Source organism: Prionailurus viverrinus, chromosome D2, assembly GCF_022837055.1.
Source record: "Prionailurus viverrinus isolate Anna chromosome D2, UM_Priviv_1.0, whole genome shotgun sequence".
Taxonomy (NCBI): Eukaryota; Metazoa; Chordata; class Mammalia; order Carnivora; family Felidae; genus Prionailurus; species Prionailurus viverrinus.
Window position 1 is genome coordinate 38631041 of NC_062571.1, and position 143868 is coordinate 38774908.

The following is a 143868-nucleotide window of genomic DNA, read 5'->3' on the forward strand; positions in this document are numbered from 1 at the left end:
TCGGTGGAAACTCCCTGGGCCTGGGCTCAGCTCAGATACTGGTTAGAAGTTTCTGGGAGGATGTCACTGGCTTCCTGCTGGTGGCCCTTGGCCCTTGAATGGGCCAGGCTCCCCTTCCCCAGGGCCTCCCTGTGGACCAGTCCCTCTTCCGGAGCCGTCGCCCTTGCTCTTCTCATCCTTCAGGTGGCCCCTGCTCTGAGGCCCGCTCAGACCACCGGCTCCACATTCTTCATTACTGTAGCTCTTCCCTGGCTCAGCACAGCACGTGATTGCGTACCATTTACGGTCTCTCCTCTTCCACTAACCCATGCTTTCCAGTCTTAATACGATAGCCACCAGCCACATGTGGCTATTGCACACATGGAACTTGGGATGTGCTGTTAAGTATAAAACATACAGTGGATTATGGGGCACCTGGGTGGCTCAGTCGGTTAAGTGTCCGATTCCCCCTCAGGTCATGATCTCACAGTTCGTGGGTTTGAGCCCCACATCAGGCTCTGTGCTGATAGCTCGGAGCCTGGAGCCTGCTTCGGATCCTCTGTCTCCCTCTTCCTCTGCCCCTCCCCTGCTCTCTCTCTCAAAAATAAATAAACATTAAAAAAAAAATACACTGGATTTTGAAAACTTAGCATGAAGAGAGTAAAATATCTCATACATTTTAAATTGATTATGTAAATAAAAATATTTATTTTGGATGTGTTGAGTTAAATAAAATATATCGTTGACATTAAGCTTACCATTTTAAAAAAATGTATGGATGCTAGAAAATTTAAGGTTACATTTATTTCTGCTGGAGAGTGCTGTGACTGGATTAAGTCAACAAGGTAAGGGGCCATGGAAATTTTGCCCACATTCTCCACCCAGCACCTGGTAGCAGGCGAGCAATCATCAGGGCTACTGAATGAATGTTTGAGTTATATTCTCCAAGAGCCCAGAAACACTTTGAACAGCCTGCTAAGGGAATGTGATCTAGTTTCAGTATCAGTTTATTAAAAAACAAAACAACAAAACCAAGCCAAAAAGCCAAAAGAAAAACTGTCAGGTGTAAAACTTGCCAGAAGGGGAAAAGAACAGGGGGAATGAAGGGGTCAGGGTCTCGGTCCGTTTCTTCTGAAGAGGAAGAGGTTCCTTGGTCCCACCTGCCCCAGCAACATTCTGTTCTGAGGGGTTCAGGGGGACTTGTGGACCTTTGTCAATCAAAACAACGAATTAACAACAAAACCCTGAAGGTCCTGATACACCAGAAGCAGAGACACGATTGTTTCCCACTTCCTGTTCCTCCGGTTATCTTCACTAGGCACACGGCTACCCAGAACCCGAGCGGCATTTGCCAGCTTCCCTTGGAGCTAGGTTCGGTTAGTTCTGGCGGAAGGGATGGAAACAGAAACGTCATGCAGCTTTTGGGAACTTTCCTTAAAGGAAGTGCTATGCCTCTCTTTCCCCTTGTCTTCTGGCTAGAATGCCAGGAAATGGAGGGGCCGCCTTGGATCATGAAGGATGAGTTCAGGGCCATAAACCAGAGCTGGTACAAGGGGAGAAGCAGGGCCCGGGTCTGACAGCTTCGTGGAAGTGCCGTTTCAGCCCTGCAACGCCCACTACGGTCTTCTTATGTCAGAAGAGAAAATCGTGGGGGGTTTCTTTCTTAAAGGTTTATTTTTGGGAGAGAGAGCATAAGCATCGGGTGGGGGTGCAGAGAGAGAGGGGAACAGAAGATCCAAAGAAGGCTCCTTGCTGACTGCGCAGAGCCCGCTGCGGGGCTGGAACTCACGGACGGTGAGACCACGACCTGAGCCAAAGTTGGATGCTCAACCGAGCCCCCCAGGCATCCTGAAAATCTTGGAGATTTAAGGCCGTGTCAACTGAAGACATCTTTGTCACCTCATCCCAGTGACTGTGTCCACCCTGCGTATCTGGTGTGTATTTGCTGTTTGAGTAACTGGGAGCCCACCACTCCACTACTTTCAAAACACCTGAGCACTTTCCAACACGACTTCGTTACCATCAGATATTGATTTAAAAAAATGGCAATACCTTCAGAAAGCACAAAATTAGAAAAGCCCAACAGAACACAGTGTGAAAAATACCTCCATCCTCCGTCATTGCTTCCATTGCCAGAGGCAACTGTTACTGCCGGTTTCTTAACATATTCTTTGCGGAAGGCTTTTAAATGGTAACCTCCCGTTTTGTAATGTTTTTCTACTTTATTTTCGAGAAAGAGCGAGCAGGGAAGGGGCAGAGAGAGGGAGATAGAGGATTAGAAGCTGTCAGTGCAGAGCCCAATGCAGGGCTTGAACTCACGAACCATGAGATCATGACCTGAGCTGAAGTCAGATATGTAAGCAACTGAGCCACCCAGGCACCCCGGTCACCTCCCTTTTAAAGAGAAAAACGTTGCACCTCCTGCGACACCCTATTGTTTAATAAACCCATATAAATAAATATATCAATATCCACCTCTATAAAGACTCTGAGTTATTTTGGTCTTACTGCCCACAACTCTTAAAATGAGGTCACATTTACTTTATGGCCTAAAGTAAAACGTTCAAGGCCCCAGTCATATGACTGCCTAATGTCAGTCCCCTTCCCTAGCCTTCTCCCTGGTATGATATACTTCCTGGATCTACTGATCAAGTGGACTGTGGGGCAGAAGTTATGACTAGGGAGGCTGGATCCTCAAGGCCACAAAGGACAGCTCCATCTGGGTGAATTAAAAGGATCAGAGTTTGGGTTTTATTTATTTTTTTAAAGTTCATCAGGGTGCCTGGGTGGCTCAGTTGGTTAAGCATCCAACTTCAGCTCAGGTCATGATCTCGCTGTTTGTGAGTTCAAGCCTCACGTCGGGCTCTGTGCTGACAGCTCAGAGCCTGGAGCCTGCTTCAGATTCTGTGTCTCCCTCCTCCCCTGCTCACACTTTCTCTCAGAAATAGACAAACGTTTAAAAAAAAATTTTATTTTGAGGGGGAGAGAGAGTGCAAGCAGGGGAGAGACAGAGGGAGAGAGGGAATCTCAAGCAGGCTCCACACTGACAGTGCAGGGCTCGAACTCACGAACCATGAGATCATGACCTGAGCTGAAACCAAGAGTTGGAAGCTTATTTGAGCCATGCAGGTGCCCCATATATATATTTTTTTTTAACTAAAAAAAAAAAAATGTTTTAAGGATATATTTTACTTTTAGAGAGACAGAGTGAGGGGAGGAGGGGCAGAGGGAGAGAGAATCTCAAGCAGGCTCCACACTCAGTGTGGAGCCCATCGTGGGGCTCAATCCCACAACCCTGGGATCACGATCCGAGCTGAAATCGAGTCAGACGCTCTACTGACTGAGCCGCCAAGGCACCCTGGGAGTTTGAGTTTTAGTTCTGAATTCTCAGACCATGTTTTTCATAAAAAATACTGATAGTCACCATAACTGTGAACATACTTAATGAGTGTGTCCTTTGTGCCAGCTGCTATATGTGGATCTTACATGCATAATCACACTGAAATTTCACAATGACCCTATGAATTGGGTACCACTAAATAGCACTCCTATCTTATACAATGAGGCAGAGAGGTTAAATCATTAGTTCAAGGGCACCAGGAAGAAAGGGGAAATTGGGATTTGAATTCTGATAGTCTGTTCATGGAACCCAGGCTCTTAACCGCAAGCTGGTTGACCAGATGGTAAGTCCCATGCATGCAGGGATTTTCTCTGAGGCGGGCACACCACCTGGCACAGAGCAGAAGCTGAACAAATCTTCCTGGACTTAAATGTCCACTTAGTAACACTGTACATGGAAGGTGGGGTAAGTATGGGAGCGTCCTCTCCCAGGGGCCACAGGACACCCAGTGAGTGTCCTCCACTCCGTGCCCACCTTCTAGAATCTAAGTCCTAGGGACAGAGGCCAAATCAGCAGGGAAAGACCCTGTAGAGGGGCTGGAACCAGGGGGCTGTGCTGGCTGAGGGAACTTTCTCTTTTTCCCAGTGAGCCTGAGTTGGCGGGCCTCCCACTGGATCCTCAACTGTGCAGCTGTGACCCTAGACGGTGCTGGACACACTTCTGCAGGCTTGATCCACAACCTCTTTGCCCTCTTCTGCTGAAGAATGAGTTTTAGGTGCATCGGCATCTGATTTGCCTGTTTCGTTTACTGCTGCTCTTCTAGTACCTAGCGCTTTAGCAGGCCCTTATTAGCTGAATGAATTTAAGAGTAAGTTAAGAAAAACTTGAAAAAAAAAAAAAAGAAAGAAAGAAAGAAAAAAACCCAAACAGTTAGGCAAAGCACTTGATCTGGCTAGGTGGCACTTCTAGAAGTGCACAGGCTTAGGAGATGCTGCATTGTGTCCCATGGAGTTGGGAGTTGGGAGTTAGGTCACATGACGGGGGCGGGGCACAGCACTCCCTGCTGACCTCCAGCACCTGGGAGGTGGGCTTGTGGCAGGGGACATTGATTATTTCAGGAGTGAGAGCCCACAGGTGTCCCAACCCACAGGCCTGAACTGTTACCACTGTATGTATAGCAAGTTTTCCTCTTTTCAGTTCTACTCAAAAAGTAGAGTTCTGCAGAGATGCTGCAAAAATTCAAGAAAAATAATCATACAGTGTCAGGCTCAATCAGACACGAATCAGTGTGAACATGCAGGGATACACCCTGAAACAGAAACGAAGCACCGTGATTTAACTCTGACACTTTCTGACAGACTCCAGAATGTCTCTCCCACCCCCACAGTGCTGAACAAGCAGGGGGCTGTAACTGAGCTGATGACAGCTATTTAATCTCCTTTTATGAGAGGTGTAAAAAGGGCAAAGGACTAGTCAGAAATACGAATTTGTTAATATGGAGGACACAATTTAAAAAAAAAAATTTTTTTTTTTTAACGTTTATTTATTTTTGAGACAGAGCATGAACAGGGGAGGGTCAGAGAGAGAGGGAGACACAGAATCTGAAACAGGCTCTAGGCTCTGAGCCGTCAGCATGGAGCCCGACGTGGGGCTCGAACTCACGGACCGCGAGATCGTGACCTGAGCCGAAGTCGGACGCTTAACCGACTGAGCCACCCAGGCGCCCCTGGAGGACACAATTTAAATATGTTTTTCTTGGGGCGCCCGCGTGGCTCAGTCAGTTGAGCGTCCGACTTCGGCTCAGGTCATGATCTCACGGTTTGTGAGATTGAGCCCCGCATCGGGCTCCGTGCTGACAGCTCGGAGCCTGGAGCCTGCTTCGGATTCTGTGTTTCCATCTCTCTGCCCCTCCCCTGCTCATGCTCTCTCTCTCAAAAATATGTAAACATTACAAAAAAAAAAAAAGTAAATGTGTTTTTCTTATTTCTTCCAAACAGGCACACAGAAAAATCCTAACCTCGTACTGAGCTTGCTCTGGAGGACACTGCCGCGTGGATCTGGGGTCCGAGTTCCGTGCTTGCCCACGGCCCAGTGCCAGAGCAGGGCGGGTGACCCCTCGGGGAGAGGTGAACGCCCACTACGGCACCCACGGTGGGGAGCAGGGCGGGGGCTGCCAGGCACCCCAAAGACATGTGGTTTCTTCCCAGGCGCCACGCTGACCCACACGCGGCCCGTGCCCGCATGCAGCACAGTCACACACATCTCCTGAGGGCACCCAGAGCACTGGCTCGAGCGGGACGAGGCTCCCGGCGGGATCGTCTCTACCGTTCACGGCAGCGCGCGTCATCTTTCCTCTGCGTTTGTGCACTCCAGCAGTTCTGCCTCTGGGCAGGCCGGATGCTTCCCTGCCAGGCTGGTTTTCAGGAAGGCGGTGGTGTGGCTCTGAGGTTTCTTTGCGGGTTGTGCGAGAGAAGCGGTGCCCGTGGTGACGTTTCAAGCGACAACCCTGAACAAGCCAGTTGACAGGCTTCACCTCTGTCATGAACCAGGCTAGCTTAGGTCAGAGATACAGGGGTGGGAGGTAGAACCTGAAAAGTGAGTTTTCACCTAAAGAGGAGTTCCTAAGTCAACCTCATGGGTGCAAGGAGACCACAGGGCCAAACTAATTTGAACAGAATTTTAAGCCAGAGAATGGCCAAACGCTCAGGTCAAGAATGCTGAATTCAGAATCACTTCAGTATGGGAGAGAAAGCATTCATTCTAACACAGACCCCAGAATGAGTGGTTATATGAAATATACATCGGCAGCATGAACTCAGAACTGGGGGAACCAGCTAGGGAATGTCCGAGGAAGCCAAGCATAGTTCTGTGTAATACTACTTGAATTCTTTGTATCTTCTCTACTTTCTCTTTTCTTTGCTTGTTAATGTTTATTTTTGAGAGAGAGAGAGAGAGAGAGAGAGAGAGAGAGAGAGAAAGCAGGGGAGGGGCAGACAGAGGGGAACAGAGGATCCAAAGCGGGCTCTGCAATGACAGCAGAGAGCCTCAAGCGGGGCTTGAACTCACAAACCATGGGATCATGACCTGAGCTGAAGTTGGATGCTTAACTGACTGAGTGGTAAAGAGGTAGATGGGGGGGGGCCTGGCCCCCCTCCCCTACTTTTACCACATCCGCCTCTTCAATCAGCCACACCATCTTCTTACTCAACAATAAACTCTTACGTCTTCAGTTTGGGCTGCTGTTTCTTCCAGCGGCTGGATACAATGAGAGAATGGCGACATCATTTCGGAAGTAGACCTTCTCAGGTACATGGAGCCAGGAAGTAGGGTCAAAGCCCCACTTTTCACTACCATCTCACTTCTAACTAAACAGCCTTGGTTTCCCAAGCTTCTGGTGAGGCGGTAAGAACCAGATCAGTGGGACTCGGCTCTGGACAGGGAAGGGAAGGAGAGCAGACTTCACAGAACATTCTCCAGAGAGAGTAGAGAGCTGCGGCCATCATCACTCTTCTCCGTGACCCTGGCCCAATCTTAAGGAGCTAATTCAGTACAAAGCACCGCAGTCTCCAGCAGTAAAACCGTCTGCTCTCTGAGACATGCTATGTCCATTTCTTTCCTCTGTTGCACAAAACCCCATCTCAAGCCCTGGAAAACCCACCAGTGACGGTGCAGTCACCAGCAGAACACCAAGAAGGCAATTAAACGTGGGTTTTCCTGGGATACCCTGCTGGCTCTCCTCCCAACCTGACAGGTGCTTTCGATTGTTACAGATTTACCCTTTGAGTAGCCTGCTATTGCCAAATGGGGCACACCGCCAGCTCTGACACTCCACCCCCACGTGGAACTCCTTTCCTGTCTGGGTGGCCTGTTCACCCCTTACCTGTATGTAAGGAGGATGCCTGTCTGTACCCAGGAGGGACCTATCCCACCGCAGCCCCCGGGGCACTTTTTAGGCCACAGCTCCGCACCTGCCCTGCTTGCTCTTTGGATGTGGGAGGCAGGGCAAATGCGCACATACCTCAGGGGGTGTGGTCGCCACCCGGGCAGTGCAGGGGCCTGGACCAGCCTCATGCATCACCTCCATGTACACTGACAGTCCCCACCTCAGCGGGCTCCAAACTTTGGCAAGGTTTCTATTGGCCACAAAGGAGGGTCTGACTCCTGTCACAAGGCAGAGACTCCCCCTACGGGGGTCAGAGGTAAACAAAAACAATGGGGTGGCCAGGGGTGTCTGTTAAAGATGTTTCAGAGTATTGGGGCCTCATAACAGTTTCAACTTGGTTACAAATCCTAGTTGGTCCCTTTGGTTAACCAGTTTTTCCCATGATACTTTGATGCTGGCTCTCTTAGTTTTTATAGCTTCTTGGTTTTGAAAGTAAAGCCAAAATAATAAGAAATAACGAGACTCTTTACTGAACAAATAAATAATAGTGATAACATTTACATGAGTAGGCCATGTTGAGAGATTCTAGCATGACTGAGGGACAGAAAAGCCAGGAACATGCCCTGACCGTGAGGCTTATAGCTGGCTCTGGGTCATGGTGTGATGGATGAAGTGAGAAGGACAAAGATGCCTGGCCGGGGTCTCCTCGTGACTCCAGGGTTTCAAACAGACAGACAAACCTCAGTTCTCCCAACCATGCACCGTGGTGTGATCAGGGGCACTGGTGAGCTGCTCCTGGGGTGCATGCCGGCTGCATGCCGTGGCGCCCAGGAAGAAACCACGTGACTTTGGGGTACCTGGCAGCACGGTGGGGATGTCAGGGTCTGTCTCAGGAAGCACAAGCTCTCCAGATCGGCTGCCAATGTCGACCCTTTCCAGACGGGACAAAGAGCCAAGGTCAGGAATGGTCCCCTCTTCCCTGGACTATGTGACAAGGGGGATGTGGAATTCATTTGTGTCGAAGATCAGGGGCCTCCTGGGAGGGCTTGGGTCCCTGTCGGCCTTGTGTAGCAGCTTGAAGAGCCCAGTTCCAATGTTCATGGGGATCCCCATGATGATGCATTCAGACACCCCTGAAACCAACCAGAAAGGGGATGAGAGGGCTTTTCAACACAGGGGTGGGCTCACAGCCCAGCAGGTCCCCGCTGTCTGTAGGCACGCCTTCACATAGACAGCAAGGATACTGAATGATGCTCAGGAAACACCAAGCCACCCAATATTTCCTTAACTTAGGGCCTAGAAGAAAAGCAACCAGGCTGACGGTCAGTAGATGCTAATCCCCTTGGAAACAGGAGCAAAAACTTGTTCCCTGTGCTCGGGGTCAGGGCTGGGCCAGGCCTAACAGCACACCTGTGCCTTGGAAACCCACAGCCCTAACCAGACACACTTAGAAGACAAGGCTCCCGCACAGACACAGGAGTGAGGTGATGGGGCAGATTCCTTCTCTGAACTCCACTCCAACTTTGGATCAGGCTTCTGCTTCCATAATGAGTGCCTGCCTACTGTGTTCTGGGCTTTGTGCTACCAGGAGACCAGACAGACAACCACCAAATTAAAGACCAACCGATGTGAGGGTTGACAATGAATCAGCAACATTAAAGGACGAGGAAGGGGGAGATTTCAGAGTGGGAATGGTGTGACCACGCCAGGCCCTGGAGGCGGTCGGCATGGAGAGAGGTGGCAGTGTGTGGGATGCGTGCTGGCTGTCAGTCCCATCGTCAAGCATGCTTGCTCTTACTTTTGCCTTGCCTTGCCCTGTTCTCCTGCCCCAATCTCTGCTCCCTTTTCTTTCCTCTGACCATTCATTATCTTAAAAACGATGTAGTAATTTCTCTGTCCCTCTATCTGCAAGCTGCGTCCCTTCCGAAAGGAGGAAGAGTTAGCCTTAGGAACGAAAAAAGCAGAGGTGTCTACCCTGATGGGCACCCCCACCTGACTGCCACCTGTTTGGCAAATCCACCTAAGACTGGGAGAGGAGACGGGAAACGACCGCCAGGAAGCAGAGCTCTGGTGGTGGGGACGGCGGCCAGGCTGGGCATCCCTGCTTGGGCCAGATGAGAATGTGACCTTGGGCAGGCTACTGAGTCCCCCGGGGACTCCCGCCTCGGGCCTGCAGGGTCTTGCATGAGAAAGGATAGAGAACAGCAGGCACTCAGTGCTGGGACTCAGGGAAGAGCCAGCTGGGCAGCGGGCACTGTCGTGATGGCTCCCCCACAGCTCTCCTCTCCCAGGCTGTCATCAGAGATGTGCTGCATAGCAGGGGGAGGAGGCCGGTGTAGGGCGAGACCTGTCAGCAAGCAAGTTAGTTTCTTCTTCTCGCCTATGCAGGGTTTAATACCTGCACCTCACACATGTGCTGAAGGAAGTGCACGCACGGTGCTGGGCCCGGCGGCTCTTTCCCGGGGGGTCACGACAGCAGGGGCGCTGGACGCTGTCCCTCTCCTGTCAGCCCAGGCACCACACAGAGGGTGCAGGATCAGAGTGGCTGACTGCAACTCCAAGGTTGAGAAAATTCCTTGATGCCCAAGGTTGATCTTTTCTTCTTGGCCCCAAAGCCGTCTGTACTGACAGAGGAGCCATGTAACAGAGAGGGAGGGATGCAGGGTGCCACAGCCAGGCTTTGGAGAAAAAAAAGATCATCCGTGATTTTATTCTCAAAAAATAAAAGCTCTGCCTACTCAGTTCCCTCACCTCCTGGGAAGCCCTAGCCCACGAGATAAACTATCAACAAGGGCCTCTGGTGAAGCTCCTAGAGACACCAAACCTACCACACACGGAGTCCTTCTGCCCGAAGTAGGCAGCATCGAAGAGATGGTCGGCTGTCTTCTCAAAGGAGGCCAGCATCAGCACACTCTCTTTCATCTTGGCCAGGCCAAATCTCGTAATGCCCAGGACTTCACCCTGCATCAGGAGAGGAGAGGACAGGGTGGTACTCACGCCCCTTACAAAGGCCCAAAGCAACCCCATCAACAGAATAAGCAGAGGTCAGCGAGGTGGCAGTTCAGGTCAGTCTCAGGTGTGAACAGGACCCTAACGGCCATCTGTCCCGCCCGTACCCTTACACTCATGACCACGTGTCATTGGAAGAGAGAACTAGGAACTGAGAGCTAGAATTAAAGACCTAATTTTAAAAAAGAGTATTTCTGAAGATGTTTACTATGGCTCAAAGAACTCCAAAGTCAAATAATTTGAGTTTCAAAGTAGGGAAAGAGTTAAGTAAATTTAGGTGCCTTCATTTAAGTGAATACCGCATCATCGTTTAAAAAGGATATTTATAAAAACCACATAACAATGTGGGAGGTACTTACAACAAATAAAACAGGATAAAAACGGTATGTCCACTACTCACTGCAACTACGTAACACATACGTGCGTGGAGAACAGCACAGGAAGGGAAGACTTAAAAACGAGAGCCTTTACCACAGGGTGGAGGAAACGGGTCATTTCCCCACCTCGTTCTTTCTTTTTTCTTTTTTTTTTTTTTTTAATTTTTTTTTTTTTCAACGTTTATTTATTTTTGGGACAGAGAGAGACAGAGCATGAACGGGGGAGGGGCAGAGAGAGAGGGAGACACAGAATCGGAAAGAGGCTCCAGGCTCTGAGCCATCAGCCCAGAGCCCGACGCGGGGCTCGAACTCACGGACCGCGAGATCGTGACCTGGCTGAAATCGGACACTTAACCGACTGCGCCACCCAGGCGCCCCTCCCCACCTCGTTCTATGCGGAGGCGTCCTGAAAATCTTACGGCACTACTCCGGGGAATATGATTTGTGGGAAAAGAGGAAAACAAAATAACCAGTCTCATTCCCATCTAACCTCCCCTTCAGAACACATTAACTTATCATTTACCTGGAAATGGCTACAGAAGTGTGATGAATGGGTTCGAAGGGAAATAAACACCTTGGTTTTCCACGGAAATCCCTAAGCTTTCGGCAATGGCCAGTTTTGCTTTAGGAGGACATTTCTAATAAGGACAGAAATAACATCCCACCTCATTCCATGAGGTGGCACATTTCATCCTGGAAGTTAACCAGAACACCCAGCCTGACCACATGCTTTGGCTTTTGGGTGATGGTAACATCTGATTTTCTTTGAATGGTGTCATCACAGCCGTGTGTGAGACATTCGGCACGCCACATCCCTCCCACGAACCTTGTAGGTCATCAGGTCGGATAGCAGCATCACGTGCCTCCTGTCGATGCTCATTCCGTGGTTGACCATCGTGTACTGGATTTCGTTGATGATAGTTGTCCGGGCAGCTTCGATGCCCAGGGTTTTCTCCACCTACAGAGAGCCAGGATGAGTGCAAGCAGCCTCTTCCGGCAAGCCGTCCCAAGCTCTCCCTCAGTTCTCCTCTGCCCGGAAGCTAAACGGCAAACTCCGGGCCCTCTACCAGAAACGGAGTGCTGGGCAATCTTTAGTGGTAGGTCCAGGGCAAGCGGCAGGGTCAGAGGGGTGTGCCGGGACAACTGGGAGGTGACCCTGGGCAGGAGCTGTACCTCGTAGGTGTTGTTGGAGGTAGTGCGGGTGCCCTTCACACCGTGAGTGGCCATGACTGCCCGCAGGTTATCGCCCTCCACCAGGAGTTTGTACTTTTCCTTTCCGCTCTGCTCGTCGATGTGGATGACAGCTCTGGAAACCTCTGGGATGCCCTGTACCACCACCTGCACTCGGAGACACAGAAGGCTCAAGGCCCTGCGGTGCCCATGGCCCCATGGCCCCCGTTACCCTCAGAAAGCACACAGGCTGTGAGAACTGGGTTGGCACCTTGACCATCCCCGTTTCTCAGGTCTTACCAAACCGAAAAGTGCCTGTGTGCTGTTAGGGGTTATGCAGAAAACGGAAGATCAGGGGACCATGCCATATATACTCCATCAGTTTTACGACAGAACAGACAGGAATCTAACAAGCAGAGTCAGCATGGCGGTGCTAAGATGGGAAAAACCTGATCCCAGAGGGACGTGGCAGAAAAGAAGAAACAGGCACCACCTTCAGTCTCCGCAGGACCTTCAGTCCTCAGGTTGCCAGACAGCTGGGTATTTGGGGGAGAGGTAAATGCCACCTCTCCCTTTACAAATCTCCCGGCATAGGCTGGGGGAGGGGCCAAGAAGGGACTTTCGTCTCACCTTGGGGAGATCCTCTTTCAGGAACTGCAGCACATAGTACATGGAGCTTTTGCTGTTCTCTCTGGGGGTGACGCACACCACGGCCTCACCGTGAACGGCCACGTCACCAGGCTTCACACGGAGCTTAGACATGCAGATGGAATACCGCACTGTCTCAGCGTTCACCTGCAAGGTGGCCGGGCACGGGCCACACACACAGGACGTCACTGACGTGTGTGGAGGCTTCAATGGCCTTTTCCCATCGCTGCCCCCCAGTGAGCCACCTCATTTCCCCCCCAATCTTGCTTCTCACCATGAAGTTTTAAAATGAGACATACTATGTATTTCCTTGTTAGGTAGAGATTTTTTTTTTCTCACAACCTCCCCTTATCCCCAAACCAACGTTTTTCCCCACTGAAAATGGATGGTCAATTCACAGCAACACACACAGGCTCTGAGGTTCTGGGAGCGGGAGCTGGAGAGCAGGACAATTTAAAAGTGTCAGTGAAGCCTCCCTCTTACTGACCTCACTACAACTGTTCATGAGCCACATTCCTCAATGCAACCCGGCTCTTCTGGTAGAAGAGCCACAAGGCAGGTGGCCCGAGCTAGGCTACAGAAGCCCCCAGGCTGGGGAACTGGGCACTCAAATCTGGAATCACAGACTACGGGCAACACAAACTTGGTACTTGAGAGAATGGGCTGAAACAATGTATTAAGGGCAGTATGGATGTTAACTACCTGGGAGGAAGAGGAAAGTGCCAGGAAGTTACTCAGTTTGCAACCTTGCCTCAACTGATCTGTGAGAAAGGCTGATGATCTTTCCATCTTTATGTATTCAGGAACACCAGTAATAGTAAGCCGGAGTAAGCCACCCAGCCAAGAACATTCGCCGAGCCAGACAGGCGCTGTGCTGAGGGCCCACAGACGAGTGAGACACGGGTGGCCCTATGCTCCCGCCAGACCCCGCAGTACTATGCTATAGTGAAAAAGTATCGTGGCTTCATAAAATCTCAACTAATTTCTTGCGTGTCTTTAGATGGGAGTGTGTGTGTCAGGGTCGGGTTTAGAAAGGGAGAAGGGGGGGAGGGTCTGGGTGGCTCAGTCGGCTGTGTGTCTGACTCTGGATTTCAGCTCAGCTCACGATCCCACGGTTTGTGAGATGTGACTCCGAGATGGCAGCCTGCTTAGGCTTTTCTCTCATTCTCTCTCTGCTCCTGCCCCACTCGTGCTCTCTCTCTCAAAATAATAAACTTTAAAAGAATAAAGAGGGGGGGGGGGGGGGAGGGAAGTACAATGGACTCTTACAGAGCAGAAACCCAAATAAAGCCTCTGCAGTGCTTCTCGTGCCTCGCTTAGCTCCTGCCCCAGTTTACTGGCGCCCATCCTGGGACTAACGGAGGATGACTTCCTGCCCACATTTAATTACGTGACTCACTTCCAGTCTCAGAAGTCTGATCCGTTCCAGGGAGAGTTTGACGAGGATAAAGCAATCATCCGGAAGAAACACTTCTTCAATATACTCTGAAATCTGTCATGTCAAAAGAGCAGAACGTTACACAGTCACTTCTCCCTTTCCAAAGAGCATATGCTGCTTGTGGTTAGGGACACGGGCCAGCATGGCCACAATGACCAGTACACCCACCACTGGTGTTTACGCCTGCTCACAACGTTGCTGATCTAGTGTTCTTGTTGCCAAGAGGGATTTCTTCTTACCTCTCCCAAGAGGGTTTTCTCAATTCTGCCCTTCACGAGGCGAGCGTAGTCTGCGTCGTCGTCCTTGTCCAGCTGGGCTGTGATGATGGGAGTGCTGAGAAAAGGCAGGGGGACAGTGGTTACAGCAGGAGAGAGCCCACCGGGAGATGGCTGCTCTGTGAAATCCAGGCACTACCGGATCCTAACGCTAAACACAACTGCAATTTCCTGGGGCATTTACTGGGGGCTTCACAGACATTCTCACCCAGACTTCCTATTTTTAGAAATCATGCCGGGACCCACTCTATCAGTGAATGAGACAGTTTTTGGGACGTTCTTCCTGACCAAGTGAACCTATCTCTTCCTCTCTGGTCCTCGCAGGTGTTATTCTGGTTCTGCTCCCCGAGTGAACCGACCCTTCGTGTTCGTGTATTACAGCTTCCCATCGCTGTGCCCTACCCGCACCACCGCCTCTCCAGGACGTCTCCAACTCTTCCAATCACTCTCTACCAGCCTGTGCCCTGAACGTGCTGGCTGGCGTCCCCCGAACACACTCCTGGGAGAGACTGGAGCCGCCCAGGGAGGCTGCAGAGCCCCTGCCACCCTGGACGCCTCCAGGTGCTGCTCTAGAACCAAGCGTGGCACTCCTTCGTTGAATGCTACCTGTCATCCCTTTGTTGGATGTGGAGCGCGAGTGAATCATGATTTTGTCACAGAATGCACTGTAACGTATTTTTTTAATCTTTTTTTTTTTTAAATTTTTTTTAATGTTTATTTATTTTTGAGACAGAGAGAGAGAGTTTTTAATCTTTTTCTAGTCTCAGATGACCTACAAGCCCTACCACGAAATCACCTGGGAGTCACAGAATATGGCCAATAGTCAAGTGACACACTCACTGTCAGGCGTGATTAGGCTGGGAATAATCAGATCTCCAGTTGAAATCTACAGGGACATATTAATAGTTTTCCCAGTCATTTTTTTTTTGTTTCTCCCTTTCATGTGACTTGTGGCCATAAGCAACCACTGCCTTAATTTTCACTGTATCTAATTTTGACTTTTCTCAAGTGGGTCTTTTAAAACCCCAGATCTGATTAACACAAGCCTATCACCAGAGTTTACCACACTGCCCATCAGAGTATCACACGTGATGAGAGAATGTGTGACAGGCAGCAGGAGAACAAAAGGGAAACAGAGGGCGGGCACCTGATGGCCTTGGAAGCGTTGATGATCTCTTTGATCCGGGGCACACCCAGGGTGATGTTCATGGAGGCCACGCCCGCAAAGTGGAAAGTCTTCAGGGTCATCTGAGTGCCTGGTTCACCAATGCTCTGGGCACAGAGTGCACCCACCGCAGAACCCGGCTCCATCTGTGCCCTAGAAGGGAAGGGTATGGAAGAAAAGCCCAGCAAAACTGCTGGGAGGAGGCTCCGCTTCTCTCCTCCCTCCACAGACAAGAACGCAGGTGTCATCAGGGTCAGGAGGGAATATGCTACGAGCTGGGCTGTGCTTGCAACAGGTCGGCAGGAGGTGCAGATGGAGGCGGGGAAGGGGTACGACAGTCAGGGGGCTCTGATAACGGAAGTGACCACTGGCTCCTTGTGGTCAGCATGTGATGACTGGGCCCAAACATCAACTACCCGCAGAAGATCCAAGAGCCCTGCTGACACATGGTGCCGACGGTGGACAAAGCAGCTGGTACCCGCCAAACATATTGATAGTTACTCCACAGGAAGAGGACACTCGGAAATGTCTTTGAGATTATTTCCACTGCCTGCAGCATCCAGCCTACCTCCCCACCGGAGCCCCTAAGAGATGAGGGGACAGAACCTGTTCAGATGCTGACAGTCAGGAAGTGGTGCTGACGCAGGATTTTGCTCCACTGGGGAGACAGGAAGGACAGGAGGCCCATGCAACTGCCTGGCAGTCTGAGAAAACTAGCATGCGTACCTCATGTACTTGTCCCTGCAGGTCTCCAGGAACTTCTCAATCTGGGTGGGGGTGATCCGGTCCAACTGGTACAACACCCGGGGCTGGAAGGACAGAAGCCGAGTGCAGGGTCAGGCTGGTGGCATCTGAGCCCACGAGGGTGCCTGAGCCGGTCGGGGAAGGCCGCCCGTTACCTCTGTTGTGCCGTTATCGTTGATGCCGTATTTGTCTCTGGTTTTCTTGATCTTCTCAGAAACACCCTTAATGAATTTTTTTATTTCCTGAAAGATTACACAGCAAGCATCAGTTGTGTATTTCTCGGGAACCTAGATGGCAGTTTGTTTTACAAACGTCAATAATGTCAGGTGTCCACTGATTTCGTGATGGCTAGCTCCGCCCCCCGCGCCTGCTCCACGAGACCCTGGCACGGGGAGCGCGTCCCACGCTGTCGCCTTCTCTTCTGCTCTCCCATCACCTGCACTCACACAGTTCAGCACGGCTAGAACAAACCTGTAGTCTCTAAGCAGACTTACTCTGGGGCTTTTTTCTGAACTTAAGATCAATTTAAGTAGCAGCTAAAGCATAGCTTTGTAGATGCTGTTTATACATCACAAACACGTGGTTTCAGCTTGCCTTCATTTCAAAGAAAACACTCCCAAATCCCTGCCTCTCTCTCTCTGGCCCTCACCTCTGCACCTCCCCCACCCAGGGTCACTGTCCCTTCCCAACAATTAGAACTTTGTAAGGATTCCTGGAAAGCAAAGTTGGAAATGAAACATCTGTGTATTTGTTGTCCCCTCTGTATTTCAGAATAGTACTCAAAGCCCTGGATGAGACCTACATGGAGCAAGGAAGAAGGCGACAAGGACATCATGTGGAGGAGGCACAGGGCAGGGCTATCGGCCACAGGCCTAACTTTTCTGGCAACCGTTCAAAGGGGAAGACCCATCTGTTCTGCAATTTATGGTGTATCTCTGAAATAAATCCACCCTGTAGTCACTCCTGGAAGCAGGACTGGCCAGCACTCAAGGAGGACTTACAGAGGGGTGGTGAGCTTTAGTGAACTACACCCATCAAAGTCCGGCTCCCAGGTGCTCACACGTCAAGTGCTGACTCTTAGGGCAGGTCCCAGGTGAATTGATGGCACACGCCATGCAGCAGCCATCCTTTAGAGGCTGCTGCAATGCAGGCATGGGGGCTGGTGATTACCTGCTCTAGTTTGATCCAGGGGCGTTTTTGAGAATATGGGAGAGTAGACAGACTGCACTTCCCTCAGCAGCCCTCTTAGAAATGTAATTTCCCTCACTGATCGTGGACAAGTAACGGTGGCAGTGAGCTTAAATGTCACTCTTGAATGTCAGTGCAGGCACCCAGCTGTTCTGTGTGGCGCTGGCAGAGGACAGACCCACACACATGGACAGCCTGAGGGTGGACTGCATATTGCGGTGGCTGCAAAGCTTCAAGAAGTCTTGTTTCTTGATTATAAGGCGGGCTGAGGGACCCTAAGGAGAGACCAGTATGCCCTACCCAAAGTCTACTCAGTCTGTATCACATAGCTGAAAATGTCTAATGTTTTGTCTGAAACAAATATTTTAAAGCAGATGGAACCAGAAGCCTACTTTTGCAAAGATAAAATCCTATGGGCACCCACAGAGAGCTTAACACTTACTAGAGCCGTTTTATCATAACCTTGCAAAAATTAATCTCTTTAGCTTCCCACAGACCACCTGGCGATTTCTTACTATCTTTTCTGAAAGCAAAAAACCCCTAACACTTACTGTTGTTATGTTTAAATAGCCTTAGGTTATATCCACACAGTCCATGGCTCATGGGCCCTTCTCGGTCAGCAGCTGCCCAGGGGTTGAGACCTCCCCGTGAGGTGGTATGGCATTAACCCTAACAGGCTAGAGTGGAGGGCCCTGAGGGGCTCTGGGAGGTCATGGGCTTGGCCAAGGCAACAGGCCTGTCCCTGAAGTCAGATGCTTTCTCTGAAGACTGGTCTTGGGCCAGCGGTTTCTGCAGTGCCACCTCTGCCCACTGGGAGCCCAGCTAACCAAGGGGCTACCGGAGATCCACCGCCCTCTGGCTGCTCCCCGTTCACGAATGCAGCTTCCTCAGGACGACTGCTCCTGTGCGCCAACTCTCTTCCTTCTCCTCGACCAAGCGTGGGATACACGAGGAGTACTGTGCCCCATCGTCATTCTACTCAGAAAGGACTTTTATCAATTTATAAGAACTTAAAAAAATTTTAAGTAACTCTTTAAAAAGCTCTCCAGATTTACTCACTAACTGGGAGTTTGAGACTACACTTTTAGACAGTCAGCTCCTGCAAACCAGAGCAGGGAACCAGACCGGAGAGGGCACTGGAACCATCTCTCCTGGCGTGGCTCTGCTCGACGGCAGGAGCGTGCAAAGGCACGAGTACGTGCTACGGCCTCGTCTTCCTGCTACGCCATTCAGCGTGAAGAGCCTCTCTCACGTTGGTGATTTCCTCCCCCAGCCTACTCGTCTAGCTGTGCTCGTGTGCCCTCAGGGAGAGCTCCTGAAAGCCCTCTCGGTCCAGGTGTGGTCATCTTGTGCCAGCTGTTAAAGGCTGCCCCACCTGGCGGCACAGAGAAACCGGAGGAGAGCCCAAGGCTGAGCAGACCCGTGGATTTTCACCTGTGAGAAACTCTGAACGCAGGAGTAAAAGAACACACACCTACAACCATTGCTCAGCTTAAGCACTGGAGAGGAGTCTTTCAGCTACCACCCAAATGGACATTGCTTCCAGTGCCTTTGCTGAAAGGAATGACTTTCCTTACACAAAAGTTAGGGCAGATATTCTGAAAGTTAGGTTTAAAAAAAAAAAAAGGCTCATTTTGTAGAAATGAAAACTGAAATAAGCTACTAAGAACTCAACTGAATGAACCCATGCATACTAAAAGAGAACTCACAACACGGCAACTGGCAGGCAATTAATCACACGGTTAAGCGGCAGTTACGTCTTCACACCCTCCGCAGCACAACTGTGGGCACCGGCAGCAGCCTCTGGGGCGGCCAGGGCTCCGTGCCACTCAGGAGTGGCCTCCGTGGCCTCAGATAAATCGGGTTCCGGCCAGTGGATTTTGGACCTGAGCTCATTAGACCGTCAGCCCGCAGAGGGCAAGGACACAGTCATCTGGGTGTCCCCGGGATCTGCAGGGAGTGTGCCATATTGAGGGCTAGGAGTGCTCACTGAATACGCACACACTCCTGGTCAGGGAGGCACCCGTAAAACCCTGCAAAAGGCAAGAAGGGAGCCAGAGTGATGAGCAGGGAAGCCGATTGTGCCGGGAGTGAGGCGGAAGCTTGCCGGGGCGGGCAAACAGCCGGACTGCTGCCAAGTTCACCCCTTAAGCTTAGCACTCCCAGCATGCTCAGCACGTTACCTCGTTGTACTTCTCATAGCCTGTCTCAGTTAAGGTCTTTGAGGATAAACAGAATAGTAAATAGGTGAATATAATATAATCACGCATAAACACCAAATCACAATTCTAATTTGTTAAAAAAAAAAATGAAAATTTGGGAAAAACCACAAACAAAGGCACCCAGCCCAACCATACTCTGGATTTAAACTTATTGAAATCTGGAAGTCTCTTTTTCGCCTTTCACACCTCAACATAGGAAAAGAAAGAATCAAGGGCATACTTGATTAGAATACTCTTTCAGTTTCACATGACTGTTGTCATTTTTGATATACTGAAAGGGATAGATTCCTGCCAATTTTGCGCTGCATTTGAATCACCCATTGGCACACAAAGGCAACCATTTACTGGCTTCTGTATTCCTCTGCTTTTGATCATAACCGTGATAATAAACAGGAAGGAGCTGCTCCAGCAGGTCAGTGAAATTAAAAAAAACAAAAAAACAATAAACTAACAAAGCCCTAAGAGGTTATCAAGGTAACAGCTCTCTGGAAAAAGGAGGCTGGCTGACTCCACGAACTACTGATCCACACTATGGTAACAGGAAGAGCAATTTATACCACCACCACCAGGTGTGTCTGGCTGGTTAAGGCAGTAGAGCGTGAGACTCTTGACATCCAGGGTGTGGGTTCAAGCCTTGCGTTGGGTGTAGAGATTACTTAAAAATGGAAGTCTTGGGTAGCTCAGTTGGTTAAGCTTCTGACTTTAGCTCAGGTCATGATCTCACGGTTTGTGAGTTCGAACCCCAAGTCGGGCTCAGTGCTGACAGCTCAGAGCCTGGAGCCTATTCGGATTCTATGTCTCCCTCTCTCTCTGCCCCTCCCCTGCTCATGCTCTGTCTATCTCTCAAAAATAAATAAACATAAAAATTAAAAAAAAAAAAATGAAGTCTTAAGTTACCAGGATTCGCAACTACTGTGGGAAGAGCTGGTCTGCAAGATGAGACAGCAGGTAAAGGGGTCGATAGGGGGACAAGGTTAAAAAACAAGAACAACAACAAAAAACAATAGTTCTCTAAAGGAAGTATTTTTCTTCTAGCAGGGTGACACCTGGGTGAGAGACAGACACTAAGAAGGACATGACACGAATTCTTCATGTCGGCTGCTGAGAGTTTGCCTGGGCCATTCCTGAAATTTTTAACAAAGAAAACACTTTTAACACACTCCACCCCATAGCCCCCACCCCTCGCTTATAAAAACCATCTGCCGGCACCGGGCAACAATCTCTTGCTGATGGCCAAGCTGGGTGCTCCCACCAGTAGAGAGCTCACCTGCAGGAAGCTGTCCTGGCAGCAGAGGAACTCCGTCTTCTTCATGATTGACTCCGTGGTCAGGACCAGCTCATTTTTACTCAGCGCAGGCTCGCTCTGACACGGGAAGACTGCCTCAAGTATCAAAGGGAAATAGTGTGATGTGTATGGGGGTGACTGAGGGTGGGGGCAGGATTAAATGAAAAAATTTACAAGAGACAAAATGACTTTTCTCAGAGTGAGCATGATTTTTTCTCACCAATCTATGATTTTTTTTTCTTTCAAAGCATATTTTATATTCTGAAGACAGGATAAACCCACTCCATCTCACATAAAGAGTGAGTGTGACTGATTCAGTGGGTACCGTTCCATTACTTGTCAACCTTCACCCCATCCCAGATTTGCACTGAAATTATGTATTGCTGTTTAAAAAAAAAAAAAAAATCAACAACAAAAAAATAAAAAAAAAAAACCCAAACATTTCAGGAGTGAAACTACTCCCCTACCCCAAAGCTCACGGGAGTCCCCCAAAGTTTTAAAGGCTGCATATTACCCTAATATATGGGCAAAAGGTGCTAGAAAAACATTCTTGGTACATTTAAGTCATTTCTGTTGGGCAAATTCCTATAAGTGGAATTGCTGGGTCAAAAGACACCCACATATAAATTGAGATTAGTATTGTCAAACTACCTTTCAAAAAGGTTTTTTAAAATATACCCCTAGTTAAAGCATGTGCTTTAGTAAAAGCTTAAAGCTTGCTTCTTAACACCCACGACTTTTAACACTGGCTGGTAACATGCTTCACTAGATAGAAACCAAAGCCCTCTTCTGTTGGCATTGGATTACTACCAATACTAGACTTTGAAATTGAAAAAATATTTTTCCTTCAAATTTGGGGAAATTATGCAGGGTAACACAAGACGAAAAATACTACCGGTGGCTGGATAGATATAACTCGAGTATTAACTGTGTGTGATACTCCAAAGGATGCCTCCGTTGTAAACACACGTCCTTGGAAACACTCTAACCCCAGATATAATGCTAAATCTTACTTTGATGTTGTCCAGAACCCTTTTGAACTCTAAAGGTTCATCTTTTCCCTCCATAGCTGCAGGATCCAAGCCATCTCCCCCGTAAATGAACTGGATAATATCACCCGTAGAGCTTCGGACTGTCAGATCGTATTGTGAGCAAAGATCTTCAAGGGACTTGACAAGCCTTCTCTGAAGGAAGAGGAGGAGAGGAAACAAACGCTCAGCTGCTTTGAGATGGCCAGTCACATGTGCAGGGGATGAGATCTGCAATGCTAACTTTCAAGGTTACCAGCACTTTCATCATTTAAAATATTTTATTAGAAATCCCTTAAAAAAGAGTCCCCTGGCCCTTTGGAACAGCAAGCCCAGAAGTGACCCGTAAGCCTGTGCAGTGGGATTCAGAATATGCCCAACCTCGAGTGCTTTAGTGTGTTTTTGAATACATGTAATTTAAGGCCCATCACCCCCAAAGGATTCTGTAAACACTAACTGTTTTCCTAGGCCCTTTTGCCCCTTCCCTCTCTTTCTCCCTAAGGTATAAATTAATGCAACAGCTTTACATTTCTAAACACAACTGAATCCAGGACCCCTGTGGGTGGACTTCAATATGAATTACAGAGGATCTCAGGTGCATACCCCCTTCTGGGACCCAGGGGGAAGAAAAGAGAACAGGGATGGCATTGTGTCTGAACCAGCAGGCAGCAGCCATTTCTCACATCTGCTTAGGGAGAACCTTCCACCAGTAGAATGCTCCAGCCAGCAGTGTGATGGTGGTGCAGTGAATTAAAGAGAAAGAAATCTTCCTCCAGGCAACCTCAAAACAAAAATCCCTCGTGCCAGAACTAATTTGTTCTAAGTTAACACACTGCTCTGGGAAAGTCATCCTCTCTACTTCAAAAAGGTAAAGTAAAAAAATACAGTCAAAAGACATTCTGGCAAGAGTGGTAAAAGCATTTCACAGTCTGTTGGGTTTTTGACAAAAGCAGCACACTCCAAAACTGAAGGGCAATTTCCCACCAAAACATGATGAAAAGGGGAAGTATTGATGAGGACACACACATATTTATGGAAATAGCTATTTCTATGGACTCCAGTCTGCTCTCACCTTCATCAACCTTGTTTGCTCTGCCTGTCTTATTCACACCTCTGGTTGATCAGTTCTGCTTTCCCAGCCTGCAAAGGGCTGTGCTTCTTAAACTGGGATCCACAGTGGGGACAAAGGGGACTCAAAGCCACAGCAAGTTCACAGCCTAGCAACTGGGAGATTTGACTTTATCTGATGTTATAAGGAGATAGGAACATTGAAAAAATATAAAAGCAAACACAGGTCATGGAAGACAGAGGAGAAAATGATAATCAGGGAATGAAATGAAATCCTCTGCTTGTGGTCTTATATAAGGAAGAATGAAGTCGGGATGTGTTCTTACTTGTCTGCCATTAGGGATATTTTTATGGCGGTCTGAGAAGCATGGGAACAGGAAGCCCTCTAGTTTCATCCTGTCGCCCTGAGCCTACTGTCCCGGAGCTGCACATATGATGGAGAGCCATCCCTCCAAGTGTCCAAGACCTCCTGCAGGCACCGGAGTAAGTTCTCGGAGTCAGTTAAAATTAAAAAACAAGAGGCTACATAAATAGTTGCCAAGTGAGAAGCAGAGTCCTCTCAATCATTGGGACGTAGGTACTGTCATCCACATCTTCATGGATTAGGAAACAGAGGCCCAGTGAGGCTCAGTAACGTGTCCCCGGATACACTTCCAGTCCACGTTCTCAGTACAGCTTTGGTGAGTGTGGCCCTGGCCTGGTCTGAATCACTTAAGGCATAAGGGATGAAGTGAACATATTACCTTTTTATGCTGTTTATTTCCAGGGCTCCCGCATTTCCCAATTATTCTTTTTAAATACTAAGACTCGATACGTGACAGTTCATGTACAAAATATGTAAACACTCAGCAGTCAAAATCCTCGGAACCCTGTCCTGCTCTGCCGCTAATGGCCTACATTTCTTCAAATTACCTGCATGTATCCCGTTTCAGCAGTCTTTACGGCTGTGTCGACTAGACCTTCCCGGCCAGCCATTGTGTGGAAGAAAAACTCGGTCGGTGTCAAACCGGAATAAAAGCTATTAGCCACAAAGCCTTTGGCAGCTGGGAGCTAAAGAGAGGTGGGGAAAAAAGAAAAGCCAGACAAAAAACCTTCAAGGTCCACAACTTCAAACCTCATTCAAATCACAAAATGCCCCACCTTTAGACTATATATACCTGGCCAATGCACGCTTATGAAGGGGCAGACTTTACACGCCCTTTCTGAAAGGAGAAAGAACTTGGCATAAACCATCCTTCCCAGAGACAAGGAGGGTGAGCTCCCAGGCAGGGCAGGTGCTGGTGCTGGTGCCAGTGGCAGGCAAGTGGACCAAGCAGTTTGAATGCCCCCAGCCTCCCCTTTAAATGTGTCAGGCTCCCTTAGAACTCTGAGCCTGACATGCACAGATGGGCACCATTCCAGTGACCACTTGGCTCTCTGACTTCTAGTGAATTCTGATCTTGGACAGAGTCCCTAAAATGTTCCTCAGACTGTATGATACAGAAAATACCTACACATTCCCAGTACAGCAGTCCTGTCTCCCCGGGAGGGGGGGGGGGGGCAGCGTGTGGCTGGACAGAAACCCCACAGTCCCATAGGATAAGAGCAGCTGCAGTATCTGTGCTTTAATGGGAATAAGAGCTGATTCCAAATCCAGAAGCTGAGTGACCAAACCTACTCTAAGTTCCTCACCTAGACTTAAAAGTTGTCTGTCCTGAGTCCCATAAGAAGCCTAGCACAGATTTGTCTATTTCTGCTTATACCAGTGCCCAAACCACCAGCACCACTGAAACCCAGAGGTCATTTAAAAACCGAGTTTGAGAAGTCGAGAGGAAAATCTGGACTTTCCTGGTCGTTTTAGTGTGGTTCATATTATCACTATTTTAAAATCCCCATACTTTGATGTCAGTGTTCCCATAATCACACATTGATCAGACATGAGGTATCTATAGATTTTGATTATTGGAAAGGACCTTGAAATCCTCCCTCTTGGAGAGAAAACAAGAGGGCATTGATCAAGTTTGGTAGCAGCAAATCTAACAAGGCTCCCACACGACTCTGTAGGGGTTGGAGAGGGAAGGCCCCAGAGGAGCCCACCCACACACGCCCCCTCTGGGAGCGCTGGCAGCACAGGGCTCCCAATACTCTTCCGCACTCCCCACAGTTGCCCTCCAAAGTTCTGTCTTAACCACTACTACTTACCTTTGAGTGTTTTTCAAAGTGAGGCAAGGACCTGTTTTCAAAGCCATCTGGCACTCGAGAGCCACTGATGGCTTGCTGTCCTACACAGGCAATCATCTGTGATATGTTAATGAAAGAACCTGGGGAAACAGGTCAGGAACGTAACGTTTACCGAACCACGTTAATTAAGCACAAGAAGATCCATGGGATAAAACAGAAATATGACAGCGCAGGCTCACGGTCTAGGGACAGTAAGAGCCAGAACGAGAATAATACAGGGTGGAGCCCTCAGCAACAGAACAACAGCGGAGGGAGAGCTGCAGGGCTCAGCAGGGAGTGTAAGCACTTTGGGGCTGGAGCAAAGACTTGCAGGGAAGAGTCTGCCACCAGGCTGAACTTCTGGAGGACATTACAATGTGGATATAAGAAGGGATGAGGGGAGAGATTCCAAAGAAAGTGGAAAAGTGGGAAGCAAAGACACAGGAATGGGAAAGTGGGGGGCATGCTCATCAGGAGCAGGAAGGTGAACACTGCAGGGGGCGGGAGGGAAGCAGCAAAGTTGGACTTTATTCTGCCAAAAAAATTTACAGAAATAGAAGCATGGAGGTTTTGAATCTGAATGCAGTACCATGAAACTTAACGCTTTAGGTCCTAGACAACTATGAAATTAAAGCATTTACCATATCACTAAATACATTAATTTAGAAAGCTTTTTTAATTTTTTATTATTTTTTTAATTTTTATTTTTTTAACATCTATTTATTTTTGAGACAGAGAGAGACAGAGCATGAATGGGGGAGGATCAGAGACAGAGGGAGACACAGAATCTGAAGCAGGCTCCAGGCTCTGAGCTGTTAGCACAGAGCACGACGTGGGCTCAGAGCCTGGAGCCTACTTTGGATTCTGTGTCTCCCTCTCTCTCTGCCCCTCCCCTGCTAATGCTCTGTCTCTGTCTCTCAAAAATTAAGTAAACGTTAAAAAAATTAAAAAAAAATAGGGGGGCGCCTGGGTGGCTCAGTTGGTTGGGCGACCGACTTCGGCTCACGTCATGATCTCGCAGTTTGTGAGTTTGAGCCCTGCGTCGGGCTCTGTGCTAACAGCTCAGAGCCTCGAGCCTACTTTGGATTCTGTGTCTCCCCCTCTCTCTACCCCTCCCCTGCTCATGCTCTGTGTCTCTCTGTCTCTCAATAATAAGCGTTAAAAAAAATAATTTAAAAAAATAAAAAAAAAATAGGAGTTAAATGTCTAAGATGTAAATAATTCTCTTTCTATACCTAGGATTTAAAAAGATATGCTCTGGGGCACCTGAGTGGCTCAGCTGGTTGAGCGTCCAACTTCAGCTCAGGTCATTATCTCACGGCTCATGGGTTCGAGTCCCATGTCGGGCTCTGTGCTGACAGCTCAGAGCCTGGAGCCTGCTTCAGATTTTGTGTCTCCTCTCTCTCAAAAATAAATATACATTAAAAAAATTTTTTTAATAAAAAAATATATGCCTTTATATATACTTTTTAATATGTACATATTTATATATTAAATATACATATATTTATTTTTCGAGAGAGACAGAGGACACGAGTGGGGTAGGGGTAGAGACAGAGGAAACAGAGAATCCCAGGCAGACTCTGTGCTAAGAGCATGGAGCCGGACACGGGGCTCTGACTTACAAGCCTCAAGGATCATGACTTCAGCTGAAACCAAGAGTCGGATGCTTAACCAACAGACCCACCCAGGTGCCCCAAGACATACCCTTATAAATGAACGGTCTGAAATTACTCCTGCATTTTCTGGGAGAAAACCTGTCAACCCATACAGAGAATGCAATGAGGGCAGTTGGTGGAGGAGCGCACACCTTTGGAGCCGCACAGAGCCATGGTGAGTGGGCTATTGCTCTTATCCAGTTCCCGGAGGCAGGCACTGCCCGCGTGGTCGCGGATCACAGACAGCTCCTTCAGGATCAGAGCCTGGAGGGAAAAAGCGAGGTGCATGAGGACTCTGCTGATTACCAACATTCAACCTGACATTTATTTATTTATTTTATTTTATTTATTTATTTTTTCAACCTGACATTTAATGAAATCTGACAAAATTTAAGCCAGATGTCAGATTTCCAATAGAGAAAGGGTTTCGAGCTCTTGAAGATCAATATGCCTTATATAAAGACCCTAACCTTCCATGAGGAAGGAAAGGTTCCAAATCAGTGTTTAAGGTAAAAATGATTAGTAACAAAGTCTTGAAAAATCCTTTAAATGGCCCCTAAGGCAGAAAGTATATAGCATGTGTACAGCATCCTCTACAATATGTCTGTATACATATCAACTGTACATGCACACGTAGGCCCAAATACACTTAGGAACAGAAGCTACCGTGTAGTATGTAGTAATGGAAAACTGTTTATGCTAATTCTAAAATTTACTTCTTATTTTTACTTTCCAAGCACACATGTGAATTCCCACAAGTTAAGCGTGTGATGAGGTGACTCTACAGGAATATTCTAGTCCATGAGCTCATCCACAAGGTGTCCTTTCTCAGCTCACAGAGAGGGTGCTAAATCAGTTACGAGTCATGGTTCCACTAAAAACAAATGCTGCTGGAGCCTCAAGTAAATTCCTAGGTAAGTGCCAGTGAGGAACATCCATTTCTCTCTCTCTCTCTCAAGACTCAGAGAGATTAATCAAAAAACTGCTAGAACTGATAACATGAATTCAGCAAAGTCGCAGGATATAAAATCAATGTACAGAAATTGGTTGCATTTCTATACACCAATAATGAAGCAGCAGAAAGAGGACTTGCTCTCATTGCAATTGCACCAAAACCCATAAAATACCTAGGGATAAACCTAACCAAAGAAGTGAAAGATCTATATGTTGAAAACTACAGGAAACTTATGAAAGAAATTGAAGAAGACAATTCTGACAATTTTCCTTTTTGGAAAAACATTCCATGCTCATGGATCAGAAGAACAAATATTGTTAAACTGTCAATACTATCCAAAGCAATCCACATGTTCAATGCAATTCCTATCAAAATAACACCAGCATTCTTCACAGAGCTAGAACAAACAATTCTAAAATTTGTATGGAACCAGAAAAGACCCCGAATAGTAAAAGTAATGTTGAAAAAGAAAACCAAAGCTGGGGGCATCACAATTCCGGACTTCAGACTATATTACAAAGCTGTAATCATATGGTACTGGCACAAAAACAGACACATAGATCAATGGAACAGAATAGACAACCCAGAAGTGGACCCACAAATGTATGGCCAACTAATCTTCGACAAAGCAGGAAAGAATATCCAATGGAATAAAGACAATCTCTTCAACAAATGGTGTTGGGAACACTGGACAGCAACATGCAGAAGAATGAACGCAGACCACTTTCTTACCATACACAAAAACAAACTCAAAATGGATGAAAGACCTAAAAATAAGACAAGAAGCCATCAAAATCCTAGAGGAGAAAACAGGCAAAAGACCTCAGCCGCAGCAACTTCTTACTTGATAAAGGCAAGGTAAACAAAAGCAAAAATGAACTACCGGGACCTCATCAAGATAAAAAGCTTCTGCACAGTGAAGGAAACAATCAGCAAAACTGAAGGAATGGGCAACTGAAGGCAACTGAAGGAATGGGAGAAGATTATTTCCAAATGGCATACCAGATAAAGGGTTAGTATCCAAAATCTATAAAGAACTTACCAAATTCAATACCAAAAAACAAATAATCCAGTGAAGAAATGGGCAAAAGAAATGAATAGACACTTTTCCAAAGAAGACATCCAGATAGCTAATAGACACATGAAAAGAAGCTCAACATCACTCATCATCAAGAAAATATGAGATACCACCTCACACCTGTCAGAATGGCTAAAATTAACAACTCGGGAAACAACAGATGTTAGCGAGGATGCAGAGAAAGGGGAACTGCCTTTGCACTGTTGATGGGAATGCAAACTGGTGCAGCCACTCTGGAAAACAGTATGGAGGTTCCTAAAAAATTAAAAATAGAACTACCCTACAATCCAGCAAATGCACTACTAAGTATTTATCCAAAGGATACAAAATGCTGATTCGAAGGGGCACACGCACCCCAATGTTTATTGCAGCACTACTGACAATAGTCAAAGTATGGAAAGCCCAAATGTCCATCGACTGATGACTGGATAAAGATGTGGTGTATATGTATGTGTGTGTGTATGTACACACACACATACACATACACACACACGATGGACAATTACTTGGCAATCAAAAAGAATGAAATCTTTGCCATTTGCGACAATGTGGATGGAACTCGAGTGTATTATGCTAAGTGAAATAAGTCAGAGAAAGATAAAAATCGTATGATGTCACTCATTTGGAATTTAAGAAACAAAACAGATAAACATAGGCGAAGGGAAGCAAAAATAAGATAAGCAGAGTGAGGGAGACAAACCATAAGAGACTTAAACACAGAGAACAAACTGAGGGTTGCTGGTGGGGTATTGGGTGGGGGGATGGGCTAAATGGGTGATGAACATTAAGGAGGGTACTTGTTGGGATGAGCACTGGGTTTTCATGTAAATGATAAATCGCTAAATTCTATGACTGAAATCATTACTACACTATATGCTAGCTAACTGGGATTTAAAAAGTAAAAAAATAAATTAAAAGACTCAGTGAGATTAAGAATGAGCTAATGGTGAATGGTGCCTACAACTCTGCTTTCTTCCTATTTCACAAAAAATTCATGTCATCAGAAAATTTCTTATTGCTTATCCATTTTTCCACACTTAGGTGAGTTAAAGCTCTGAGCCATGGGCTGCAGGGGAGACAGAAGAAAGCCAGGTGAAATCCTGGTGCAGTCAGACTGCCGACCCAGGCTGCCTGACAGAATGCAGAGCTCCCAGAGGCTGGTCCTCATTCTGATTCTGACCCTTGCTCGGCACGTTCTCAGCTAACCTAGTTTCTAATGTGACAGGGGAAGCAGATAAGCATGTGATATGAATTTTCCCTCTTCTGTGCCCAAGTCTCTTTTGAAGACCATCCATTGATTTTTATTTTTTTAAAGATTTGATTTTTAAGTAATCTCTATATCCAATGTGGGGCTCAAACCTACAACCCTGAGATCAAGAGCTGCACGCTCTACCGACTGAACCAGCTAGGTGCTCCTTCAAAGACCATCCGTTTAAAGAGCTGCGGTTGCTAGTCTTTACTCCAAAGATGCTAGAAATAGAAAGGGCACAAGCATGTGAGTACCAGTTACAGAAGGGGCCTAAGTGTGACGCTGGAACAAGAGCAGCCCCATGTGGTCAAGTGAACAGATGGCCCTGTTTTCACCACCTAGAACGTGAAAGCTGCTAGGGATGTAAAGGATCTGATTGAAGGCCCTCCCCTTGTTAAACGAGAACACACACGTCGCACAGGGCTGACCTGGGGCTAAAGGCACTGCCTTTACTTCCTCCTCCCTTCTGCTACCTTCTCTTCAGGCTTGCAGCACAGCCCTGTGGGCATGAAGTGGCTAACCCACCCGAGGAGCAGACTCACCTCTAGAGTCTCCTCAGCGGTGCAACCAGGCTGCTGCTGCAGCTTTCCTGTGTTTAGGGCTTCAATGTATTCATCACATTTTTTATAGCCAGCATTCAGCAACTCATACTTGGCCTTTAGCAACCCTTGACCAGGTGTGACGTCACCAATCCCGATGGAGAATCCACGGTTGGCTGCAGAATAGTCAGCAGGTAGAGCAGAAAGAGAGTGCCATGGATGTTAGTCAACCCACTATATACAAACCAGTTTATACCTTGAAAGAATATATCATGACCCAATTAAATAAAAATGTATCAGTCTGTAGAGAGTTACATCAAAATGACCAAGACTCACTGAATCCTGTCAGAGACGTTACAACCCAGTGGGGAGCAAGTACTGTCCCCAACTAACTATAATATACAGCAGACCAATATTAAATACCAAAAAGCAGCTGGACAAAGTCAGCAATGGAAAACGAGCCATCTGACTTCTTGTTCTAAGACATCATCTCAGATACCTTTCTGCCCACACCCCCTTCCTTCTTCAGAAATCCTCCCCAAACACAGAAAAACCCCACCTTTGAGGGAACTACACATGGTCAATAATCCCAACGCTAACATATGTAGAAAATGGGTGGATGAGAGGCACCTGGCTTAGCAGGGTGGGGAAGGGACACCTAAGAGTGGCTGTGGAAATGAGGACCCATGAGTCTGGAAATGCTCAGAAACTATACTGCCAGCTTCTGCAGATGCTGGAGACAACGTATGTGTTGGAGATAAGGAAACCTGATGGAAAACCAGTATTTTCCTGTGGAAGATGAGACTTTATGTCCCAGTATACGGAATTAGAGAGCTCTAGACTGAGGGATCCTAAGTGCAAACAGAGAGGGAGGACTGTAAAGTAGGGCATGAGGTCTGTATATACCATGACTGTGATTCCTTAGTCCCTTTCCCTGGCCACATCCCAGAATCCTGAGAAGCAGGTCTCAACTTTGGGTGGGAGACTGAGAGTGGAAGATATGTCCCTGGAGAAACCAAGCCTCCCTAGAGAAAAGTATTACTGACAGGGCTATTTGGTAGTTCCTCAATGAAAACGTTGCCTTGCAGCTCAATCAAGGGGCTGAGAAGTCCATCAACCAACAGGCTCCATCCATTTCCAATCGGTGTTTGGTGTCTCACTCCCCAAAATATGAATGGATAGCCAGGGACCGCCAGATTAAAAAAAAACATAACGTTTATTTGTTTTTGAGAGAGAGAGAGAGAGAGAGAGAGAGAGAGACAGAGCACAAGTGGGGGAGGAGCAGAGAGAAGGAGACACAATCTGAAGCAGGCTCCAAGCTCCGAGCTATCAGCACAGAGTCCAACGCAGGGCTCGAACTGACAAAATGTGAGATCATGACCTGAGCCAAAGTCTGACGCTTAACCAACTGAGCCAACCAGGTGCCCCTGGGACCACCAGACCTCTGAGGAAAGTCTTCAACATGAAAGACTAAAGACAACAAATGCACAGAAAAACAAAACTAAAGAGAAAATTCAGGGAGCAGATAAATCTATGAAAAACATTGTCTCTGATAGAGAAGAGGTATCTGGAGATCAAGAACAGGAAGTCTACAAAAAAAAAAAAAAAACAAACCCAAAAATCAAAATCTACCTGCAAATAAGAAACATGGAAAATATAGTTGGAAGTGAAATAAATGATAGTTAAAATAAAAAAAAAAAAATCAATAGAGGAATTCACTTAAATTTTTTTTTAACTTTATTTTTGAGAGCGCGAGCATGAATGGGGGAGGGGCAGAGAGCAACTGAGGGGAGGAGAGAAGAATCCCAAGTAGGCTCTGCAATGTCAGCACAGAGCCCAGGGGGAACTCATGAACTGTAAGATCATGACCTGAACCAAAACCAAGAGTTGGATGCATAACCAACTGAGCCACCCAGGTGCCCCGAGGAACTCACTTTTAATTTTTTATTTATGTATTTACTTTTGAGAGAGAAAGAGAGAGAGAGGTGTGAGTGGGGGAGGGGCAGAGAGCGAGGGAGACACAGAATCTGAAGCAGGCTCCAGGATCTGAGCTGTCAGCACAGAGCCCAACGTGGGGCTTGAACTCACGGACCATGAGATCATTACCTGAGCTGAAGTTGGCCCACTTAACTGACTCAGCCACCCAGGCACCCCCTAATTTTTTTTTAATGTTTTTTATTTATTTTTGAGAGAGAGAAAAACAGAACGCGAGCAGGGGAGGGGCAGAGAGAGAGGAAGACACAGAATCGGAAGCAGGCTCCAGGCTCTGAGCTATCAGCAGAGCCCAATGTGGGGCTCAAACTCACAAACTGTGAGATCATGACCTGAGCTGAAGTTGGTCACTTAACTCACTAAGCCACCCAGGTGCCCCTCTAGGAAATCATTTTTAAAAGTTAAACTGAGGGGCACCTGGCTTGCTCAGTTGGTTAAATGTCCTGACTCTTGCTTTCAGCTCAGGTCATGATCTCACGGTTCATGGGATTGAATCCCCCTTACTGGGCTCTTTGCTGACAGTGCTGGAGCCTGCTTGGGATTCTCTTTCTCCCTCTCTCTGCCTCTTCCCCCACCCAAATAAACAAACATTTAAAAAAAAAAAAAAAAAAAAGATAAAGTGAATCCAGAAACAAAGAAATGGACAACAGAGAAAAGAAGGTAAGAAAAATCATAGTCAATCTAGAAGCTCTACTTACAAAATGAACAAAAATTCCAAAAAGAACAGAGAAAGTTAAGGTGAGAAAATTATCAAACAAAAACAAAATTTCCACAACCAAAGGACACACGGAGGCAGATTAAGAGAGCTTACAGAGTGCCCAACACAATGAATGAGAAAAAGACTCATACCAAGCGTCTACAGTGTGAACTTCCAGAACCAAGAGGATTTGCAAAGCTTCCAAAATGAAGACACATACAAAAGTTGAAAATAAGAATAGAAATACACTTTCACGGCAACTCTGTAGAGTAGAGCAGTACCTTCAAAATTCTGACGAAAAATAAAATTCAATCCAGAGCTCTATACCCAGCCACACAATCGATCAAGTGTAAGGGTGGAAATGAAACGTTTTTGGGCACGTAAAAACCTGCACGTATGGCATGCTCAGAGATGGGCCAACAAAGGAAACAGAACAGTGCAAGGAGAGAAGGGAAACACAGAGTAACCCAGCAGAGCTGAGCTGTGAGGGCCCAGAGGGCCATAGGTGGAGCGCAGGTACCTTGGAAGCAGCCTGCGGAGGGCCCTTGTCTAACAACCCTGTCTGACTGGCATCGTGGAGCTACTGGGCATTTTGAGACAAGAATTCAAGAGCAAGTTCAAATCTGAAACCAGGCAAGTCAGTACTGAGCTGATCCCATTCTGTAAGTCCCAAATGATTCAGCCTGGAGTAAGTCTCCTTTCTGTGTGCGGGTATGTGTGCGGCATGTGGGGGCTGGGGGAAGGAAACAAAGGTAAAAGAACAAACTAACGCACAGCCCTGAAACCCAAGCAACCACCACCATACGCCGAGGACGCTGGAGATACTCACAGAGGTAGACAGGAGCCAGCCTGGCAAGCCGTGACATTGCATCGGCAGCTTCGTTCTGCCCCCAGTCTCGCAGCAAAATGTAAAAAATATTGTTCTTTGATCCTGATCCCAACGTTCCCTTGTCCATGCTGCCGCTCATCAACTCACTGTTCTGGATGGTAACGTCTGCAAGGACAGCAAAGATTGGGCACTTGAATAATTACTTACTACTCAGCCTCGTTCCAACGTGGGGCAGTGGAGAAAGCATGCTCCCATTATGAAAATTAAAGGAAAGCAAAGCAAAATTCTCTCAAAATTTTTTGAGGGGAAAAAGAGAGAAATCTAGGGACTTCTGAAAAGCATGAAAAGCCCAGTGGTTTACCTTACAGTCCTAACTCTGAAAAGTACTACAGGACCCTCATTTTCAACTGTGAACTATAAGTGACAGCACCAAGCACTTATCCTGTGTCACAGGGATGTTGTGAGCATCTGGTGAAATCACATGCCACAAACTACTCCATAAACTGTAAAGCACTTTGTTATTCCCCAAGATGATGAAAACTGATGACACCACCATGAAGAGCCTATACAACAAAATGGAATTACATGGAGATGAAACAAAATACAATCTAAAACAAGAAAGCCAAAACACCTGAAAGACCAGAGGTGTGTTTTCAAAGCAAAGGCTCTAACCCTGAGAAAAATCGGTGCCCTTCAACACATTTACTCTTCATTACAAAAGAGGAATCTTGACCTTCAGAGATTCTGTGGTTCAGTTCTTCAGCACAGAGTCCTGGAGATCCATTTCTTGTCACAAGACCTTGCTAGCAAAGCCCATTCAAAGTCAGTGCCATTCAGAGGAGCCTGCTGGGGAGCTGCTGGTTAGCAGTCTGGGGTGAGCAAGGGAGCTCGTGTCAGAAAGGAAACGCTGGCTGAAAGGCACTGGTCTGTGGACTATACTTTGGGTTGAATTAGTCTGGATGACTCAGATGGTTTAACATTTATATCCTCTTGTGGTTACACCTGATCTTCGTGTTATAAGAAACAAGTTGACCAGGAGGCGATAGAAAAATAGTCCCATTATACTTTTAGACAATGAACACATTTTTTGGACATAAAATGATAAATTATATGCCTCATATGATGAGATACTTTCTTATGGCAAAAAGGGAGGGGGGCAGAATAAAAGAAATTGCATTAATTTACAGACACTAGTCATCTAAAACACATCCAGAGAGGAACATTCTAATCACTGGATCATGTATCTACATGATCTCTACTTTTTAGAGAAATGGGGAATCACAGCTGAGGAGACATACCAACTACACTTCCCTAAAGAATAAACTTCCTGCCTAAGAGAAACATTGCATTTGCTTGCTAAGTGAAGGCAGTCATTGGCCACCTGCTTTCTGCCTGCTCCCACCCCGTTGCTTTGACTCACAGGAATCGTTGACACAGAGATCTTCTCCTTTGCCACAGTACTGCTTTCCCTTGGTTCGGAGATTGGCCCTTACTGGATTGTCATCACTAGGTCTGAGGATGACGCTGAATATCTGCTTTCCTGTCCACAGGGTGACAGGCTGAAGGAGGAAGAAAGTCACAATGTCAGCTGGCTGAGCCTGGTCTGCAGAGTACTCACATGCAAACCTGTACCCGGCATGCCTGGCTCCCGCACAAAGCTTTACTGTCTTAAATGTATAGTTATTTGCATAGAGAGAGAAAGAAAATGCATGCGTACACATGGGGAAGGGACAGAGAGAGGGACAGAGAGAGGGGAGAAAGAATCCCAAGCAGGCTTTGCACTCTCAGTGCAGAGCTTGATCTCATAAACTATGAGATCATGACCCGAGCAGAAACCAAGAGTAAGATGTTTAACCGACTGAGCCACCCGGGTGCTCCCAGCACAAACCTTTAATATTGTAGGTGGTGGAAGGCGAACTTTAATTTTCTCGTCCTTGCCAACTAATATTGAAGCAATGATTTGGCAGGCCTTGGCTCGGTCAAAGAAAGTGTCCTTAAGAGTGAGGAGATAGGCGCCTATGAATGTTGCAAACACCACAAAAAGAAACGGAGTGAATGTGAGAGACAATTACAAGGTTTCAATTTTATTTTTTTTACCTTAAAAAAGTTTATTTATTTTTTGGGGGGGGAGGCACAAGCAGGGCAAGGGGCAGAGAGAGAGAGGGAGACACAATCTGAAGCAGGCTCCAGGCACTGAGCTGTCAGTACAGAACCCGACGTGGGGCTCAAACTCACAAACTGTGAGATCATGACCTGAGCCGAAGTCAGACGCCTAACTGACTGAGCCACACAGATGCCCCAAAAGGTTTCGATTTTAAAAGGAATCTGGAATATTGCTAAGGAGTGAGTTAAAACCTATAGCTGCTTGCTGGCTCCCTCTTCCACTAGAATCTAAGCTCCACAAGGGACTTTGACTCACTGTCCTATCTCCAGTGCTTAGAAAACTGTCTAGTGCATGTCAGGAGCTGAACAAATGCTTACTGATTCAATGAATAACCAGCCAATCCAAAATCTCTCAAGCAGATTCAGAATCAAACATAGTAAACAACAGAATTAAACACATGAAATTAAATCGCTTCTCAAGTTGTTACATGAATCACTGTGAATGAGAATCCTAGTGTTCCACAGTTTCCTTTCAAGTGAATTCATAAACACACCTGTTAGAAAGTCCTGAATAGCAGCAATCAGTGGTTCTCCATTCCTTGGTGTTACAAGATTTGCTTTCGTCTAAAGGAAAAACAAACACAACATGTTAGCCATTCTCGGACACTCTTTGGATTGCGTGATGCAGTCCAAAGAACCGCACCACAAAGGCTCTGAATTGTCACACATAAATAAGGAAGAGCAGGTGAGCAGAAAAGTGGGGCTGAGAAATGGCAGCCAAGGCTCTCAATCCCAGCTGTCACCAGCTCCTTGCTCCTTCATCTGTTAAGAGGAGTCAAAACATACCTGCAACACTGACGTCAGACGTTCTTGCCAACACTAAATACTGAGTGAAGCTTTGGATCCCTATGAGAACTCTGTATGTGTAAGACTTCCTAGTTATTAATAAATTCACTTCTCCAAAGAAAATTCACTTCTATGAATGATAAATAGCACTGTTCTCTTTGAGGTCAATCAATTTCATACCTCTCCACAACGAGGGCACAACTGTTGAACTCTTAATGAAGACAGTGAGTACTAATGATAATTAATGACACGATTTAATGAAAATTTAATGAATGCCTACACTGAGCAAAAAGGGGTGCTAGCTGTCCAGTACATAATTAACAAATTAAAAAAGATTCTGTGCATCACAGTGCATATGCTCAAGTTTTGTTGTTGTTGTTGGGAAATAAGCGACATGTAAATTTGCTCAAATCATGATGTGGAGATGCTTATGTTATTTGTGGGTTGTCCAGGCAACCTCACCTGGAGTAAAAGGCCCTCCAAGGCAGAGACCTGTTCCTGCTTTATTGTGAACATTCACAGAACAAAGATCCTCCAATGAGGGCTGGAAGGTAATCATTCATGATTGTTTTCAAGAATCTCTCTGGGATGGGAAATGGAGTGGTCTGGGGCTGAGCACGTGAAGCTAGGATTTGCATATTTTGTAAAAGTCTCCCCAGTAATTTGGGACCACATTCAGGCTAGAGCCCTGCCTATTGAGACAGAACTGCTGAGTTGATACAGTTAGATGATAATTTTCTTACATGTAATTGAGGGGATTTGTCCTGATGGTAACAAAGATCTTCCATCCTGGCCTTAGAGCCTGTGTTTTATTGTCATTTTTAACCAATGATATATGCTGTTATAACAAAATGGATCCTCAGTACCGAACTCAAGGCTGAAGTCCAAGTAGTTGGCTACAGGCCGTTATCTCTAGCAACTAGCTTACATAGCTGATATCACTAGCAACATTCTAATTATTGCTTTTTTGTTACAAAAATAGTATGTTTTTTACAGAAAGTCTAAAAATATAGATAAGCGAAAAAAACCAAAACGACAACAAAAAAACCCCACCCAGAATCCCAAAAAAACATCTCTGCATGGAACTGCCAAACCAAAAGAACTGCAGTTAAAACATTTTGGTACATAACCTTCCCAATTTCTGGCTATAAGCTTTTTTACAAACACGGAAACATCTATTTACCAAATGAAATAAGATCATGTCTTACACACAGACTGCTTTTTAAATAAAAAATAAATCATAAGTAGCTTTATGCTGACAACAATACTACATCATCATTTTTAAGGGCCATGCAGGATTTTGTGGTACGAATGTGATGTGATTTAACCTAACCAACTTTTTTATTGGCGGACATTGCCTGCTTCTAATGTTTTATCATTACAAGTGATTTTGCAACTGGTTATTTCCTCTGGAGAGCTTACTAGAATAAGAGTACAAGGTCAGAAAAAATGACTGCACTGGTCAACGCACCATCTGACTGTGGGAGTGTGGATCTCATTCATGGCCATTCGCCCTCCTCATCTTCTCTCTTGCTATCTTCCAATACAGAGCACAGCACTCCTCACAACTGCTACAAATACAAGGCTTAGGAGGAAACGGGCTAGCCTCTTGTTACCTCATGTATGATCACACCACAGCGTCTTTGTACCTGTTGGTCCTCTGCTTGGATTGATCTTTTGCTGACAACCACACTGCTCGTCAACTTTTTAGAACTTGCCTTGAGTGTTATCGTTCTAGTGGCCCTCTCAGACCATCCTCCATGAAACAGGACTCCTCTCATTTTCTTTCCTCCTTGTTGTGATTTATTCTTTTCTTCTCAGCACTTGCCACCACACGACCTATTTTATATTGGTTTATTCTCCACCTCTCCCCATTCGAATAAGGATAAAAGCAAGAATTTTGACTTTTTTCTTCTGTGTTGCCCTGCTAGGAGAGTACTTGGTGGCACACAGTAGGTACTCATTAAGCATCAACCAAATCATTTAAAAAGGCTGAGGGGTCTGAAGAAATAACTCGGAAGAAAGACTCCAAATGCACAAAGATGGCCCTTAAGGGATTTGTCCTCATAGCAAACAGGGAAAACACCCTAAATTTTCAGGAGAAGGTAGGTGAATCATGGTGTGCTAAGCTTGTGAAATACTGTGAAGCCATTATAATCAATAATTATGAAAACTTTACAACAAAGGTGGGCATTTATAACATGTTAAGTAGATAAAAGCAAAACCAAGGCTACTAAAAACCATGACTGCCACCATCTAAGTTCGTGGATAAGCAACAAACAGATAAAAATAGGGGTGCCTGGGTGGCTCAGTCGGTTGAGCATCCAAATCTTGATCTTGGCTCAGGTCACGATCTCACGGTTGTGAAATCGGGCCCCATGTCAGGCTCCACACTGAGGGTGGAGTGTGCTTGGGATTCTCTCTCTCCCTCTCTGTCTGTCACTCCTCCATTCTTTCTCTCTCAAATAAATAAACAACAAAAAAAGAGATGGAGATAAAGAAAAAAGAGATGTGATGTGCAAAAACCTCACCTTAAATAACTCCATTACACTACAATGTTTGAATAAGTAAGAAACTGATGTTCTAAAAAAACTGAAATTACCCGCATGAATTTCTTAGTATTAAGTGTGTGTACAAAAGAAGTAACATATCAGATACTTTACTAGAAAAGATGTCGACTTTAGGCATGAAAAACCGAGGCACAGGCCATGAACGCAGCCACTCGTTCCTGTCCCCACCAAATCCTCATGTACTTTTAATAGATCTGCTTACAGAACTTAACAGCCTTGACTTTATTTTTTTTTTTTTTATTTTTTTTTTCAACGTTTATTTATTTTTGGGACAGAGAGAGACAGAGCTTGAACGGGGGAGGGGCAGAGAGAGAGGGAGACACAGAATCGGAAACAGGCTCCAGGCTCTGAGCCATCAGCCCAGAGCCCGACGCGGGGCTCGAACTCCCGGACCGCGAGATCGTGACCTGGCTGAAGTCGGACGCTTAACCGACTGCGCCACCCAGGCGCCCCAACAGCCTTGACTTTAGAATCGATACTAACATCCTACCCCAAAAGAGATGAAAAACACTCTATCAGAAATGGTAAGAAGTGTTTTGTGGGTAGCAACACTAACAACCACAGCCAAATCTACTCATAGCAAGAAAACCAGAATACTGGGAAAAAGGAAAACCTAGCTTCTAAAAACTCAACAGTTCGGGGCCCTGTTAAATTTAGGAGCGATGAGCCTCGCGCAGCACTGTGCTACAGCTGGGTTCGCGAGCCGGTAGCCCATGTAGCACAGCAACGAGAGCCCAGCCGCACGCTCCTGGGGAGCAGGTGTCTGTGTGACTCATCGCTGAACTTCTCTGCCATCTAAGGGGCTCCCCTTAACTGCTGGAAAATGAAATGGTGGTATGGGTCATCATACAATGATTCTGTTTAGGGTGACCTTTAGACGACAAACAAGTATGTAACATACTATGGGAAAGTCTTCAATAAAGTGTATGGGTACTCAAAAGAATTTTCAGCTACCAGAAAACCTACTTATGTAGAACATCTGCTGTGCCCTTGACACCCAACAGTCAAGATACTGCTACGCCCACATCTATCTTTTCCCAGCTGGTTTTCATGTATGTCCTGTACCTTAGAAATGCATATTACAGGCCAGAAGAATACCCACTCCTCTCAGCTCCCCACCTGTCACTGACACTCCCTTACACCCTACAGGGTGTTTTCACACAGGACACACGCTCCCCTCCCCCTCCTTTCAAGCTGTTACACAGAAGCGGGGCTGCCCTACCCTACATACCCCCATGAGAACAAGAGCCTCTGCTTTAGCTTCTTCTGTTTGAGGAAGATGAAGGTTCATCTCATCACCATCAAAATCCGCATTGTAGGGTGTACAGACACACTCGTTAAATCTGAAGGTCCGGTGCGGCTTGACCTTGGCCTGTGGAATACAAAAAAAAACAAAATAGGAGAGGGGGTTAGTCGTTTATCCAAAAGCTTCATGGTTTCAAAATATCAATAAATGGCTTCCTCTAAAACTGGACACTTTAGGGGCGCCTGGGTGGCGCAGTCGGTTAAGCGTCCGACTTCAGCCAGGTCACGATCTCGCGGTCCGTGAGTTCGAGCCCCGCGTCAGGCTCTGGGCTGATGGCTCAGAGCCTGGAGCCTGTTTCCGATTCTGTGTCTCCCTCTCTCTCTGCCCCTCCCCCGTTCATGCTCTGTCTCTCTCTGTCCCCAAAATAAATAAAACGTTGAAAAAAAAAAAATTTAAAAGAAATAAAAAAATAAATAAAACTGGACACTTTAGATTAAGGAAATAAAATCTTTGTATGTTTTGTTAAGAGATACATGTCACTTGTGGAGGTATTCTTTATGAGATCAAAACAATGCAATGAGTTTGTTTTAATTCGAGGCAAGCACGAAGGTTAAGAGCCATGTGAAGGGGCTCCCACTGGCCAGTGATGTCACAGCTGGCTATGAAAAAGATTTATGGCAGAAGTTGAATAAAACACATGGACTAAATAAAAACCCAGGGTTTATTATTATTATTATTTTTTAATTTAAATTCAAGTTAGTTAACATATAGCGTAATAATGATTTCAGGAATAGAATTTAGTGATTCATCACTTAAATAGAACATCCAGTGTTCATCCCAACAAGTGCCCTCCTTAATGCCCATCACCCATTTAGCCCATCCCCCTTCTCAACACCCCGCCAGGAACCCTCAGTATGTTCTCTGTATTCAAGAGTCCCTTATGGAAAAACCCATGGGTTAATGACACCGAAAAAAGAGAAAGCAAAAACAGACAAATAAATCCAACCCGACCTCGTTGGAAGAAACTGAGCACCAACTTTTTCCTTCCCAGACTGACAATAAAGGAACAAGAATCAGGCATTTATGCTGCCTTTCCTTCAGGCGCTCTATTTTTGGATAAACAAATAACCGTAGTTAACAAGAACAGGCTCTTCATTATAAAAATGATAGGTATGGGGGTGCCTGGGTGGCTCAGTTGGTTAAGCGGCCGACTTCGGCTCAGGTCATGATCTCGCGGTCCGTGAGTTGGAGCCCCGCGTCGGGCTCTGTGCTGACAGCTCAGAGCCTGGAGCCTGTTTCAGATTCTGTGTCTCCCTCTCTCTGACCCTCCCCCATTCATGCTCTGTCTCTCTCTGTCTCAAAAATAAATAAATGTTAAAAAAAAAAAAAAATGATAGGTATGGAGGGGTGCCTGAGTGGCTCGGTGGGTTAAGCACCTGACTTTGGTTCAGGTCATGATCTCATGGTTGGTAAGCTTGAGCCCCATGTCTGGCTCTGTGCTGACAGCTCAAAGCCTGGAGCCTGCTTCAGATTCTGTCTCCCTCTCTCTCTGCTCCTCCCCTGCTCACTCTTTCTCTATCAAAAATGATAAATAAAAGATTTAAAAAAATTTTTTTAAATTTTTTAATTAAAAAAAATTTTTTTAACGTTTATTTTTGAGAGGAAGAAACAGAGCATGAGTGGGAGAGGGGCAGAGAGAGAGAGGGAGACACAGAACTGGAAGCAGGCTCCAGGCTCTGAGCTTTCAGTACAGAGCCCGACGCGGGGCTTGAACTCACGAGCGGTGAGATCATGACTTGAGCCAAAGTCAGGTGCTTAACCGACTGAGCCACCCAGGGACACTCCCCCCCAAATTTTTTAAATAAAATGATAGGTATGGAATATGAAAGGCATGATAAATGAGAAATTCTTCATTTTGCAGTCCCAATGAAATAATACGGGCAATAATTGGCCATGGATGAAGTCTTTAGATAAAAGGTTGGTAAGGAAACTTTGAAGGGAGGCACCAGGCTGAAGTATCTGACGCTCTAACCTTCTCAACATAAGAAGAGTGGGGCAGCCAGACAGCACGCCCCTCCTGAAATAAGGTAAGAAGCAGCCAGGGGTGCCTGGGTGGCGCAGTTGGTTAAGCGTCCGACTTCAGCCAGGTCACGATCTCGCGGTCTGTGAGTTCGAGCCCCACGTCAGGCTCTGGGCTGATGGCTCGGAGCCTGGAGCCTGTTTCCGATTCTGTGTCTCCCTCTCTCTCTGCCCCTCACCCGTTCATGCTCTGTCTCTCTCTGTCCCAAAAATAAATAAAAAACGTTGAAAAAAAAAATTAAAAAAAAAAAAAAAAAAAAAAAAAAAAAAGAAGCAGCCAGTGCCACCTAGGAGTCATTCTTGCCAGAAGCTGAGCCTGAATCTGATCGCGCCTCGAGTACTGCCCAGTTCAGAGGGATAAAAGGAACAATAAACTCTTAGTGCCGTATGCTTACACACACACACACACACACACACACACACACACACACACGAGACATTGTTTAGGACAAGTGACCTGTTTTTTTCCAACAACGACACTGAAATTACAAGAACAGGGGGAGGGGAGATTGTTGTAGAGAGACCGAGGACCTGTATCAACCAAATGTAACATGCAGACTTTACATCCTGATTTGGACAAAGTAGCTGCGAAAAGACAGTTGAGACCCTTGGGGAAATGTGCACATGGGCTGTGTGCTAGACAAGAGCAGGGAGTGAGTGTTCATTCCGTGTGGTGTGACAATGGCGCTGTGGTTGTGTGTGTCTTGCACAAGTAAACTGTTTAACTGACTGAGCCACCCAGGTGCCCCCATCACATGCGTGAACTGATCACACACGGAGAAAAGACCTGGCACCTGGGTCATCAAAGAAAGAAGGGAGAGAGAAAGCAAGTGTGGCAGAATCTTGGAAAATTATTCAATATAGAGAATGGGAACATATGAGTTCATCATGGTATTCTTTCTACTTTTGTATATATTTGAAATTTTTCAAGCAAAAAAACCTTTACTTTGAAAATGTCCCAAAGTCAAGCAAAAGTTTCTGGAAAGGGAGGGATTTTGTTCACCTTCCCAGATCCCCATGATCGTAATCCCATAGTCATAAAGTGCTTCTTTGGTATTTCCACGCTTAAGTAAAATGACTGATGCAGCATGTTCGTAAACTGAAAGACCGAATCTAGAAAAACACTAACTGAAGAGGCTGTTTAAATGCTGTTGCAAATGCTCGTGGATTTAACGGCTTTGGAGATAGGAGAATTTATGAATATTTAACGAATTAAAGTTGCACCTCATTTCCATTTTAAATCTCCAGAAAAAGGAACTGCTGTTGTTGCAAAACGAAATCACTGAAAAAAATATGCTCCAAGGTCTTCATTGGAGGGCCACTGTGACGAAAAATCTCCTAAGCATTTTAGTTCCGTAGTTAATAAGCCACGTTAAACCCCAAGTCAACTTTCAGCTCTATCTGTTTTACATAAGTCTGCATACACATATATATGTATATATTTTCATTTGCAAGTGAAATCATGCCAGTTACTTTCATGCCAATTTTCAATTAGTTCCTTTCTGTTTTACTGTTGAGTGCGGATTTTATAAATATTAAAAACGTTGAAGGGAAGCTTAAAATGTAAAAGTTTCACTCAAACTAAAAAGTGAAGGAAGAGAAAAATCAAAAGTGACAAAAAATTTCAGATTACCGGCAATCTTAATTTTAGGAGTCTGGAATTTAGCATGCGCACACAGCAGACTCCCACCAACAGAAAATAAAAACAGAATCTCACACTCACCAGATGCGCCATAATGCTCAATTTGTGCAGGGAGGGCTGCCGATTGAACAGCACCACATCTCCATCTATGAGGTGCCTCTCCACGATGTCCCCGTACTTGAGCTCCTGAGCCATCTTTTCCCTATTTCCGTACTTCAAAAACCTACACATGTGATAAGAAACGTGATCTGTGAGAACAAAGCTCCCTCACCAAGGTGCTCCCTCTTCATGTCAGGATTCAGTCTCTAAAATGATGGATATTTCATTGGATCAAAGCTGCCTCCACAAGCCATTAAACTATGACACAGATAGGTCCTCATTTTGTAAATGTTAAATATGAGAAAATTATGTCTTAGAATTACAAAAGTGCAGTCATAAGTCAGCTTCTCCCACAGCACCCTGTTGATATGTTTTGTCTCATGTTTGTCTCAAGAGATAAAAAGGCACCAGAGATCAGTGAAGGGTCAGAGCTGGCCAAACCAGTGCCCCCTAGGCTGTGAGTAGAGTCAAGTAACCCCAGAGAGCCCACACGATGTAGAAAATGACTGGCTTGCACACCCCCACGTGTTCTGTCTTCCTAGATCCAACGTTAAACGCAAGGGAACAAATAGACATTTTGTGTATATGCAACGAGTAAGCACAGCAAATGACATACCTAGGCTCACTACAATTTAAACAGTATTTTCCACAGGTAAAATGTCACAAATGCCGGATTTTGGACGACATTCTTTGGCTGAATATGGCGACCTCTGTCATGAGAAGGTCGTTACACACAGCTAGATTGAGACAGCTTGGGGCGCCTGGGTGGCTCAATCAGTTAGGCATCAGACTTTGGCTCAGGTCATGATCTCACAGTTTGTGGGTCTGAGCCCCACGTCAGGCTCTGTGCTGACAGCTCAGAGCCTGGAGCCTGCTTTGGATTCTGTGTCTACCCCCCAGTCTCTGCCCCTCCCATGCACATGTTCTGCTCTCAATAATAAATGTTAAAAAAAAATTAAAAAGAAAAATATATTGAGACAGCATTACCTTTTCATCTGTGTGTGTCTCTGCTGAATGAAATTGGCTCCTGGGTGAACTTCAGGGCCATTTCGAACCAGTTTCCTCAAAAAGTTGATGTTTGCTTTGTTCACCTGCACAACCACGATAGAAGACACAAGGAGAGGCTGTTAGTTTTCCATAAGCTAGCACACTATACTGTACTGTGTCTCAATCTTTACTTTCCTTGAGTGATTCCAGAAGAAAGAGAAGAAACTTGTTTATCTCCTGCTGCCTAGAGTCTTGGGTTTAACGACAACAGCTGATTGGCACACAGGCACCCGGGTTCCAGTCCGAACTCACCACTGGAAGGGTGAAATGGCCAAGTCCTTTCTGGCCTTTGGTTTCCCCATTAGTAAAATGAGTGGGCTGGACTCAGCTGAAAGGACCTTCCAGAACATTCTATGAGCAGTTGGCAACTTTACTAGCAGTGATTTACCATGGGCTCCCGAGGTTTAAAAGCTGTGGCACCAGCACTGTTAGACCCTGGTCTGCAACATCATGTCCCATGACCTCTTGGACAACAGTCTCGTGAAATACTGTCAGAAGGAAACTCTAGATCATTAGTAAATCAACTAAGGATACTTTACACAAGCTTTACCGGAAGCTTCCATGATCTGGGCTAATTATGAATCTCAAAAGCAAACCCGAAGCCAATACCTTCCTGCTATCAGGCCTTGCATTTTCTATACCTCAGTTACTGTAAAGGCCATTTTACACTCATGATGAGTGTGAGTTAAGTGTAAAGTGGGGCAGCCTTTCTGGCTATGCCTCAATAGTCTTAAAACACCCCAGATATTGGACTCGATGGTTGTTAAGGCCTTAAAAATAATAATCTATCCCAAGAAAATTAACTGGATGTGGTGTTTATCATTTAGTGGCCTTATTTTATTTTATTGCTTTTTAAAATTTTCATTTATTTTTGAGAAAGAGGGAGAGACACAGTGTGAGCAGAGGAGGGGCAGAGAGGGTGGGAGACACAGAATCTGAAGCAGGCTCTAGGATCCGAGCTGTCGGCACAGAGCCTGACGCGGGGCTTGGCCCCACGAACTGCAAGATCGTGACCCGAGCTGAGGTCAGATGCTCAACCAACTGAGCCACCCAGGCGCCCCTATCATTAGTTATTTTAAAAGAAGAGGTAAGAACCAACACAGGAAGAGGGCAAAGACCATACTCCTTGGAGAAGTAAGTTGCAGAAGAGATGTCCGACATAAATGTGAATATATACATACACACAAAGGCAGACATATCTGTGTTTGTGTATGTTGCAGACACTACATGCGGTGGTATATGCGTCAGACTGGAAGATAACACGCACACCTCGGGATTTTCCAACTGCCTACTGTTTGGAATCTCAAAATAATAATGTAAAAGACTGGAGTCAAAACAGAATCAAGCGGCTGAATGGTACTTACCTTCTCAGGAAAAGTAAGAATTTTGGCCACGTGAACTGGCACGGCTACCTCATCAATCCTGAGGTTGGGGTCAGGTGAGATGACTGTTCTGCCAGAAAAATCCACTCTCTTTCCTGAAAGGTTGCCTCTAAATCGACCTAAATCAATAAAAATAGGTTATAGGTCTCTGCAGCACAAATGTATGCTGTTTGGGGATATAGTATGACCACAAACAAGAAAATTCTGTAATTTCCAACTAGATACACTAGACACACTCCAAAAAAAGGGTAACATAAGGCAGAAGACTGTCTCCTGCACATTTTGTTGGAAACGTACCCTGTTTTCCCTTTAGGCGCTGGACAAAACCTCTGGTCCATTTCTTGGGCGCCATGTTGAGGGGGATGCCCGAGAGCTCACTGTTAATGTAGAGGGCGCACTGCAGCTGCAGGAAATCCCAGTCTTCCATGATCATCTGGGTCTTAGCTCCTGATATGCGATGCTAAAAATGAGCAGAAAGAAAGAAAAAAAAATGATCCTGGGTCAATCTTTCTCGGTAAGAAGCGTTTGCATAGATACACTCCTAAACCTGGGGCTTAGAAATACTGACCTTTTTGATGACATCATTTAGGAAAATGATTTCTGTCAGTTTCATCGTCAGATCATCTTCATTGGTGCCAGACTTCAAATCACTCACGACGGAGGGTCTGATACACAAAGGGGGCACTAAAAGTCGCGTGAGAATCAAATCAGAGGGCTTTCCAGCTTCTGGGTTCATTAGAAGTAGAGGGACATCTTCAGCTGGGATTCGTTTAAATAAATTCAGAACTACTAAGGGATTCAGGTTTTCCTATGGAGAGCAGGAAAGGAAGAATGGAGACACACGTTAACTTCCCACAGCTTGGGCACGGGTTTACTTCTCTGTGCACTCTACCCAACCCACCACGGAACTCAGAGTAAGTACAAACATGGGCAGAGATTTCTGTTGGTAACACGCTACACTGGCAGAACCCTAAACATGTGTATACCTTTCCTTCCAATTATTTAATGCCAGTAATTCCACTTCTCATAATTATTCCACAGGGTCTGACTTTAGAAGTCAACACAGAGATTTGGCTATAGGGATGTTCAGTAAAGCCGTTAATAGCGAAGAATTGAGACTGTCTGATAGGTTGCTGGCTAGACAAAGTCATGGTATATCCACATGTGAGCAAGCATGAAGCCATTAAAAAACCACATTACAGAAATGTAGCCACTGTTATGGAAGGTGTTCATAAGACATTGGTAAATGAAAGAAGTGTGTGTATAATATGATCTCATTTTGGGGGAAAATGTACATCTGTACAGAAAAGAGGAAATGTACATTTAGCGAGGTGTTAACAGTACTGTCTGCAGGTGAATGGAATTATAATCGCTTCTTCGTTTACATTTCAATTTTCTACAGTGAACTTATATTGCCTTTGTATTAACTTCATTTAATAGAAGTGCTATGCTACAACAATTCACTCGTAATACAAGAACTATACAAATGATCAGAGATACCCAAAGACGAAAGTTAAGAACAGTCAGCTCGTGTCTTGTTGCTGCTTATTACATTTTCTTGGGATGAGAGACTGTGTGACCAAGAACACGTTACAACCAGAACTTGCTATGCGTAACTTAATGAAATAGGGAGCAAAACCAAGAAGAAATGTTTGAACAGCCACTGCCCTTAAAACACTGTCGCAAGAGGAAGTTTCCATGGTCCTACCCTGGAAGAGATGGCAGTAGAGTTGGGGAGAAGGAATCCTGCCTGACGTTTTGCAGTCTGGTCCCTGCCCACAGAATTCACCTCCCTCAGCTTCCCTGTCCCCCAGCAACAAGCACCTCATGGCCACCTGAAGCAGTTGAAGGAAATCTAAAACTAAGAGCTCAAGGAACAGGATGAAGGCTGAATGTCACCTGTAGTACCAGAGTCGTGCCAGACAAGGACATCACGGACATCCACGATGCAGGGGGGCAAGACTGGCAAGAGTCACGTAACAACAATCTCCCAAGAGACACACGGAAGTGGGCCTGACTTATCGTTATATGACAGGAAACAGAAGTTGGGGACCACTAGAGAGACAGAAGGGCTGTTTGGTCTGAGGCGGAATATCCCAACAGCTAGGGCTCCCTGGTGGAGCGTGGGCTGCCTTGGGTGGTGGTGAAGAGAGCACCGCGTGCTCTCAGCGTGCCGCTCAGTCTGCCGGAGATGCTGTGGAAGGCATTTATATCTGGTGGGGAGGCAAGACTGATGCCATCTATGGACAAACTCTTATCTGCAGGTCCACCAACCCCTGGATTTACATTAAAACTGGGACTGGATGGGGCACCTGGGGTGGTTCAGTTGGTTGAGCGTCCAACTCGACTCTTGATTTCAGCTCAGGTCACGATCCCGGGATTGCGGGATTGAGCCCACGGCAGGCTCCATGCCAAGTACAGAGGCTACTTAAGATCCTCTCTCTCCTTCTTGAGGGTACTCTCCCCCCCCACACCAAAAAAAAAAAAAAAAGACTCTCTTTCCCCCTCTTCCCGGCTTGCATGCTCTAAAAAATGAAAACAAATTGAAAACAAAACAAAAAACAGGGAGTGGATATACACTAGTCTTCTGGAGATAGAGTCCAGAGTTTTTGTTCAATTCCTAAAGAGGTCTGTGAGCCAGGAAAGGTCCAGAACCACTGCTCTATGGTCTCCATCAACTCAAGAATGCTATGCTACCCATAAAGGCATACGGGGTTCCATGTTCCTGGAAATTAAATGGGTAGGTAAACATGTCAGGATGTGGATCTTCCTGAGATCAATGAACTTCAGGGCAATACGTTCGCCTGTCTGCACAATGCCCCTCTCCACAAAAGGTAAAAGTAAGTCACTGATGCTTTGTTCACTTCAGGTTACTAAGCGGTTCTGAGGAAGGGCCATTCGGAATCAGGCAAATGGTGAATTCCTGTTTTGCCCCCTCCCTTCTTCCACAGCTGGTATAAGAACCAGGATGAGGGGCCCTGGGTGGCTCAGTCTGTTAAGCGTCTGGCTCTTGATTTCAGCTCAGGTCACGACCTCATGGTTGGGTTCATAAACTCGACCTCATGTTGGGCTCTGCACTGATAGCATGGAGCCTGCGTGGGATTCTCTCCCCCCTTCTCTCTGTGCTCCTTCCCCAGCGTGCACACATTCTTTTGAGATAAATAAACTTAAAAAAAAAAAAAAAAAGGCAGGATGAGCTGATGGTCTCTGATGAGTCTGGAGGCCCCCACACTGTCCAAGCACTGTGAGTGTCATCAAACAGGGTCTCAGAAAAACAGATCTTGTTATAGACCACACTTAAAAGAGAAACCAGCAGAAATGTAAGATGGAACACAGGTGCTATGGAGGCACAGACAATGGACATGTGGTTGAGGAAAGAGTGAGGTCAAAGGGTCCGGAGAACAGAGGTGTGCCGGGCTGCAGGGAAGAAGCCAAGGGAAGGGAGAGTTTGGTAAAGAGGGGAAGGGAGCAGGCTGAGTAAAGCCAAAAGGACATGGAGTCTGAGCCTACATGTGGAGGGGGAGGAAACCTCATCTATCCTCACCACGTCTGTCATTATTTTTTTTAAAATAGTTTCATTATCGTAAATTGAATCATATAGATGCACTAGACAAAATTGCTTTTATTTATTTTCGAAGTTGATTTATTTGAAGTAATTTCTATACCCAAAGTGGGGCTCGAACTCATGACCCTGAGATTAAGAGTCACAAGTCCTTCTCATTGAGCCAGCTGGGCACCCCTGTCGTTGTTCTCATACTGTCAGTAGCAGCGCTAACTACTGCAACTGGGTAATACGGTCTAAGCACTTGCTCTGCACCAGGCACTCTGTTAAGCACTTGATCTGGAATTCAACTCTTAATCCTCACAATAGCCTTAAAGCAGATACTCTTGTAATCCCTGTTTAGAGTTACAAAACTCAAGTCCAGGTTGGGTCACGTGTCTAAGGTCACAGAACAAATAAGCAGCAGAACTGGGCTCTAATCTTGGGTCCGACTCCAAGGCCAAAGCTCTTCACCACTACCCTAAACCACCTCTGGGGCATCAATCTGGATAGAGTGGGGTGAGATACACGGGGGTGGCGGCAGTGGGGGAATGCCCAGGGAGCCAAGCTCGATGCTCTAGACTCTGAAATGGGAGGGGTTACCTCCAGGGCTGAGTCATTTAGGAAGGAGACTTTCCCAAACAAGATGCCTCCCAGGCTGTATGGGAGAATCGTGCTACTCCCTACTATGGAGAGTGTGTGGAGCAGAGACAGTGGTCACCCGTCCCGGACAGAAAGCTGGCAGGGGGCAGTGGTGGGCTGTCAAGGATGCTGATCCAGGAGCGGCAGAGTGTGTGCAGGGGCACCCTGCAAGTCAGGCCGCCCCCAGGAAAGCCCAGGCACCCTTCACGCCCATGACCAAGGCTGCTCACCAGGCTTCTGAAAGCCTTCTGCACAGCCACCAGCCTGGACAGTGCCTCTCTCTCTTGGGCTGTACAAGGGCCAAGACCATCTTCCTCAGCCCGCCCGCACTTCCTCTGTAGCAGCTTCACCCTTACTGCCTTTGAAGACATTTCTGCCTGAATCAATTGCTGACACCCTCTCTCCCCATTTCCAGAACACTCCCCTTTCCCAGATGTCTGCATGCACACTTGTAGCCCCTGACCATTCTTACTGCGTGCAGTGACTCTGGCCTCTGGCTCCTTTAACACCACCAGGTTCACGGTCTGTTTTCTTTGTACCCGCTCTGTTCCCCAGTCAAGGCATAATTCACACATACTAAATTCCACAAATCCTAAAGAGACTGACACGTTTCTACGCATATATACCAGACACACACTAGTGTTCCGATCAAGATACAGAGTATTTCCATCTCTCCATAAAAGGACCTCGGTATTTTTAAAAAATTTTTTATTTTTGACAGTGCGAGCGAGCACGAGCAGGGGAGTGGCAGGGGGGAGAGAGAAGCCTGAGCACGCTCTGCATTGACAGCAGAGAGCCCCATGGGGGGCTCAAACTCATGAACCATGACCTAAGCCAAAGTCGGACGCTTAACCAACTGAGCCACCTAAGCGCCCCAGGACCCTGATACCTCTTTTCAGTCAGTACCAAGCTCTCACCCCAGGGGTAACTACTCTCCTGATGTCAATCACCACAGATCAGTCTGGCCTATTGCTGGACTTGATCTACGTGGAATCATACACTACGTACTCTCTTGTATATGCTTCTTGTTCTCTGCAGGATTCTGACCTTTGGCCAGGTTGTGTGTCACGAGTTCACTTCTTTCATTACGGCATAGTATTCCATCGTGTGGATCTATGACAATTTGCTAGGGGCACCTGGGTGGCTTAGTCAGTTAAGCGCCAATCTTCGGCTCAGGTCATGATCTCATGGTTTGTGGGTTCGAGCCCCGCGTCGGGCTCTGCGTTGACAGCTCAAAACCTGGAGCCCGCTTCAGAGTCTGTGTCTCCCTCCCTCTCTCTGCCCCTTCTTGGCTCATGCTCTGTCTCTCTCTCAAAAATAAATAAACATTAAAAAAATTTTTTTTATGACAATTTGCTATGCTCCCGCTGACAGGCATTTGGGCTATTTCCAATTCTGGCTTTTATTAATAAACTTGCAATGAACATTCTCATACAAATATTTCTGCAGACATATGCACTCGTTTTTCTCAGGTATGTACTGGATTAAAATTGCTCAATTGTTGGGAATGCAAGCTGGTGCAGCCACTCTGGAAAATAGTATGGAGGTTCCTCAAAAAACTAAAAATAGAACTACCCTACGACCCAGCAATTGCACTACTAGGTATCTATCCAAGGGATACAGGTGTGCTGTTTCGAAGGGACACATGCATCCCCATGTTTATAGCAGCACTATCAACAACAGCCAAAGTATGGAAAGAGCCCAAATGTCCATCGATGGATAAATGGATAAAGATGTGGTATATACTACACAATGGAGTATAACTTGGCAGTTGAAAAGAATGAAATCTTGCCATTTGCAACCACGTGGATGGAACTGGAGAGTATTAAGTTAAGCAAAATTAGTCAGAGAAATACCTATAATATCACATGACTTCACTCATATGAGAACTTTAAGAGACAAAACAGATAAACATAAGGGAAGGGAAACACAAATAATATAAAAACAGGAAGGGGAACAAAGCATAAGAGACTCATATATATGGGGAACAGAGGGTTACTGGGGGGATTTGGGAGGGGGGATGGGCTAAATGGGGAAGGGGCATTAAGGAATCTACTCCTGAAGTCATTGTTGCACTATGCGCTAATTTGGATGTAAATTAAAAAAAAAACAAACAGCTGAATTGTATGGTTAGTGTAGGCGTAACTTTGTAAGAAATTGTTAAACGGCCGTTCAAAGTAGCGGTAACCTTCCACACTGTCAATGTGAGTGCTAGTCACTTCACGTCCTTGCAAGGAGGCAGTTTTCAGTTTTTTTACATTTCCATTTTTCCGTGTGGGTATAGTTGTAATTAGTGATTCCCTGATGATTAATAACATTGAACAATGTTCCTTTGTTTATTGGCATCGGAATGGATGCTTTGGGACGTGCCAATTCAAGTTTTGCTCCCACTGCTTAAAATCAGGTTGTATTTTGGGGCACCTGGGTGGCTCAGTCAGTTAAGAGTCTGACCTTTGATTTCAGCTCAGGTCATGATCTCACGGTTTGTGAGTTCAAACCCCACACTGGGCTCTGCATTGAAGTGCGGAGCCTGCCTGGGATTCTATCTCTTTTCCTCTCTTTCTCTGCCTTTTACCTTCTCTCTCTCTCAAAATAAATATAAATTTTAAAAAATCAGGTTATTTTTCTTACTGATTTTTCAGGACCGTTCCCTGGATACGAGAGTCCTTTGTCAGATGTATGAATTGTGACCGCTTTCTCCTAAGCCGTGACCTGCCCTTTCTCTCTGGTAATGGGGTCTTGTGAAGAGCAGTCAGGCTGTCCTGCAATTCTGTCATTTATTCACCATGAACCATTCACCACCTCAAAGCCTCTGATGGGGCCACGCTCCTCGGAGCAGGACGCACTCTACACCAAGCTCTCACTTGTGTCTTTTCTCTAGCACTCCAGCTGCCGTGGCTTGAGTCCTCTCTGTCACTTTGGGCAGGGCTGTCTCAAGCGCTGCTGAGGATTAAATCAGAGGCAATCCATGTGAAGAGCAAGGAACAGGTCCTGTCCCTCTGAGCAGTCCCTGAAGGCAAGTGCTTTCATTAGCACTCTCTGGTCTTTCAGAGCCTCAGCCTCAGAATCAGCCGAGGCATTGCCGCCTGGATGTGCTGAGCTCACTACCCTCGATTCTGTAAACCCTACTCCTGTTTGAAGACCAGAACAAACCACACCTTTCCTCAGTATTTCCCAGCCCAGCCCAAAGCAACACGTTCCTCCTCCTTTCCCACCGTACTGTACTTCCGGTCTCTGCCACTCAAGTGATGGTTAGTGCCCTGGCCCAGGATGTCAGTTATCTTTTCAGACTACTTGCTCGTGACACATCTAAACGGTGGGGTCAGTAACAACAGACCCACTGTCTTACAGTTCCTGACATTCCCCATATGACTGACAGAATTTGGTACTCAGTAGCCACTCAACTGATTTGTTAGTTTTGTATACTACCAATTCTGGATGGTACTGTGTGAATTCAGTACTAATCGAAATCAAAGTGAGGCAGAACAGGCTACTTCATAAAGTTCTACTAGTTAAGCCTGTACCAAGAAAAGTAACGGGAGTTACCTACAATTTCTTAGATCTCACCCATGTGAGACACAGGCTCTCTCAGTTTATGCTCTGTATAGCTGTGATGCCACAATCTCTTATGATACAACTGTGACATGCTGTCTGCACAATTCAAAGTGTGTTAGTTAGCTGAGCGTCCGACTTCAGCTCAGGTCATGATCTCACAATTTGTGGGTTTGAGCCCCGTGTCAGGCTCTGTGCCAACAGCTCGGAGCCTGGAGCCTGCTTCGGATTCTGTATCTCCCTCTCTCTCTGCCCCTCTCCTGCTCATGCGGTCTCTGTCTCTCAAAAATAAATAAATGCAAAAAAAAAAAAAAAAGCGTGTTAGTTACATCATCAGTCTACATTAAACACTGAACACACTGTAAGATAAACACTTTCCATGGAAGTATTCCTAGAGATCTACCTTAACGGAGCTTCTCATTTCGGAAGACATGTCTATCGGGGGGGGGGGGGGTAAGAATGGGTGCGTGTGATGCAGGGGGAGGCAGGCATGTGATTTCAGGCTCACCTGCGCCCTTCCCAGCAGTGGTTCTACTTCTTTGTTATGCTCGATGGCTGTTTCAAAAGACTGAAGGAAATTTGATACAATAGGATCCACCACTTTTTTGTTGGTCTTGTATTTCTCATGAATTATCTTCAGTAATCCACATTTCTTTACAGTACCTGTAAGAGAGAATTTATTTACCAAGGTTGGGAAAATGAGATACTTGCTCAGGCTGGCCTGAGGCTGCAGTCTGGCTAATGAAATCACTGAAAATGCATTTGGCTAACAGGGCATCAGTTGCTAGGCTCTAATGTCTAGTTTGCAAGAAAAAAACCTGACCTCCCAACACTCCATAAAACTAATAAGCTAAATGGACCAGAGTGAGTAGAAATGACTATCACCAAACCTTTTATGTGTTCTCCTCACCATTAAAAGCACCACAGTAATGGCAGATGTTTTTCTTCCGGCACTTATCAGAGATTTTCTTCTTCAGGCCACGTTTCTGGAGGTAGGTCAGGCCGGGTCTCTTCAGATAATCCAGAAACTGCTTCTTCTCCTCCTGGGACAGCATGATGTGGCAGCAGGTTTTACAGATCATCTTTTAAAAATTAAAACCGATGAAAGGATGAGAAATGAAAAAGTCTTTTCTTGAAGGAAAAAAAAAAAAAAAATTACCCCTACCTCTTGCCCAGGAGACTTTAAGCGATGTGCCCGGAGATATGCACAGAGAGGGGGCTGATGTTCACCAGAATGCTACCTATAGTCAGAGCTGCCTGGTAGAATTTTTGCTGATTTTTAAATTTTGTGCTGTTCTGTACTGCTTGATTCATGATTACTATTATTTTTTAAGTTTACTTATGGGGCGCCTGGGTGGCTCAGTTGGTTAAGAGTCTGACTTCAGCTCAAGTCATGGTCTCATGGTTCGTGGGATGAAGCCCCACGTCGGGCTCTGTGATGACAGCTCAGAGCCTAGAGCCTGCTACGGGTTCTGTGTCTTCCTCCTTCTCTCTGTCCCTCCCCCACTCATACTGGGTGTCTCTCATACTCATACTCTCTCAAAAATAAGTAAAACAAGGGGCGCCTGGGTGGCGCAGTCGGTTAAGCGTCCGACTTCAGCCAGGTCACGATCTCGCGGTCCGGGAGTTTGAGCCCCGCGTCAGGCTCTGGGCTGACGGCTCGGAGCCTGGAGCCTGTTTCCGATTCTGTGTCTCCCTCTCTCTCTGCCCCTCCCCCCCCGTTCATGCTCTGTCTCTCTCTGTCCCAAAAATAAATTAAAAAAACAAAAACAAAAACAAAAAAAGTTGGAAAAAAAAAATAAGTAAAACGCTAAAAAAAAATTTTTTTTTTAAAAAGTTTAGTTTGAGAGAGAGACAGAGAAAGCAAGCAGGGGAGGGGCAGAGAGAGGGAGGTGGAGCGAGATTTCCAAGCAGGCTCTGTGCCATTAGCACGGAGCCTGATGTAGGGTTTGAATCCACGAACTGTCAGACCATGACTTGAGCAGAGATCAAGAATTGGACCCTTAACTGACTGAGCCACCCAGGCGCCCATGATTACTTTTTACAACACGTACTTACCTCCTACTCAAGAAAAATCAAGAGTAAAGAATCCTTACGAGTCTTCTTGTAAGATGCAGTATTACGTTATGTAATGTAAAAATCCTCCCCAGATGTCCCTCTGACCACTCACGGCTCCTAAGCTCACTCCCAGTGTCCCTGAGCAGTAGTTCCTAAGTTTACACCCTAAAAACGGACACCTCTGCGCCTACCTGTAAGATGCCTATAACTGCTCTGAAGTAGCCCACGTGGAAGCATGGCAACTCCAAGTCAATGTACCCGTAGTGTCCCAGACAGTCAGCCAGGTTCTTCCCACAGGTCTCGCAAGGACGGTCCTTCTCACTTGTACCCTTTGGAAAAAAGCACACGCAATCACTAATGGAGACCACTGCACAGGAAAGAGGGACCAGGTGACTCTGAGTCAAAATCGCTTGGGAAAGTGCAGTGTATTCAAATCCTCCAGACCGAGGTCTGGAGACCCTGAGATGTGCAGGGGGAACAAGGGAGATGGAGAGAAGTTCTTGCTTCTTCCAATCTGGCAAGTCAAAACGCACAGAAGAGGGAAGGGTTGGGACCTTACCATCCTATGGTCAAGCACACCATACAGCAAGGGGGCGTGGTTGTTGTCCTGGCTATACAGGTTCTTACTCACAACCTGGATGTGCGCCTGCTGGCGCATCTCTTCAGGTGACTTCATTCCAAAACAGATGTGGCTTCTGGAATAAAAAGAGATGGGAGTTGGGGTGCCTGCCTGGCTCAGTCGGTAGGGCACCAAGACTCTTGATCTTGGGATCGCAAGTGGAAATCCAATGTAGTGCACAGAGCTTAATAACGAGAGAGGGGAGAAATTACATCAAAACCGCTTACCAAAAGCGGCTATTGCACAGTGAGCCACCACAACCAACCTTATCCTTCCAACTGTCTGTAGGCTCGCTGTGCTATTATTAAATATATTCAAATCTCTCCCATTTTTCTTTGGTAAGCATCCCTTCGTCCTACTGAAATAATTTCCATTCTTACTATCAAGTGAATGATTGCTTGCTGCTAAATTCTAGGAGAATGTTCTTATTTTCCTGCTCTGCAGTGCTGGATGTTAACTCTCTCTCCCCCTTATCTTGAAATATTTTCTTCTCACGGCCTTGGTGACACCACATACTCTTTGAATGCCTTGGCCCCATGCCACCTGTTCCTTCTTAAGTCTCTTTTGTAGTTTTTTCTACTACCATCCCTTAAGTATGATCTCTCCTCACCTAGGGATGCAACACAACTCCTTTTTATTCTACACATCCCTCTTGAGTGACTGTGTCACTGGAGTACCTGTTAATGTCTGTCTAATCTCCTATAGACCAGCTACTACTACTCGGCTGGAGACGGTAATAGACACCTCTTCTGCATAGCCGTACAGGCACCTCAAACTCGACACATCTAAAACAGAACCCAGAACTTTCTTTCCCAAATCTTTTCCTTCAACCATCTGACCAACAAACCGGGGATTTACGATGTGCCAAGCTGAAGATCCATATTAGAGGACACAGACAAGGACCCTGCCAACATGGGACTCACGGTTCAGGGTGGGCAAGAGAGACAAGCAAATACAGACACAAAAGTGAATAGATGCAGAGATTGAAAATGATATGAAGTGGTAGACAGAGTCTAAGAAAACTATGTTATGGGGTCAGAAAGTCTCTGTAAAGTTGACATTTAAGCTGAATTTTAAGTAAGAGGGAGACAGCCGTAAAACCAGACAGAGGTCCGGCATTTTTAGTAGAGAACAACTAGGGCAAAGGTCCCAGAGCCAGCACAAGCGTGGCATTCGAGAACCAAATGAACCAAGCCAGTATGATGGAGCACAGAAAACTAATGGTACAGGATGAAATCAGTGAGGTGTACAGGGCTCAGGTCAGGTTGGGCTTAGCAACTCTGGTAGAGAATTTAAATGTCAGTGCAAAAGAAAGCTGTTAGAAGGTTTTAAATGGAAGTCTCAGATACCTAATTTGCATCTTAACAGGGTCTGCCAGCCTGCTTTGTGAAAACAGATTACATCTGAATATGGATGGGGTTTGGGGTGGGCATGAGGGGCCAGGGAAATACGGATTCTTCCAAGTAAGATACTTGTTCCCCTTGAATGGCAACCATCCACACAGCTGCCCAAGCAAGAAATTCTGTGTTTCAATCTCATTTCTCCCTTCCCTCATCCCTAACAATCCTGTCAATTTTATATCCTAAACTCCTCTAAAATCCACGTCTCTCCAATGACTCTACCACCCTCATGCAGACCATCATTACCCCTGCCTGGACCCCCTGCAGCGGCCTCCAAGGTCTCTCTCTTACTCTGTTCCCCAAGAATCAAGAGATCTTCCAGAAGAAGCACTCTTATCAAGACACTTCCCTGCTTAACACGCTTCAAAGGTTCCTTACTGCCTGCCAGATGACTCTGGAACACAGCTTCAGATCTCCCACGTCCTTCTCATCACTCCTTTCTCCCTCCAGTGCGCTCCTTATCTGGTCGGCGTTTTTCTGCTTTCTCATAACATACTCTCTGAACCCCTATACCTACGCTTGTACTTGCCAAGGTTCACTTGTCTACCTTCCTCGACTAGACTAGGCAGTAAGGTCTTATTCACGCCCCATCCCTAAAGCCTATGGCTGGGTCTAGCACACCATACCTTCCTCAGTGAGCATCTGCTGCAACAGCAACTGGTTCATTTTCCCACTGGAAGCATTAAGGAGAGGTCGTGGCCTGATAACTAAGCTCTGAAGGAGTAGACCCAGAAGCGCAGCCTTATTTTTGAGACTGCCACCCACAGCCCAGTGGTACAGCTTTCTAGCTGGTAACTCCAAGCTTTTGGTCAGCAAATGTTGCCTCCGTGTTAGGTGCTTTGCAGTAATACCAGAATTAGACACACTCCCCGGCCCAGATTGCTCCCCCACGCTGCAGTGGCAGAAGATTCGCTGAAACAAAGGCGCCATCGTTTGACCTCGAGAGGACTCGTGCTTAGGCCCAAGGCTCACGTCCCATCCCACCTACTCCTCCCAAAGCCCAGGGGCCACCCCCGGCCTGCAGTCCCCCGAGTGCTGGAATGCCCTCTGCCTGACCGATTTCTTTGACCTACCTTGATTACTTCTAAGCTTTGCCCACCATCTTCCGCTGATTCCTGGCCCTCCCCTTCCAACTGACCCTCATCTCCGACTCTTTGAAACCCAGGACCCCTGACCTCGCGCCCCTTTGGCCCTCATTTCTCCGTCCTTTGGCCATTCTTGCTCCTCCTTACATTTTCTTGGCCACATCTGTCTCTCGGAACTGCTCCTTCACCATGGTGACGGCTGCCGGGGCACCCTCCTCGAGACCGGGGGAGCTAGATTAGAGAAACGTAGCTCCCTGCACCTCCCGGCCGTGCTTCTTGCCTCGTTACTAATACAGCAGTGGCATCCTCTCGGCCACCGTAGAGCGCCCCACGTGGTCGCTTCCTCTTCCGCTACTCGCCGGCGCGGCTGTCAGTCAAGAGAGGCTTCGGACACGCCGCTTTTCGCCTTCTCCCTGCACTGCCATCTTGCGGCGCCTCTTTGAAACTGCACCAGGGCCTGTGCTGTATTTTCCAAAAGCCCATTTCCGGTCCATTTCTCCAGGTCTTCTGACACCTGCAGAGATACTGCAACGCTTTGCCTCAGGACTTTCAGGCAGTCAGGGAGACAAAAACTGCATAAAGAGGAAAATCGTCGTCATCGTCACCAACAACATCTTAATTAAGATCCTCTAATTTTTTAAGTTAAGGTGGAGGCTTAAAATGAACCTGCCCAGGGTACAGAGGTACCAACTGGACGACCACGGAAGGAAATAAACAGGTCAGAAAACACGGCCATGCGTGCACCTTCAGTTTACAAAGTTACTTTGAAAAAGAAATGAATTAAACATGTTATTGATTACAAAAACAGAAGCTGTAAATCTGTGAAAAGTTAGCCATGATGAGCTAGGGATACAAGATGAGGGGACACTGCAAAGTGAAAATCATTAATGTGTACAGGAGATAAATTGCTTACCCAGTCTGTGACAACCTGTGGGAGGTGATCCTAGTGTGATATCTAAGCACATGAGACTACCAAGGAAACCATACTACCATAGGATTCAGTGCTACAGAGCCAAAAATGTCTTTACTATTTGTGGGGAACTGTAAACCGAATCCAATGAAGTGGTTTAACACCTTTGAATTGTAAGAAGGTACGTTAGACTCCATGGATTCTTACTAGCAAAACACAAATGCAACAGACGAAAAGCAAAGCAAATCAGATTTTACTTTACTTATTGTGGACAATACTATACTAACAAGACCATACTAACAAGATTTGATGAGTGATTTTGTCATAGAGAGGTTAAGAGCAAACGTTCTGGAACCACAGTGCCTCCGTGGGTACTACCACCTAAAAGTTGTGTAACTTTGGGAACGCTATTTAGCCTCATTATGTCTTAGTTTCCCCATTTTATAAAAGGGGTCAGCAATAGGTACCCTACTTCTTAGTTGGTCAAATGGCAAAATGAAGGTGAAAGTAATTAGAATGTAACAGGCACATAACAATCACTCGGTGAATATTAACTATTATTATTCTAAAAAATATAGGAAAGTTGTCCTCAAAGCCTGCACTGTGGTTTTCTCGTTCATTCTAACCTTCGGAAAGCTCTTTCCTAATGTCTCTTTGAACATGTACATATATTCTTTATTTTTGCATGACCATTTTACTTTAAACAACTAAACGAATTTATGGATCAAACAGTTTTTTTTTGTTGTTGTTGATAAGGACTAAGATTTTCAGAAAAAGCAAATTAATTAATGAGTTTTTTGTTTTTAATTTACAAAATCACCAGGAAAATCTCAGAAAAACAATACGTAGCAATCAACGAAAATAGTTTTATATATTTGACATAACAAAGGTTTTGAGTCAGGATTTCTGCAGTTTTCCTCGCTATAAAATGAGGAGGCTGGTTGACAGTATCTCCTAAGATGTCTTGCATCTTTACGAACCTCTAACTCGCAATGAGACAATTTAAACTATAATTCGGCTTATCGGAACTTTAAAGAAGCGCAGTTCAAGACAGTAAATTGAGCTGAAAGGGAACCCACGCTGGCGTAAATCCGTCGGCCCGAGTTGTTCCGCCTCTGGATTGGCCAGTCCAAAATCCCGGGGGTGTGGCCGAAGATCCTTGGCTCACCTTAAGCCTTTTTCAATCCGGCATTGGCGCGGCCGCCCTCACGGTTCGGGCCACGCCCACACGCCGGCGCCTCCTGGGGTCCTTCCGAGCGCATTGATATGATTGGCCCGCGGTTAGTGGTTCTCTTTTCCTCCCTGGCTGCCTAAAGCTCGACCGCCATCATGGTGAGTTTCCTTAGATCCGTGCAGTCATCCGTTGCGTATCTGAGCCATCCTTCGTCTCTGGGTCCTGCCTTTTGCGCTATGGCCACCTGAAGCCCCGTCGCTTTTCTTTGGGTGTGTCTGACGGAGGCTGGTTGCCTAGAGACCCGGAGCCGTCGGTGGGGAGTCCGGGCTGCGCTGCCGGACCCGGACACGCCGGGTTTCAGGGTCCCGGGCCTGGGGACTGCGCGAGCGTCTCCTGCGTTTGTCGCCTTCGTGGAGCCTAGTGGATTGGGCTGGGTGGGGTGAGACTCATTTCACCGGGGGGTCTCAGTTTGCGATAGGCGGTTTGCAAGTGATGGCAGCTCTAGAGGTGAAGCGGGTACTGGCGGCGCCCGGGCGAGTTGTGGCGAGTGAAGCCGATTCCACGTGTAAGCTAAAATATTGTCAGCCGGATGGAACTTCTTGCACACTGGGGAAACCGAGGCCCTGGACATGGAAGCCTGCAAAGAGTGTGGATTAAGTCATGACTAGTCAGCTCTGTCTTAAAGGTTCAGCACCCATTTCTAAGTCGACCTCCTCTGCAACCCCCCCTTCCCCCCGATCTTCTGAGGAGTTGGGTACTATTGAAGTGAACTTACTTTGGGGTGGCTTTTCAAACTGAAATTGAAACGTAGCAACCAATTGTTGCCTCTCCTTTCTCTCCTCTTTTTGTAAAATTTTTTCTTAGTGGAAACATGCCGAATGCCCACGTTTCCTTGGTGGTCACTTGTGTAAGAGCTGTTGGGCCATTTAGAAGGGGGTAGGATTTCTTGTGGGCCATTCAAGACGGGTAGTTGACATGCAGAGTGCAGTGTTTGTGTCAGATTTGTGCAGGATGTTAGGAACGTAGTTGAGACTATAACCTTTGTTAAAGTGGAAGTAGTTTTAGTTCAGAGAATGGGTTTTTGGGTGAGGGCGATTTTGGGGTTTGTTTACACTTAAGGGTACAGTCTGCAAAATCTGGAGACATTTTTTTCTTATCACGACTGGGTAGTTGGGGGTGCTACTGGCCTCTAGTGGTTAGAGGCCATGGGTGCTCCTAAACAGGTTAAAATAGGACAAACCTCACAGAATTAGGACCAAAATGAGGTGTTGAGTTAGAGAAACTGCTCCAGAGTGATTCCCGTAGTAAAGAGAAGTAAGTTTCCAGAAAGCTGCTGAATGGGTTTTCTTGGTACTGAGTTTACGTGTGTTAGAGGTGTCCTAGAAGGTAGGCACTTGGGATTTGTTTTTCTTTTCATGGAAGCATTCCCACCACTAGTTCCTGTGGTTCTTGAACATTTGAAATGTGGCTCCTGCAGCTGCGGGATTCGGAATTGCATCTTAAATGTCATTTGATATTTAGAGATTATTCACATATGGCTGGTGGCTACTCCTTGGCAGTTCCAGAGCTTGGAAAATTACAGCGGGATCAAGAAAAGGTTGAGTGGTATCATTAACTAGTGTCTAATATTTTCAGAATGACACAGTAACTATCCGGACCAGGAAGTTCATGACCAACCGACTACTTCAGCGGAAACAGATGGTAAGGAAGGACACATCACAGTTTGGTTGTTTTGCTTCAAAAAATGCATTTCGTAATGATAAGTGCTAAAACTTGTTATTTCTTTTAAGGTCATCGATGTTCTTCACCCCGGAAAGGCAACAGTACCTAAGACAGAAATTCGGGAAAAACTAGCCAAAATGTACAAGACCACACCAGATGTCATCTTTGTATTTGGATTCAGAACCCATTTTGGAGGTGGCAAGACAACTGGCTTTGGCATGATTTATGATTCCTTGGATTATGCAAAGAAAAATGAACCCAAACATAGACTTGCACGAGTAGGTGTTCTCATTTGTTCAACAGTTACTGAAGACTGAATTTCAACAGCATTGTGCTGTGGGTGCAGTGGAATGAGCAAGAGCAAGCAGTCTGGGGAAGGACAAGCTACAGATCTAAACACTAACGGGGTTAAGAGAGAAGGTTCTTCGACAGATGTACAGATAAGAAAGAGTGCAGGGTGTCAGTAATGGAGTCTACAGCTTTTGAAGAGATGGCATTGGAGCTGTGTTTAGAAGGGCAAGTAATAATTGTAAGGATAGGAGTTGGAAATAGGGGGATGAGTTTGAAAGGTTGGCACCAAATTGAGATCCTTGATATTAAAGTCTGAGTTTGGATTTGGTTCTCACAGGTAGCCAGGAACCATGAAAGGTTTTTGATCATTTTGTGGGTGCCAAGCACTAGAGTGAACTACAGCAGTGAGCCGGAGAAGCTCCCTTAGATTCTAGGTCGTAAACTAGTACGCAGACGGTTACTTTCAAGTACTTCTGTTTCTCTTTCTCCGCCATCAGATAAGTAGAACACAGGTGAGGGAAAACATGATGTGGTAGATAGATGCTGCACTCTTTGATTGGGTGGTCTGGGAGGCCTTGCTGAGCAGGTGACGTTGAAGCTGAGGTCCATGTGAAGGTTGGTTGGAAACAGTCTTCAGGCAGCAGGAACGGCAGAGTGACGTGGGGCGTTGAGAGCACATCTGGTTCCTGTGCCATTGATTTGTACATATACGTGTCCCTTAATTTGATGACCAGGTACTAGCACAAACAAGTATTTTTAAATGTGCTTGAAGAAGTATTGATTTTGGGAAGCTGCATTTCTTGAGCTGCCTGGCTTGGTCATGGTCCTTACCAGATTAGTTAATGCTGAGTTGATGTTGCCAGTCACTTATGAGGTACTCCTTTCTCCTTCAGCATGGCCTGTATGAGAAGAAAAAGACGTCGAGAAAACAGCGGAAGGAACGCAAGAACCGAATGAAGAAAGTCAGGGGAACTGCAAAAGCTAATGTTGGTGCTGGCAAAAAGGTATTGTTTATCAAGGAGAATACAGAAATGTCAGTTGCAGGTCTTTAGTTTCTAGAAAGGAGGGATTTGTTTTCTTAATAACCTTTTTAATGTTTTTTCTTTTCCCACTTCTTCTGGATTACAGAAGGTAACGTGTTTTGAGACGCTACACGATGTAGTATCTTAACACCTCACTAGAGTAGCTTTGCCCACCCTTTGTCAGCTCACAGATTAGCACAACACGGGCCACATCGGTTCAGTCATCTTGGTGGGCATCTTGCAAGTCCTGTCAGGAAAAGTTTCCCATTTTACTGCTAATTGGTTTAGACTGTTAATGGGGAAGTATGTCTGGTTCCCGGAGATTAAATTTATTTGCTTAAAACGGATAACTGGTTTAAGAAGCTGTTGAATCAATGTGGCCCATGTTCTCCTGGCATGCTGGAGAGGCAGCTGAGAGATCTCAATTGCTTTCCTCTCCAGTTAGCCAAGACTGAAGTGATTTTAATGATAAGCAGCTTTTTACCAGCTTTGCTAGCTAACTGTAAATAATAGTTGAATGGAATTAAGGTGCTGGGTTGTTAAATTAACAAATAATCAAGTGTTCTGTGAACTTTTTTTTTTTTTTTTTGCCTTTTCCCTCTACTTTCTTGGATTTCTTGTTCATCAGAAATGAAGTGTCTAGCAGGTACTGAGATTGTGAGCACGGTGTGGGGATGCATCACCTTCACGGAGTTTGCTTTGATGCTTTGCATGTTGGCTTTTGGACAACAAGAGTTTTCTGTTGTATGGTGTTTTATAATTGAAATGCTATGTTTTAAAATGGTAGATTATGAGCAAAGGAGAAAAACTTTTAATCTCGTTTATTTTGGAAACTCAAAAATGCATGTTATGTTGCGAAGTGACCTGGTGGAGGAAGGTGGGTACTCTACCAAGTAGGCACCTTTTAATTTGTACTGGGAAATGCTGTGCCCCAGTTACATACCCAGGAAATGGCTTTGGTTGATACAGGGCTTGGGAAGGGTTCTCTCATTTTTTTTGTCAACAGTCTTTCCCTTAAGGACCCTGGGACTGGTTGATTTCATTGGCAGCTCTAGTCTAGGAAGTCTGGCAAAGCATCTGTCCAGGAAGCATTTGCTCAATAGAATGGCCTTGTACCATTCTATTGCTTTTTCTTTTCTTTTTTTTTAAGTTTTTAAAGTTTATTTATTTTGAGAGAGCGCAAGGGAGGGAAGGGTGGAGAGAGAGGCAGAGGGAATCCCAGACAGGCTCCATACTGTCAATGCGGGGCTGTATGTCATGATGGTGCGATCATGACCTAAGCTGAAATCAAGAGTTGGAGGCTTAACCCGAGTGAGCCACCCAGGAGCCCGTACATTGCTTTTTATTGACCGCCGATTTTCCATCTGCTGTCCGTTTTTCTTTTAATTGAAAAAATTCCAAGGTAATTGTATATTCACACTAAGGTTTTCGACAAATACTCTTTTTCTATAACTATCTGGTCACAGTAGTTCACTACCCCATGTTAACCATTTTTGTGCATTTGAGCAGCCCCAATCCATAGCATGTGAAGTGGGCTAAGACTGGGTTGGAGGGTAGTAGGGTTTTGAAACACTGTAGTCACTGTCCCTTTGTGCTTCCTCTAGCGATGACTCCCTGCCAGGCAGTGAATGTGTTATGCCTGCCCACCTCTCTAATCACATTGTCTTCTCAGCCGTGGAGTTCTAGTAATGGATGAACTGCCAGAGGAACTACTTGCTGCTTAGAACTGCTCCCTGTTTGTGAGGCTTATACCTGTCAACGGAAGTCCCAGAGGTTGCAAAAAGATTCAGTCAGTGGACTGATCTAGACCAAAGGACATTTAACCCGTTCTTGTCTTCATTCAGCCTTTGAGACCTGTGTGTTAGTGCTTGACGGTGACGTGTGTGGAGGGGCTACCTCTGTGGACCTGAGCATCACTGTCCCTACTTCAGGTTGCACTGGTGCCTTTCACTAGCATAGCTCTGAAAACCTGGCTGGGAGATGAATGCGTAAATATGCAAATATGCACGTGTATTTGACTCAAAATGGCCAGGCATACTGATGTTAACTTTTGTTTTTGTTTGGATGTTGAAATTGGTATTTGCTCTTAGCTTTTGGGTACGATAGATTTTTTTTTTTTTTTTTTTAACGTTTCATTTATTTTTGAGAGAGAGGGACAGAGGGTGAGCAGCAGGCTCCGAGCCTTCAGCACAGAGCCCAACGAGAGGCTTGAACTCACAGACTGGGAGATCACGATAGAGTTGTTTTAAATGAAGGAATAAATAGTCTCGCTTTTGAAGAGCATTTGAAGCCTTTTCATCGACTGAGTTTTGCCTTTTTAAAAACTAACTTGTACTGCTTTCGGTGGCTGTGAACAGTGACGTTTAAAGTATTGAACTGAGACAGGTTTTAGGCTTGCTTGATCATTTAGAGTTTTCTCTGAGGCTAAATTAATTTAGATTCTTGTGTGGGATGCTTCCCAGGTCTGTTGATGGTGCTTGTGTGCCCAGCATGATGTTGCTGAGCAGAGCAGGAAGGATAAGGGTCAGGCATGTGTACTTCATGTATATGTAGGCGGTGGCAGCTTGGGTTGGCACTGCCGTTGGCATGATCTCTTCATTGTGAAGTCCTCATGCCACTTTGTTTACATAAGAACGGTAGTAATCATGCGAGGTATTCTCAGAATGGGGGGGAATAAAATCAGTGAGTGTCTGAAGAATGTTTGGTATACAATTACAAAGAAAACCGTCATTTTTAAGGTGTCTGATTGCATGCATGTAAATGCAGATTATTTTGGAGTTTGAAAAGGGACTATTAATGAAATGTTTCTTTTCCTTCTTCCCTCCTTTCTCCCTTCCCTGCCACTGATTCAGTGAGCTGGAGATTGGACAACAGGTATAATTTAAGCTTTTCATGTAGATCATTAGACTTGTTTACTGATAATGGTAATTTAAAACTATAGAGCATGTGAAATGGTTTTGGAAGTCCACTTACAAATTCTCTCAAGAACTGTAGACTTTTAAATACTGATAACTACATGGTTTTGTTTTTAAAATCTAGTAGTATTTAACTGCTTTTTTATTTCATTTCTGACTTGAATGCTTGCAAGTTTTATTTCTTGATGCTTCCCTTGTGTTATCACAAAGTTAATATTCTAGGTTACTAATACTTTTTCTGCATGAGCGTCATTAAGTTTGGAGTTTGTTGAAGGGTTTGAACTTTAATTTTCAGGTTTTTAAAGGTGGTTAACTAACTAAATTTTTCTTTTTCTTTGTTCCACAGAAGGAGTAAAGATGCTTCAGGGACTATCTGGCGTTTGTGCAGATTTTTCATGAGAGGATTAATAAACTAAGAACTTTTATGTGTCTGGTTGTTTGAAACATTTGATGTTTACTGGAAGTGTTATGATAATTTGCTGTTAGAGCGGATGTAGATTGCTGCCCGGATTCACATGTTCACATAAGCTTTCAGTGAAAACTTGGCATGACTGTTGTTCCTTTCCGTGGCACAAAGGTGTTGGGTGTACAGTCTCAGCAAAGCAGGAGCATATAGGTAGGGCCAGTCTGTTTTGCCTCATGTGAATACTTGCCATCAGTCTAGTTGGTCAGTCTCTGAAAAAGACACTTGAAATCTGAATTCCTTTTTGGTCTTCCTAGAACCTGACTTTATTCTTAATTAACTGAAAAATTTGCTGGCCTCGACAGGAAATTACTAGATTATAAATTACTAGATTGCTAAATGTTTTCATCATCTGTCATAAAGTCAGTAGGATCCACCAAAATCATTGTTAGTCCACTGTAAGTTTGTGCTTATGGGATAAGTGAGTATGTATTATGAGTGGGGAATCAGAGGCTCTAGTGTAACGAATATTTGGGTGTAGTGTGTGATAGCTTGGTAAATCTGATAGTATGTGCTTTTGGTGAAATATGGAGGGTTATGTGGTGTTACTTTTTCTTTGCTGGATGTTGATTCTGAGTTTGTCTTTCAGGCATCAGGGTTGAGTACTCGAGCTCGATGATTGGTCAGTTGTGTACATTTGAGAGATTTGAGGAGTGGTGGTTTTAAGATTACTGTGAGGGTTGGGGTACCTTTTTTTTTTTTGAAAAAAATTTTTAAGTTTATTTGCTTTGAGAGTGAGCTCAAGAGCATGGGTGAGGGAAGAGCAGAGAGGGGGAGAGAGAATCCCAAGCAAGCTCCACACAGTTAGTGCAAGCCCAGTGTGGGGCCAAACCCATGCGTGAGATGACTTGAGCTGAAATCGAGTCGCATGCTTAACCGACTAAACCACCCTGGCGCCCTAAAGGTGGGGGGTGGTGCCTTTTGATGAGAGGATAGAGAGGGTGGAAAGTGCAGAAGTTGAGTTGAGGGTGAAGAGGCATTAATAGCTTAAGGGTTTTGGATGCTATTTTGCCCTGAAGTTGGTGTAGGATTGGTTTGCATATTAACATGGGTCCATATGGGAGTCAAGCTTATAAATACTATAGGAACTGTGTCTGTGGATGAAAAAGCAGCAGAGAAACCTCAGGAAGTGGTAATGGAATGAAAGACCTGGTTAGTTGGTAGATGGGGATTCAGGAAAAGGCAAGAATCGTGATAGCAGAAAGCACAAGGTTGCTGGTAGGAATGGTTGTATGTTTTGGAGAGCATGGTGAGAGACTCTGAAGAAGTTGGAGACCTGAGGATAGGGATGTGGGGGCTGGACCTGCTGGCCAAGGCCTGCGGCTGGTGGGGTGGGTGCAGTTGCTCCACCTGGCTGCACCTGTATGCTCAGGCTGCACTCTTGGGTTTGTGGAACCCATGGCCCTGTGGGTGTCCTTGCTAGGGCCAGGATGTAGTAGGAGAGTGTGGAGGAGTGGGAGATTCAGGCCTGCAAGTGTCCGTTTTCACCAAAATGGCTGACTGGTGATGTATAGGAGTGGGGGGGGGGTATTTTATTTTGTTTTAATTTTTATTTCTTTTAGAGAGTGAGCAGAGGAGAAGGGCAGAGAGAGGATCTTAAGCAGGCTCCACGCTCAGCATGGATGTGGGGCTTGGTCCCACAGTCCTGGGATCATGACCTGGGCCAAAATCAAGAGTTAGCTGCTTAACTGACTGAGCCACCCAGGCGCCCCTGGAGTGGGGGATTTCAAATTATCAGTGCAGAGGTCACTGGTGCCTGGTGGCCAACATTGTAGAAAGAGAAGGGGTTTCTGTGGCATTGAGACTGAGGGAGCAGAGGACTGGGGAGGAGCAGGCAGGAGCGAGGTGCTGAAGGGAAGGGACAGCTGGCAGAGGGGATGCAGGGCACCAGGTAAATTGGAGCTGGGGGAGGCGGGTGTGTGAACTAGTGGCCGGTGGATGGAAGGTTAAGCAGGACTGGTGGAAGCAAACTGAAGGGTTGGTGGTGGCTTTCAGAGCAGAGTCCCAGGGACTGATGTGAGCTAGCAGGCACAGCTGCAGGGAGCCTGGGTGGAAGTGAAGGTTGGTAGCAGTCACAAGGCATGGAAGCTTCTGTTGGGGTGTGCTCAGGGAGGGTGGAGTTGGCATTTATCCAGTAGCCTCTTGGAGTTGTGATGAACTCTGGCTGAGCTCACTGTTCCAAGGGACCTGCTGGGCTGGGCGGCTGCCGAAGTCACCAACTGGTAGTCTTGTCTGTGAGCTTTGTTGCGCAGGGCACATTTTGAAACTGAACAAATGATACGTAACAATCCAGATTTAACAGCCTCTTGAAATATTGGGACCCAAGAGCAGGCTCACCTTCCTCCATACTGACAGTTGGCAAGGTTAGATGCCTGGCCACCTGCCTCAGGATAAGTGTTGTCTAGTCCACCATCGCCTCCACCGCAGCCTCTGCTCCTGCGCCTAGCTCACACCCTCACTGCCTGCGCTCTCATCTCATGTCCGTTCCGTGTGATTTTTCCATGTAGTCCATGTAGATGTCTGGGCAAGTCATTTGGTCAAATGATAGGGTTAACTTCTCTTCAAATTGAGGTACCCATGGGTACCTGCTCTGCTGACCTGACTTAAAGGCTATTTTGAGGCTCAAATGATGTAGCATCCACCTGTAAGAACAGTTTGGGAACCGCATTGCTAAGCAATGTGTGATAGGAAGGACTTGGCAGTAACTCAGTTTAAATTGTGGGCATGTGTGCTGTTGAACTTCAGGATTCTCCGATCCAGTGTTGTCAACCCTGACAGTAACCAGACCATGCTGTGCTGTCAGCAGGCTTTGAAGGAGCCCTTGTAAAAAGCAAAGTTAACTAAGGGGAGTCAACAGTGAGGAAGAATACCTCCCTTTCCTCAATTTGGCCCTAGTGGGAGGCTTTGGCTTGGTGAGAGGTAGCGGGGATCTTTGAAGAAGCTAGAGGTGATTCTGATGGGGGTGGTTTTATAGTCTCCAGTGAATACTGGGGTGCTTCTTGACAGCTTGCCTCATTTGTAGTTGCATGTGCCCAAGGAATCAAGCAGCTTTTACCAGTGCTGTGGGCTTGGTTCCCTGGTTGGTTATTTTGGGTTCTCCTTACAGCATCTTAATAGGTCATACTCTTGGAGCCAGGGCAAGCGCTGTTCTAGATTCCAGATAAACACCTTTAATCTGCACTGTAACCACAAGAGGCAAGTGTCATTGGACCCATGTTGGAGAGTTGACAGCAGTTAAGCAACTTGTGCAAGTAGTGGGGCTGGGGGTGGAACACAGCTGTCCAAATACAGAGTCTTCATTGCTGTGCCTCTGATCACATGTTGAGTAGCTGTTGTCTGCAAGATACGTGAAGGTGAACAAGACATGAGTTTTTTTAAGGTTTATTTTGAGAGGGAGAACGTGAGTGGGGGAGAGGCAGGAGAGGGAATCCCAAGCAGGCTCCAGTGTCAGTGCAGAATCTGATGTGGGGCTCAAACCCACAAACCGTGAGATCATGACTCGAGCCGAAACCAGGGGTTGGACGCTCAACCGACTGAGCCACCCAGGCGTTCCAAGATAACTGATTTGTATGCCCACTGTGTTCAACAGATTGCCCGTTGCCGTGAGATTATTGAAGTAGTGATGGCCAACTGAATCCCCTGTTTACTGAGCTGCTGTGTGCCCTGGTCTCTGGTGGGGACTTGGGGAAGTGAATGGAGAAAATATCCCTTCCCTCTAGGCTCAGGGGGTTAAGCAACTCCCCACAGTCTCCTGGCCTGGTTTCTCACCGTGAAGCAGCAGACAGTGCTTAATTGTGTTAAATTACATGATAGGTATCCAGAGGTGAGAGAAACCGTGCAGGGTGACTGGGTCTTAGAAGGCTTCTGAGGGAATACCACCAACTGGGACAATCTAATCTGGATGCACAGGAGCAGGGTTTTTTGATCTAGTGCCATGGAAGCTCAAAAAGAACTTTTGCAGGGTAGGAATAAGCAGCAGGTGTGGGTGAAGTGAGCCCACTCTTTTGGGGTACAGGTGGGTAAGGTGGGAGCAGCATGCTTGTAGATCAGATGGAAGGCCCTGTGGTGACTGGTGGCTTCAGCAGTTTGGCATAGTGTGTTTCTGGTATTAGAAACTCCCATTTCAAAAATAAGACTTCGGGTTGGGTTTAAGGGCACCAGAAGTTCATTTGTGCTGGTGAAGTAGAGGCTCTCCTGAGTTCTAGAACTCTGCAGTGTGGGTCTAGGGGGGGTGAACACCCATGCTTTCATTTGTCCTTTACCATCTACTCCCTGTTGAATTTCTGTAGGCCAGACGTGGAAGTGAGACGCCCAAAATAGAGTCCACACTGGTTGGGGGTTAGGGTATAAGTGAGGTTCTGGAGGGAAGTGAGACTAGAGAGGTCAGCAGGGAGCAGGTTACTGAGGACCTCGTGCAACAGGCTAAGGGTTTTTTTTTCCTTGTTCAATATTTTGGAATAAAAAACTGCTGGAGAATGAGATGTTGAGCTGTGGATTGAATGTCCGTGTCCCATGCTGAATTCCTCTGCATGGGGGATACATAAAGCTGTTGGACTGTTCATCATGCATGCTGGAGAGGGGATTTGCGCAGGAGGCTAGGGATTGAAGAGATGGCATTCATGCAGTCTGGCTTGGAAAAGGACTAGACTAGAATTCAGAGACCTAGTTTCTGATCCTTGCTCAGCCTTTAGACACCTGGGGCTATGGATGGTAAGACTTTTCTGAGCCTCCATTTTCCCGTGTCTAGATGAGGTACAGGGCTAGATGAGTAGTTCCTAAATTTGGCATCTGGGTGCTGGTTGAGAATACAAATGTCCAGGCCTCCTGAGTTAGCTGTGGGGGGCACCCAAGCATCTGAAGTTGTGACAACTTCCCCAGGTGCTGCTTCTAGTCTAGGGAAGTTTGGACTAATGGGCTTCTAAGGTCCCTTCTGCCTCAGAAGTGTTGAGTAGGAGAAATGATCCCTGTCCTCGAGAAGCTGGGACATGAACAGTAATACTGCTACTGCTAATAAAATAATGGCAGAATAGCTGACATTTATTTTCTATATGCCAGTAAACCTGTTCGAGGAATTACAGTTTTTCCTGGCTATCTGGAAGTAGAGTGATCCTGTGAAGCCTTTCAGAAGGTGTAAAGAACAAAGTTATTAATTTGTATGAATTTTGGAGTGTTCTCAGACCCAGAAAGTAACCTCTCGGGCTTTCCTGAAATCTTGGGATACATCTTACTAATGGATGAACAAAATACATTGAGGTAAAGCACAGGTGCTCACAACACCGTTCAAAGCTATGGCGTCTTGGTGCTGAGTGTATGTTGGGGCAAGGGGCTTGGCAGTGACTCGTGCCACTCGGAGTGCTGCAAAACAAACTAAATGCTATTTTTGCTTCCTCCCCCCCACTCTTGCAAAAATGAAAATGCTCTTTGGATTCCTTTCAGTTAGCAAAAGTAAGTGCGCATGTAGGTTTTTTGAGGGGGAGACCTGTGTATCATTTATCTTTTTCAAGTACTCTGTGAGGGAGCTATTAATATCCACATTTTACAGATAAAATTGAGGCTCAAGGTTAAGGAACTTGATCAAAGTTAACATAGCTTTGACATGGTAGAAGTCTGGGGACATTTGGAACATCTCATAAAGGGCTAGAATTTTCGCTGAGCATTGGTGGGTGCAGAGAGATTAGCAAAGGCAGTGGTTTTCCAAAAGTCCTGAACTGGCTGTATCAGCATCACCTGAGAACTTGCTAGAAATGTAAAATCTTGGGCCCCAACCCAGAGCTACTGAACCAAAAACTGGGTAGGTTCCAACAACCTGTGTTTTAAGAAGTTTCTTGTGCAGGCTGAAGTTTGAAAACCACTGAGGGGCAGGGGAGGACATTTCAGTGCGACAGCTGTGGGGACCAGGGAGGGCGGTGGTAAGGACTGCTCCAATTACTGGCCTTTCCTTTGGTGGAATAAAGAGGTCTGTGGAGCCACACAGACTCCCACAAGGTGGCACTGTAGGCACAGGCTCGGATGCAGCCTGCTTTGTTGTCCTGGCCGCTCTTCTTGCGGAAGCATGAAAAAAGCCTAATGCCACATCAACTGGAGAGGTCACTCTTTCTTCTCAGAGAAGGTCTAATGGGGGTGGTAATCTTGTTTATAGGATTCGGCCCTCGTAGGGAAGCTGAACCTGCAGGGCTTTCTGCTGTTCACGTGTGCATGGCGATGTCTACCCATCCGTGCTGCAGTGTCTCTGCAGATTCAGTGCAAATAGCGTTTCTCCTTTGTAAGCTGCCCCTCAGCTGTGTGCCCCAGCTAAGGGGCTTGCAGTTTATTTGGGTAAGAGAACACTTGAACCCTAGTGGCCTGATTCTGGTTCAGTGTTCTCCCTGTGGTGCAGTGCCTCAATCCATTTTTTGGATGGTTTGGGTAGGGGGCTAGAGTGCTGGGTCATGAGACTCATCTTCAGGCCTTAGCTCTGTCCCAACCATATTTCCTCAGGCCAGTCCCTTTTCTCTGGGCCTCCGTTCCCTACTCTGCAAGATGGAGTGGTGCCGAGAGTGGTGGCCTTCAGACGCTGTTATAAAATTTTGCTCTGGGGAGTTGAGACAGACTTGTCCTAGTCTGGGAACCTGGATTGCAGGGCAGCTATAAACCCTGCTGTAAGACATCCATCTCCTGTATCCACTTAAGTAAGCCTTGCTGGGGACTTGGTGCAAGGCAGTAAGGTGGAAACTATCAAATTGGGTTTTTTAAAATACAGATCTCTAGACATAAAGGATTTGCTATAGATTTCTATTCTGCATTTCTTGGAAGAAGGAAAGATTTACACCCTGTTCTCAGCTGCAGAGTGTATTCCACATACACACTGCGCAGAGGGAGGGGCCGTGACTGTGCGAGGCTTCATTCAGCATTCACCTCATTAATCCAGGGATTGGCGTACTACACACAGCTTGCTGTGACTGCTCACCCAGCTGAGCTGCTCTGCCTGGGTAGTTAGTCTCTGGAATTGTGTTTTCGGAGAGCTGTAGACGTGCACATCACAGAGGCATGGGGGAGTCAAGGGAGGGTCTGGGTACAGCCCTCTGCTGGCTGCCATCCTCTGCAATGATACTCTGAGAGTTTGGCTAGAAATTGTCCGACCCATAGGCAAACACCATTGAACTGCAGCTCTTGTTGGCAGAGGAAATGTGTTCAACAAGATGCATCTTTCCAGCCAGCCTCCTTGGAGAAGGAAAGTTATTTAGTTGATCTGGCATCTCCCATTTTGTAGGCAGGTAGCGCTGCATTTTCTTCTGTTTATGGATAAGGCCACGGAGGCACAGTTGACTTTCCCTAAGTCCCACAGCTCATCAGTAGTAGGGAGAAGACTAAGCTTCAGTCCTCTTCACCTTGAGCTCACTCCCCTTCTGACCCCAGACTGAGCTGTTTGCTACTCAGGAGTCATTTCTTACTCCGAGAGAGACAGACAGAGAGCAGAGGAGGGGTGGAGGGAGAAAGAACGCTGGGCTCGATCTCACAATCCTGAGATCATGCCTTGAGCCAAAATCAAGAGTTGGGCACTCAAATGACTGCGTCACCCCGGCGCCCTTTGTGATGAGAACTTTTAAGACCTCTCTTGGCAACTTTCAAATATATGATGTGGTATTGTTAACTATAGTCATCATGTTGTACATGACATCCCCAGGATGTGTTTATCCTATAACTGCAAATTTGTACCTTTTGACTACCTTCACCAGTTTCTTCTACACTCTACCCCCTGCCTCTGGCAACCACCAATCTCTATTATTTCTTTGAGTTTGGGACTTCTTTTGGATTCCATATATAAGTGGGATCATACGGTATTCTCTTGCTTGAATATCACTTAGTGTATTGCCTGCTCTCAAGCTCCATCTATGTTGTCACACATGGCAAGATTTCCTTTTTTTCTTTTTTCAGTTTATTTTGAGAGAGAGAGACGGCATAATTGGGGGAGGGGCAGAGAGAGAGAGGGAGACAGAATCCCAAGCAGGCTCTGCATGTCAGCTTGGAGCCCAATGTGAGGCTTGAACTCATGAAACAGATCATGACCTGAGCCAAAACCAACAGTTGGATGCTTAACTGACTGAGCCACCCAGGTGCCCCTCCCTTTTTAATGGCTGAATAATATTCCACTGTGTGTGTGTGTGTGTGTGTGTGTGTGTGTGTGTGTGTGTGCGCGCGCGCGCGCGCGTATGTGTATGGTGTCTACCACATTTTTCTTTTTTTTTTTTTTAGAATTTATTTATTTTGAGATAAGCACAGAGCTTGATGCAGGATTTGATCTCATGAACCGTGAGATCATGACCTGAGCTGAGAACAAGAGTTGGATGCTTAACCCACTGAGCCACCCAGGCGCCCCAATCTTTTAATTCATTTTCAGTTGATTTATGTATAACTGCATAGTGTAAGATAGAGGCCCTGTTTCATTCTTTTGCTTGTGGCTGTCCAGTTTTTCCAACACCATCTTCCTTCTGTTTTTAAGGTTATAAAGCACTTCAGTGTTGTCCGGGGGAATTTTCCGTGCTGTTCAGCTCATTTCCCTGTGCTATCTTGCAGAGTATCACTGGTACAGAGGTCTTCCTTGAGAAGCTAAGAGTCAAAACGTCTACGACTGGTGCTCCCTGAGCTGGCTTTGTCTTTGGTTTAGATGGTGTTTTGGGTAGGAAGCCTTCAGCCGCAGAACACTGAGAACTCCACTTAAATTGCCTTGAACAGTGAGGACATTTATTTGTTTATATAAGAAGCCATCTAGATGCAGAGGGGTCTTCAGGGTTGATTGATGCAGCAGATCAAGAGTGTTATGAGGACCTAGCCACTTCCTCTGCTTTGCTACTCACAGTATTGGCTCCATTCTGCAAATGGTTGCCAGATACGGCGGGGCTATTCCTGGTCAGCAGGAGGCTCTCCTCTGCATGTGGTGAGTCAGGAATCCGGGCTCCTCCTACTCTGCCTTTTGCCATCTTCAGGGCCTCCTGGTCACTTGCATCTACCTGGCAGAATGGGGAAGAGGGAGGAGAGGCACCCTTTCTCCACAAAGTCCTGACCAGAAGTCACCCACATCATTGCTGTTCCTGTCTCATTGGCTGGGACTCAGTCTCCTGGCAGACCTAATTGTAAGAGGGCTGGAAAATGTAGGCTAGCTCTAGCCCAGGCAAAAGTAGGGAAAATGCTTTTGGGGGACAGCAACCAGTCTCTGCCATGGCTGGACGAAGAAAATGGATGTTTCATAGAGACTCTGAGTAGAAGCCTCTCAAGCAAAAGGAAGTTACTGGAAAGCTGAGAGGTGTTTAAGAACCAAAGTGTAGGCCCTGCCGGCAGCCTCCCTGGGATCGGGACTGGGAAAGGATTCTGATACAAATCAGCCCTTCCCTCCTTCTTCCTTCCCCTTCTGTGAGTCCACTCCTACTCCTCTGCAGGCAGCTTTCTATGCTCTCCTTCCCCACGCCCACCTCTCCATTGCTTCCTATTCCAGGTAGCCAGTTCCATTAACTAGACCTGGCATCCAACTTGTCACTTACCGGCAATGTGACACTGACCGGCCCCGCCCAGGACAGAGGTCCCTTCCTTGTCCTACCAGCTCCTGCAGCCCAGTCTCCACTTAACTGGGGCAGAGGGAGCACTTCCTGAGGGGATGAACGGAGAGCACTGCCGACGTGTCCACAGCAGCTGCCGCTTGTGTTGTGAGGACTTCTGCCTCCTCCTCATCACTCCCAGACCACCCCATGTTGCCACTGAAAAAAAAAAAACCCACCAAACTTTCTTTTTAAAAACTGCTTTACTCGTAATTCAGATACTGCAATGTTTATCCTTTTAAAAGTATATAATTCAGTGGGCTTTGGAATTGTGCACCTCATCACCGCCACCGGGTTTCTGGGTATTTTCATCATGCCAAAAAGAAACCTTGTTCCTCTTAGCAGCCACTCGCTATTTCCCCCAGCCTCTGTTCCCTACCTTGGGCAACCACTAGTCTACCTTCGCTCTTTATAGATTTGCCTGTTCTGGACATTTCATTTCCTATAAATGGAATTCTGCAACATGGGATCTTTTTTATGACTGGTTCTTTTACTTTGCATGTTTTCAAGCTTCATACTGTAGCACATATCAGTACTTAGTTCCTTTTTTTTTTTAATTTTTTTTTTTTAACGTTTATTTATTTTTGAGACAGAGAGACAGAGCATGAACGGGGGAGGGTCAGAGACAGGGAGGCACAGAATCTGAAACAGGCTCCAGGCTCTGAGCTGTCAGCACAGAGCCCGACGCGGGGCTCGAACTCACAAACTGTGAGATCATGACCTGAACTGAAGTCGGCTGCTTAACCGACTGAGCCACCCAGGCGCCCTTATACTTCATTCCTTTTTAAAAATACGGTTTTATTGAGATAACTTACATGCCATAAAATTCACCTTATAAAGTGTACCACTCAACTATTTTTAGTATATTTACAGAGAACATTTTCATCATTCCAAAAAATAAACCTCTTACCCATTAGCATTCCCTCCCTCCCAGCCTCTGACAACCACTAATCTGCTTTCTAGTCTCTGTGGATTAGCCTATTCTGGACATTTCATGTAAATGGGATCATCTCATGTGTATCATTTTGTGACCGGCTTCTCTCACTTAGCATGATGTTCTCAAGGTTCATGCATGTTGTGGCATGTAGAAGTAATTTATTCGTTTTAATTGTCAAACGATATCCCATTGTATGCTTATGCCCTATTTTGTGTATTCAATTGAAGGACATTTGAATCGTTTCTGCTTTTGGCTATTAGGAATAATTCTGGTACTGTGAACAGTTATATGCAAGTTTTTGTGTGGACATAACAATTTCACTTCTCTGGATATATACCTAGGAGCAGAATTGCTGGGTCATATGGTAACTCTATTTAACATTTTGAGGTATTCCCAAAGTATTTTCCAGAGAGGCAGCACCATTTTGTATTCCTGCCAGCAGTGTGTGAGAGTTCTAATTTCTCTACATCCTTGTCAACACTTACTATTATCTGTATTTTTGATTTTAGCCAGCTAAGTAGATACGAAGTGGTATCTTATTATGGTTCTGATTTGCATTTCCTAGTAACTAGTGGTGTTGAGCATCTTTACGTGTGCTTATTGGCTGTTCATATGTCTTTAGAAAGTCTTTAGCTCATTTTAAAATTGGATTGTCTTTTTATTGCTGTAAGTGTTCTTTGTATATTCTAGATATGTCTTATCAGATGTTTGGTTTGCAAATATTTTTTTCTCATTTTGTGCAGTGTCTTTACACTTTCTTGATGATGTTCTTATTATTTTCTTTACTTTCTTATTAAAACATTTGATTTTTTTATTAAAAAAATTTTTTTAATGTTTATTTTTGAGAGGGAAAGAGAGAGGGTGACCAGGGGAGGGGCAGAGAGAGAGCAAGACACAGAATCCGAAGCAGGCTCCAGGCTCTGAGCTGTCAGCACAGAGCCCTACATGGGGCTCAAACTCACCAGCCTTGAGATCATGACCTGAGCCAAAGTCGGACGCCCAGCCAACTGAGCCACCCAGGTGCCACTAAAACATATGCTTTTTAAGTAGTCTCTCTACCCAGTGTGGGGCTTGAATTCGAGATCTTAAGATCAAGAGTTGCATGCTCTAATGACAGCCAGCCAGGTGCCCCTTGATGGTGCTCTTTAAAAGGCAAATGTTTTGGGGCGCCTGGGTGGCTCAGTCTGTTGAGTGTCACATTTCAGCTCAGGTCATGATCTCACGGTTCGTGGGTTTGAGCCCTACTGACAGCTCAGAGCCTGGAGTCTCCTTTGGGTTCTGTGTCTTCCTCTCTCTCTGGCTCCCCCACTCGCGCTTTGTCTCTCTAAAATAAATAATGTTAAAAAAAATTAAAAGGCAAGTGTTTTACATTTTGATGATTATCTGTTTTTTTCTTTTGTCTCTTGTGATTTTGATGTTAAATCTAAGAAACCATTGCCTAACCCAAAGTTCATGAAGGTTTGCTCCAATGGCTCCTTCTAAGAATTTAATAGTTTTAGCTTTTACATTTATGTCTGTGACCTACTTGGCGTTAATTTTTATGGACAGTGTGAGGAAGGGGTCTGACTTCATTCATTTTCATGTGACTACTCATTTTGTCCTAGCACCACTTGTTGAAAAGACTGTTCTTTTCTCGTTGAATTGTATTGGCACCCTTGTGGAAAATCAGTGGACTATGTTGTCACTTCCTGAGTTTTCTGTCCTTAGAAACTTCTGTCAGGGCTCCCGTGAGACTTTGAATAGAACAATAATGCTTTTTACTGAATCCTCACTGTTTGCCGTGCTAGGCACGTTACGTATATACTCTGTGTCCTCACAACACTTCTGCAAGGTAAGCATTATTATCCTCATCTCAGAGATAAACAGGTTGAAACTCAGGATTTTAGTCATTTTCCAAAGGTTCAGTAAGTGGCAGGGTCGTGAATTTAGGTCAGGGTTGGCTCCAAGGGCTGTGTCATGTGCTATGGTTCTCTGCTCCCAGGAGGCCACCCACCCACCTTGGGTGTCATTTCTGGGGTTCTTCAGGGCCATAACTAGACAGATACATGTGTGGCAGGGATTATGGCCTAAAACCTAAATGGAGATTATATGATTTCATGGTGTGATTTGGATACTAAAAAAAGCACAAATTGTTGCTTCCAGCTGCCTCCATAGGAAGTGGGCATCTAGAGTGAAGGAACAGTGAGTCCTCTTACCCTGTCCATTTGGACCACTCCTTGGGGTTATTTTATTTTTGGAAACTGTGAAGTGGAGCTTGTTCAGAGAGGAGTATCGGGATGATAGCCTGCCTTCAGATGATGGCTTATGAGACCTGTTTGCAAGGTCTGGAGTTATTTATGATTTTATTTTATTTTTAAGTAATCTCTACACCTAACATGAGGCTCAAACCCACAACCCCGAGGTCAAGAGTTGCATGCTTTCACCAACTGAGCCAGCCAGGCACCCCTGAAAAGGTCTGGAAGTATTTAGCTGTAAACAAGCGGGGATAGGTGTTATTGGTCAAGGGCTATCATGTGGGAAAAGGGTGAGATTTCTCCCAGTGTGTGGAAAATAAGGCAAAATGGTTTGGCTGGATAGGAGGAAGTTTTTAAAACTCAGAGCTGATGGAGGAGGGCAGGGGCTGACTTGGAGAGTCGTGAGCTTCCTGTCACTGGTTGTGTATAAGCAGAGTCTAGCTGCTTGCTCTGTGGGATTGCTGTGGAGGCTCTTTGGGCCTTCTGCAAGGTGCAGGCCTGGGGGATTTTTTAGGGTTTCCTTTGACCCCTAAAGCCTGTACGTTGTGGCTTCTGATTTTATGGGGACTTCCTGTATACACAGCTGGGACTGCTCCCAGCCCAGATCTGTCATGTCTCACTGATCCCGAGGGCTAAATTTGGAATTTAATAACAACACTTTGGATTTATGTAGCCCGTTTCCTTGGAGGCACTTCATCTGTTATCCCATTAATTCTCATAACATCCCTGGGCGGAAGGTGAGGGAGGGCGAGAGAGGAGAAGGAGTCTCTGGCTTCTTAACATCCTGAAGGTGAGAGGAAGTGGCTAGATTAGGTACAGGCCAGGGGTTGGGGACGTGGCCTGGATCACAGCCTCTCTGGCTTCTTCCCCATACAAAGACCAGGTTGCCTGCTGGATAAGGGTACGTTGCCCCAGCAGGAAGCTCATGTCTTGTGCAGAGTATATTGGCAATCTGATTCCATGAACAGTTTAAGATAAATCTGTAGTGCGTGAGGCTCCAAGTTGGCTCCGTCAGTGATGGAGTGGTTGGGTGTGGAGGTAAGAGGGAAGACCGGTGTGTTCACCACTAACTGGCTTGCAGGGGAGGGTCCGGGGCAGCAGGAAGGTTTTGTTGGGGAGAGGGGATTTGAGCCGAGTTACAGCAGGGTCTGTGAAGGATGAGCAGGGATGGAAGGGAAGGGTTCCCCAGGTGGAACGCACTGCTTTGGCAAACACAGATTGGCTTTGGGGTTCTTGTCTACTCTAGACAAGAGTTTGTCACTCCTACCTCTACTCAGGCTCTTCTGCATCCTTTCCATGCTTTTTCCCTTCGAGTCTTAGGGTTTGTACTTCAGGCTGACCCTTGGGGCATGCCCCAGCCTGCACTGGGATACTCTCCGCTGGACTCTGGTGCCAATCTTCCCCTCCCGGGCAAGGGAGGGCGTGGAAACCCAGGGCCATGGACTTGCAGCCTGGTGCGGCTGGATGGTCCCCTGCAAGTCAACAGGTACTACACTCTGCATCTTCTTTCTGCAGGCGAGGCATTTGGGGCCTGGAGATGCAAACAAGCGAGGGATCTTTCAGGAAGAGAGACTAGCAGAGGCCAAGACTTAGAGGCAAGATAAGGTGGGTGGGTTTGTGGGAGCTGGAAAAGGCAGGACTGGGAACATATAGAAATGTGGTGAGGGGAGGGGTTGGACTATGCAGGTGATTACAGGTTGGACTTTACTTAGAGGGCAGGGAGAAGCCGCTGGAAGATTTTAAGCAGAGGAATCATGTATCATGTGCCTTTTACAAAGGCCACTGGCCAGAAATTGAGCCCCTGGTAGTCCCTGCTTGTCCTCCTTCTTGCTGGCCATCCTCTCCCATGGATGGCAGGTGGTTTCCACTTTCACTCCCATGGCCCGTTCATCTACACATCTTCTGGCTCTTCCTTCAAAAGTTATCCAGAATGTGATTGTTTCTTACCACTTTTGTGGTTCCTCTGGCCCAAGTCTGCACATTTTTCACCTTGTTACCGCCGTGGCCCCTTCACTGCAGTCCTGATGACACCTTCACCCCTTAGAGTTATTCTCCATGCAGCAACCAGAGTGAGCTGTGAAAATGAGAGTCACATGAAGTCCTTCTTCTGTTCAGAAGCTTCTAGTGGCTGCACAGTCACTTAATGCGATGCCAAAAGGCTCTCCATGATCCACATGGCCTGTGACCTGGCCTCCCATCACCGCTAGCTGTGCTCCTAGCTGTCAGCCGTGCCACTAGCTGTGCTCCTCCAGCTTGTCAGCCCTGCTCCTGCTCTAGGACTTTGCACGTGTTGTCCCCTCAGCCTCGCCCACTCTGCCCCAGCTAACCTTGTGGGTCATGCTCTCCCTTTCATCTGGTCATTGCTCAAGTGTTAATCTTCTCAGAGACGACTTCTTTGACCACTTTATCAAAGATTGTATCCCTCCTCAAATTTTCTTCCTGACTTTAATTTTTTCTCCTCAACATTCACTTCTATTATTTTCTTGATTATTGACTGTCTTCTCTCTAGAAAGGAAGCTTCATGAAGGCAGGGTCTTGTGTGTCTACACAAACAATTTGTATTTTTATTTTTTGTATGTACATCATTGCTGTATCCCCCGCGTCGGGAACAATGCCTGGTACTCAGCAGGATAAGTAAATGCTTGCCGACTGACTGACCCAACGAATGGCGGCTTTGTGGAGAGCACATTGGGCTGGGGTGCGGGGCTGGAGGGGGGGTGGGGAAACCAGCCAGCAGGCTGTGGCAGAATCTGACAGTAGGTGATGGGGACTCTTAGGTTTAGACGCTCTCCATTTGCTGTGGTGCATGAACTGTCAGTTGAGAAGTGCTTTTAGGTTTAGTTTGTCCAGTCCCCCCTTTGACCATGTGGGGAAACTGAGGTCCACAAAAGGAATTCCCCAGCCTTCCTGCCTCCCAGACAGTATCTTATTGAAGAAGTCTGGTCTCCGTGGGAGAGGGGAGCCCCCTCAGGTTGTGTGGCAGTGACCGAAAGGGGCTTTTCGTGTGCTCAGTGGCAGGTTGAGGGCCTGTCATGGTGATGTATGAAGTGCTTTTCGGAGTGGTCACCTTGCAGTTGGTGAATAGGCATAAGCTGGCACCTGCCCCAGAACTGCCAGTCTGGTTGGAAGCTGCCATGCCTGCTAGCAGTTCTTGGAAAGACAGATCTTGGAAAATCTTCCCATTTCCCTTACAGGCGTCCACTTTATCCCCTTGCCACTCTCCCAACTTGTTTTCTGGGGAGGTGGGTCTTGACTGGCTTAAGTAATAAAAGTGTGGTGTTAGTAATAGTAAAGCCATAGTAATGGCTTGGTGATGGGCAGTGACCCGGACCTAAACTGATCAGTGCACGGAATCGCCCCTGGCCAGAGCAACTGATTGAGGTTAGGCTTATCACAGTTGGAGGGAAGGCTTCTGCTCATGGCTGGGGAGAGATCCCTCCTGCTCCAGGTGGTGTGATGTGCAGATAGAAGGCTTAGAACCACCGTACCCATTTTGTTACCATGAGGAAAGCCAGCCTGAGGACAGAGTTGAGATTTGGAGCAGAGAAGAGGTGAAAGAATAGCGGAGAAACAGCCAGAGCCCTGCTCAAACCTACCTGAAGCACCTGTTATCCTGGACCCTAGTTATGGAGGCTAATGAATGCTGTCTGTTGTTTAAGATAGTTTGAATTGGTCATTGAAGAAAGCCTAACTGACATTTGGGTGGACGGGCAGTGATGACGATTCATGAGTGGAGAAGGTGAGCCCAGTACGGCCTTTACTGGGAGCATGCCCCATGGCCCTGTCCGAGTCCCTGCTCCTCTGAGAAGCCTGTCTCACAAGGCCTGGAGTGTAAGTGCCGAGGGGATGCCAGCGTGGGCCGTCTGCATAGTGTCCAGCACGACTGGGCGCATGCAGAGATAGTTGTCTTTTATAGCTATATAGTTACTGGCTTTTTACCCTCTTCCCCTGTGGACACCTGCCTTCTTGGGAGAGTCTCCTTCAGAGGGGAAGGTACTGGTTCTATCTCTGCCAGGGTCCTGCACACCTCTCCATGTGGCATCCTGTGAGTGCTTGCTGGACCACAGCTGGCTCTGTCCATCCCCACACATGGGCTCTTTTACCTTTTCTTTGCCCCTGGGTGGGCTGGTGACCAATGGGGTCCATCCTGGAATATTTCTAAGTGCATAAAAAACACGAACTTACGAAGAAAACCAATTCTGTTCAGGTACATATAGCAAAATATCAGATAATTTGTGATGAAGTATCATATATGCTTCTTTATTAATGTGATAATAGTATCTCACAGCAGGTCTAAATACTTACGATTCAAAGTAGTGACTGAGAGTGTAAAGAACATCTTGAGATATATAATGTCCATGGTGTTATATGAAGATACCTCTGATTTCTGTTGGCAACACAGACTACTACTGTGGGTTTGTTGTCTACATTTATAAAGGAAAAAAATTAGAAGTTAGTGAAATAAAGATGTCCCCTTTTTCCTCATCCAAGTTCATGTTCCTCTTGTACTCTGTCCATGGATGCCATGGTAGATGTGTGTGGGCCCCAAGTTAAGAACTGAGTGACCATTAAAAAAAAAAAAAAAAAAACCCTTACACACACATACTCTGTCTCATACACATTGTGTGGATGCATGTACCTACACACCTACTGGGATTTTCATACCTGCATAGAAAGTTACAGAGAACACCTGGTACCTCTCCAGATGAATGTGTTGTAAACACACACACACACACACACACACACACACACACACACAGAGCTACAGGCACACCCAGAGAGACACTGCATATATGTGCACATGTGCACACATATATCCAGCACGCGGGGCCATGTGTATACATCCCCCTACAAGAATGTACACACAAGCTCACACATATGCTCACACACATCTCATTGTACCTAGAGCCTTCTGTATAAATGTGCCCAATCCTAAGTTCCAGGCTGGGGTGGGGGATCCAGGGCCCTGGGGCTTAGTGTGAGCATTGCATGGCAGCCATGCACAGGCAGAGGAAGTCAGGCTCATGCCATCTGGAGGCCGCCACCTAGCCCCCAGGCACCGGGGAGACCTGGTCTAGGATGAGAATTCTGCCAATCATGTTTCCCAGGGTACAAACCAAGGAACCAGGAGAATGGCTCTTCAGAATCTTCTTTCTTTCCCTAATGAAATCCAAATCTGCCCCCAAAGGGTGATGGGGGTTTGGTTGATGTTGCTGTGCCACCACGAGTGGGCTGGTCTGAGCCGGTGGGGGCAGTGGGGCAGTGGGCCCAGTATAGTGCAGGGGCGTCCTCAAAGGGAAGCATTATTCATTGGTATTGAACATTATGTCTGCAGAAACGAATGGCCCAACCTCCTATTCAGTTTATGTAAAATAAAACAGGCCATATGCTGCTGCTTTCAGAGTTTGGGTGTTTAAATTAAATGTTGTTTAATGAATATTCAAACCCATTTGCTCCAAAGTTGTGCTCAATGTGGCGGCGGCTTTCATCCCCCTCCTTCCTTGCGGCCCCCTCCCTGCTCCAGTACCCAGGGTATTAAGCCATTAGAACGGGGTGTGAACATCCAGGCATCTGTCTTCCAACGGAAAGTTGGATATTAAAATGCCGGAGCAGATGACAGTATAAATAAAGACATACAGTGAGAAGCTCGTCTGGTTATTTTTTTGTTTGGTAATTAAGACTGAGGAGGTTTTGACTTAAGTTCTATCTTCCTGAGAAACAGAGGTGGGGGGCCAAGAGCTCTCCCCCCTTCCCTTTTTCCCTTCATTTGTCAGTTTAGGGAGGGGCTTCCACATTGGCCTCTGTGTAACTGGTTTATTGATGAGTGTCAACTTGGTAGCATAGAGATGTGAAATGGTTTTATTTTTCTCTAGTCACTGTTTTCTGCTAAACTCTGCCAAATTACCCTTAACATTAGCTGGAGTAGAGTCCATAGCTTTATGGTCAAAACCACTGGTGTATCTCTGGACTGAAACACTCCACTTGGCCCATTGTAGGCCAGGCCTGTACTCAGATGATGGAAGTGGGTAGGGGTGGGGTGGGGGGGGGGGAAGTAGTGTTTGCTTTCTCACTCCTCCTCCTGGTCCAGAGCTTTGGGGCCCACCCCCTGGGGTCAGGTGCAAGGACAGGGGGCTGTGGAGTCAGGCTTCCTAGAGAAGTTCCCGTGTGTGGTGGGAGGCATCTCTACTTTGGCTTACTGCCATGGCTGACCTGGGTAGATAGCAGGCCGGTGTCCTTAGGGCAGAATACAGCTCATGCCAGCACCACCCATCCCTGATGATGTGCTCAGCGGCAACGGATCGCTTCAGTCCCATGAATGGTGCACACTCTGCCGCCTTTCTGTGGGGTGTCGCGGGGTACTGCTTCTTGGGCTGTCCTGTGGCTCTGGCCCATCCTCTCTTCTCTACACCTCCATGGGGCTGTATAGGAGCAGCTGAGGCCCTACTATGCCTTCAGGGGCTGGTGGGGTCAGAGGTGTGGGCACCCCCTTTCTTCCTAAGCATTCTGCCCCCTGCTTTCCATACGTTGGTGCTGCTGCAGGCTCCTTCTGCCTTGAGAGATCCCCAGGAAAAAGTGGGTGCCACATTCCATGCCCATGGAATCTCCAAGCTCCAGGGGACCCACGTCAGCTTCTCCTGGCACTACTACTGCCTCTTTCTGGCAGTACAAGGTGGGGCTGCAGACAGCACAGATCAGCAAGCACCCGGCTGGGGAGGGAAATACCAGCTTCCCCCTCTCGTGGGCACTCCCCGCATTTCTACGAGTGATTCTCTTGAGCCCCCTCTCACTGAAACAGTATGTTCTCTAGGACACCAGTTTCCCCAGCGATTCTCTTTTTCTTCCTTCCCTCTCACATAGACCATGTGTGTGTGTCATGGTTTGTGATGGGGCCTGGTGTTAGAGGTGCTGGTTCAGTTTCTTGGTGAAACCTTTGGGAAGGTGTCAGCTACTAGTGCCTTTCCAGGTACTTTTTTGCCTTTAACTCTGTGCACATACCAGTCTGGGGGCAACAGTAAAAATTCCAGCAGACATCCTGTGCACACACTGAGAGAGAGTTGGTTTGTGAGTGGAACAATTTTAGAAGCGTCATGAGGGTTCCTATCCTCCCCTCCTATCCTCCAAAGTATCCTCTCAATCCAAAGAGCTCAAATTGCTTCCATGCCTTTCATTATTAGCTCCACATAGGAGACCCCCAAACCTATCACCAGCCCTGTGCTCTCTCTGTGGCTCTGTCTCTACCTGGGCATCCCACCAGATTTCAATATGTCCATATCCAGCCTCTTCATCTCTCATTCCACTCTCTTCTCCACAATCCTAACCACTGTTTTCTGTGTGTTAAGAACTTGCTCAGCAAGCACTAATGGAACACTCACTATAACACCAAGCCCTGTGATAGATGCTGGGCTGGTGACCAAGTGGTGACTAAGAATAGTGTCTGCCCTGAAGGAGCTCTTGGCCCACTGGGGACCATACACCTAAGAGAGACTCTTGGTATGAAATGGAAAGAGCTAAGGTGAACATAGGGATGGGAGAGCTCTCATATGTTAGTTCACTAAGCTCCTGGGCACTGAGGAAGAGCTTCCTGGAGGGGATGACCTTTGAGCTCAGTCCTGGATTGTGGTAACTGGCAGGGTAAGAAATATTTGAAGGGCATCCTGAGGAAAGGCAAGAGTGAGAACAAAGGCATGGAGGCATATAGAATAGCATGGAATGTGCTGAAAATTTGAAGTGCTTCCATGTTCCCGGGGTCTATTTTGCATGGGAGGAAATGGTAAGAGATGCGCTGGTTTCCCGTCTCCATTCCTGGGCCTCTATCCCCCTAGTCCCCCATGTGTAAGGAGTTGTGGCTGTCTCCTCTTAAGCAGGACGTTGCCCTGCCATGCGTCCCACCATAGGATGAGTGACAAGTTGAGGCGGCTCATCACATGGTATTTTCCTACTTCCCACTTTCTCATCATGTCGTCGGTAGGTGAGTATGATGATGTCTCTCTTAGGGGAGGTGGGCTAGGGGAACCACTTGAAGATGGGGAGGCTATTTGGAGTAAAGCTGCTACCCCATGGCCAGCCCCTGTGCCCTGACCCTGACCTCCTTTGAGCTCAGCTCTTGGTCCGAATTCTGAATCTCTTTGATCCTTGAGTTCTCTTTGCTTTCTTGGTCCCTTTTGTTCTAGAATCTGGCTCTTTGATTCCATCTGGCCCCTTGAATAGGCAGCCTAGTTGGATCCATCTTTGTTGGTGTTGGCATTTTGTACATGACAGGATATACCCTCAGGAAAAAGGATGCACCTGTGGATCCCGAGCTATCCCTAGAGGACCTGGCCCAGGTTCTCCCAACTCCTGGCCCCTACCCAACTGTCTAGGAGGATTGAGACCTTGTAGGTGAGGTCAGCTTGGATATGTTCTTCCCTGACCTGGTTTTATACATGTGTGTGTGTGGGTGTGCGCGCGCGTGTACGTAGGTTGGTAGGGAGTCAGTGTCCAAGGTGAGAATCTGTTCCGGGGCTTACAGGAAGTTGGGCGTCCTTACCCACTGGCCCTGGCTCTCAATCACACATACGTGCATTAAACACAGTGGGAGTATTCCATCTCAGATGGATAGAAGGCCTGGTCCAAGTCCATGCCTGGGCGTGAGTCTCCTAGGTGAAAGGCACGGACTCACAGAGTGTATTTTAATGATAACCAGAGCCAAACCATTCCAGAGCTGGATGTGCCCTAAGGAACCCACTTGTTTGTTCCTTCCCTCTTCCAAGCTGTACTAGAGCTGGTGTTGGGAATTGGAGGATGGTAGGATGAACAAGATAGAGCTCCTCTTCTCCAGGGGTTCATGGTTTAGTGCAGCCAGGAGTGGATTCTGTGATGTGTGTGCTTGATGGCACTGCCATAGGCTGAGGAGGGCTTGGCCATCACAATACACTCATTTAGTACCTACTTGTTGCCAGTCACTTACAATGAAGGAAAGGCAGGCTGATGGATAGGCAACCTCTTCCAGTATTTACAATTAGATGCATTATCTTGCTGAGCCCTTTCCAAACCATACCAAGCAGATACTATTTCCACAGGAGATGAGAAATTTGAACAACAGAGGGGTTGAGTTATTGCCCTTGGTCACAAAGTAAGTAGTGGAGCCAGAATTTGAACCCAAGCTTTTCCACTCCGATCGCTTGGCTAGTGATACAATACTTTGAGTTACAGTTTTATTTCAGTTGTTGGAGGAGATTCTTTCATTTCTAGGAGACCAAAACAATCTATCATGTCATGGCTGCACTGAAGCTTCCTCATAGAAGGGCAGTAACTCTAGGAATATTTTACAGATGCCTCTTCTTATCTCTAGACAGCTGAGCCCTGATGTCCTGAATTCTCTGGCAGTGTAATCTGCATCCTGCCCAGGAACTCAGAGAAATACTTGCAGAGAAATCCTTGCAAGGGGCCCAGGTTTGGGCCCCTGGGAAGGATGGAGAGAAGGGCATTAGGATGGCATGGAATCACCCCAGGGCCAGGAAACACCCCTGCCCCTTGAGCAGCACCATGCCCATTGTTGTAGGTGGGGATCATTGGGTTGCATGGGTTACCATCCATGTGAGCCAGCTCGTGTACCAGGCAGGCCATGGTGGTTGGAACAGTATAGGGGGCTGCAGATGGAGAGTGAAGCCAGCTGGGCTCACAGCAGCCAGATGAGGTAGGCCACCGGAGCGTAAGGCAACTTCCCTCTGCCTCTCGTTTCCCATCTCTCTTGGGCTGTGTGGCCTTTGCTCTTTGCCCCTCTCTGAGCAACCTCTTTGCTGTTTTCTTCCCTGTAGGCAGTACTCCTTTGCTTACTCGTGGCTTCTCTGCTCTGTACATCCCCTCCTCTAGCTTGTTTGCAGATGGCTTGGTTTGCTGTAGGGCCAGCTTTGGCCATGTCTCTACACAGCCCACAGTGCCTATCCCTTGGTCCAAATTCTTGACAGGAAATAATCTGACCGATCACTGGTTAGCCGACAGATGTCGTAAGGACCTAGATGTTTTTAGGTCAGGTATCCGTCTCTGCTTGAGTCAGAGGAAAACATGTGGGACACTTAGGGTGGCCCCTACAGCTGGGGCTATGGGTGGGGCAAATATACCAAATGCATCTGCCACAGACCAAGGGTAAGTTGAAGTCTCACTCCAGATCATGGGCAGAACAGAACCAGGCATGGTTTCTTGGGGTGGGGGTGGGGGGGTCTTATTTTCTCCTAGTGGGCAGCTACTTCCTCAAGGCTCTGAGCAGGGAAGTTGTGCCCTTGGGGAGGCCTTAAAGACCACAGTTCACTGGCGCGTTCTTCCAGAATTCAAATCACTTTGCGCCCATGAGAGAGGGAAGGCATTGTGAGAGACACATATCCATGTGGAATCCCATTTAATTCTTGTAACTTTGCCAGGCAAAAATTGGCCTGATTACTACATCCAGATGATGGAACATTCATTCGTTCATTAGGTATTTCTCAAGTGCTTCTGGGGTGCCACGGCTCTTCTGGTTATTGCAGATACAGTGGTGCATGGTGGCTAATATTACTGCAAGCTAACTGTAAAGCAGAGACCATGGGAAGGAAGGGAGTGATATATATTTATCCCTTTCAAGCCTCAGATCAACAATATGAGAGAATTTCTGTTTTTGACCCATTGTGCAGATGAGGAAACTGGAGTCCAGAGAGGTTAACTTTTTGTAGAAGGTCGCACAGCTAGTAAGTGGCACAGTCTGAATATGAACCCAGGCCCGTGGCCTGTTATCATTTAGTCCAGGAGTTCTGGGTAGAGAGATTTCTCTGGCCAAGGGGTACTTGGGAAGTAGTGTTCTCATGGCCTTTGTCTCAGCTCGTTCCTTTATTTCCTGAAGGAGTGGTAGGGAGTGGGGTTCCTGGCCGTGCCCCTCCCACCTTCCTCGTTCATTTCCAGAGCTTTGTTTCTGCTTTCTCACCACATTCCTGCTCCTCCTTGAATGGTTTCCCCTGTCCCAAGGTCATAAAGACCCTTGGCCTTCTTGTGGTCCATGTTGTCATACCATGTGCTGTGGTCTGAATATTCATGTCTCTCCAAAATGCATGTATTGAAATCTCAGTCTCCCAGGTGCTGGTGTTAGGAGGTGGGGCCTTTGGGAGATGTTTAGGTCACGAGAGTGGAGACCTCATGAATGGGAGTCGCATCCTCCTAAAAGAAGCCTGAGAGAGTGCCCTGGCCCTTTCTACCATGTGAGGACCCAGTGAGAAGTCTGTGACCCAGACCCAGAGAGGGTCTTCACCCAACATGCTACTGCCATGATCTTAGATTTCCAGTCTCCAGAAAGGTGTGAAATAAGTTTCTGTTGTTTATGAGCCACCCAGTCTGTGGTGTTTTGTTGTAGTAGCTCGAATGGACCAGGATGCCGTGTGTGTGTCTGAGTCCTGCTGGCCCAGCTGGCTGACTGGGGCCATGTTTGTGGCTGCCCCTGCCAGCCATTTCCTCTGTGCTCCTGTGGACCTCCTCTCTGTCAGGGGCATGTCTTCACTGAAGGAACAAGCTGTGTGTGCGAGGAGGAGAGGGCTAGACATCAAGGCAGGCCTTGGCATTGGGGCTTTTAATGGGCAAAGTGACAAGATGGCTGTCCTTAATTGGCTAGCACCACAGCCAATTGGGCCATGCTACATCCATACAGACCTCGTGCTTCCTTGAAGAGCAGCTGTGTCGGGGGCTGTCCCGACTGATATGGCAGTCAGTTCTCAGAGTTCAGCTGGAATCAGGCGGGGCTGGAGAACAAGGGACAGCCTTCCCTCTGGCTCTGGGAACCTGGCTTTCTGGAACCGGGGTGAAGGCCTCCCTTCTGCCCGATTGCCTTCATCACTTCTTACAGAAGGAAATTCTGGCCGAGAGTAATTAACTCCTAAGCTGTTGCAACTCCTTATGTTATAAGAGTCCCAGAAACCACCAGTGAGAGTGTTGGGGAAGGAACAGTCCTATGTGGATGATTTGAGAGAATGGGACATCGGGAGTGGCCTATTGGCCCAGGACTTCATGTTAGCTGAGGAGAGAACATATGACCGTGTCAGAGCACTGATCTGGCAGAAAGGTGTGTTTTAATGTCATGGAAAGAGCATGAATATACAGCCAAGCTACAAGAAGGTAGTAGTTAATGATAACACAGCACTCGTTATGGGCTGGGTACTCTTCTAAGCACTTTGCATATTTTAATTCAGCTAGTGTTGTGAAATAGGTTTATTATTGCCTCTATTTTATAGTTGATGAAATTGAAGCACAGAGAGGGTAAGTGATTTGCCCAAGATCATAATAGCCAGTTAGTGACCGAGCAGTCAGTCATGAGCTCTGCTAGCCAGCTGTGTGACCTGGTGCAGGCCTCTGGGCCTCTTTCCATGGGGTAGCTGGTCTTGTAGCGCCCTTCCTGTTATTGTCTACTCCATTTTGACACTGCAGTCTGGCCATGGACTCTCCCAAGGGTGTGAGATGGAGAGGGGTGGAGCTCTCTTCTCAGGGACAAAGGAGCTGCCCAGATGATGTCATCATGAAGCTGCCAGAGCCAGCCTTTCTGGATTGATCACACTAGTCATTAATCCCCATGTAAAACAGTTTGGGACCAGGCTCCAGACCCTGTGCTTGCTTTACTGTTTTCATGTGCCCGGTAAACGATTCTGCTGGAAGAGGTGTGAAGGGCATCTGTGCAAAGTGGTTCTGAGCAAGATTTAAGGCCATTTTACACATTCCTATCCATTTTGAGGCTGCCCTGGGATGGAGAAATGGGAATGCTTGCAGTACCAGGATGCTGTGCTCCAAAGGCCTTTGAGCTGGAGTCAGGAAGCCTGTACAGTCTTCTTGCTGGAAGCTGGAGAGGGAGAGCTTGCTTGCAGAGCTGCTGAGCCCATCTTTTTCACTGCATATGGGGGGCTCGGGTCCAGATAAGAGAAGAAACAGCTTGAGGTTGACCATCGTTAATCCCAGCATTGGGACCCGTAGGGCCACTTCTGGCCTTCCTCCCTGCCCAGCCAACACAGATGGAACACTGTTACCACACTTTACCTGCATTGTCTCCACTTAATGTCCACACCAACCCAAGGAGTTGGGTTTACAGATACTTACGGATAAGGAAACTGAGTCCCAAGTGGCAGAACCGGAATTTAGCTCCAAATGCTTTCTTATATTCTTTGTGTTTCTTCTTAATATTAGGACCTCTTTAAATTTTCCAGAGCACTTTTTCTTCCATGCATAGGCTGTCTAGTAGAAATAATTCCTGAACCAGCAATCAGGATGGTCTTGTCCTTCTCCACCAGCCCAAGTTCAAATTCCAGTTCCACCGTGTACTGTGGCCTTGAGCAAGTTGTGTAACTGTTGAAGCTTCAGTTCCTACTTTGTAAATTGGAGATGATAATGTCCAAATTACAGAGAATTTTTAAGGATGAAATGAAATCCTTGAAAGGCATTTATTGTGACAACAAGTATGCAGGTGAAAGCCACTAAATTATTATTATTGGTAAGGAGTGCCAATATTTAATATTGAGTCTTACCCTGAAAATCTGGAATTAAGCTTGTTGTAATGATATGCTAAAGCTTTTTCTAAAGCTAATTTCTAAGAAAGGAATGGGTATTATGATTTCATTTATATTAAGGTCGATGGTCGGCTGAATAACGGGCCCCCAAAACGTCCAAGTCCTATTCGGGACCCTGTGAATGTTACCTTATGTGGCAAAAGGGACGTTGCGGATGTGGTTAAATGAAGGATCTGGAGATGGGCAAATTATCCTAGATTGCCAGGGTGGGCCCATTGGGTCCTGATATGAAGGCAACGGAAAGGTCAGAGTTAGAGAAGCAGATATAATGACGGAAGCAACAAAGTTCATAGAGAAAGATTTAAAGATGGGCTGCTGCTAGCTCTGAAGTTGGAAGAAAAGGCCACAAACCAGGAAGTGTGGGCAGCTTCTAGAAGCTGGAAAAGGACAGGAAGCAGATTCTCTCCTAGGGCTTCCATAAGGAATTCAGCCCTGCCAACCCATTATGGACTTCTGACCTGTGAAACTGTAAGGTAATAAATTGTTTTATTGTTTTAAGCCACCAGGTTTGTATTAATTTGTTACAGGAGCAGTTAGAAATCAATACAAGATCCATATTTAGTATTTTCTACTCAAATTCCACAGGCATTTATAAGCACCTCCTCCAGGCCAGGAACTCACCTAAATGCTAGGTAGCTCACCTAAATGTGTCCCTATAAACAGCATAAGTGGGTGCAGAGAGCATGAGCTTCGATGCAGAGGAGGCAAGTGGGAATCCCAGTTATACTGCTCATTAGTGGTGTGATCTTGGGCCAGTCACCTGACCTCTCTGAGCCTCCATTTTCATATCTGTGAAGGAAAGAGTTTAACATATGAAAAATACCTGACATGGCCAGGTACTCAGTAGCTTCTAACCAGTTACATTCTAAGTAATGTTGCTGCCTACTCTTCCCCCAGACTTCGATGCACCGTACCCCGCTTCCCCAGGAGAGCCCTAGTCGGGATTTGTGTTCAGTGCCTCCTATCTCTGGGGCCCTCCTGGGGAATGGTGCAGCCAGCAGCACCCAGGACAGAGTTAGGGCCAGGTGCAGGGAAGAACCTGCTTTCAGCCAGGGCTTTCCAGAGGTGGAACCGGCAGCTGGCCACCTTCCTTGTTTTCAGGTGTTACAGCTGCCCTCCCCTTGGACTTCAGACGTGGACTTTTGATGTTGTCACCGTATGTGGTCACATGTAGTCACAGAGCTCGCTGGTGTGACTGGAAGAAAGATGTGCATCTTGCAGTCTGGAACTTGTGTGCCCATCCTGGCCTTCCCTGCCTATAGGGTTCCATATTCTGTGACTGGCAAAATCACCCTGATTGCTCTTTGTTTCAGGTTGGTGGGTTAAAACAGTGTTTTGGTAAATGTACACACTGAAAATTGTACTTTTTTTTTTTTTTCCATTCTGGCTTTGGCAATTCTTCATTTTTCACTCCACTCAGAGCTGAGTCAATGTAAACCTCATGATGGCTTTGCCTCCACAGCCACTATCTATCTAGAAAACAAGGAAAAAAATATAAAAATATCCAAACCTCTTGTATTTGAATAGAGGCTTCCCTCTTTGAAGGCTTGTCCCATTCATGGGGCACCTGGGTGGCTCAGTTGGTTAACCATCTGACTTCGGCTCAGGTCTTGATCTCGCGGTTTATGGGTTTGAGCCCCACATCGGGCTCTGTGCTGACAGCTCAGAGCCTGGATGGAGCCTGCTTCAGATTCTGTGTCTCCCTCTCCCCCTGCCCCTCCCCTGCTCATGCTCTGTCTCTGTCTCTGTCTCTCTCTCTAAAAAATAAATTAAAGAAACACTGAAGGCTTATTCTGTTCAATACATCCTGTAACACTCTCAGCACTCTCTGAGGGCTGTATTCTCATTCTGCTGCTCTGAGGTTCAAGCAGGATGAACAGGCGAGGGCACTGGGTGTGCAGATCGTACCACCATGCCCATGGTTCTGGTTGTTTGTTGCCAGCATTCATTCCCATTGCTCAGTGCTTGTGCAGCACTGACAGTTACTTATTTAAATAGTATCCCTGGCTATCCCCATTTTACAGATGAGAAAACATAGGTAGGTGAAGGACATGTACCAGGCCATGCAGCTGAACCCGGGGCCCTTGACTATGAGAAACCATAAGCTTTTCCCGCCCTAGCTGCCCCTCTTTATGGGAGGTTAAATCACGCTGGCTTTAAAGACCCCATTACAATACCTTGGTTTCTTTTCTTTTTACCACCTCGAAGCGGCTGTAAAAATATTAAAACCAATTGCCGTCATCTTTCAGACCGCTGCGTTTATGAGATGTAGCTTTCAAATGAATGGAAATAATCGGAAACTCCCTCCCCGTTCCATTCTATGGGGGCATTTCAGATTTATACAATATTTCTGAAAGCTCTTATAATAGGGCATATGCACTTAGGGCATTAATGAAGTCGGCTCAGTGCTGGCTGGTCTCATTTCATGGAGCTAATTGTTAAGTGTTTTGCATACTTACAATTGAACTAAATTATTCCAAGCTAGCTGGTTTCAGGAAGTGTTAATTATATTTCAGTAAAGGAAAATCAAGGCTAAAAAATCATCCACTTAGAGCTTATCTATTTATGAACATCTCATTCTGGAGATCTCAAACATATATTTTAACGCCATGTGAATATTGAGATTAATATTTCTTCACCAAAGAAACCTTTCTTCCTTCTTTGAATAGCCCCCCTCCCCCCATCCCATCCTTCCAGCTTTAATTCAGCAGCCTAGTCTGGAAGTTGAAAGAAGCCTTCCTTTGTATTTCTGGCGCCTTGAATCTTTAAGTTGGATGCCAAGAACAGCATTAGCTCCATTCATCTTGAGACCAACTGGCCTTCTGTAAATGATATTAAGTAATTAATTTATGGGTCCTGCACAGGCCATTTAGGACCCAGCGCTCCCTTGCTCCTGGGTTCTTCTTTGAGGAAGTTAGGAGTTTTCACCTGGGCCATGGATTGGAGAGGGTGAGGGGCCAAGCACTGCCACTCAGGTCTTAGTACAAGGGTGGGGACGGGGGGATGGGAGAGGAGCAGGTCCAGGGGGTCTACAATGCCTGCGTCGTCTATTCACACTTCTCTTCCTACTCATTGGACCAGAAGGTCGGAATAAATGCCTAACCAGAAGTTATTCTGGTTTCTTTTGCATCTGTTGCTCAATTTCTTTCCTATTTGTTTTTAACTTTCTGTTCACTCGCTCACGTGTGCATTCATTCTCTCATTCAGTACACACATATCGGGCTATGGAAGGCCTGTCACACCAGAATGCTGGACTGGGGACTGGGCCTGGAGAGCTGAGGGTGGCAGGGCACTCCACTCAGGAGCTCTCATAAGACAGAAACAGACCAGGGCATCAGAGCCACCTGGGGGCTTGTTACAGCACAAGGTGCTGGGCCCCACCCCAGAGTTTCTGATTCTGCTAGACTAGGGAGGGCTCATGATTTGCACATTTGCTTATGATGTTCTGGTCTAGGGATCACCCTGTGAAAAACACTGGGAGACTCTTGAGATTTAGGAGTTCTATCCCAAGACCATCTTGATTTTTCCAAAGAAGACATATGGATGGCCAACAGACATCATTAGGGAAATGCAAATTCAAACCACAATGAGATATAATTTTACACATGTCAGAATGGCCAAAATCAAAGACACAAGAAACAAGTTTTGGGGTGAGAATGTGGAGAAAAAGGAACCCTCGTGCACTGTTGCTGGGGATGCAGATTGGTGCAGCCACTGTGGAAAATAGCATGGAGGTTCCTCAAAAAGTTAGAATTACCATATGACCCAGTAATTCCATTACTGGTTATTTGCCCAAAGAAAATGAAAACACTAATTCGATAAAATATATGCACTCCTGTGTTTACTGCAGCATTCTCTACAATGGCCAAAATATGGAAGCAACCTAAGTGTCTTTCGACTGATGAATGGATAAAAGAAGATGTGATACACACACACACACACACACACACACACACACACACACACACACACACAGTGGAATATTACTCGGCCATAAAAAAGAACGAAATCTTGCCATTTGCAAATGTGGATGGAGCTAGAGAGTATTATGCTAAGTGAAATAAGTCAGGGAAAGACAGATGCCACGTGATTTCACTTATATGTGGAATCTAAGAAACAAAGACAAAAGACTCTTAAATACAGAGAAAGGGGGGGGGGTGAGTGAAATAGATAAAAGAGATTGCTTATCTTGGTGAGCACTGAGAAATTTATGGAATTGTTGAATCATATTGTGCACCTGAAACAGCATTGTAGGTTAATTATATTTCAATAAAAAAATAAAGCAGAAGGTTGGTATCTATATACCTATATAGACCACCATCACAGAGCTTTTTTTGCCTGGCAGATGAGAGTGGCATTTTTTACACAAAGTTTTTCCATTAAAGAGTCACTTTTTTCTCATAAATAATGAATAGAAAATAACCAATATGTATTGAGAAATGGATGTTGAATGGCCAGTCAGGCTCATGAAACAGCTGTATAATTCCCCCTGCACACCAGCCTTCCAGAATGAGATTCAAATCCACACTTGTGCAAAATGACAAATTACTCCTTTGCAGAGGCCTTTGCAGAGGGATGCCCACATGTATAGGGGACCCTGGGTAGAATTAACATTTAAGTAGCCTTGGTAACTGAGCACTGAAAAAGGCATGTTAACTTGGAGAGAGGAGAACAGGAATAGGGAAGGTGATAAGAGGACCGTTGACCTGGGGCTTGAAGGGTAAATAGGAGTTTGCTAGCACTGGAGTGAAGGTAGGGTGGAGAACATTTTGGGCAGAAAGAACAGTCTTTGCAAAGGCACAGAGGTGAGAAAAGGCAAGGCTTTTTCAATGAGCATAGAGAAGGGGTGCAGACATTGCTGTTTGCCTGTGTAGGGGCAAGGAGGGAGGGAGGCTGGGAGATGAAGCAGGATTACAAAAACCATAACTATTAGGCTGAAAAGCCAGACTTCATTATGAAATACAGGTGATAGAGGATCACGTAATGGTTTACAGTTAAGAAGAGTGACTCAAGGCTGCTGTTAGGCGGGGGTGGGATTAGAAAAGAAGTGTGGCAGGGCCAGGAAACTTGTGGGAGATAAAGCTAATGAAAATAAGATAAAAAAAATAAAAGGATAAAACTTTAGCTCCTCAGCAGTGGTAGCCACTTGTAGCTGGAGGCTACCGTTGTACAGTGCAGGTAGAACTTTATCATCGCAGAATGTTCTATTGGACAGTGCTAGTCTAGAACGGAACCATGGTGTCTGGGTGGGCATATACCCTTGCATCTATGGACTTCTCCCTGTAGGCAGAGATGGGTGTGGAGGTGGGGGAACCAGAGTAGAGCCAAGTTCAAGGATAGCATGTGCACGGAGTTGAAGCAGTGCTCAGAGGCCCTTAACAGTGTCAAAACCATGGGAGTGTCTGGAGAAGGCCTTAGAGGTTGGAGGAAAGATGGTGCCAGCTGAGTCCTAGAAGCCAAGAAGGAAGTTTCAACAAGTGGAAGCTGTTGGTGAGCCTAGAAAAGGGCAGGAATGGTTAAGAGAGACTCAGCCCGGGCCCGCCTGCTCCTTTCTCCTGGAAATTTGAATGGGACACAGTGACTGAGGCCATTAAATGTGGCAGCTGAGGCTCCCATGTTTGGGAGGTTATGGAGATTTTTTGCAAGAAGATGAGCAACCTACCTGTGGAGCAGAGCACAGCAGGTGTGTAGAAAGAAAGAGGCCAACTCCTGTGAAAATGTCAGAGGCAAAGTATGGCTCTGATCACCTTCCAGTTCCCATGAGGCCCTCTCCTCTCCCTGTGACATCTGGGCATCTTCACAGTGGTGCTGTCTCTACTTCTAACCCAGGGCGTTTCAGTGAATTTCCCTTTCTTACAACCCAACACATTGACTCTTCACTGCCCAGTCCAGGACGTGGCACATACCAAGTGCTCAATCAAAGCTTGTGGAGTGTTCAAATTCATGTGAGATTTGAACGATGGACAAGACTGAGACAAGCAGAGAGAAAGAAGAGGCCGAAGGCTGCTTCTGCATCCTTCTGCCCACTCCGCTGAATGCACAAGGGAATACTGCTGCTGAAAGGTTTCCTTCTTCCCTCACCCCTTTGGCACCTGGAATATGGCATCCCCCTCCTTCCTGCTTGAAGCTACACGTGTGGCTGGCACTCTTTCTGATGTCTTGCCTTGCATCACCACACTCCCACATCAATTCAGGTGGTGGTTTAGAGCCAATTAAAATTTATAAGCCACAGGTAGTGAGTGAAATCCCAAGGATTAATTTGCTCAGTGGAGTATTAATCTGTGTAATGTCATAGGCGCTCCTTCAGCAAACGTGGCAAGATGGAGACCTGGAGGTACATCCCCTCCCGTGTTTTACTGTAAATGCTTTAATTGGTCCCACTGGGCTGAAGGTGGGGCGTGGCTCCGCCTCCTCTGAGCACGGTGAAAGGGCAGAGTCAGCTACTTGGTTCCCCAACAGAGCTGCCTAGAACCTGGCCCCCTGCCTCTGCTACCTGGCAGGGCCCACAGCCCCCTCCCTCAACTGACAACAGGCTCTCTCCGGCCCGCCCGCACTCCCTTGGCTCTGTGCTCCCTTTCCACACTGCCCCCGGGGCAAGGCCAGAGAAGGAACCGTAATGGGTTGATCCCGTCAGCTCCCAGGACTTGCCACTTTCCAGGTTTTGTAATTAGAATCCTTCTCAGTTAGGAGGTGGAGTTAATCGCAGCCAAATTAATAATGTGGCAATGCCCACCTGTCTAGCCCCCCCACCCTGCCTCCAAGACCGCCTAAGAGCAGAAGAGAGGATTTACTAATGCTGAGGCTGCAAAATTAGGGCTCTTGTGGTTGGCTGGATGTGAGCCTGTCCAATAGGCTTTGGTGCTGGGGTTTGGGATACCTTCCAAGCTTGGCTCAAGAGAAACTTGTCTCAAGGGTGCTCTGTTTCTTCCTGGACAATCTAAACTTCGGTGTTGTAAGTCAGAGCAGTTACTGTAGCTGGTGACTCTGGAGTTCAGAGGGGCTTAAGTGGCTTGTCCAGAAAGGTAGGCCGAGGCAGATCAGTGGGAAGCCATTTAATATTTAATATAATGGCTAAGAATCCTGGCTTTGGACCCAGATTTCAGTACTAGTTCTGTACTTAGCAACTGGATGCTTTTAGGCAAATTAACTAACTTCTCTGAGAATGCATATCAAAACATCTACCTTGCAGGGCTACACAAAATATATAATGAATTGTTTAGCCCATTGCTTGCAAATAGCCAACTGTTAACAAATAGTAGCTTTTATTATTGTTATGTAGTGATAACAGCAAAAAAAAAAAAAAAAAACAAACCAAAACCAAAACAAAACAAAAAGACAACAACAACACCCAGGTGTCCTGAGTCCCAGTCTCTCCCTGCTTTCCTCTCTGTTGGCCTCTCTCAGCCTCTCCTGTGCATGTTGATAGTGAGCAGGATAGTGGAGGGGACAGCTTTGAAAAGGACCTAACTGGTGTTTGAGCATAAGGGATTATTGTTACCAACGTTAGCTAAGTCGAAAGCTGCAGAATCCTGCAGGGGTGACTGGCTTGCTCTGATGACATGGGGGAGGAAGTCCAGGGCAAAAGTTCCTTTTGGTTTCCGAGGATTCTGCACTGGTATGAGTGTTAGTCCAAGTTCACTGTTGCCAGCGACCTCTGGCTGGTTTAAGTGGGAAAGGGATCTGCTTAAAGGGAATATGACCCATCAAAGCATCAGCGGGAAAGCTAGGGAAGTGGGATAAGGGTGGCCGGACATGAGGATAACAGCCTGAACTGGGCTGCAGGGAAGGCTTGGCACGGAGCTGGTGCTACTTCCATCCCCACTGTGATGCCCTCGGAACCTGGGAGCTGCCTCTTCTGGGACACATTTTCTCCTGACCTTGCCTCTTACGGGTCCTGGGCATCTGGTCCACTCTTCTTTGGTGACACACAGGGTTTCAGCTGCAAAGAGAAGGGAAATATGAAACAAGTATCAGGCTTGTATTGTTTTCTTTAGAAAAAAATTTTTTTTTGAGAGAGAGCGGGGGAGAGGGCAGAGGGAGAGAGAGAATCTTAAGCAGGCTCCACACTCAACTGTCTGAGCCACCCAGGCATCCCAGGCCTGCATTGTTTTCTGACTTAGGAGGAGGGCTTTGCCTCCTGAAGACCCACACACACAGTGGAGTATTCTATAGTAGGAAGGCTCAGCCATAAAGTGACCTATGTCAGTGACAAATACCAGAAGTCTTCCAAATCCCCATCCAGTGGACTACGAGGATGTTGAAATCTTACCTGACACATTTTTGGCATATTTCTGCATTGACTGGTACTTCTGTGTCTTCTCTTGTATTGAGAAAGGGACTTGTGTTCCTGGAAATGGAGGCCCAGACCTTGAGATGGGCCTTGATGGGGTGCTTGGGAACTCTGGGGGCATGGGGAGAGTGAGGGAATCATTGATGGCTGGACTTTAACCTGCCCTTGAAGGCATCTGGTCAAAAAGTTCAGGCCAAGGGCAGAGGCCAGCTGTTCAGAGAACCAGTGAATCTGAGCCAAGGTTGCAGGGCAGGGGGAGAGCCAGCAGTGCAGCCGTGGTGGAGAACTGCCTTTCTGGGGACACATCTGGGTTGTGATGCCCCTCCTCACCAGGCCCAACTCTGATCCAGCGTATCCAGTGGGGAGGAGGTAGGCTGGAAAGGCCCTTTCCCTGCTCTGACAGCACAGCTCATATCCCAGGGACTTTACCCCACCCAACCCCCCATGGGGGGTGACCACTGTTCTCCAGGGAAATGAAAGGTAGCTTCTCATGACCATATGATAAGGCCTCTGAGGCATTCCAATTGTTTCCCCAAAACAGCACTGAAACAGTCAAACACCAGTAAAAAAAACCCCAAAGTTAAACTTATTCACATAGCAGAAAAAGTAGTGCTGTGGTGTTCAAAGCTCAGGTGGGTGGCTAGCTGGCTGGGGAATCAGAATCCACAGGGCCTCCCCTTGCATCACCTGAAACACCAGGAACCCTTAGGACACTGGTCCTCAAAGTGTGGTCTCCGTATCAACATCGCCTGTGAACAGGTTAAAAATGCAAGTTCTCAGACTCCTTAGTAGACTCACTGAATCAGAAACACTGGCAGTGGGGCCCAGCCCTCTGTTTTAACAAACCCTCCAGGGGATGCTCGTGCTTGAGTTTGAGAACCATTGCCTTAGGATTTTGAGGAGATGCTCTCCTTGTTGAAGGGCCTCAAGTTTCCCCCTCTGTAAAGTGGAGAGTTTGAATGCTTTTTTTTTTAATGCTTTTACTTTATTTTTGAGAGAGAGAGAGAGAGACAGAGCTTGAGTGGGGAAGGGACAGAGAGAGAGGGACACACAGAATCCGAAGCAGGCTCCAGGCTCTGAGCTGTCAGCACAGAGACTGATGTGGGGCTTGAACTCACAGATGGTGAGATCATGACCTGAGCCGAAGAAGTTGAATGCTAAACTGACTGAGCCACCCAGGCACCCTTGAATGATTTTTTTAAACATATTGAAATAATTCCATGGAATGGAAAAACCCAGATCCCTCACTCTATTATGTTATCAATTAGCAGAGCCTCATTGAGTCACAAAACCTCTCTGGGCACGGTTTTCTTTTTCATGGAGGAGGTGGTACCTTGGGGCATGGACAGGATTGGATGACTTTTGTGGGCCGCCTGTGGATCCCGGTGTGTGCTATGCTGCTTTTTTGCGACATGGTTTGCTGCAGCACTGATTTTCAAAACACCAGGCTGGGAACAGCCACGTGTCAACAAGTAGGACACTAAATTATGGTGCATCCATGCAATATGATATTCTGCACTTGCAAAAAAAGAATGAGGAGAATGTACATGTACTGATTGGGGCCAGTCTCTCAGATACAGTAAGTGAAAAAAACCACGGTGGAGAATGTTATGTATAATATGCTAAAATTTGTGCGAAAAGATATAAATATGTTTGAATATATGTAAGATATCTCTGGCTGTAGCAGATACCACTTGGAAAGGACACTTGAGGGACTGGGGATTGGAGATAACGGGAGTGAGACTCATTGGTCACTAAATCCCCTTTGGTACCGATTTTAAAGCATATACAGTTGACCCTTGAACAACACGAGTTTGAACTGTGGTGTCTACTTATGTGTGGATTTTTTTTTGATACAGTACAGTACTGTAAATGTATTTTCTCTTATCATTTTCTTCGTAACATTTTCTTTTCTCTAGCTTACTTTATTGTAAGAATGCAGTGTATAATACATATAACCCATAAAATATGTGTTAATTGACTGTTTATGTTCTTGATAAGACTTCTGGTCAACAGTAGGCTATTAATAGTTACATTTCGGGGGAGTCAAAAGTCATATGTGGAGTTTCAACTGCGCAGGGGGCCGGTCGCCCTAACCCCCTGCGTGGTTCAAGGACGAACTGTACATGTACTAGTCAAAAAACAAAATGCAACAAAAAGCACCAGCAATAGAGAACCACAGTCCTGTCTGGCTCTCTGATGTTTTGATCTTGGAGCAGTGGCAGCCAAGTCCGCAAGTCAAAGATGAACGAGGCTCATGTGGTGCCCTGAGAGTGAGGAGGAGAGGAAAGTGTGGCAGCAGGTGTCGGCAGAGTTCACTGTGACACACGCACAAATGGCCCCCTCGCCAGGCCTCTGTCTGCACCTTGCAAACAAAAGGGAGATGTGGAGGTAGAGAGGGCCTCTGCGCGTAGGCGGTGGATCGGGCTGAGCAGGGAAGCTCTGGAGGGCGGGGCTGTGCTTACCAGGCAATCAGGGCACCGCTCTCATGGTAGGTTCCAGCTGGGCACTTGTAAGACGGAGTCCAGGACCCCAGAGGTGCCAGGGGGTGCGGGGCGGGAGGCTGTGCCGGAGCGTGGAGGCTCACCAATGGGGCTTCCCACTCACAGCGCCCTTCTCCCTTCTTGATCTCCTGTGTGCCTCTGAGGACATTGTTGTTAACCCCTTTCTGCACACAAGGAAACGGGGGCTCCTTTTCCCAAGGACCTGTGCAAGATTGCATTGCCGGTTAACGGCTGAGCTGGGCTTGGAACTCAGGTTACTGGCTCCAAATTCTCTGCAATGAATGGTGGAAATAGGTTGCTGGTTGCTAATGACCTGAGCACGGAACGGTCATCCCCCCTTACGGCTCGGGCTGAAAGAACTCAGGGTCCCAGGTTTGAGAAGTGGCTGGTAGAGCTGTCCGTTCACGGGCAGCTGCCGGCCTGGAGGAGCTTCCTCCGGCCGGGGCCAAGGCTACTTCCTCACAGGAAGGATGGAAGTGGCTCTGGGACCCTGTGAGGCGTTCTGCCATGGCCTGGTCCCATTTTCCTCTTCTCATTGCATGTGCCAGTCTGGCCAGATAAATGAATACAATGAGCATTCTCTGCCGGTGGAAATCCGGTTATTCCTTTAAGGTCCAGCTCAAATGCCCGTCCTCCACGAAGATTCTCTCATCAGCCCCGGAGGGTTGAATCTCTCTATTCTGACCTTGCTGGAAGCCCAGGCGGAGTGAGAGAGTCTCCTCAGAGCCCTCCTTGGAGCAGAGAGCCAGATCCGGATTCCTTGAGGCTGCCTACCCTATGGCAAATTACAGGCGCACAGTAATGTTTTGTGAAGCCTGTAAGGGCTCTTGCCCTCATTTCTCCTCTCCACAGACAGAAATCATTTATGATGACGAGTCTCATATAGTTAGAACAGAGGGTGTGTGTGGCAGGAAGTGGCCAGGGACTAGTACTTGGAGTTGGGGTTGGTCGTGAAGGCCTTTCCTGCAGGCTACAGTCAGACTTTATCCCGGGGACCTTGGGGGCCATCAGAGGTGCTGAACTAACCTGTGCAGTCTCTCTGGCGGCGGTGAGGTGGGAAGCCTGGGCCGACAGGGAGAGCCTGGATGTACATGGCCAGGAACTCAGCAGGCCTTGGCACCCTGGGTGGATCTGAATTAGGCAGTGGGGCAGACCTCGTAGGGGACAGTCAGAGCTGGGATCCGTAGTCGTAGGAGAGGAGGAGGAAGGAAGAGAGGGCTGGAGGGGACTCACAGTGCCTCGTGGCCTCCCATGGGCTTGGTGGTGGGTAATACAGAACTTCAAGTGACAAGAGGGGTCAGAGGAAGTCTCAACAGCAGAAGGAAAGAGTCATTTAAAAAAGGAGGGGTGGTGGCCAACCTCACAGGCTTCAGAGGTCAGTCTGTGGAGGGGCTGGGGGAGAGGTGGCCGGAGTGAGCCGGTGGGAGGCCACCGGCAGCCCCATGTGATTGCTTTCTGGGGTGTGACGGTGGCAAAGCCGGACTGCAGTGGTAGGCAGGCAGCCGAGGCATTGCTCATGGGTGAGGAGTGGGTGCTCAGCACAGGCTTGCTGCTTGATTGATTCTGCTGCTTGAGCAACACAAATAGCCGGAAATGTAAACACCGCTGGATCCGGTGCAGCACCCCTTGGCATTGCTAATTAGCCCTCAGATTACTCCTTGCAAGGGAGCAGCCACGTTACACCTCAGTTATGGCTGGATGGGCTGCATGGGGAGGCAGGTCTGGTCAGCGGCTGCCCGTCGACACCTTCTCCCCAGTTTTCTTTGAGAAACACCAGAAACCATCACCCAGCCCCTGCCTCCTGGTCCTACCTTTCCAAGGTACCATTGCTTAGGTGTTATTAGTTAAGAGAGGGACTAATTTGTGTAATGGAAAAGTCACAGAGAGAGAATGTGGTATAAATGTTAATCGCTTTTTTAACTCCACATTATGTGATCCGTTAACATTAATATTTAATTTAATGCAGTCAAAAGATTAATGCTTGTGTTTATTTCTAAAAAAGGCAAGGATGCTTCAGGCTGCTTTTCAGCTTGGTTGAGCTTTGGGGAAAAAAAAAAAACCCACCCAGAACAGAAGAAATGTATTCATGCTGTAATAATACAAATACCCTCTCCCCCACCCGCTCTCCCTCCTCAATTCCTAAAAATAAGCCGCGGGGTTCTAATGGGGACACTGATTAAATATTCGGCTCTGTAATTTATGCCCAAGTGAATCCCAACAGGAACCAGGGGCTCTGGAAATCTGTTGTGAAATAATTATCCTGAATGACATTGTCGAGATGGTCTGCAAGGGTGCTGTCAATAATGCATTAGCCCAAATCTGTTTGAAATACAGCAAGGAAATTACACGATATTCATGGGAACCTGAAAGAATTATCAGTAAACAAATTTAATCAACTTGATGTTATGCATACCACTCAACCTCTTATTATCTGATCATCTAGGTTTAGAACACGCAGGGGAATTGAATGGCGCGGGACGTGAGGCTGAGCGTGTGCCTGTGTGTGTGTGTGTGTGTGTGTGTGTGTGTGTGTGTGAGAGAGAGAGAGAGAGAGAGAGAGAGAGAGAGCACGCGCGTGCGCCGTGCATGCACGCTTCGTGGAACCAGCCTCAGGTCTCCACATTTCTTCTCCTTGGCTGCAATCCTTTTGCATTTTTTTTTCTCTAGGCCTGATTGGTGGCTGCCAGCTCTCACCTCAGCTGGGATCTTGGACTCCTCTTTCCCGCAGAGTCAGAACCCTGATTAGAAAAATCAGCTGACTGCCTACCTTTCCTCCAGATGCCTCTTTCTCCTCTCCTGCCTTTCAAAGAAGGGGTGGCCCCTACTATGGAACTCAGGAGTAAAGAGGTGGGTTGGAGAGGAAGTGAGTGCTGTCATCGGGAGAGACATTTCTGGACATAGAAGGAAGAGCCCAAAGTGAGGATCTGCCACTATTTAGCCGATCTTACACAAGCCCCTTCCTATCTCTGGGCCTCCATTTTCCCATCTGAAAAACGGGTCTTGGCTGGGTGGTCTGTGTGATTTGATGAGATCTTGGTAGAAGCTTAGCAGCATGTCACTCGCTTGCATTTTGCTCCTTGTCTTCTAGATGGGGACCGCAGAGGGGCTTTCTCAAGACCAAATGGGAAATCAGAGGCAGACTCAACATAACTTTCAGATCCCCTTCTCATGACCCCTCCATCCCCCAAGTCAGAACGTTATTTTTTGTCTGCACCAAAAGGCATGGGGAGCATTTCCGAGTCTCGATTTCAGAACCGAGTTCTAGGTTCTGTGGTGGGGGACTTGGCTTGCCTTCCTGGCTTTGCAAGTCCCTTTCCATTTCCAGGCCTCAGCTTCCTTGTCTATACAACAAAGGGGCTGGATGAGATGACCTTTCCGACCCCCTTATTTTAGCTTTGACATCCCACATTGTCATCCACTTCCTAAGTTCCCCAATTGGCTAAGGCTTCATACTTTGAGGAAGGAGAACTAGCTTCCATTTACAGACTATGCCCTCTCTTTTAGCTTCTGTGTGCAGTGAAAGTACATTCCTATCAAGCGTCTGCTGTGGTCAGTGCCCGGGACCGGGCCCTGTTGGGGAGCATGTATGGAATATGCTTATTGAGTCCACTTTGTGCCTGGTCCTGGGCTTGGTATTGGCATGACTTCATGGGACTTGGGGAATAAATAAAAGCCAATTCATTCAATAGCTTCTTTTTGGGTACCTACTGTGTGTCTGTCCCTATTGTCAGCATCATGTAGGATAATAGGCACATATATGAAGACAAACTGCACTCAGCACTTCGATGTTTAAAAGCGTGGTGAATGAGACTTTCCCACTGCTTGGGAATGGGCCACCCTGAAGTAGAGCTAAGAGGCAGAAAACATCTGTTTTATAAAGAGCACCAAAAGCAAACAGGTACAGACACTCCTCCAGAAGCTACTGGATGGGCTCTTTTACCTCCACCCATAATTGCAGCCCAGACCCTGGCCCCACACTGTCATGGCCTATACAGATCAAAGTCTAGATGTGGCACTGTTCAATATGGTAGCCGCTAGCCTCAGATGACTATTAAGCACTTGAAATGTGGCTAGTCCAGATTGAGATGTGCTAGCAGTGTAAAGTACACACTGGATTATCTCAAAGATTTAGTTCAATAAAATGATGTAAAGTATCTCAATAGTTTTCTATATGATTATATGTTGAAATAATATTTTGGATATACTGAGTTAAATGAAATGGAATATTGGGACACCTGGGTGGCTCAGTCAGTTAAGTGTCTGACTCTTGATTTTCGCTTTGGTCATGATCTCATGGTTCTTGAGATCAAGCTCTGTGTTGGGCTCTGTGCTGACAGCACGGAGCCTGCTTGGGATTCTCTCTGTATCCCTCTCCCTCTCCCTCTCCCTCTCCCTCTCCCTCTCCCTCTCCCTCTCCCTCTCTCCCCCACCTTTCCTCCCTCCCTCTCCCTCTGTCCCCCCTCTGCTTGCACACGTGCTCTTTCTCTCAAAGTAATAAACTTAATAAATAAAATAAAAATTAAAAAAATGAAATAGAATATTAACATGAATTTCACTTGTTTCTTTTGGCTTATTTTGAAAAGTTTTATTTATTTAAGTAATCTCTGCACTGAAAGTGGGGCTCAAACTCACAACCCCATGATCAAGAGTTACATACTCTTCCAACTGAGCCAGGCAGGCACCCCTCTTTTGGCTTATTTTGTTGTGAATCATAGGAAATTTAAAGTCCTATATGTCTTACATTATATTTATATTTCCTATAGAATTATCTCAAAGAATATTTAAATACTCAAATAATTATCTGATGGGAGTATGGAGGGTGGTGATGTGACTTTCCCCTTCTCATTTCTCACGGGGGAGGCTGGAGGGGCATTTGTCCCCACTTCATGTGAGGGGTTCTAAGAGAACCACTCATAGAGATGAAGGGGTGCTGGATGAAGGAAGATTGACATTTTAGTTTGTGCCTTAACTCCTCCTTAGCAGAGGAATTGCTGATCTGCTCTTTGTGCTTATTTGAACAGGGGGAAAGGATAATTGGAAAGTGTGGTGGGCAGAAAAATGTCCCCTTACCACCCCCATCCTTGCCCCAAGATGTCTATGTCCTAATCCCAGCAACCTGTGAATATGTTATTTTACATGGTGAAAGGGACTTCGCTGATTTGATTAAAGTTAAGGACCTTGGGATAGGGAGATTATTCTGGATTATCCAGTTGGGCCTAATCTAATCACATGAATCCTTGACCATGAAGAACCTTTCCTGGCTGCCATCAGAGAGACATGGGATAACTAGGATGATGGAAAAAGAGGCAGGAAAGATGAGAGGGTATGAAAGGGGCTCGGCTTGCCATTGTTGGCTTTGAAGATGGAAGAAGGGGCCACAATCCAAGCAATGCGGGGGGCCTGTAGATGCTGGGGACAGCACAGAGACGGATTCTCCCCTAGAGCCTCTAGAAAGGGACATAGCCCTGCTGACATCTTGATTTTACCCCAGGAGATATGCACTTGATGTCTGACCTATAGAAGCAGAAGATAACACATCTGTGTGGTTTTAAGCCACCGATTGTGGTAACTTGTTATGGCAGCAATAGGAAGCAAATACAGAGAGAGACAGTGAGTTGGAGAGAGGATATGGTACTTTGGCACAATAAAACTGCATGAGTTGCTCATGAATTGAGTGCGCATTTTGTAATACAGCCAGGCTTAAGCCATCTGGCAAGATCCACCCAAGAGCCTGGATGCAGGGGAAGGAAGCTTAGCAGCAAGAGGCTTTGGGGTTGATCACTAAGGGTGGTAGTTGAGGGAGGGCAGAGGGTGTCAGCTTGGGGCAGCTCTTGGGGATGAGTAGTGGAGAATTCTCCTTCTGGTAAGGCCTCCTGAAGCACTCATGCCTGTATTCTAAGATCAGTTTAGGACCTACCACATAGAGACTGAAGAGTGGCCATAGAAGAGCCATCAGCCACCTATATCAGTTAGCCTCGGTTATGCTAAGTAACACCCAGCTCCCAACTCTTAGAGCTTTATGACAATGGAGTTGTCCCTGTTCATGAATGAATGAATGAATTCCCTGTTCATGAATGAATGAATGAATTCCCTGTTCATTCTCTATGTCTATCTCTACTCATCCTCCTGGGATCCGTCCTCACATGTCATCTGCTATGGAGCAAGCCACATGGCTCCACCTAACTTCAAGGGGACAGGAAAGTGTAATCCAGCCATATGTTGGGAGTAGAACTGGGTATATTTATTGATCACTAATGTCTACCAATCCTCTTTTCTTTTTTATCCTTTCCAGGCCCAAAATCTCCCAAGGAGAAAGGGCCCCCGGAGAGGAAGGGGGAGGAGTTCAGAAGAGCAGAGCATATGCCTTTCCTCAACAGCAGAGACTCTCAGGTTGATATCTGACTGGTATGGGAAGGGTGTGAGGACTAAATGAGACATGCGGCTGAGATTTTAAACCAGACTGGAATTTCCACTTAGACCCTGAAAATGAAAGGAGGCTGAAGGGTCATCCTGTGATGTCATTACAAAACAGGAAATGTGAGGTTCATCAGGGAAAGGACGAAAGCAGTACTTTGAAGAAACAAAGCTGTTTTTTTATATGTGGCTAATTTCAGACTCTACTGAGTCCAACTACCAGTGCATTTAATCCTCAAAATGATCCTTTGAATCAGTGTCTGTTACTACCTTCATTTTCCATATCACAAAACCGAGGTTCAGAGAGGGTGGGTAATATGCCGAGTGGTGCACAGATCAAGTAGCTAGTCAAAACTCAAACTCAGATTGTCTGCCTCCAAGTATACTTTTAAAAGCCATACTTGCTGTACTGTGCCATACTACACTGACGTCAGTGGAGTACTACTGCTTTCTGGAGTAGACAGGAGAGACACACACTGTGAGCTATTCCTTTGTGGGCAGGAAGGTTAAATTAGGAAGATTCTCAGGATTTGGCAAAAGGGAACGGACATTTCTGGACCTTCTACCACGTGCCAGGCCCTGCCATGTACTTGGCACACAATATCTCATTTAACTCCCTGGGCAACTTTATAAGTAAGCAGTTCCATTCCAGTTTTGCAGATGAGCCAAACTGAGGCACAAAGAGATGACACAACTTGCCCAATGTCAAGGAAGTAATAGGCAAGATTTGAATCCAGTTCTGCCTGATTTTCAAAAGTCTCTCTACCCAACAACGATTTCCCAGTAAATGACTTTGGAGGAGCCAGAGGAGAGGAGGCCAGAAGGAGGTGCGACAGTCTTGAGGAAGGCCTCCAGGCTGAGAGGATATGATGGAAACAGGGAGGGTGGTGAGAGAAGGTGTGCAGGTGAGAGCTCAGAGCCAAGAGTAGGTGGGTCTGATTGGCACTGACACTGTATAAGAACAGTGGGGGCAGGAGGAAAGGCAGGTTGGAGCCAGGTCAGGAGTTGTTTGGAATGTCAGGTTGAGGAGTTTGGCTTTGTTCCCTCAGGCCATGGGAGATGTTTGCAGTTGGAGAAAGAGGAGGTGTGCTGTGGGAGAAAGAGGAGGAAGCCTGGAGTGTGGGGTTTCTGAGGCTGCCCCTGTGCTGAAGTGCTGGGGTGTTCTGCCATTATCCCCTGTGCAAGTGGAAAACAGGAAAGGGCTACTTTAGGCAGAAGCGTCCCTCAGGACAAAGGCATGGTCGGGGTTGCGGGAGAGTTGGGCGGTAGGATTCCAGATACATCAGGACAGAGCAACGGAGGGCACAGAGGTACGGAGGGTGCCTAAGGCAGGGGACAGACTGTGGCTTTGGCACATGGCAGACCTCTTTCTGGTCTCAGGCTTGTTTTCACTGCTTATGTGACCCTGGGCACATAATTTTGCTTTGATGACGTTAAAATCAAAGAGATCTGTGTGGTAGAACCTGCCAATTTCCTCACTTTACCATGCTTCAAAATGTAGCCCCTTTATTATCTGTATCTGATCTTCTTGAGGAGCCCCTTTCCTACAGAGGAATAGAGAAACTTCACATGCCAGCTGACAGTCTCCACTAGCCTATTTAGTCTCCTTTCAGTGAAAATGTTCCTACTCTTTGTTTTTATCTTCCAATCAGAGCTGGCTTAAATAGTTCCTTTGGGATTGATGGATAACTCTTTTAAGTAAATGTCCTGTCATTCTGGGTTTCACTTCTTTCCCTATTTCTTTCCAAGATGGTAACTGGGTATTTGAGGGCTTTACTGCATTCTTCAGGTAGCACAGAGATGGGCTTTAGATTTGCATGGTGTCCTCTGTATCCAGGAGCTAGTCTGGTCTGCTGGCCACTCAGGTATGACTTATTTCTTTTGGTCTTCTGGATGATATGCTGGTGGAGTTTGTGGTTTTGGCCATTTGTCCTCAGTCACAAAGTTCCTGTCCATGATGGCCTCTTTTCTCTTGACCCTAGGCCTTTGCCCTCTCAGTACCTTTGTGTGCCATCTTCTCTCTGATGGAGGTTCAAGGGTGCTGCCTCAGACTCATTCCTCTGGTAGTTTCCTACAGTGGCTGCTGTGCCATCACCCTCTGCCATGTTGGAAACCTTTTTTTTTTAAATGTTTATTTATTTTGAGAGAGAGACAGAGAGTGTGAGTGGAAGAGGGACAGAGAGAGACACACACAGAATCTAAAGTAGGCTCCAGGCTCTGAGCTGTCAGCACAGAGCCCAATGTAGGGCCCGAAACCACGAACCGTGAGATCATGATCTGAGCTGAAGTTGGTTGCTTAACTGACTGAGCTACCCAGGTGCCCCTGTTGGAAAGCTTTTGAGTGTTTTTTTCCTAGAGAAAAACTCCTGCTGGTAGACATGGGAAGTGGGCCATTAGTTCTTTGCATGGCCTTCCCTTTCCCCTTGACCCACCTAATTTATCTCTTCAAGGTGAGACTACAGTTAGGGGGGAAACATAGAACACAATGGCCTGAACTTCCCTCCCTTTACCCATCTTTTCTTCTCACAGCTTTGTGAATGTGAAGGGGTGAACATCCTGACTTTTACTTTGGGGAAATACAGCACCACAAGTCATGTGGTTCAAGGATGCTGGTTCCATGCCTGCGCTCCAGGGACAGACAGGTAACTAAGGCCTGGACAACCATGCCATTCCCTTCCCCTGGCCAGTGACTGGTTCAGGGATGGACATGTGACCACATTTGTGCCATGAGAGACAGCTCTGGGAACTTATTAGAGCCTATAACAGAGAAGCTCCTTTTTTAAAAAAAATTTAACATCGAGATATAATTTATATAGAATGAAATGCACTGATCTTTAGTGTTTAGTTTGAAGAGTTTTGACAAATGTATACACATTGGTGTACCTAACACCCAAATAAAGGTGTAGATTATTCCCATCACCCTCAGAAATTCCCCCAGGCTCTTTTCCAGTCAATCCCAGGAAGTCTCTCTTCTGATCCTTTCCAGTCAATACCACTCGCCTCCCAGAGTACACACCAGAGGCAATCATTATTCTGACTTTTATCATTATAGATTACCTTTCCTGTTCTAGAACTTTTCATTTTGGACTTTTCATTCTGTTCCACTTATCTATTTGTCTATACTTAATTCAACATCACAGTGCCTTGATATACTGCCGTAGAGTTTAGGCAGTATAAATATTATAATTATGTTCTTTTTCAAGACTGTTTTTGTTAGTTAGGTCCTTTGAATTTTCATACAGATTTTAGAATTATCCTTCCAATTGTTCAACAAAACATGCTGGGATTTGATTGGGACTTCATTGAATCTGCAGATCAGTTTGGGGAAAGTTGACATCTTATCCATATAGAATCTTCCAAACCATGAATATGGTATATCTCTCCATTTCTTTTTCTTTCTTTCTTTCTTTCTTTCTTTCTTTCTTTCTTTCTTTCTTTCTTTCTTTTCTTTTCTTTTCTTTTCTTTTCTTTTCTTTCACTTCTCTCAGCAAGGTTTTTTCTCAACGTAGAAATCTTTCATTATGTTCATTGCCAAGTATTTTATATTTTTTGATGCTATTAGAATATTTTTTAAAATTTCGTTTGCCAGTTGTTTGTTGCTAGTATAGAAATTCTCTTTTTAGTGTTTGCTAAACTGGTTTGAGGTAAGGCATGCAAGGGACACCATGGGGAGATGGTCTCTCTGAGAGTGACTTCAAAACTGAGGGGAATAGAGCTAAAAGATGGGGAGGTGGGGACGTGGGGAGGTAGGGAGGGAGAGAGAGAGATGTCTAAAGAAAGGATCTGAGCTCCTATGTTCAAAGGTGACTCACTTCTTCCCTTCCGGAAGACAATCTACATCTGGAAGAATTTAAAAGCCAACATTGTCTCTGTTAGCTAGTCTGTGGTCCTCCCATTTGCGATATATCAGTTTTGCTGAGGAATGTGGGATTTATTTTTGCATCTCCTGGGGCCTGTGGCATCACAAAAAGCACACTGGCTTTTGATGGCTGCTTTTTCCAACCCAGGGAATATCCCTGCCTCTCATTAGATTCTTTCAGTTTAGACTCTCTGTCTGATTGTGGGAGGAGTTGGGGACAGAAGTGAGAAATGTGTGTATGGGAAGGCTTGCTATTCTCCCCACTAGTTTATCCATCCATCCATCCATCCATCCATCCATCCATCCATCCAGTCATCCATTCTCTTAGCACTGAATGTTTCCTGGAAAGAAAGGTGACACATGTACTGGGTGTGTTTCATATACATGATCTCATTTGATTCCTACTACAACCCTTCAAGGTGGACATTATCATTACCTTCACTTTTCAGATGAGAAAGCTGAAGTTTAGAGCATTTAAGCCACATATAAGTCCAGATAATGAGAAGATGACAGAACTGACATTCAAATCCCCAATGTCCCTGCTCTTTGTACTTTGAGAAGCGGTCTTGGTTTCCTGTGTGTGAGGTCCATGCTAAGCAGCACAGGGGATGGAAGGAGGATTAGCACTGACCGAGTGTGACTCTTGTCATCCAACCCAGCAGTCTATTAGAGGAGCTGACAATGGGTGAATAACTGTAACACAAAGGAGAAAGGAGGATCTAAATGCAATGAGTGGAATTTTGGGAATCCAGGGGAAAAATATGAGAATTCCAGGGACTTTTTAACATCCTAAGTAATTCTCAAGACTACCAATATTCTTCATTTTCTTTCTTCATTATTATGTATAACTAAAATTTTTGATGAAGAAATAAGAAATATTAAGTTAGTAGAGAACTATATATAGCCTACAGTGTGTATTAAAACCTGGGAAAATTCCAGTCAACATAATCAGGTAGTGCCTGAATAATGTAATGTTGAGATCTCCCAGTAAGGCTAACAGTACTAAGGAATTCCTTGTCTTCCAAAACTTGTTATTTCTTGGAACACTGCTCATAGGATTTATGTAAAATATGCTGTGCACATAAACCTATTAATACATATTTTATTTGCAAGAATAACTCACCATTAGCAGGAAAAAGGGCACCAAACACACACTGATAACACAACAGCCATGAGCAAGAGTGACTCAGGTCAACCTTAACCTTCAACTCTGCCTGTCAGTTTTTCCTGCTTTTGGTTTCAACTTGACATCGGCAGATTCCTTCAAACCAGTAATGCCTCTATATTGATAAACTTTAATTCTCACAGGAGAATATGGTACTTTTTCTGGTTTTCTTGGTTGCTTTTTCTCGGGAGTTGAGATTTGAAAGAATATTTAAGTTCCCTGAGAAAGAACAGGAGGGAGTTTCTGAATGGATACATTGGTCTTGAGGGAGGTACAGATAAAAGCTAGCAGGTTTGGGGAAGGTGAATATTAAGGGCAGCTGTAGGACTCACAAAGCTGGCATGTGAGCTGGGAGGTGAAGGGTGGGCAGGATTTAGAGATTCAGGTGGGGGGTAAGAGTAGGGAGAAAGGCGTTCTAGGTGGAAGGCACAGCTTGGGAAAAAGAAGACTGAGAACCTGGAATTTGGGGATATACCAAGCAATTATTTTTACCCTGAACAGTGGGTTTGTGAAACAATACAACTGGAAGGGTAGAGTGGGAGGGGTGTGTGTCATGCATCATTTTCGTCTCTCCACCCTGTAAAGTAGGTACTCCAGGGTTATTAGTTTATATGCTATGATGAGGAAACAGAGGCTCATGAATTAAGTGACTTGCTTAAGGTCACATGGATAATAAATGATAGAAGCTGGGGAATAGGAACTCTACAGAACACGCAGTGCAAGGTCTTGCCCATCACAGGAACACACTGGAAGTCTTAGAATGAAGCAGTCATGGGGATTTCTTAAATGTATGTTGAGTTGAACTGATGTGTAGAAATTAAAGGGAAATTAGATTTTGGTTAAATATCAGCAAACACTCTCAGGAGAAACAGACTTCTGTAACAAGGTTTTTATTTTTTAATTTTTTAATGTTTATTTATAATTGAGAGAGAGAGAGAGAGAGAGAGAGAGTGTGTGTGTGTGTGTGTGTGTGTGTGTGTGTGTGTGTATGTGTGCATGAGCGGGGGAGAGGCAGAGAGAGAGGGAGACAGGATCTGAAGCAGGCTCCAGGCCTGAGCTGTCAGCACAGAGCCTGATGTGGGGCTTGAACCCACGGACCATGAAATCATGACCCGAGCTGAAGTCAGATGCCACCCAGGTGCCCCTGTAACAAGTTTTTAAACCCTTTTTTGATATCTATTTATCTCTCTCTGTCATTTATCTCTTACTGATGTGAATTTATAACTAATCATGATTCCCTCTTCCTTTAGGCCACAAGGAAGCTTAATGTCAAATTTGTGGCTCTATAAAATGGGATGATTTGCCTTTCTGCCTGCTAATCTTAGCCCCTGCTTTGTTTTTTTGTTTTTTTTTTTCCCCTGCCTTTTCTTCCTGCCTTTGTCCCTTTGCTGTTCATTTTCTCTTTCAGCATTGGATATATTCATTCAAGCTGCCTCAAATTTGGATATAATTAACTAATCTAAAACTAACTGGGAAAGACTGAGAAATTCTTTTTTTTTATAAATTTTTTAAATGTTTATTTATTTTTGAGAGACACAGAGAGACAGCATGAGCAGGGGAGGGGCAGAGAGAGAGAAAGAGAGAGGGGGAGACACAGAACATGAAGCAGGCTCCAGGCTCTGAGCTGTCAGCACACAGCCCGACATGGGGCTTGAACTCATGAGCCGTGAGATCATGACCTGAGCTGGAGTCGGATGCTTAACCGACCGAGCCACCCAGGCACCCCAAGACTGAGAAATTCTAACAGATGTGTGAAACAGTGTAATGTGCTGCCTTGGGGGGGTCATGAGCTCCATGCTGTTGGAGGTGTGTAAGAAAAGACTGGAAGACCATAAGTCTCGAAGATCCCTTCAGTTCTGAGATTTTCTGATGATAACAGTTGGGAGTAGGCAATTCTTTGACGGCACCCACAGCCATTCCCCCAACAAGCTGCACCCCAGTGCCCATGGTAAAATTCTCATCCTCTTGCGGCCTGAGGTCCTCTGGCTACACAGGCTCATGAGACTGGGGGCTGGGGATGCAGGCTGCCTGGTACTGGGGCAGCAGTGCAAATGATATTAATAACACGTGACTAGCAGTGGATTGATTGAGTAAGCAGATGTTAAGGTTTTGGCTGATAATGATTCATTACTATTTGGAAAAACCTGATAGGGATGCTCTCACTCTAAGAATTAATTAGTTTATGCTTCATCAGTTGTATTGAGCAGAGTGTAAATGACCCTTCTGAGTACAGAGCTCTCCGGTTAGGGGAATTAGCATTCCTTCCAACCATCAAGACATGGGAACTGAGAGCTTCCTTCCGTAGAAGAATGGGCAGAGGGGGAGGGGAGGCACAAGAAGATGGAGAAGCATGCATACCTGATGTTTGCCTGTCCAGCTTCCATCCCTCATCCTCCACAGCTTATCATTTGGAGATGTTCCCCTTTACCACCCTCACTCTATGCTATGGTGGGGTTCCTCTCTAGCTCAAGTTGGGAGGGAGAGCATGTGACCAAAGCCGGGCTAATCAGTGTACTGCATTGCCTGGGCCATAGTGACTGGCTCACAGATGTAAATGTGTGACCCAGTCAGACACCTTGAGCCTCTATGAGACATTTGCTGGGAATCTAGGAAAAGCCATTCTCTCACGTTTCCCAAAGGGATGTGAGGCGGGAGCTGCAGCAGCCATTTTGTGATCTCAGCCCCCAAGCCATTGAATCATTCCCAGCATTTGAGCTTCCCCAGCTGCTGCTACATGAAGCAAAGACAACTGTCTCCACCGAAACCCATCTAAATTACAGATTTGTGAGCAAAAAGAAGACTGTTGTTGTTTTAAGCTACCAAGTTTGGGGTGATTTGTTACATATCGATTGGCCAGAGCAGTTTATCTTCCATATTTTGGACGTGAGACCAATCTTCCCTAATTGCAAACCTGATCACCTTACCTTTTTGCTTAAAAATTCCTCAAGAACCTGCTGGTTAAAGACCCGTGGTATTTAAGGTGTTCCTGGTGGTACCTCTGAGATCTCATCTCTCTGCCCTTCCTCTCAGGAATCCTGTCCTTCTGTCACACAGAACTGCTTGCAGTTCCCTAAATAGCTCATGCTCTCTCAGGTCTCCATGTCTTATGTATGCTGTTTCCTCTGCCTGGAATGCCTGTGCTGTCCCTACCAGATGACACCTTTGTGGAGGATTTCCTCCTGTCTCTTTTCTGAAATCCTATTAGTCAAATGTTGGAGCCCATAGATTAATCACTGTATTTTCTTCTTCAATCATTTGTTTAAAGTTTATTTTTAGAATTTATTTTGAGAGAGATAGCAGGCAGATGAGGGGCAGAGAGAAAGGGAGACGGAATCCCAAGCAGGCTCCGTGTCGCCAACACAGAGCCCATTGCGGGGCTCGAACTCACAAATGGTGAGATTATGACCTAGCCTGAAATCAAGAGTCAGACGCGAGTCAGACGCTAGTCAGACGCTTAACCGACTGAGCCACCCAGGTGCCCCTTCTTCAACTATTTTTGTATCTAAGTATCTATGATTTACATATGGAGGATTTCCCTGGCTTTATCTTCCAACCCTTCTTATGGAAACTTTTATTTTGATAATCTCATTTTACATTTCCAACAAGTCGTTCATGCTCTGTTTTTCATGGTATTTGTACTTTTTCATGTTTTATGTTTCTTCTGTGTACTATTTCCTGTTTTATATTTCTTCCTTCACAAATGAAATAGCTTTTTGAATCTCTGTGCTCTTCTGTGTGCTGAATTATCATAGCCTCCTTATTTATTTTATTTTTTTAATATTTCTTGGTCACTCACTTTCATATTGGCAGTTTGCCTCAAATGTCTGATGATTCTGAGTTGTCCATTCAAGTTTAAGGAAGAGTGGCTCGGGAGCTCTGAGAACATAAGGCTTGCATGGTTCCCATTACGGTTTGTAAACGGGAAGTTGCTATTACCCTGAGAGAGCCTAAATGCTATAAGGTGGGAGCTGTAACACCCTATGAGCTGTCTTTGGTCTTCCCAGAGAGTTTATCCCACACAGCTCCTGACAGTGCAGTCTTCACTGAGTGATGCATGCTTTGATATAGAGACCCCTGCGTATGGGGTTGGGTGTTCTTTGTAAAGACTTTGGATCAACCTCTCTATTTTCATCCCCTGTTCTGACTTCCTGCCCCCTTCTTACTTGGCAACTTTGCGTCTCAAATCTCTCTGTGGTTAGACATGGCAGGATGGCTTCCTCATTGGCTATAACCCTATTCTCATGTGTTCTCGGCTGCCTTTTTTTCCATCCTACTTTGTCAATTTCCAGTCCATTTCCAGTCATATTCTAGAAATGCACAAAATCACTTCTACATTGATGTACCACCCCATTCTCTTAGTTGTATTGAGTTTATTCCTTTTAAATCCCCCCACTGTCCTTTTACAGGGATCTCCTCAGGCAAGGAGAGAGATGGCTGGTTCACCATCAAGAACTGTAGGTTCAAATTCTGCTTTTCTGTCTTCTTGTCCTGGAAAGGACTTTAGAGACCACTGAGTCACTTTGAAAGGGAGAAACCAAAGTTAGAGTGGGTAGAGCCCCTGGCCGAGGAGGAGAGGCCCAGTAGGGAAGTGGCAGAGTATTAGCTTGGGGCATACCAGTATTAGCTGGTGAGCATCTGTCTGAGACAGACAGCCTGGGTTTGAACCCTGGCTCCATCACTTACTAGCTATCAGAACTTGAGAAAGGTAGTTCACTTTACTGTGTGTCTGTTTTCCCACCAATAAAATGGGGATAAAAAACTGACTTCATAGGGCTGTGAGAATTAAGTGGGTTAACATACATGACGTGCTTAGAATAGGACCTATCACAACGCGTTGTCTATTAGTGGAGAAACTTAGGCTGGCACTCAGATCTCAGCTAACCTCAGGCCCTGTGCCAGTCATGTAGGGTGAACTTCTACTGGGTGAAGTTTCTAAACAAATGGAAACACCACCATTGCTAAATTAAGTACAAAGTCTTCATCCTGATAGCACAACCCTCCCCAGTGTGAATCCACCACCCTCACCTAGCTTTTCTTCCTGTTGTTTCTGACTCCTCCCCCCTTGCCCTAGCCAGGCCACACCCTTATAGGCTGGTCCCCCCATGCTGCTTTAACAGCTCCTGGACACAAGCCCCAGGCCCCTCATTGATAAGCATGTTACAGCAAATGGCACTCTCAAACACCTGAGGAATGCTTCAATGTCTCTTGTTGCTGTCTTTGCTAAGCTTTAAATCCTTTTAACAAAATAGACTTTTCTCCTATTTGTGTCTTGGCTCCCATCAAACTCATGAATTCCTGGAAGGCAGGGACTGTGGCTTAGTCATCTTTGTTCCCTCCAGAAGGCTGGTGAAGTACTTTTCACTGCTAAGTTCGATGGAACAACCTGGAGACAGGTAGACCTGGTCGAGGTCTCAACTCCCCCAGGTGACAGCTCTGTGTCCTTGGATAACTAAATTAACTTCTCTGGACCATCACTTCCTCTTGCGCATTTTGTGATTCAAATAGGATATGCCAAACTCTGTAAGGCACCGTGAAAGTAAGTTTTCATTGAGGGCATGTTGATGAGGCAAGCTGAGGAGAAGTGTGATGACAGGCATTTCCTGCAGGTAGAATGGGTTATGAGAGCCCACACCCTAGAGATCCACCAGAGAGGTGCTGGCAGTTGCATGGGGTGGTGGGCTGGGGAAACTGGCAGGGTAGTGTATAGGCACATATGGGAGGTGGTAGGCAGGGGACCAAGGTGATAGGAGGTTTGAGTGTAGCTCATTGGGAGGATGACGGTGGATGATCAAGATGGAGTAGTTGGGAGAAGAACAAATTTGGGGGCCAGATGAGGCATTAAGTTCAGGAAAGCATGAAGTTTGAAGGGTGAGGGCTCCCATACAGATATTCCATCAGGCAGTTGGAAGTGGGAAGTTCCTGCCTGAGAACAAATCTGAGCTGTCTCCTGTGTTGAACTGATAGTTGGTACCCTAGGAGAGGATGAGATGCCTGAGAGAATGCGAGGACAGATCAGAGAACTGAGGACACAGTCTCTGGGGAAGAGAGACATCTTTTGAAGGTTCAGGCGAGAATTGCAGCCCCGTGGTATAGGACACCAGGAGGGCACTGTGTCTAGGAACTCATGAAGTGGAGATTTGAAAAATGAACACTGATTACCTATTGGGAATTTGATGGTAGTAGGAGGTTTCATGAATGTTTTAAGGTATGATAATGGTATTGTGAAATGATCTCCTGTTTGGTATCTGCTTTAAAATGAACTGGTGGGCTGTCTTAAAAGGGACATACTTTAGGTTCAGAAATGCAAATAAGTTGAAAGTAAATGATAGAAAAAGGTATACCATGCAAACAGTAACAGAAAGACAGCTGGATTAGCTATACTATTATCAGACAAAAGAGACTTTAAGATGGAACTTGTTACTGGGGACAAAGAAGAGCATGTTATAACGATAAAAGGATCAGTCCATCAGGAAGGCATAACAATTATAAAAACATATGCATCTAACAACAGAACCTCAAATACATCAAGCAAAAAGGTGACAGAAATGAAGGGAGAAATAGACAATTTAACAGTAATAGTTGGAGACTTCCATACCCCGCCTTCAGTAATGGATAGAATGAGGCTGAGATCAACAAGCAACTATCTGCAAAACACTTCATCCAACAAAAGCAAAATAATGTGTTCTTCTTAAGTGCACATGAAACATTCTCCAGTTTAGAATATTTGCTAGACCAGGAAACAAATCTCAGTAAGCTTAGTAGAGAGAATAGAAAAATAGAGTAAGTCAATGAAGTGAAAATTTATTTCTTTGAAAAGATCAACAAAATGGACAACCTTTTAGCTAGACTGACCGAGCAAAAAAAAGGAAGAATCAAGTGTCTAAATGAAAAGTGTCAAAAATGAAAAAGCAATGTCACTACTAATGTTACAGAAATAAACAGATTATAGGAGAATAAGATCATGACCGATATCTCAGAAATAAACCAGATTATAACTGCATTATGAACAGCTGTACATCATCAAGTTAGATGACCTATGTGAAGTGGGAAAATTCCTATAAATACACAAACTACCAAAACTGACTCATGAAAATAGAAAATCTGAATAAATCTGTAACAAATAAAAAGATTGGCTTAGTAATTAAACTTCCCACAAAGAAAATAGCAGGCCCAGATGGCGTCACTAGCAAATTCTCCCAAATGTTTAAAGAAAAATCAATACCTATCACAATCTCTTTCAAACAGCAGGAGAAGAAGGAACACTCCCCACACCTTTTATAAGCCAGAAACCACATTATCTAGATATGAAAACCAGGCAAAGACATCACATGAAAATAAAACTGTAGACCAGTATCCTTCACAAATATATACGCAAAAATCTTCAATAAAATGCTAGTAAATTAAATCCAGCCACACATAAAAAGATCATATACATTATCAAGTAGGATTTATCCCAGGAATGCAAGGTTGGTTAAATATCTGAAAATCAACAATGTATTTTGTCCATAGAATGAAAGACAAAAACCTCATGATCAACTCAGTAGGCACAGAAAGAGCACTTGACAAAATCCAACACACTTTTGTAAATTAAAATCACTCAATAAACTAGGAATAGAGGATGTAGTGAGTTCAGTGGTGCTCCCTCCACATATGTCTATATTCCAGAACTTGTGGATGTTATCTTATATGGAAAAAGTTCTTTTGCAGATGTAATTAGGATAAAGATCTAGAGGTGAGATCATCCTGAATTACACAAGTGGACTCCAAATCCAATGTCCTCGTAAGAGACAGACAAGCCACAGAGCCACAGGGAAGAATGCCATGTGAAGATGGAGGCAGAAATTGGAGTGGCTTAGCCACAAGCCAAGGAGTGCCTGTGGTCATCAAATGTGGGAAGAGGCAAGAAAGGATCTCTTGCCTTTAGCATGACTGCAGGATATAAGGTAAAAATAAAGAATCAATTGAATTTCTTTACACTAGCAGTGGACAATCTGAAAATGAAATTAAGAAAGAAATTCCATTTATGATAGAATCAAAATGAATAAAATACTTAGGAATAAATTTAACAAAAGAAATCTTGTATGTCTTGTATGAATAAAACTACAAGACACTGTAGGAAGAAATTAAATGAGACACAATTAAATGGACAGACTTCCCATGTTCAAGGTTTAGAAGTCTTAAAATTGTTAAAATGACAATATGTCCCCAGTTGACCTACAATTTCAACATAATCCCTGTCAAAATCCCAGCTGGCCTCCCCTTTCCACTGATTGACAAACCGATTTTAAAACTCATGTGCAAGTTCTAGGAACCTAGCGTAGACAGTAAAGTTCTTGAAAAAGAAGAACAAACTTAGAGGGCTCACAATTCCTGGTTTTAAAATGTACTAGAGACAGCAATCAAGACTGTGTGGTACTAGCATAAGAATAGACATTTAGATCAACGGAATAGAATTGAGAGTCCAGAAATAAACTCTCACATTTACAGTCAATTGCTTTTTTTTTTTTAATTTTTTTTCAACGTTTATTTATTTTTGGGACAGAGAGAGACAGAGCATGAACGGGGGAGGGGCAGAGAGAGAGGGAGACACAGAATCGGAAACAGGCTCCAGGCTCCGAGCCATCAGCCCAGAGCCCGACGCGGGGCTCGAACTCACGGACCGCGAGATCGTGACCTGGCTGAAGTCGGACGCTTAACCGACTGCGCCACCCAGGCGCCCCTACAGTCAATTGCTTTTTGACAAAGGTGCCAGAATAACTCGACTGGGGGAAGAATATTCTTTTCAACAAATGGTTCTGGGAAAACTGGATAACCACATCTAGAAGAATGAAGTTAGACCTCTACTTGATAACATTTACAAAAGTTAAGAGTTAACACTATGCAACTCTTAGAAGAAAACATAGAATTAAGTATTTGTGATGTGAAGTTAGGGGCGATAGTTACTTGGATAGGATACTAAAACAAGCAACAGATATACTGGTCATTATAAAAAACAAAACAATTTTGTGTTTCCAAAGGCACTGATAAGAAAATGAGAGGAACCCACAGAATGAGAAGAAACATTTACAGATCATAGATCTGATAAAGGACTTGTGTCCAGAATATAGAAAGAACTATTATAACTCAATAACAAAAAGATAAATAACTCAGTTAAAAAGTGGGCAAAAGATATGCAGAGACATTTCTCCGAAGAAGATACACAAATGTCCAGTAAGCACATGAAAAGATGCTCGACATCATTCATCCTTAAGGAAATGCAAATTCAAGCCATGAGACACCACTTCACACCTGCTGGGATGACTATAATAAAAAAGACAGACAACAACAAGTGTCTGCAAGGATGTGGAGAAATTGGAACCTTCGTACGCTGCTGGTGGGATTGCAAAATAGCACAGCCGCTTTGGAAAACAGTTGTACAGTTCCTCAAAAATGTTATACACAGAATTACCATATGACCAAGAAATTCCACTCCTGGGCATATAGCCAAGAGAAATGAAAGCCTACATCCTCTCAAAACTGTTCAGAGTGGCAGAATTATTCATAATAGCTAAAAGGTGGAAACATCACATGTGCCCATCAGCTGATGGTGGATGACCAAAAAGTGGTATATCCATACAATGGCATGATTTTCAGCAGTTAGAAGGAATGAAGTATGGATACATGCTACCGCGTGGATGCATCTTGAGAACATTATGCTAAATGAAAGAAGTCAGTTACCAAAGACCACAAATTATATGATGTCATTTATATTAAATGTCCAGATAGACAAATCCACAGAGACAGAAAGTATATTAGTAGTTGTCAAGGGCTAAGGGGAGGGGAGAATGGGGAATAACTGATAATAGGTACAGGGTTTCTTTTTGGGGAATGATGAAAATGTTTTAAAAAATTAGTGGTGGTGTGACTGCCCGGCTGAGTTGGTAGAGCATGCGATTCATTATCTCAGGGTCATGAGTTCAAGCCCCACGTTGGGCATAGAGCTTACTTAAAAAGATAAGCAAAAAAACAAACAAACAAAAAAACAAACAAAAAAATAAATGAAGTTATACTAAAAAAATTAGTGGTGATAATTATAGAACTATGTGAAATATACTAAAAGTCACTGATTGTACACTTTAAAAGGTTGAATGTTATGGCAGGTCAATAAAGCTGTTAAACATTTCAAGTTATTTAAAGCTAAATAAAATCAACAGTTCAGTTACTCAGTCATACTAACCACATTATAAGGACTCATAGCCACATGTGGCTAATGGCTCCCGTATTGTACAGCACAGGTCATTGCAGAAAGTTCGGTTGGACAGCACTGCCACTGTAGAACAGCTGCTGTAGAGAGACTGGGCAGGCATCACACACCGTCCTAGACATCTCCCTGTGAGGACTGTAAGTAATGTATTGGTGCAGTGGTTACTTCTTGTGATGGAGCTGATGAAAATATATGTGTCTTTATTGCCACCGTATAGGATGCAATACTTTGGCATGGTTGAAAATTTCCATGTAAGCAGGGTAAAATGTGCATGGCTAAGAGATGAAACAAACATGCCAAAACGTCAGGTGTGATTATTTTGAGTAAGGGGTATATGGGACATCATTTTTCTTCTGGCTTTTTGTAGTGGATTATGCAGCTAGAGTTCTTGTCTATAACCTCCAACCTCCCACCCTCTTTGTGGTCCAGGTGGCACTGTTTGAATTCCTAGAAAGAGTTATGCCTCTGAAGCTATGGTGCTCTGTTTGGATTTCCTTATCCCATGAACCAGATAAGATGGCTTGAGCTAGGTTTGTATAAGTCGATAATGGTGAATGCTGGGGGGTGACATTGGGTTCAGGGGGTTCATTATACTAGTGTCACTACTCAAAAAAAATTTTTCATTGAAACAGTGGTGATCAGCAGTATTATCTGATGCAGAGGTTGAGAAATGTGCCAGTGAACTTGGCAATGTTCCAGAGGGGCTATTTAGGAGAATATTGTGGAGAAAAGCCAGAAATCAAAGGGGAGAAGTGGGGAGGAGGTGTTAGGAGTGAGGAAGGTGGAGACAGTAAGTATAGATGTCTTTTCTTTCTTTTTTTAAATGTTTTTGTTTGAGAGTGTGAGCAGCGGAGGTGCAGAGAGAGGGGGGCAGAGGATCCGAAGCAGGCTCCGTGCTGACAGCAGTGAGCCCGATGCAGGGCTCAAACTCACGGACTATGAGATCATGACCTGAGCCAAAGTCAGACGCTCAACTGACTGAGCCACCCAGCTGTACGTAGATGTCTTTTCTCAAAAATTTTGGTGGTGGTGGTGGTGGGGGGAGATTAGGCAATAAAGTATTGTAATTGAAGGGAGTTTTAAGTAAATTGTTTATAGTGTGTGTATATTTGAAATATTTTTTCACTTGAAAGTAATACCAGTTGAAAATTGGAAAAATAAAAAGAGTAGAAAGACAGGAACAAACCATCACCCATTGTTCCACTGAGAAAGGACACCTGGGGGCGTCTGGGTGGCTCAGTCAGTTGAGCGTCTGACTTCAGCTCAGGTCATGATCTCATGGTTTGCGAGTTTAAGCCCCACAACGGGCTCTGTGCTGGATCTCAGAGCCTGGAGCCTGCTTTGGATTCTGTGTCTCCGTCTCTCTCAAAAATAAATAAACATTAAAAAAAATTTTTTTAAAGAGAAAGGACACCCATTATGAGTGCTTTTGTGGGTTTTCTGTAGTCTTTATTCTCTACCTGTTTATCTTTATATATCAGAGTCTACTTCATGCACAACTTTGTAGTCTGCTTTTTACATTGCATATTATTTCCTGGTGTTGCTAGCATCATATAATTAGTTGGAGTATCTCATTGTATTGATCTCATTGTATGTCATTGTATACCAAGTCATTTTTCCATTTGGGATAATTAAACTGAGGGGTTGAGATCCCAGGGGAGGGGACAGTAGAGGGAGAAGGATCTCCGTCCATGGTTAGCCCAGGAAGTGAGCGAATGAGGCCTGGCCTCACTTGAGGAGTTGTGTTGGAGGACAAATGAAGGATAACTGAAGACAAATTTTGAGTTTGAGAAGGTTGCTGTTGAAGAGAAGCATGTCAGAGAGCTTCTGTAAAGTAACAGAGAAAATTTAGAACAGCTGAGGTGGGGAATTTGGTTGGGAGTTGACATGAAGTGGGTTGAAAGGGTTTTCTGAGGAGCAGTGAGGGAATTCAGCTGAGCCTGGGATTACTTGAGGCCAACTTTTCCTGAATTAATCAGCCACTGAACTCCCTCCTGATTAAGGATGGGATTGGGCACAGCATTTGGGCTGAGTCTGCTACGCTGGTTAGAATTTGTAATGATGGAGGCGGATGGCTTTGTGGTTAAGAAGGTGGGCTCAAGGGCAACTGCCTGGATCTGCCATATACTAGTTGTGCAGACTTTGGCAAATTACTTAACTTCCCTGTGTCCTGATTTCTTCACCCGTGGTATACACAGTGGTACTAAAATCTATTTCTTCGTATTTGTTAGGATTAAATGAGGAAACCTATGTTAAGCATTTACCACAGTGCATGGAACATAACACCGATTAAATAAATATTTGCTATTATTATGATTGAGTCGGTTGCAGGTAACAGGAACTCAACACAACTAGATTAGGGAAGAGGAAGGATTTATTGATCTTTATAACTGAAAAGTATAAGAAAGCAGGCATTGCTGGATCCATTTAATTCTTTGGAATATCTTACGACCTCACTTTCTTCTGTGTTGATTTACGTCTCAGGCAGACTGTCTGGAAGATACCCACCAGCTGCTCTGTGCTTACATCCTACTAGCTGGGCACTGCCAGCGGGAGACAGAGCACCTTTTCCCTGGAAGCTTCAGCAAAGGCTTGGAGCTGGGTCTTACTGACCTGGCTCTTGCTCCCAGCCCATCGGTGATCCGATTACTGTGGCCAGGGGAATTCAATTCTGTCATCGGCCAGGTCTGAGTCACACTTAACCTTTAGAGCTGAGTCACATGGTCTGAGGGTAGGATGGTCCCCAAAGCAAATGCTTTTATTAGAAGGGTGAAGGATACTGGGCAAGCAGAAAGTCATTTCCACTATACCTGCAGAAGGGGCAAAGTGGAGAAGGGCTGTGGAGGAAGGCAGGCAAGCAGAAGGGGAATGTGTGCTATGTGATAAAGCTACTAGGTGAGCGAGAGAGTGTCATGGAGTTTGGTAGAACAGTTTCCCCAAATGTGTTCCACTGATTGCCAATTCAAGCAAATGTTAAAAGGCATTTTTGTGACAAGGGTTCCATGAAGGGGGAAGTCTGGGAAATCTTTACTGTGAGATCTTTCTTGCTTTTAACACACCACTGTACCTGGTGGCACTCAGGACAAAGGTATGAGAGCTATGATTCCCAAACATATGGGGCTATGACACCCTTATTCAATGGAGCATTTTGTGAGATTAGTATCTGTGGACCACATTTTGAGAAACATCGTAGAAGAGGATGGTGATGAGGTTGGGGGGGGTGGCAGAAGAGACTTTCTGGGATATTTGCAGGGGGACAGTGACCTGCAGGGGGCTGTGGGCACTGAGGAATGGACCCCTTCTCCCCAAGCATGGGGTCAGAGGTGTAGGAGAAAGTGGGGAGGGTGGGGGTGTTGAGTGCAGGAGCTGGCAAAGGCATATATTGAGCAGAGTGGAGGGGCCTTGTGTGGAGGGGGCCCCAGAGTTGGGGGGAGGAGAAGATCTCAGGTGGGACAAGACTGGAGTTGGGGGGAGACCCCTGTCTCTTAGGAAGCTGGGAGCTCTTTTAGCCAGTTGTTTAGGCCTAGCATTTTAATCAGAGCATTGTCACTGAGCTGGATTTGGGAAAATTAGCTTCCCAGGAAAAGTGCGGGTGAGTCATTTAACTGACCATGGGTAAAGCTGAATCTGGAGGACTTCAGGGCCAAGAGCCTGATGACTTGATGGCATAATGCTTGGGAAATTGCAGAACTCAGCCTTAGAAAGGACTGACTCCTCACATTGGCACACCCGGAATTTTGGGTGCAGAAACTTTCTCCACCTTTTCCTCCTCTGCCTGTGCCTTCTGATTGTTGTTCATTATACTATGATTTTGACATTGTCAAGGTCTATCCTGTTTGAAGCTCTCAGTGTAACCTCAGTTCTCACATTTCCCTAGATTTTTCTCTGTAGTTAACAGAATTCATTTTTTACTGTCTTGTACAGTACACCCTTTCCATTCACAAGTTCCTGTTTTTACCCCTTTTGGATTCATTTATTGGTTGGCTAGATTTTTATCACCAGGAAGGGTTTGATGAGTGCTATCTTTCTGAGAACTTCTCTGTTGTCTTTATATATAGTGACACTTTATCTGGGTTAATAAAAGTCTTGGGTCCCATTCTTCCCACCCCCAACCCTTCAATTCTGTAGGAGTTGTTTTTCTTTTCTTTTTTTCCCCCTGTGGTTTTATTTAAATTACAGTTAGTTAACATACAGTGCAATATTGGTTTCAGGAGTAGAATTTAGTGATTCATCACTTACATACAACACCCGGTGCTCATCACAAGTGCCTCCTTAATACCCATCACCCATCTAACCCATCTCCCACGCACCTCCCTCTGTCATCCAAGAGTTGTTTTTCCACCTTTTGACATTGACTGCTCCAGAGAGGGGCATGGAGGCAGCCTGACTGTGTCCCGTGTAGCTGACTCGATTTCTCCGCCCACTGGAGTCTTTACCTCTTGAGTGAATTAATCTGAGAGGACAAATTACCCTTTGATCTGCAATTTCAGCTCTTTATTTTATTAAAAAAATTTTTAAGTTTATTTATTTAGAGAGAGAACATGTGTGAGCAAGCAGGGGAGGGGCAGAGAGAGAGGGAGGGAGAGAATCTCCAAGCTGTAAGCACAGAGCCCAATGCAGGGAGTGAGATTAAGACCTGAGCCAAAATCAAGAGTTGGACACTTAACCGACTGAGCCACCCAGGTGCTCCTCAGCTCTTTATTTTATTTTATTTTTTTTTATTTTTATTTTTTTAAATTTTTTTTTCAACATTTATTTATTTTTGGGACAGAGAGAGACAGAGCATGAACGGGGGTGGGGCAGAGAGAGAGGGAGACACAGAATCGGAAACAGGTTCCAGGCTCCGAGCCATCAGCCCAGAGCCCGACGCGGGGCTCGAACTCACGGACCGTGAGATCGTGACCTGGCTGAAGTCGGACGCTTAACCGACTGCGCCACCCAGGCGCCCCCTTTATTTTATTTTTTAATGTTTATTTTTTAGAGAGAGAGAGCGCGCACGTGTGCAAGTAGCAGAGGAGCAGAGAGACGGAGACACAGAATCTGAAACAGGCTCCAGGCTTTGAGCTTAGAGCCTGACATGGGGCTTGAACTCGCGAGTTGTGAGATCATGACCTGAGCTGAAGTCAGAAGCTAGGCCGACTGAGCCATCCAGGTGCTCCCTGCTTTTTAAATAATCTTTATTTTTTTAATGTTTTATTTATTTTTGAGAGAGCTCAAGCAGGGGAGGGGCAGAGAGTCTGAAGTGGGCTCTGTGCTGAGAGCAGCAAGCCTGATGTGGGGCTTGAACTCATGAACCATGGGATCATGACCTGAGCCGAAGTCGGATGCTCAACCAACCGAGCCACCCAGGCACCCCTCAGCTCTTTATTTTAGAATATTGTCTTTTCTTATATCTTTGCCTACTTTTCTGTTTTCTTTTTTTTTTTTTAATTTTTTTAACGTTTTTATTTATTTTTGAGACAGAGAGAGACAGAGCCTGAACGGGGGAGGGGCAGAGAGAGAGGGAGACACAGAATCGGAAGCAGGCTCCAGGCTCCGAGCCATCAGCTCAGAGCCCTACGTGGGGCTCGAACTCACGGACCGCAAGATCGTGACCTGAGCTGAAGTCGGACGCTTAACCAACTGAGCCACCCAAGCGCCCCTACTTTTCTGTTTTCTGACTAGTTCCGTTGCTGTTGTTCTTAAAGAGATGGGGTATGTTCTGGGGCTTGGTTCCTGAGGGTCTCATCATATTCTTTGTGTAGATTTCCTCTGGGAACCAGGAGCCCTGGGCTTGGAACTGCTCCTGCCACTCTAGCTCTTACTTGCCATAGGGGTCAGGTGTGAAATGGCAGAACATTCTGTGCATTGATACATGGGCTCTGAGTAGCCAAATGAGACAGTTGTCACAAAGTGTCTTGCAAAGCTGGTCACCCCATCATCTCCTTGCCATATCTGATGGGGTACCTAACAATTGGTACCATTTGTTCAGTAATCCTGTGTGGTCATTTTTTCCAGGAATTTCTGTTGCAAAAGGAAAGAGAGAAATGGGGTGGTAACTTGAGGGAAACATGGGGTTAGGGAAGCCTTTTTTTTTCTTTAAAGAGCTTGTTCATTTGCTGAAAGGGGTGATCCTGTAGAGAGGAGGAGCATGGTGCTGTGGGAGAGAGGAAAGAGAGCTGAAGCCATGTCCTCCACTAGGCACAAGGGGAGTGGATTTAAAGCACAAATAGGAAGATAGGCTGTAATTAGACATTTTGCTCAAATCTGGATATCCTGTACCTCTGGGCCCATCCCCTAGGAGGGCAGCAGTGGGTCTTGGGGAAGAGCCTGAAGCTTTGCCAGCGACACACTAGATTCCTAGAGGCCCTGTGCCTCCTGCAGAGAGGCCAAGGACAGACTGGGTAACCTCCCTGAAACTTGGTTTCAGTCTCTTGTAAAATGCCAGTGATCCCCCAGTATTAAACAAGACAATGTAAGCAGAACCCTCCACAAGGAAAATAAAAGTCCATCATCGAGAGATGACCATGTTTACCATTTTGATATATTTTTGTACCAGTCTTTTTTCCACTTAGTACAAATCCATACTTGAAAATAGTATTCTTTACATACTGTTATGGTACATGCTTTTAGCGCTTAAATATATTAAGGACAATTTTCCATGTCATTAAATGTTTTTCTGGAACACCATTTGAAAAAAAAAACATTCGCAGGTCGTTCCAGCAGGACTTATCATACTCTGTTTTAAACAATTCCTGATTATCGACAGCATGTAAGGTGCTCCTTGCTATTTTCTATACTAAATGGCTCTGTTTTGAACTTCCTTGTGGTCGTTCCACGCTTATTCCCCAGGGAGGTTTTTTTCTGGCAATGGAATTTTAGCTGAGCAGTAGACAAACTCTTACACCTTCCTGCAGATTTTGGGTGATAGCACAGGCAGGCAGAGTGCCGCCTCTTTGTACAGTACCCAAAGGGTGCTGATAAATGGGCTGTTGTCACCCTGGAAGCAGGGCTCTGGGGGCCAGCAATGAGTATGTAGATGTGGCCTATTCCCTTCAACGTTTGAATTGCTGCCCTAGTGGCAGACACGAGGGCAAACTTATCAAACAGGAAGGAGCTTTGAAGTTGAGACACAGATGTTGAATGACAGAATCCAGGTGCAGGGGGACCCTGACTGGCAGGAAGAATGGGCTGAAACAAGCAAGAGAAACTGAATAAGGCAAATGGTACCATCCGAACAATGGTAACAGCTCACAAGTCTAGACCACACATGTGGAGGTTAGGGGAGAGCTGATGAATATCAGGTGACAAAAAGACAAAGGGGTTGATGTGATGTCGTTGCCCCTCAAACTCATGCAAAACAACCCAATAATCTCAGGATGTGTCCGTCTGAGTGTAGTGTCCAGACCATGGGTTAATGGAATGTTGATAAACTGGAGGTTAGACAAACAAAAGGCTAGAGAATGATCTAGACAATGGCTGTTCAGAAGAATTATAATGTAAGCTCACTCTATCTATCTATCTATCTATCTATCTATCTATCTATCTATCATCTACCTAAATTAAAAATTTTCTAGTAGCCAATAATAGCCAGTATATTCAAAACATGTTCATTTCAGTATTAATCAGTATAAATAATTAGTCAGGTATTGCAATATTTTCCCAAGTACAAAGTCTTTGAAATTCAGTGTATCTCACACTTGCAGCCCATCTTAGTTCACATGCTAAATTTTCAGTGGTTAAAATAAAAAAATAGAGTCCTAGCAAAACAATAAATTGTGTTTAATGGAAAAATATTTTTTAATTTTAATTAAGTTTAATTAAATTTAATTTTAATGCTTTAGTTTTTTTAAAATTTACATTCTAAATAATTAAAATTAAATGAATAAAAAGTGAGTTCTTCACTTGCACCAGACACACTCCAAATGCTCAGCAGCCACATGTGGCCAGTGGTTACCAATACGGGGCAGTGCAGCTCTGTGCCCTGAGGTCACCCCTCCAGTTGTGGTCTGTGTCCCAGCAGTACCTGTACTCCCTGGGAACTGGTTACAGATTCAGTCTCAAGCCCCATCCAGACCTCTCGAGCCGAAGTTTGCATTTCCTCAAGTTCTCTGATTTTTGTGCACACCGCAGTTTGAGAAGAGGCGGTCAGATGTCCGGCCAGGATTGGAGAATGTCTGAAGCAACTGAGTGTATTTTGCATGGAGAAGGGAAGCCTCCAGAAAGCTACATAACAATCTTCACGTGTTTAAAGGTCTGTGTGTGGAAGATGAGGGAGATGTAGTCCCAAGTGGAAGAGAGGACGACGGGGGAGGCGGGGCTGGTGGGGGGGGGGGGGGGCGGAGGGAAGAAGGCACCTGACCTGTTTAAAGCTTCCAGAGTTAACTGTCTCACTGAACCCTGGTAACGACAGCACTGGACCTGGAGTTGAGTCAGATGATCCAAGCGCAGGCCACCCCTCTGCCAACCACTGTGTGTCCTGCAGGAAGAGTTATTTGGCCACTCGGAGCCTCAGCTTTCTGTCTATATGGTAGGGAAATACTAACCCACCTACCAGGGCTCACATAAGACCGCAGAGGCAAGGGCCTTATTGGCTGTATTCACCACACCATCTCTGGGCTTGGCACAGACGGGGCACGCGCTCAGCCCGCAATGGTGATTTCTTTGTAAAGTGGGCAAAGCTCTGACTCGTGAACAATGGCTATTACTGCTACGTGCAGTCTTGTGGTTTGAGGTGACAGGATGCATTTTTCAGTAGACACAAATGAACCCAGCCCCTGCTCTCCTTCCTCCTGCTGAAAGCCCGTTTTTTATTTACAGTCTCAATTGATCTGGATCGATCTATCCTCAAACCTTTTCATCAGGAGGGTGAAAATAGAAAAGCAGGGAGGGGGATTCTCGGTTCTTCCACCTTCCCTTGCTCAGTGGGCAGTGATGGGTCTCTGGCCACTTTTCTACTACTGGGGCAAAATCTCTCTAACCACGGTCCTGGGTCACTCTGAAGAGGGAGGGTGACCGACCCATCAGAGCATTTCTCTGCAAAAGGCCTCATCCCAGATTCACTAGGCCACATCTGTGCTTCTGTCAAGTAAACAAAGAATATCTACTGCTCTCAGGCAGGCACTAACATTAGCCGAGTGAGGGCTCTTTGGGGACCAGGGAAAGGAGGTTCGCATTTGAAAATGAACCACTGTACATGGATTTATAGCTCTGCTTTGCCGACGGAGAGGGGGAAATATTTTTCTCTGGGAGATTAGAATTTACTAGTGGATTCAAGTGTAACTTTGGAGAGTGGCAGAGGTATTAGATGTGGCAGTATCACAGTATTGTTTTATTGGCAATTAGATTTCAAACTGGCACAAATGTATGAAAATAAGTCTCAATTATGGGCCTGTGAAGTTTCTCCACCATCTGTCAACAGTTTGCTCCTTATGCCGCAACATGTGTACCTTTGGAGGAGAAATGATTTAATAGCCTGAGAGAAGAGGTACAGCTCACCAAATTATATTGGAGTTTATAGCCAATGCCTGCATTTGTGATTTCTGATGCAGAGAAAGCAAATTTAAACTTGCGCACGCGCGCACACACGCGCGCACGCACACACACGCGCACACACACACACACACACACACACACACCTTCCAGGGGCTCACAGACTCACAACTGTCAGAGATGGCAGGTCCCTTCAAAAGGAGTGAGCCCAACTTCCCGCTTTACAGTCATGAGAAGTCAAGTCCCATTGAGGTCCGTGGCCATGTCCAAGTGACGCTGTGATATGGGGTAGGCAGAGCTGGAATACAACCAGTAGGAAACAGAGTTGGGGGCAGGAATGTGCTGGCAAACACAGAGCAACTGGTTCTCTGGGGAAGTTAGAGCCCTGGTGTGCAGCGCCTGCCTATTCCTTTGGTATAAACACCCTACAGCGGCTGACTTCCCACTACCAATGTGACGTCACTGAATGTGGAGTGTGTTCGTCTCTCATGGGCCAGGGGGAGCCAGCTTCAGTGTACCATCGGGAAGGGTGATTGCTGGTCTGCCATCTAGCATCTGTTGTGCCTTCTGTAAGAGTTCCCTGATTTTTCTTGAGGGTATCTACCCCCTACCTTCTTCTTGGCCCATGTGGTTTGGGGAGGGTGACCCCCCTCACCAGCTCCAGGGGTGGCACGTGACCCAGGCCTGGACCAGTCAGTGTATCCCTTCTCACTGGACATTGATTGATTCAGGGATGGGCTTGTGGGCCAATCTGTCTGTGGGAGTCAGGCCCAGGACTTTGAATTAGTGCTCTTAGAGCTATAGGGAGGTGTAGCCCGGATTGACTACATGAGCATGGGGGCAAACACAGAGGAAAACGGCAGAGATGGAGAGAGACAGACAGAGAGAGAAAGAGAGGATAGAGAGAGAATGAGAATGGGCCCCAATAGTCTTGTTTGCTCCTGGATAGCCCTGCTTCAAGCTTAATTCCTGGACTTTCTGTTTATGAGAATCCACAAATTTCCATGTTTCTTTCTCAAGTGCATCCCTTCTGACAGAAGGAGTCTTAACTGATGGGTTTGTTCCTGGGAGTTAAATGTGAAAATCCCAAGGACTTTTGGGACTGGATGCTTGTGTAGAGTGTGAACCCCAGGAGGTCATGACCTTGTTTGTCTTGGCCGTCATTGCTTTTGCAGAACCCAGCACCAGGCCTGGCATGTGGGAGGTGCTCAGTAAATACTTGTCTTGAGTCAGGCAGTTTTGCCGTATTACAATGCGGTAACACAGCCCCCAAATTCAGTGGCTTCTAACCATGGTTTATTTCTCCCTCATAACTTTTGTCACTTGTGATGGTGGCAACTCTGCTCCACGTGTCTTCCTCCTGGGGTCCGGAGTGGTGGAGCGGCTGCCATCTAAGAACGACAGCAGAACCTTGTGGTGGCCCTTAAAGTTTCTGCTTAGATAACGTACTTGTCATTTCTTGTGACGTTCCATTGGTCAGTGCAAGTCACATGGCAGGGAGGCAGACACCATCCACAACAAGACACTGCATGCCACCGGTAGGAGTTGAGATTTATTATCAATCCTCTTATAGGCTGGGAGCGAATAACGGGGAACAGTAATAGTGGCAACTACATACTTAAAGACAGAGTGTGGAGGCACAATTAGACATTGTCTCGTGAAACTGAACATTTGAATTTCCACTGAGCCGACAGTGCCACTCCCAGGTGTAGACCCCAGATAGCTTCTTGCATATGGGCATCACATGTGTGCAGAAGTGCTTATAGCAGCATGTTTAGTACAGCACAAGGCCCTGAACAACTCAGACAACTTACAGGTCTGTAGACAGGTGAATGGACATATAAATCAGGTCACATTGTAACACAGAGGAATAATGTGCAGCAATTAAAATGGACCAACCCCAGCTATTTGGAACAACATTGAATCCACCTTGGAAACATGATACTAAGCAGAATATGCAAGTCTGTAGAAGACTATACGGAGTATAACCCCAATTATGGAATCCATTTATATGTGCAAACTGCAAAAAACATAAAGGAGTGGTAAACACAAAATTCAAGATGTGGCTATTTTGCAGGGGAGCGATGTGGATGGGGTCAGTGGATACAAGTTACTGGTGGTGTTCTAGCTTTTAAGTTGGAATGTGAGCTGAGGGGTGGTCATTTTAATATAGATTTTAACTTATATTTGGTGCATTTATCCTTTTTGTTCTGTGTCAACTATGCTCAAAATATAATTAGAATGCAAAAATACTGACTAGGAAAGGAAAGAATTTGAAACTTGACAAAAGTGATTATGGAAAAGAGTTGTCTTAGAAAAGCAGGGTTCTTAGAGGCAAATTCAGCAAAATACATTTTGGGGCTGAGCTCCAGGTCCTGGAAGAGAAGGCACAGGCCCTGTGCAGGGGACAGCTCAGATCACCAGGCACCTCTGGGCCTGGAGAGGATCTGAGTCCCCACCGGCCCCAATATCATGCTCATTAGGCCACTTCAGAGACTGAGAGACCTGGAGGGACCCTGAATATGGGCATGAACAGTTCAGGTCTACAAAGAGAAGACTACCACTGTGGATGAATGCTTTCACTGTTAGGCTTGTTCACCAGGTGTTCTGATTTAACTGTCTGTCATTGAGAATTTGGTTCTCTCTGGGTGCATGGAGAAAGTTCCATTTTGGCCTGATAAAGTTGAAGAGGCCACACCCAGAAAGTCAGTGAAGTTGGTCTCCACTCTTGACCACCCCCAATGAGGCTGCATCCTGCTGGAAGATTCCTTGATCTGCTTTCCAATCTTAGGGCAGGAGAAAGGACATTCAGGCTGGAGATTCTGGGTCTCTACCAAAACAATTCAAAAGCACCTGCGCCCAGGTGTCTCACCACCTTCTTGGACAGAGGAAGTCATGGTACTGAGGGAAGCCTGCCTTGCTATGGGGATGTCAGGGGCCCAAGTGGTGTTGAGTCTATTTTCTCAGAGGGAGGGAGACAGAAGGGGGCTGTGGGGAGACTGGAGATGAGTCAGAGTAGAAGCCAGAGCACAAGTGAGACTCTATTCAACCTCTGAGGGAGGGAAAGGCTGCTTGCACCAGCCCTCCCTGAACTTCCCTGGCCACCTAGGCTCACATGAAAAATCTGACCTCTGCTCCTTGCTTGGGAGCATGCTTGAGATCTCTACACAGTCAGACTTACTTGGCTCATTTTAGTTTGACTGCTTTTGTTTGCAAGCAATAGAAACCCAGAAAACTCAGGCAACGACAGATGTTGGCAAGGATGTGGAGAAAGGGGAACCCTTTTGCACTGCTGGTGGGAATACAAACTGGTGCAGTATGGAGGTTCCTCAGAACAGTATGGAAGCTCATCAAAAAATTAAAAATAGAAGTACCCTGTGACCCTGCAATTGCACTACCAGGTATTTATCCAAGGGATACAGGTGTGCTGTTTTGAAGGGGCACATGCACCCCAATGTTTGTAGCGGCGCTATCGACAATAGCCAAAGTATGGAAAGAGCCCAAATGTCCACTGACAGATGAATGGATAAAGAAAATATGGTATGTACACACACACACACACACACACACACACACACTCTGGAGTATTACTTGGTGGTCAAAAAGAATGAAATCTTGCCATATGCGACAACATGGATGGAACTAGAGTGTGTTATGCTAAGTGAAACTAGTCAGTCAGAGAAAGACAAATATCATGACTGCACTCATATGTGGAATTTAAGAAACAAAACAGATGAACATAAGGGAAGGGAAGCAAAAATAATATAAAAAAAGGGAGGGGGGCAAAACATAAGGGACTCATATTTTTTAAAATGTTTATTTATTCTTGAGAGAGAGACAGAGCACCAGAGGGGAGGGGCAGAGAGACAGGAAGACACAGAATCCAAAGCAGGCTCCGGGCTCTGAGCTTTCAGCACAGAGCCCGACACAGGGCCTGAACCCACGAACCATGAGATCATGACTTGAGCTGAAGTCGGGCACTTAACCGACTGAGACACCCAGGTGCTCCAAGGGACTCTTAAATACTGAGAACCATCCGAGGGCACTGGAGGGGTTGTGGGTGGGGGGTGGGCTAAATGGGCAAAGGGCATTGAGGAGGACACTTGTTGGGATGAGCACTGGATGTTATACATAGGGGATGAATCACTGGATTTTACTCCTGAAATCATTTTGCACTGTATGCACATATATGTATGTAAATTAAAAAAAAAAAACAGAAAAAAATGGGATTTTTGTTCAATACTTTTAAACAGGGGTGGGTGGGTTTAGCTTTAGTGAAACTTGGTCCTGAATTCAAAAAAACTGTTACAAATTCCTCTTTCTGTCTCTACTGACTTCTTGGCTCTGCTTCCTAGTGCTGGCTTTACCCTGGGGGTGAAGGTGGTCATGCTGCAGCTGTTCTTGTGGGCCCCAGCATTCTCCCAGAAGCTCCTGGGGTTCTACTAAGGTCCATTGGGAAAGAAAGAGCTTCTTTGTCCCTGATCTCCTCAGAAGCTCTGGGAATGAGTCTGCTCAGCAGGTGGAGGGGGTGGGGGACTGGCTTGGTCACATGCCTCTTCCTCAGCCAATCACAATGGTTGGGGAATAGGATGAACTGATTGGGGTAGCCAAGTCACATGATCCCCTTGGAATGGAGGATGCAGTCAGTTTCCCCAGAACCTGTGGGTCTTTCAATGGGAATCAAAGGCCATGAGGAAGCAGAAGGGGGGATTGGATATGAGGGAATAATCCACAAATGGTCACTTCTTATCCACTGATGCTTTAATGAATGTTAGTCATTTGGAGGAGCTCTTTGTACCTCAAAGAAGTACATGGTAATGGTTCATATGCCATATTGGTGGTAAAGGTATTTTTCCCTTTGGTTGTTTGCCTTTCAAATTTATGTTAATTTTTAAAATTTTTAAATACTTTTTTTTAAAGACTTTTTAAAATTGAAATATAGCTGACACACAACATTACATTAGTTTCTGGGGCACAACATAGTGATTTAACAACTCTAAACATTATGCTATGCTCACCACAAGTGCAGCTACATTTGTCACCATACATTGCTATTACAATACCATTGACTATATACCCCATGCTGTACCTTTCATCCCTGTGACTTATTCATTCCATAACTAGAAGACTGTACCTCTCACTCCCTTTCATCCATTTTTTGCCCATCCCCCTACACACCTCCTCTCTGTCAGTCATCTGTGTGTTCTCTGTATTTGTGGGTCTGTTTCTGCTTTTTTGTGTTTATTTGTTTTGTTTTGGAGTGAACATATAAGTGAAATCATGTCACATTTGTCTTTCTCTGTGTGACTTATTTCACTTAGCATAATACCCTCTAGGTCCAACCATGCTGTTGCAAATACAAGATCCATTCTTTTTTAATGGCTGCATAATATTCCATTAGATATACTATATTATTCCTATATATTATATATCACATATATTATATATATATCTTCTTTATAACCATGGATATTTTAATTTTTTAATTTTTTAAACATTTTTTAAAACATTTTTTTAACATTTGAAAGACAGAGACAGGGTGTGAGCGGGGGAGGGGCAGAGAGAGAGGGAGACACAGAATCTGAAGCAGGCTCCAAGCCCTGAGCTATCAGCACAGAGCCTGACATGGGGCTCGAACCCACAAACTGTGAGATCATGACCTGAGCCGAAGTCAGACGCTCAACTAACTGAGCCACCCATGTGTCCCTATTTTTAAAATTTTTAATTTGAGAGAGAGAGAGAGAGAGAGAGAGAGAGCTAGCAGGGGAGAGGGGCAGAGGGAGAGAGAGAGAGACAGAATCCTAAGCAGAATCCTCCGCATAGAGTCTGATATGAGGCTTGATCCCACAACCTGGGATCATGACCTGAGCTGAAATTAAAAGTTGGATGTTCAAGTGTCTGAGCCACCCAGGTTTCCCATCGTGGATATTTTTAAACACACACAAAAGCAGAGCAGATGGCATAATGCAACCCCTCTCCCTTCAAAGTTTTAAATTTGTGCCTAGTTCAATCTTCATCTTTTCCATTGTACTTCCTCCCAATGTTGATGTTTGTGTTTAGAGAGATGCCAGATAGATATTCAGCTACATTTTCCTCCTAGTTTTGTTTGTTTGTTTGTTTTGTTTTGTTTTTTTAAAGATATAATGCCATGAGGTGTGGCTCTAACAGGATTTTTTTCCCCCAGGTATCCACTTTTTTTTTCACCTGTGCTTATTGAATCATCCTTCCAGTTCTCACTGGTTTGTGAAGCCACCTTGATTTGATATTAAGTTCTTGTATTTACTAGCATCCGTTTCTGGCTGCATACTCTGTTGTATTGACCTGTGTGTTGTTGCCCCCCTACCGGTATTGAACTTTATACATGTATGTATAAGTTTTCATATCCAGTGTATCTGGTTCTGTCACCGTGTTTCTTTTTCTCAATATTTTCTTGCCCAACTCTATCTATTCATTCTTCCAGATGAAACTTAGAATCAATTTTACAAGTTCTAAAGAAAATTCTCTCAGGATTTTGATTAGAATTGGTTAAAGTCATGAGCTATGTTGGAAAGGTGAACATTTTCTCGATAGTCCCTCTTCAAATGTAGAAGTCGCGTTATTTCTTCAGTTTGTGCAGGTCCCTCTGAAAATGCTGTGTTATTACTGTGAGGGTCACTCTTCGACTGTTTATGTATTTCGTCGTGTTTATGGATGGAGGTTTTAAAAGTTCCCATTTGAGCTTTGCTAGTCATTCTCTAAGACGTCTTGTTTTTGTTGGGTCTGAGTCTCTCAGGGGTTCAGACCATGTTTCTAGGGCCCCACCACCCAGTCTGCCAGAATTTCTATTTGCTCTAAAAATTGAGTCCCCTGAGCTCTTACGTTTGGTGTATAGAGCAGTAGATTCGACATCAGAACATGCCTGAGTTCCAGGCCCTGCCTTATCAGCCATGTGTCCTTGGACAAATTATTTTGCTTCTCTAGGTCTCATTTTTCTTATTTGCATGTGGGTGTGGATCATCTTATTCATTTTTCATTTAGTTCCTTATGTTTCTTTCTAACTTTCCTTTCTTCCCTAGGAGAATCTAAACTCCTTGGGAACAGGGGCTGTGCTGCCTCCGTGGCTCCGTGTGGGAGCATAATTAGATAGCAGTGGAAGCTCAGAAACAACCACACAGTCCGGCGAGTGGATACCATGTTAGTTCATTCAAAATAAAATATGTTTTTAAAAAATCT

General features: G+C 45.9%; 2 protein-coding genes across 6 annotated transcripts; one reads left to right on the plus strand and one right to left on the minus strand.

Moving 5' to 3' along the window:
* Nucleotides 1–5278: 5278 nt before the first annotated feature.
* On the minus strand, nucleotides 5279–60251 carry POLR3A (RNA polymerase III subunit A). The gene is made up of 31 exons (XM_047824915.1): nucleotides 60074–60251; nucleotides 57382–57517; nucleotides 57014–57151; nucleotides 55675–55846; nucleotides 55273–55427; nucleotides 47598–47837; nucleotides 47327–47489; nucleotides 47012–47148; nucleotides 45588–45691; nucleotides 44583–44724; nucleotides 40766–40906; nucleotides 36673–36742; nucleotides 35904–36031; nucleotides 35436–35574; nucleotides 34016–34180; nucleotides 30501–30673; nucleotides 26829–26940; nucleotides 25001–25119; nucleotides 23732–23869; nucleotides 21737–21907; nucleotides 20706–20819; nucleotides 16184–16270; nucleotides 16011–16093; nucleotides 15267–15437; nucleotides 14084–14177; nucleotides 13806–13898; nucleotides 12389–12553; nucleotides 11762–11926; nucleotides 11415–11546; nucleotides 10031–10163; nucleotides 5279–8335 (listed from the first exon to the last, which is right to left on the minus strand). The coding sequence occupies exons 1-31, from the start codon at nucleotides 60115–60117 to the stop codon at nucleotides 8187–8189; spliced, it is 4173 nt and encodes a 1390-aa protein (XP_047680871.1). The 5' UTR covers nucleotides 60118–60251; the 3' UTR covers nucleotides 5279–8186.
* A 1824-nt stretch (nucleotides 60252–62075) lies between these two features.
* RPS24 (ribosomal protein S24) lies at nucleotides 62076–84980 on the plus strand. Of its 5 annotated transcripts, none has more exons than XM_047824918.1 (7): nucleotides 62076–62168; nucleotides 63646–63711; nucleotides 63801–64010; nucleotides 64917–65027; nucleotides 65152–65154; nucleotides 67898–67919; nucleotides 84970–84980. In XM_047824918.1, exons 1-6 carry the CDS (start codon nucleotides 62166–62168, stop codon nucleotides 67898–67900), a joined length of 396 nt encoding a protein of 131 aa, XP_047680874.1. In that variant the 5' UTR covers nucleotides 62076–62165; the 3' UTR covers nucleotides 67901–67919; nucleotides 84970–84980. The 5 variants fall into 5 exon arrangements, with proteins under 5 accessions (XP_047680874.1, XP_047680873.1, XP_047680876.1 ...); XM_047824917.1 differs by lacking the exon at nucleotides 84970–84980 and adding an exon at nucleotides 68307–68389; XM_047824920.1 differs by lacking the exon at nucleotides 65152–65154.
* The last annotated feature ends 58888 nt before the right edge of the window (nucleotides 84981–143868 follow it).

Excerpts from the sequence above, each read along its gene's own strand:
- POLR3A (XM_047824915.1), bottom strand. The coding sequence starts at position 60,117 with ATGGTGAAGGAGCAGTTCCGAGAGACAGATGTGGCCAAGAAAAT. Across the intron at positions 20,820-21,736 it reads GGGTTCTGGACAACATCAAA|GCAGTCTTCCCGTGTCAGAG; the intron begins GTAAGATTTAGC and ends TTGATACTTGAG. Across the intron at positions 11,927-12,388 it reads TGAAAGAGGATCTCCCCAAG|GTGGTGGTACAGGGCATCCC; the intron begins GTGAGACGAAAG and ends CTCCGAGTGCAG.
- RPS24 (XM_047824916.1), top strand. Across the intron at positions 63,712-63,800 it reads TACTTCAGCGGAAACAGATG|GTCATCGATGTTCTTCACCC; the intron begins GTAAGGAAGGAC and ends ATTTCTTTTAAG. Across the intron at positions 64,011-64,916 it reads CCAAACATAGACTTGCACGA|CATGGCCTGTATGAGAAGAA; the intron begins GTAGGTGTTCTC and ends TTTCTCCTTCAG.